This window comes from Scleropages formosus, chromosome 10 (assembly GCF_900964775.1).
Source record: "Scleropages formosus chromosome 10, fSclFor1.1, whole genome shotgun sequence".
NCBI classification, from domain to species: Eukaryota; Metazoa; Chordata; class Actinopteri; order Osteoglossiformes; family Osteoglossidae; genus Scleropages; species Scleropages formosus.
The window spans coordinates 3,422,880-3,539,868 of NC_041815.1; the positions used below are offsets into that span (position 1 = coordinate 3,422,880).

At 42.7% G+C, this 116,989-nt stretch overlaps 8 protein-coding genes and 1 pseudogene across 9 annotated transcripts; 5 read left to right on the forward strand and 4 right to left on the reverse strand.

The window, feature by feature from the left end:
• The first annotated feature begins 4,260 nt into the window (after positions 1–4,260).
• LOC114911605 (olfactory receptor 2AT4-like) lies at positions 4,261–5,238 on the forward strand. Its single transcript, XM_029255506.1, has one exon. The coding sequence runs from the start codon at positions 4,261–4,263 to the stop codon at positions 5,236–5,238; it is 978 nt and encodes a 325-aa protein (XP_029111339.1).
• Positions 5,239–10,407: 5,169 nt separating this feature from the next.
• Positions 10,408–11,379, forward strand: LOC114911606 (olfactory receptor 10A3-like). The gene has a single exon (XM_029255507.1). It carries the CDS (start codon positions 10,408–10,410, stop codon positions 11,377–11,379), a length of 972 nt encoding a protein of 323 aa, XP_029111340.1.
• Positions 11,380–15,504: 4,125 nt separating this feature from the next.
• LOC108937121 (olfactory receptor 2AT4-like) lies at positions 15,505–16,485 on the forward strand. Its single transcript, XM_029255508.1, has one exon. The coding sequence runs from the start codon at positions 15,505–15,507 to the stop codon at positions 16,483–16,485; it is 981 nt and encodes a 326-aa protein (XP_029111341.1).
• Positions 16,486–28,857: 12,372 nt separating this feature from the next.
• On the forward strand, positions 28,858–34,976 carry LOC108922687 (adenosine receptor A2a-like). The gene is made up of 2 exons (XM_029255509.1): positions 28,858–29,808; positions 34,011–34,976. Exons 1-2 carry the CDS (start codon positions 28,858–28,860, stop codon positions 34,974–34,976), a joined length of 1,917 nt encoding a protein of 638 aa, XP_029111342.1.
• Positions 34,977–54,579: 19,603 nt separating this feature from the next.
• Positions 54,580–60,148, forward strand: LOC108921581 (uncharacterized). Of its 2 annotated transcripts, XM_029255791.1 has the most exons (12): positions 54,580–54,929; positions 55,263–55,373; positions 55,949–55,999; positions 56,620–56,682; positions 57,282–57,353; positions 57,484–57,525; positions 57,675–57,734; positions 57,940–57,993; positions 58,064–58,120; positions 58,246–58,278; positions 59,306–59,369; positions 59,985–60,148. In XM_029255791.1, exons 1-12 carry the CDS (start codon positions 54,653–54,655, stop codon positions 60,004–60,006), a joined length of 906 nt encoding a protein of 301 aa, XP_029111624.1. In that variant the 5' UTR covers positions 54,580–54,652; the 3' UTR covers positions 60,007–60,148. The 2 variants fall into 2 exon arrangements, with proteins under 2 accessions (XP_029111624.1, XP_029111625.1); XM_029255792.1 differs by lacking the exon at positions 57,940–57,993.
• A 3,261-nt stretch (positions 60,149–63,409) lies between these two features.
• Positions 63,410–72,517, reverse strand: LOC114911607 (uncharacterized; annotated as a pseudogene).
• Positions 72,518–74,909: 2,392 nt separating this feature from the next.
• LOC114911649 (olfactory receptor 1-like) lies at positions 74,910–76,049 on the reverse strand. The gene is made up of 2 exons (XM_029255642.1): positions 75,293–76,049; positions 74,910–75,199 (listed from the first exon to the last, which is right to left on the reverse strand). The coding sequence occupies exons 1-2, from the start codon at positions 75,984–75,986 to the stop codon at positions 74,910–74,912; spliced, it is 984 nt and encodes a 327-aa protein (XP_029111475.1). The 5' UTR covers positions 75,987–76,049.
• Positions 76,050–81,367: 5,318 nt separating this feature from the next.
• On the reverse strand, positions 81,368–82,351 carry LOC114911608 (olfactory receptor 1-like). Its single transcript, XM_029255510.1, has one exon. It carries the CDS (start codon positions 82,349–82,351, stop codon positions 81,368–81,370), a length of 984 nt encoding a protein of 327 aa, XP_029111343.1.
• A 4,746-nt stretch (positions 82,352–87,097) lies between these two features.
• Positions 87,098–97,448, reverse strand: LOC114911609 (olfactory receptor 1-like). The gene is given in 3 exon segments (XM_029255515.1): positions 87,098–88,087; positions 96,533–96,792; positions 97,016–97,448. Coding segments are annotated over 3 exon segments (1,683 nt in total).
• Positions 97,449–116,989: the final 19,541 nt, after the last annotated feature.

Below are 116,989 nucleotides of genomic sequence, written 5' to 3' on the forward strand. Positions count from 1 at the left end.
GTCCAACCCACTGCACCACCGCACCCCCTGATCACCTCCAACTCCATAATCAAATTCACAGACACCACAATAGTTTGGCTGATTTCAGATAATGAGGAAATGGCCTACAGACTTAAGGTGGAACATCTAGCTGAGTGGTGTTAGGATAACAACCTGGGTAAAGTTATTTGGAGTCCATGTGTCAAAACAGCTGGCATGGACCTGCAACACCTCACACCTGATCAAAAAGGTCCAACAAAGACTTCTCTTCCTCAGGAAGCTGAAACAAGCCCAGCTCCTACAGAAACTCCTGCTAAATTTCTACAGGACCGCCACTGAGAGCATCCTGACCAACTGTGCTGTTGTGTGGTATGCCAGCTGTACAGCCACTCATCAGAGGAATCTGCATCATGTGGTGAAGGTGACACAGTGCATTGTCGGGATGGAACTCCCCAACTTGTAAACAATTTATGCTAGCCAACTGAGAAAGAAAGCTAGCAGTATCATCAAGGATACTTCACACCCCGGTCACTCCCTGTTTCACCCTCCGCTGTCTGGCAAATGGTTCAGGACAGTAAAAGTCTGCACCAGCAGACTGAGGAGCAGCTTCTTTCCCAGAGCTGTAGCCTCCATCACACCCTCCTTGCCCAACCAAAGGAAGCTGATCACAAAGCCAGCTGCCACCTCCATTACTCCCCCACCCACTCAAGAATGTTAAGGACTGAAGACTCCAAAGCCAACACACACACACACACACACACACACACACACACACACACACACACACACACACAGAGAGTCTGAAGCCACATATCCCAAGTGGAGTCACAGCAAGCCAGAGCCTGGCCCAGCAACACAGGGCCTAAGGACAAAGAAGGAGGAGGACACACTCAAGACAGCACGCTAGTCCATCATAGGGAAACCCAAAGGGGACTTGAACAAAAGACCCACCAGAGAGCAGGCACAGGCCAAACCTGCTGCACCACCACACCCCTCAACTCCAAAGCCCTTCAGTGCAATTCGTATTTATTCTGTCATAATTCTTCTTTATTTATTTATTTATTTATTTACTTACTTACTTACTTACTTGGTTATTTGTATGAAGTGTTCTTTGTGCTGCTGTTCTTATTTGGTTGCCATACGGAATTTCACTGTATTGCATATAGTGACAATAACATATCTTATCTTATCTTATCTTTTCTTATCTTATGTTTTCTTAATGTACTTGGCAAAAAAAAAACAAATAAATGAATTCTATAATCTCCCTTCCTGTTCTCTCTTCATTGTCTGTGACTGTCTTTATCAAGTTCAAGACTCTGGCTATAGCATTCAAGATGGAGAAAGGATCTGTGCTCTGACACCTACAAGCACTGATAATTACAACAAAAGTACTTTGCTCCTCTACCTTCAGTCACTTGGGGATCGTTCTCACAAGAGATCCAAATTCTGAAGTCGATTTTGGTTCTGAGGCTAAGAAATGAGTTTCCTCTCTCCTTCAGAACTGCTGACTCCTTCTCAGCTTGTGTCAAGCATTCAGTATGAGGATCAGCACCTCCAAGTCTGAGTCCATGGTTCTCTCACAGACAGGGATGGCATGCCCCATTCAGATAAGGGGAGAAAATCTGCCCCAGATGGAGGAGTTTAAGTATCTGGGGCTCTTGTTCACGAGTGAGGGGAGAAGGGAGCATGAGATTGGCTGCAAACTGGGAGCATTGGCAGCAGTAATGCGGTTGCTGTACCGGAGTGTAGTGGTGAAGGGAGAACTGAACCATAAGGCAAAGCTCTTTAATTACTGGTCGTTCTACATCCCTGCCCTCACCTATGGTCATGATCTCTGGGTAATGACCAAAAGAATAAAATCGTGGATACAAGCAGCTGAAATGAGTTTTCTCCGCAGGGTGGTGGGACTCGTTCTCCGTGACAGGGTGAGGACTTTGGCCATCTGGAAGAAACTCAGAGTAGAGCTGCTACTCCTCCACATTGAGAGGAGCCAGTTGAGGTGGTTTGGGCATCTGGTAAGGGTGCCCCCTGGGTGCCTCCTTTTGGGGGTATACCAGGAACGTCCAACTGGGACGAGACCCCGAGGTTGGCCAGGACCCGCTGGAGAGACTATATCTCCCAGTTGGCTGAGTGGGCTGAGTACCCCAGGTTGAGCTGGAGGAAGTTGCGGGGGACAGGGGCGTCTGGGCTGCTTTGCTCTCCCTATTGCCACCGCGACCCTAGCAAATAAGAAAATGGGTCATTGTATTGTTGATCTCACTTTCAAGTGACAGGTTGTCTGTGATCATTGAGCCCAGGTACACAAATTCATGGACAACTTCCAGCTTCTAGTAAATAATGGTGATAGATGGCTCGATGCTGAGGTGTTGGTGATGCAGCTACTCCCAACAAAATATCTATATCCTCAGCAGTAAGAAATATATAAACATCCTGAACAGTTAAAAGTACGCATATATCCCAAACAGTAATAAATACACCCCAAACACTAAAAGTGCAATGTTTATTACAAAAAAACATACCTTCATTCATCCCCAATGCAGATACTGTGTTCAACATATGGATGTACCTTGCTTCCCATTGAACAAGGCATCAACCTCTGTCAGCCCCTGTTGGAGTAATCTTTCCTTGACATTTGCAGTAAGTAGTTATATGATAATTACACTTTGAATAAAACCAAAATTTATCTGTTTAGGTGCATGTGATTCCCAGCTGTACTTGTCAGTTTTCAGATTCCAAACTTTTGAAATGTACATTTTATTCAGATTGTAATAAAAATACTAAATTTTTACTTTAAAAAGACAACCACAACAGAACAATTTAAAATCAACCAGATACAAATTTAATGGAGGTATTCTACATTTTGTAAATCATAAATTAAAATAATTTTACAGCCTGTTTCCACTAGCTTGGTACTTTTACTTTCACAACACAAAAGCAGGTCAGCACACTATGTTTAGTTCTGCTCCAGTTCAATTGTGCATGTTCTCCAATGTCTTTACAGATGTGGTGTCTGAAATGAAGGTGCACCATTCTTTGGAGGTTTTACTGAAACAAAGCACTGGAACACTTGGAGTGCACAAATAAAAGAGTTTATTAAGAACAGCAGCTTGTCACAATCTCACTTCCCACAGTGAAACCTCTTCTGCTCCCGCGCGAAAAAGTCCGCCTTATACATAGTGCAGCCTATAACAATTTCCGATTCAATTACGAATTAATCAATGAGAATTAAGGTTTGTCAACTTAGATTCTACAGGCTGGCAGGAACCTTTCTTTTACAAAACTCTCGATGATTTGTTTTTGGTGTAAAACACCACAACAGAAGTTTTGTTTTTACACATAATAGCAAAAAGTTTTAATTGCCTCCCTCAAGGTTTATCTCTATAGAGATACATAAATAAATAATTTAATAAACAGGGGGTGTAAATAGTGCTTTTAAAAGGACTGGGAATGTGGATTGTATGGGACAGTACATGCATTGCCTCTCACAACCACGAAGGTAAGAAGATAATACGTAGAATCCATGTTCTGGTCAAAGAACGTTATTTTTAGTTAATAAGGCATTAAGTTTTTCCCCATCCATTAGCCTATATCTCTGTGAGTATTATTGTTTGTCATCTTTATGTTCTCTTTTACTGGACCTGAATAAATGTTCTGTTACTTTATTGCATCATATTGTGAGATCATATCCATCTCTCATTTTACTGTTGAGTTAGTCTGAATGAACTACCCAATAAAAGCAGGCAAAAAGAAGGGTGGAATGTTTCTCTACCTAATGGACACAGTTCAACTACATAAAATAAAGGCATGTTGATGAATAGTCAAAGTATCCTTTTAAGTTTTATGTAAAAAGTGATCTAGGAGGGTGTGGTGGTGCAGTGGGCTGGACCATAGTTCTGCTCTCCAGTGTGTCTGGGGTTCAAGTCCAGCTTGGGGTGCCTTGCGACGGACTGGCGTCCTGTCCTGGGTGTGTCCCCTCCCCTTCCGGCCTTACGCCATGTGTTGCTGGTTAGGCTCCTGTGATCCTGTATGAGACAAGCGGTTCTGAAAATGTGTGTGTGTGTGTAAAAATTGATTAACCATTTTAGTGTCTGTTTAAATAAAAAAAAAAATATTAAGAGATAAGACCTTATTTTTCCTTAGTTTTTAAAAACTGTAAAATTCAGTAACATTAGACCAACAGTGATCATGGATGAAAATGAAAAAAAGAATGTAAAAAGATAAAAACAAAGATTACCTTTAATCAGTGGCATTTGTCTTTCAGGTTTATATTCTGAGTTCAACATGTCTGCTACAAATCAAACCTCTGTGAAAGAGTTTTTCATTGTGGGCTTTCCTGGACTTCATCCTATGTATTTTGGGCTTACTTCTGTTCTTTTATTTTTTGTCTACATGTTCACTTTAGTGGGAAATGGAATATTTCTCATCCTGTTTATAACAGACCGCAGTCTCCACAAACCCATGTATGTTATCATTTTGAACCTGGTTGTGTCTGATGTGCTGTTCAGCACCACCACTTTACCAAAGATTATTGCCAGGTACTGGTTTCAGGCAGGAGCCATTTCATTCACTGCTTGCTTTGTCCAAATGTACTTTGTGCACTATTTTGGAACAGTAAACTCATACATATTATTAATAATGGCATTAGACAGATATGTTGCAATTTGTTACCCTTTGAGATATCCTACAATAATGACAAATTCCATTATTTTACTGACTAGCATAATTTCATGGGTAGTGGCAAAGGCTTGTCCACTGATGATGGTAATAAGAGCATACCCCCTGCCATACTGCGCTTCCAACACCATCATTCAGTGTTACTGTGATCACATTTCAATCACAACACTGGCATGTACTGACCGGACCCCTTATGCTTTCCCAGCTTTCGTTTTTGCTATGGTTGTGTTACTGGTACCTCTTGCTTTTATTGTATCCTCTTACTGTGCCACCATTGTAGCAGTATTTCGAATTGCAAGTACCCAAGGGCGCCTCAAAACCCTTTCCACATGCACTCCTCAGCTAATCATAATAGCTCTCTACTTCTTTCCACGGTGTTTCGTGTATCTTGCAAGCAATGTGGGAATAACATTCAGTACAGATTTACGGATCGCCATCATCATGTTATACAGTCTGCTCCCTCCAATGGTCAATCCACTCATTTACTGCTTAAGGACTAAAGAAGTGAAACAGACTTTGATGAAAACATTCACTAAACAACAGGTTGATATACAGAAAATAAATATATCTGCTCTTTCTAAGTAAACTGTTCAGGTAAAATAAAATATTTTTGCATTTGTATATGTTGATATTTTGAGTTTTTGTTGTTTTTTTTTAATCTATGGAACGTTAAGACTTTTCTGGTGGTGAGTCATGCTGTACAGAGTCTGAGTGTCTGAAAAAAAATCAGCTAGCCGTGGTCAACAGGCATCTTCAAATGCCTCCTTCCTCAGCCTGGTCATAACCTCCCATGGATTCAAATACCACTGCTATGCTGTTGATACCCAGCTCTTCCTCTCCTTTCCACCTGGAGTGTCAAACATTTCTGCACGCATTGCTGCCTGCCTGTTGAACATCTCTGCATGGATATCTGATCACCACCTCCAACCCAACCTCTCCATAACAGAGATTCTTCACCTCCCAGCTGGCCTATCTTCCTGTCATGATCTATCTATCAAACTGGACAACTCACTCATTTTGCCCACCTCCTCAGCTAAGAGTCTGGGAGTGATGATTGACTCAAGTCTATTTTTCTCTCAGCACATCGAAGCCACAACCCAGACCTGCAGATACATCCTGCATAACATCCACAGGATCCATTCTTACCTCACAACTGACTCTGCCACACTACTTGTCCAGGCTATGGTGACATCCCGTCTGGACTACTGTAACTCTGTCTTGTATGTCCTTCCCAGTACTGCTATCAAACCTCTACAGCTGATACATAACGCTGCTGCCTGAGTTGCGTTTCACATGCCAAAGCATTCCCATGCATTTCCTCTACTCATTTCTCTGCACTGGCTTCCCATAGCTGCTCAGATCAAATTTAAGACCCTGATTATTGCCTACAAATGCATCAGTAGAACTGCTCCCAGCTATTTACAAGACTTGATCTTCCGCTACACCCCAACCAGATTGCTTCGCTCATCTACTTCTGCCCACTTGGTGGTCCCGCACATGAAAGGTAAAGTGCAGAGATTCTCGCTTTTGGCTCCATTGTGGTGGAACAACGTCCCCCTCTCACTCGCAACTGCTGAAACTCTGTCCACATTTAAAAAAGGTCTGAAAAGTCATCTCTTCCAGACTCACTTTGCCCATGATCCCGCAAGTTCGTGTAAGGTGTAAATGTTCATGCACCAAAATTTAAGATCTTGCCCGGATCAGCCTTTGCACAGCTACTCCTGTAATATAAGTAAATGTTTGTGTATCTCAAAAAAAAAAAAAAAAAAAATGTAGGAAGGTGATCAGGAATCACCTATTCTGAGTTGTATGCAAATACTCATGTGATGAACATAGGTGCATATGGTGGAAAGAAACAAACTAAGTTTACTTAAGAATCACACTTCTGCAACTATGTCTATTTTTCTCCTAATGTAATCCACAAATTGTATTCTTTGAGATGTACATTGCTTTGGAGTAATGTGTAAATGTAAATGTAAATGTGTAGGGACCCACCCAGCATTTCAGTACCATTCCTTTGGGTGCTACTCCTAACACAGCCATATCAGGTGATTGTTTCAAGTTCCACCACCTTATGACCAGAGAAATTAGAAAACGAAGGAACAAGCATATCCAAGTAAGGACCAGCAAATTTCCCTGAGTATGTGTACAATTCCATGAAGTACACAATACAATACAAATGAATACAAATACAATTAATTTCTTTGGGTAGTGGAAAGTAGATAACAGGTAATAAAATCTAGGTTCAGACACTTCTACTTACAGACTTTATACACTATACAACAAGACTAGATATTGAAGTAACTGAAAACCAACACATTTTAAATTATCATCTGTCCCCTGTCTGGGGCCTCACTGAACCAGAGAGACATGCAGATATCAGTAGGTTACTACAACCAGTGGAAGCAGAAGTGCGAAGGTTTATGAGAGGTTTTAAAAATGTTCTGTAATTGACAGGTGTGTATAAGTGGGGGTGTGCTCTAGTTCTTTTCTCCCAAAAAACCTCTCAGCAGATTCAGCAGATATTAATCAAGCCACAACCAATCTTCACCTAATTATTATAAAATGTTAGATAATGTACATGTGATTGTGATTCATTTGCAGATGAACGTAATGAATATATATATATATATATATATATATATTCCCCCACAAGTTACTAGGCAAGCAAAATCCAATAAAGAGCAAGTGCAAGTTCTATAATAGCTAAAAGTGTGATTTTTCCTTCCATCTTATTAATGAAAATAAGTTGTTTATTAGGCTGTCTAACAATATTTCTGGTTAATTACTTTCAATGGTAATTTTTTTATGCATTCTTGAATCCCAAAACTGGCACCCATTTATGTCACAAATATCAGGAAATTCTGACACGATTACTTCAGTAGTTAACAGTACAACAGTTATCATAGTACAACATAAGGCATATTGCCTTCATTAATTACCCTCTAATACTGTATGGCTGTCTGCAGTACCAAAGCTAATCAGCTGTTTCACAGCTCTTACAAAAAGGCCACAGGTTTGAATCTCACCTCCGGCAGTAGTACCCTTGGGCAAGGTACTTACCCTAAATTGCTTCAGTGAAAATTAGCCAACTGTACAAATGGGTAAAAAATTGTAGGTAGATTAACATTGTTAGTCACTTTACATAAATTACTTTACTGTAAATGTAATTTACATTACATTTAAATATAAATGTGTTACATGTCATACTTTTAAGAAACAATCATAAACATTAAAGAAAAGAAATCAGGAAGACAATGCAAATGAATTTGCACTGGCCACAGGGAACAAGCTGTGGTATGTTTTTTGGATAGTGAAAATGAGGGTTATTATTACTAAGATTTTAATAGATGAAAAAAAGCAAACAAAGGGTAATGGTGGCTGAGAAATTAATGAAGCACAAACCCAACTATTACTGTATAGAAGACCACATGGTGGCGCTTGTCTCTGCTCTGGATGATGCTGGTGTCTTAAAGTCCCTGGGCTGATTAGACTGCGGTTTGATCCCTGCTCAGTGTGTGTAAAGTTTTCATGTTCTCCTATGTTTGTGTGGGTTCCTGCCATAGTTCAAAAACATGGGCTTTATGTGGATTAATGACTCTAAATGACCCTTAATAATGACGTTTGTATCTGTGTCTGCTAAGTGCATTTGCTAAAAGAATAAATATTAATGTTGCTGTTGCAAGCCACAAAAAAATCCAAACTTGGCCCTCATAAATATGAAGGAATTGCACCTGAGCAAAAATAGAAATATTAAATGAAATTCCTTGAAAATTCAAAATTTCATAGCCGAAATTGATGATTCTTGGGGTATACCTGTACTGTAAATGGTTTTACTTGTGATGCTGTTATTTTAAGCAAGCATTTAATATTTTACTTAGGTTACATTCATGTGATCTTTAATTCTATTTCAGACATGTTATGTTGCTGCTTGAATACTTATTTATGAATTTGTGTCAAAGGAATTCAAGGACAAAGAGAGGAAGGTCTATGGCCTTTACCAATGCAAAGATGTTACTGTACATATTTCAACTGAAATTAGAATGTATCTGACAATATTAAATGTTTTTGTCTTGTTTTTCTTGACCATTAAAATATCTCACAAGGCAATCAGTTTTAATCATCCCTCTTGTGATTGGTTGTCTGACAGGTTGTGTTTACACAAGTCAGTCCCAAGGGTTAGACCAAAATAATGAACACAAAAAGGTGTTTAAAATTGAAGTCTCTTCTACAGGTAGTGCACAAAGCCCTTAAAGTATCTTAGCAGAGGTAAAGGTAAATGTAGACAAGTTCTGGCTGTGGGTGGGGAACAAAAGCTTTTCCAAAATATTCGGTTTTTGGTTGTCTTGTTTTTTTGCTTACTCACATCAACCAAAGTTATGCGTAAGCTGTCATCAAGCATCTGAAGAATCCTTTTGGAGACTGTCAAAAGAACAACAAAGTAAGGTGGTATTTGTCAGGTTCCCTTGTTTTTATATCACATTTTTGCATTACTGTATGAAATTTTAAGATAATTCAGTGTACTTTCACTGTCTGCCACTTTTACTATATTTATATATGAGTTCAGCAGCAGACTTTGGTCTGAATGAAATTATGAAATGATTTAACTGAACTTCTAAGTGACATTTCTGTGAAATTAGTGTTCTATGTTACTTAAAATTTACTTTCAAATAGTAAGTTTTATGCATTCTACAGAAATTACTATGAAATAGTTGCAGCATAATCAACAATGGTGAAAAAGGAAACTTCAAAAATTTGGGTTATGAATTTGTTGACAGATTTTTCAGTTTTCAGTTTATGATACAGGAGAGAAGTTTATTTCACCTTGGGATACTTTTATGCAACAGGTCAATGATCTTTTCTTTCTTTCTTTCTTTCTTTCTTTCTTTCTTTCTTTCTGTTTTGAAATACGCTATTATTATTTACCCAAAAAAAATTCTCAACTAACAAAAAGTGCAGAATGAAAAAGGGAGTTTATGCTTTTTACCTAAGTTTTTTATAGATTTCTGGAAACTCACAAAATCCATTTCTCCGATCAAAAATATTAAAACAGGTAAGGCATTTTCTTTATAAATATACTGTCATTTCGTTAGTCTAATAAATTATGCTGCCTGTAGATAAAACTCCTGATTGTGATATTTACTAAATTTATTTATTTCTATATTCTGTTCTGCTTGACTGTTTCTTTTTACAAACATACTTTGATGTATATTATATAGTTTCAGCATATTCAGCCACTCAGTTTCCTTCTGCTTGTGATGATAGCAGGTTCAGCAGGCAGACCAGAACATTCCTTTCCTTAGCAACTGAGAAATATTACCTCCTCCCAGTGGGACATGACCAGTATAGGTCCAGCTGGAGCCGATCAGGGGCATTCTTACGATGTACCCAAACCACCTCAGCTTACTATTCTTGATTCTACATAAGTAGCACCTTGTAATAGACAGCTTGCTCTGCATTTCAGCTACTTGCATTTGTGATATTGTTCTTTGAACCAATCCCCAAAGCTAATGCCCATAGGTGAGAACTGTTGAGCAACCCTCTCTTTGGAAAGTAATTAAATCTGGAATATACAATATGAGCATCGTTTCATCCCCTTTTCATTTTCCATATTTTATTCTTTTTACATATTTTATTCAAAAATTCACCTAATGGAAAATTTAGAAATGTAAAACATGTTAAAATTCAGTCTTAGAAAGGATTTAAATACTTCTGTATTGCAGGCTTCTTTCTCACCGAGGATTGCCCTTCAACATGTCAGATGGAAATCAAACCCTTGTGACAGAATTTCTCATTGTAGGTTTCCCTGGACTTCACCGCACCTACTATGATCTTATAGGCACAGTTTTTTTCCTGGTCTACATCTTCACTTTAGTGGGAAATGCAATATTTTTTGTACTGTTTGCAACAGACCACAATCTCCGCAAACCCATGTATTTCATCATCTTAAATCTTGCTGTATCTGATGTGCTGTTCAGCACCACAACTTTGCCAAAGATCATCACCAGGTACTGGTTTCGGGCAGGGACCATTTCATTCATTGGCTGCTTTGTACAGATGGCTTTTGTGCACTATTTTGGAACAGTGACTACGTACATTTCAGTAATAATGGCTTTAGACAGATATGTAGCAATTTGTTTCCCTTTGAGATATCCATTGATTATGACAAATTCCATTATTTTAATTCTTTGCATCACTTCATGGGTACTTTCGGCAGCAAGCCCAATGATAGTGGTAATTAGATCATACTCCCTGCCATACTGTTCTTCCAACACTGTCATTCAGTGTTTCTGTGATCATACTTCAGTGACAACACTGGCATGTATTGACAGAACTGCTTTCGCTTTCCCAACTTTCATTTATGCTTTGGTTATGTTATTGGTGCCATTAGCCTTTATTATATTCACTTACTGCTCTATTATTCTAGCAGTGCTTCAAATCGCCAGTACTCAAGGGCGACTCAAAACCCTTTCCACATGCACCCCTCAACTAATAATAATAGCTCTCTTCTTCCTCCCACGGTGTTTTGTGTATCTTGCAGGCAATGTGGGAATTACATTCAGTACAGATTTGCGCATTGCTATTATTGTGTTTTACAGTCTACTCCCTCCCATGGTCAATCCACTCATTTACTGCTTAAGGACCAAAGAAGTGAAACAGAGTTTGATCAAAATACTGAAAAGACAAGAACTACATGCAGGGAAGATCAACATCTCTGGAAAATAAATACTTTAGAAAGTATAGAATTTTCCTTGTTTAATTGTTTTTATTTTTACCTTTATTTTTCTCTAGGAAACATTGAAAAAATAACCAAATTCAGAAATTATTCGTGGGAAAAAAAGAGAACTAAAATCATTATTATTTAAACTATTATTAAATGGAATTTTTTTGTGGGTTTAGCCTTAGATGACTTTCGCCATTGCATGTGGAATTGGTTTAACCATCAAGCATCAGACCTTTCTGGATGTCCTGATCGAGAGAGTGCTGCTTGCTGACTATGCAGTCCTACTGGGAGTCTTAAGTGTTCATGTAGCTTACAATGAAGTAACTTAGAGGAACGTTATCAAGATGAAAAGCCTATGTGATCTCAACCCAAATGTCAAGTGGCTAGATTTCTATGCTAGCCACATACTGGCAATAATGAATTCCATGAGTAAAAACAAGGTAGTGTATAAGTGTTCTTGGTACCAGAGCACCCAAGTTCAAAAAACCTGATTGTAGTTCTGTTATCTAACCTGATGACATATATTCTGAATATTTGGGTGAAGAGTGGCTCTTAGCTGTGAGCTGATCAACATCTGGGGACACCAATGGACAGACCTGAAAGGGCCAAAGTGAGTAGTAAGGTTGTCCTTGGAATATTTAGCAGACGCCCTGGTTTATGATCATGTGAACTCCCATCATAAGAGTTTCTCCTGCATTCCAAAGCAAGTCAGAGGCATAGAGTTGGAACAGATGCTAAGTATTTGTAGGATGTAGGCTACTGCAAAGAGCTATTGTTGGAAGGTGGTTAATGCCTGTCATGGCAACAAATCAAGAGACAAGGTAGACATCATTGGTGAAAGAAGCTATCAGCCTGAAGAAGGAGATCTACTGAATGAATTCCTGATTCATTAAAGATGTACCTGAAATCTAAGAAGGCTGTGGCACCAGTGTTTGTAGAAGGAAAATCCAAGATTTGGGGGGGTGTTGAGAGTGGCAATGAAAAGTGATGTCTTCAAAAACTGGGTTTAGGAGTAACCGTATTAGAGACATCACAACTGGACCACTGCTACTTGCAGACAATGGTGGTCCTGTTTGCCTCATCAAAGTGCAGTCTCCATCAGGCATTAATAAAATATGAAATTCACTGTAACAAGTTAGATTAATCTGGAGTGAAGAGATGTGCTGGGTAATACAATGAATGCTTTCTCTTTGTTCTATCCTTCATCAGTCACAGTTATGACTATAATTTTCATTTAATCTTATTGCTTACAGAAAAAGAGGGGCAAAAGCTTGATTCATAGTGGGATATTTTAGTAGAATTGTTGTACAATAACTTGACCTTAGATGTTTCCAGCACTTTGTCCCCTGGACCATGCTGAAATCTTTGTACAAAGGTTAACACTGAAAGGTAGTTGAGATGCCAAGAGGAATTTTTTAAAAGTATGTGGATATGGGAATGATAAAACATAACTTTCAACGTTCAAATCATCAATAAAATTAGAAAAAAGGACTTGATTTTATTTCATAATGAAAAGCATTATGTAAACTTCTAGTTATGATTTGAATACCTATGATTAATTGTTTTGTAGTGCTGACATAAAAAAGAGATTTCCAACTTCATAATATTTGGTTATTTGGACTGAATGCAATAATGTAACCAAATCAAATGGTGACAATGGGAAAATGTCAAAATCGATTAAAATTTGACTCACACTGCACATTAATGTCACTAGATGGTGTGATTATATAAATAAGTACAAGTGGTCCCCGATTTACCATGGGATTACATTCCACGAAACCCATCAGAAGTCGAAAATATCGTAAGTCAAAAATGCATTTAATACATCTAATGCACACCTCTGCGTGACAGACTGGAAGATGCAGATTGGATTGCTCATGGGAAAGTATTGCGTCCCATATCGCTTGCCCAAGAAAAAATCAAAATTCAAAATTCGAAGTATGGTTTCTACTGAATGTCTATGGCCAACTCACCATCGTAAAGTCTAACAAGTTGTAAGTTGACCCATTGTAAATCAGGAACCACCTGTACAAGAAACAAATTTCTGAATTTTACTAATTTCCATAAATTTTCTGTAAGTAAAGACAGAAAATTGGAACTGTAGGCTTCAAATCCTTAGCAAGGGTTAGCTGTCATAAGGTTTTGAAATACATAGTTGTCTTGAATAGATGGAGGAAAATATATTGATGTATGATATAAATGTAACAGCAAAGTAAAATGTTTGAATATTGAAAATGGTTCAACAAAGTATTATTGTATTATTTCCTTTTGTAAACATCCATCAGTCCAGTTTTATTAACTGTTTGTCTTGCTCAGGGTTGCTGGAGTCTGTAGCCTATTCCAAAATCACTAGGCAAAAGTATGAGATGGAGTACACCCTGGATGGGATGCCAGTCCATGACAGAGTAGCCGCACACACATACATACTGTGGACAATTTAGTATCACTGCTTCACCTGAACTGTATGTCTTTGGACTATGGGAGGAAAACCATTCAGGCATGGGGAGAAATGAAAACTCCACATGGACCGAGCCGAATTCAGACCTATACCCAAACAGCTCAGGCACTGTGAGATAGCAGCACTATTCATTACACCACTGTACCACCTCCTTAGTAAACAACTTTAATGCAATACTTGCTTTTGTCCATACATTTTGCACATACTTTTCAAATCTTAATAAATGGATTCAAGGACAAAGTGGAAGGTCGCTTCTCTTTACCAATGGAAGGATATCACTGTATTTATTCCAAGAGAGCACAGAAGAAACAGAAAAGACAAAATAAAATATACCACACATCTCAATTTTTGGTTTGTTTTCCTTGACTACAAAAATATCTCGCAAAACAATCAGTTTTAATTACCCCTCCTGTGGCTGATATGCTCAAAGTTTGGGCTGGCATAAGTCAGTCCCTGTGGTTGGACCAGAAGAATGAACAAGGCAAGAGTATTTAAAGAGAATTGTTTGTTATACAGTCTGTGCACAGAATCTTACTTTAGCAAGAGTAAGGGCCAATGAAGAACAATCCTGAATTTGGCATGTGCAAAACAACAGCTTTTTGAAAACTTTATGAACTTTGGCTTGCTTCTTCAAATACTGTTTCTAGAAACCTTCTTGAACAGCCAAAAAGAACAGCAAAGTAAGGTGCCTTTGCTCTGATACCACTTTTTTTTTGATGACTGTGTGAAACTACAACTGAATTAAATTTTTTTTTTATATATATATATATATATATATATATATATATATATATATATATATTCTGTTTTTATGGAAAAGCTGTCTCCACTCATTAACTACTCTACTAAATTTCCTGTTCTAGGAGAGGACCTACTAACAAACATAGAAGAGAAAGGCAGCAGGCAGCTTATTGTGACCTGAGTCTGAATCTCTGCTGGAGTACTGTTGAGCAAGGTACTTGAATTGCTTCAGGAAAGAATTATCCAGCACTGTAAATAGCTAAAAATTAATAAATGAATGAATTAAATTAATAAATTAAAACTGCTTTGGCAAAAGATGTGAGGTAAAAAAAGAAAAAGTAACATACAATGTGTTATATTTTTGACTGAATATACATTTCCATTCATTTTTGCTCTTCCTATTTTAAATTTTTGAAATATAATTTTAAGTGGCAGTTAGAATGCACATCATGTATTGTAAATCTTTAACTCTAGGTATTCAATTAATTCTACTGCACATACCCTAAATCCAAAACTGATTTATACAACTTTATTAGGTAATAAATTAAACCTTAAGTTCTTTCTACTTTCAAAGCCCAACATTGTCTGACTTGTTAAACAACTAAAAATGTTTATAGAATGTTAATGCAATTGCATTTGTAAAGTAAGAGACAGCTAATAAAATTGTTATATTTTGCTCAGATTTTTCATGTTATCTTGTCTTGAAATTCACAGGTAATTATTGGCGTTATAGCACACAAACACAACAGAAATAGTCACAACTTATGTCTATATGAATATTCATTCATATACACAAATATTTCAGTATTCATTAATATTTCTTAATTAAAACATTTAAAATCCACTTTTTAAGTTTAAAAAACCCTATGAACTCTTATAGATACTTATGTGTTGCAGGCTTCTGATTGTTAGAGGATTCCAGTTCAACATGTCTGTGGAAAACCAAACTTCTGCAACAGATTTTTTCATTGTGGGATTTCCTGGACTTCAACAGAACTACTATGGACTTGTAGGCACTGTCTTTTTCTTGGTCTATTTCTTCACTTTAGTGGGAAATGCAGCATTTCTGGTACTGTTTACAACAGATCGGAATCTCCACAAACCCATGTATGTTCTCACCTTAAACCTTGCTGTGTCCGATGTGCTGTTCAGTACCACCACTTTGCCAAAGATCATAGCCAAATACTGGTTTCAGGCAGGAACCATTTCATTCACTGGCTGCTTTGTACAGATGGCCTGTGTGCACTATTTTGCAACAGTGAGCAGCTTCATATTATTAATAATGGCTTTAGACAGATATATAGCGATTTGTTACCCATTGAGATATCCAAAAATCATTACCAGTGATATAATTTTAATTCTTAGTATCACTTCATGGGTGCTTTCAATTGCAAGCCCAATAATAGCAGTAATTAGGGCATATCCCCAGTCTTACTGTACTTCTCACACAATCATTCAGTGTTTCTGTGATCTCATTTCGGTCACAGCTTTGGCATGTGTTAATCAGACTTCTCAGTCTTTCTCAGTTTTGGTTTACGCTATGGTTGTACTAATGGTCCCATTTGTCTTTATTTTATTAACATACTGCCGCATCATTGCGGCAGTGCTTCAAATTGCTAACACCAATGAGCGTCTGAAAAGCCTTTCAACCTGCAGCCCTCAGCTAGTCATAGTAGCCCTCTACTTCCTCCCACGGTGTTTTGTGTACCTGGCTCATAATGTGGGTATTAAATTCAGTACAGATGTGCGTATTGCCATCATCGTGTTATACAGTCTGCTCCCCCCTATGGTGAACCCACTCATTTACTGCTTAAGGACTAAAGAAGTGAAACAGAGTTTGATCAAAGCATTCAGAAGACAACATGTTCGCATTCAGAAAATGAATATTGTTCTTACTCTTTCTAAATAAAAAATGAATAAAGTACAAATTTCACAAAACAAATGTAACTCATACTCATAATTTGCTCATAAAGAGATCATCAAAAGATTCTTTATTATTTTAAATATAAATGGAAAAACTAAATAATGTGTGTCTGAGCCACATGAGTTTCACCCATTTTTTCACCAAATATGCAAAATTCATGCCCTATGTCACGTCCCTTGCAGCCGGCACATCGGCGACACCTGCTGTTTCCTAATTAAACAACTATAAAGAGGGACACCGAGGAAGCCTGGATGCGGAACCTTGTTTTGGCTTCTTTGTTTCCTCTCGAGCAGTGTCACCGTGAACCTCTTCCGACATCGACCTTTGCCTGTGTATTTCCTGACCATGTTCTTTGTCTAGCCCTCTGTACTACGTTTGCTGATCGCATGACCTACGCCTGTCCCACGATTTTGTTTTTGGATTCCGTTTTGGCTTTATTAAATGTCTGTTTACGAAACTCTGCACTTGAGTCCATCCTCGTGAAGCGCAACCATGACACCCTATCTTTTTAACGCTGAGGAAATTTAAATCAAAACTATATAAATATCAGACCTACTCTGCCCACTCTTTAATTCTTGTTTAGGACCCAGATGCTCAAAATCATGTTGACAACAGTGTTATCCTTTTCCTATTACCTTATTATTCTTTATCGTTTTATTATTATTGATGTATTTAATAGATGGATGGATGGAAGGATGGTAGAAGAAGTGATTTCCAGTCTTATGGTATTATTATTATTAACTATTTCCCAAAGTCTTGTTTGATATAGACTTACTTTAAAACAAGCCTGAATGCAATCATGTAGCTAAAATGAAGGGACATTGTGAGTTTGTTTCACATTACAGTTTTTCTCAATCGATTTGAAACATTAAACTCAGGTCACTGCTCTCAAAACTATTAACACAGCCATCTGAACACTTTGTAATTGTCCTAAATAGATTGTAAGTTCTGGTGTATCTCATACTGCTTACAAATGATATGCATACTTTTCCCAAAACACTATGCACAAAATTCTGCGGTGTTTGTACAACAGTTCATACAGCCAACCAGAACTGTAATATATGAGGAAAACAGCAATTGCATGTCTTTCATTGGTTTAACACAATTCTCAAACATTTATGTACCATTTTGCTAAACACAAAAAGCAAAACTTTGTCATTTGTTCAATGCTCAGTTACACATGGTATGTTCTCAATGAGCCCCAAATTGAAATCTGCTGATTTAGTAATACACACAACACAGGAAATGCAAATTTCCTAAGTGATTGCACAGATATCACAATTCTTACAATTATAAAAGGGGAAAAGAAAAAAGACAAAGAATAAGAACAAGAATGAGAAGGGGAAAAGGAAGAGGTGTAAGACTGAGAGGTGATGGAGAAGGTAGAAGAAGACAAAGAGTGGAAGAGGTAGAATGGGAGAGGAGGCAAGGATGTAGGAAGAGGAGAAGGGGGAGGAGTACAATGGAGGGCAATGGTGTAGTGGAAATTATCCGCACGTTTCAGAGTGAAAGCCAGTAAGTAACAATACTATTGCTCTGCTATAGTTGGACTCCAGTACTCTAGTTCTCTACTATAAATGTTTGTACTCATCCAAACATTTATCAGAATGGAAGTTTGACAACATTCAGGTGGAAGAACAAGACTCTTTTCAACTGAACAAGAGCACACCATTGTTGACATGGTGGACCAGAACAACACCATCCGCCTCAAAGAAATCCAGCAAACAATAATAGAGGACAACCAAGATTTCCAGAATATTCAGAAATGCAGTCTTGCCACAATTGATCGTGTTGTAAGGAGAAATGCCACCCGGATGAAGCAGGTATACAAAGTGCCCTTTGAGAGGAACTCTATCAGAGTGAAGGAGTTGTGATTCCAGTTTGTGTAAGTACGCGTAAGCCACACAATTACTACAGGTTTACCGTAAATACAAAGATATTGTCTATATACTATTCCACTGTAATTGGAAAAATTCAGGCATCTCTGGGCATAGTGTTGTGTCAAAGGGGGAACCCAGACTGTTCTGCAACAGTTACAGTATAAACTTTGCAATCAATGGTATTACTTTAAAAAACACTTACTTATTGTACCTTGTGTTCTTACTCTAGAGGATTTTAGAGTTGGATGGCAGTGCTCTCCGCTATAGTAGAAAACTAGAGTACTAGAGTCTAACCACAGCAGTACAATGGTATGGTTACTTACCAGTTTTCACTCTAAAATGTGCAGATAATTGAAGTCACTGTGGATCTGTTTATGTGGGCTGAACTCTCTGCCCAGCTTCTCTGAAGGAGAGACCATGATTTATGACATACTCAATTAGGGTGGCCCTCATTTCATTTGAAACCCATCTGTACCCAATCCTTCTGCCTCTCCTCCCTCCTCTTCCATCCAGCTGTCCCCTTCCTCTCTGTCATGTCTTGTTACATTTTCTTCTCTTGCTCTTTCCACTCTACCATTGCCCTCCACTCTACCCATCTCTTCTCCCTCTATTTCTCTCCCTTCTCCTCTTCCTACATCCTCGCCTCCTCTCCCCTCATCTCCCTCTACCTCTTCCATTCTTCATCTTCCTCTACCCTCTCCACCACCTCTCACTCTTACATGTCTTCCTTTTCCCTTTCTCATTCTTGTTCTTATTCTTTGTCTTTTTTCTTTTCCCCTTCTATAGTTGCAGGAATTGTGATAACTCTGTAATCAATTAGGAAATTTGCATTTCCTGTGTTGTGTGTTTACTAAATCACGAGATATCAATTTGGGGCTCATTGAGAACATACCATGTGTAACTGAGCATTGAACAAATGACAGAGTTTTGCTTGTTGTGTTTAGCAAAATGGTACATAAATGTTTGTGATTTGTGTTAAACCAATGAAAGACATGCAATTGCTTTTTTCCTCATATGTTACAGCTCTTCTTCGGTGGGCTCACCACCTGCCGGAGAGACCGTAAGGGGCCGGTGCATTGTGATTTGGGTGGTGGTCGGGGCCGAGTGCCCAGCCGACCCAAACCTCGTGCGCCAACTCTGGTTTTTGGGACTTGGAATGTCACCTCACTGGCGGGGAAGGAGCCTGAGCTGGTGCAGGAGGTTGAGAGATACCGTCTAGATATAGTCGGGCTCACTTCCACTCACAGCTTGGGTTCTGGAACCACTCTTCTCGACCGAGGGTGGACTCTCCACTATTCTGGTGTTGCCCAGGGTGAGAGGCGGCAGGCTGGTGTGGGCTTATTAATAGCCCCCCAGTTCAGCCGCCATGTGTTGGAGTCTACCCCGGTGAATGAGAGGGTCGCCTCCCTGCGCCTTCGGGTCAGGGAACGGTCTCTCACTGTCGTTTGTGCTTATGCGCCTAGCGGCAGTGTAGAGTACCCAGCCTTTTTGGAGTCCCTGGAGGGTGTGCTGGAAAGCGCTCCCACTGGGGACTTTGTCGCTCTACTGGGGGACTTTAACGCCCACGTGGGCAGCGACAGTGACACCCGGGGGGGCGTGACTGGGAGGAACGGCCTCCCTGATCTGAACCTGAGTGGTGAGTTGTTATTGGATTTCTGTGCTAGTCACGGTTTGTCCATAACAAACACCATGATCATGCATAAGGGTGTCCATCAGTGCACTTGGCACCAGGACACCCTAAGTCAGAGGTCGATAATCGACGTTGTAGTCGTTTCTTCTGATCTTCGGCCATATGTCTTGGACACCCGGGTGAAGAGAGGGGCTGAGCTGTCAACTGATCACCACCTGGTGGTGAGTTGAATTCGATGGCGGGGGAAAAAGCTGGACAGACCTGGCAGGCCCAAACGCATAGTGAGGGTCTGTTGGGAACGTTTGGCGGAGGCCCCTGTCAGAGCGGTCTTCAACTCCCACCTCCGACAGAGCTTCAACCAGGTCCCGAGGGAGGTGGGGGACATTGAGTCTGAATGGACTATGTTCCGCGCCTCCATTGTTGGGGCGGCGGTTCGGAGCTGCGGCCATAAGGTCTCTGGCGCCTGTCGCGGTGGCAATCCCCGAACACGGTGGTGGACACCGGAGGTAAGGGATGCCGTCAAGCTGAAGAAGGAGTTCTGTCGGGCCTGGCTGGCTCATAGGACCCCTGAAGCAGCCGACGGGTACCAGCGGGCCAAACGGAACGTGGCTCTGGCAGTCGCCACGGCAAAAACTCGGGCTTGGGAGGAGTTCGGTGAGGCCATGGAGGAAGACTTTCGGTCGGCCTCAAAGAGATTCTGGCAAACCGTCCGGCGACTCAGAGGGGGGAAGCGGTGTTCCACGAACACTGTTTACAGTGGAAGTGGTGCGTTGCTGACCTCAGCTGAGGATGTCCTCGGGCGGTGGAAGGAGTACTTTGAGGATCTCCTCAATCCCTCCGACACGCCTTCCGTAGAGGAAGCTGAGGCTGGGAACTTGGAGGGGGACTGGTCCATTACCCTGGCTGAAGTTGCTGAGGTAGTCAAAAAACTCCTCAGTGGCAAGGCTCCGGGGGTGGATGAGATCCGCCCCGAGTTTCTCAAGTCTCTGGATGTTGTGGTGCTGTCTTGGCTGACACGCCTCTGGAGCATCGCATGGAGCTCGGGAACGGTGCCTCTGGACTGGCAGACCGGGGTGGTGGTCCCTCTTTTTAAGAAGGGGGACCGGAGATTGTGTTCAACTATAGGGGGATCACACTCCTTAGCCTCCCTGGGAAAGTCTATGCCGGGGTACTGGAAAGGAGAATCTGACCGATAGTCGAACCTCGGATTCAGGAGGAGCAATGCGGTTTTCACCCTGGCCGTGGAACACTGGACCAGCTCTATACCCTCACTAGGGTGTTGGAGGGTTCGTGAGAGTTTGCCCAACCAGTCCATATGTGTTTTGTGGACTTGGAGAAGGCATACGACCGTGTCCCTCGTGGCATCCTGTGGGAGGTACTTTGGGATTATGGGGTTCGGGGCTCGCTGCTACGAGCTGTTCGTTCCCTGTATGACCGGAGCAGGAGCTTGGTTCGCATTGCTGGCAGTAAGTCAGACCTGTTCCCGGTGCATGTTGGACTCTGCCAGGGCTGCACTTTGTCAGTGATTCTGTTCATTATCTTTATGGACAGAATTTCTAGGCGCAGTCAGGGAACGGAGGGTGTCTGTTTTGGTGGCCGCGAGAGCTCATCTCTGCTTTTTGCGGACAATGTGGTTCTGTTGGCTTCATCAGATCAAGACTTGCAGCGTGCACTGGGGAGGTCTGCAGCCGAGTACGAAGCGGCGGGGATGAGAATCAGCACCTCCAAATCCGAGACCATGGTCCTCAGTCGGAAAAAGGTGGATTGCCCCCTCCGGGTTAGGGGGGAGTTGCTCCCTCACGTGGAGGAGTTTAAGTATCTCGGGGTCTTGTTCATGAGTGAGGGAAAAATGGAGCGGCAGGTTGACGGATGGATCGGTGCAGCGTCCGCAGTGATGCGGTCATTATACCGGTCTGTTGTGGTGAAGAGGGAGCTGAGTCGTAAGGCGAAGCTCTCAATTTACCGGTCGATCTACGTTCCTACCCTCACCTATGGTCATGAGCTCTGGATCATGACCGAAAGAATGAGATTGCAGATACAAGCGGCAGAAATGAGTTTCCTCCGCAGAGTGGCTGGGCGCACCCTTATGGATAGGGTGAGGAGCTCAGTCACCCGGGAGGAGCTCGGAGTAGAGCCGCTGCTCCTCCGCATCGAGAAGAGCCAGCTGAGGTGGCTCGGGCATCTGTTCTGGATGCCTCCTGGACGCCTCCCTGGTGAGGTGTTCCGGGCATGTCCCACTGGGAGGAGGCCTCGGGGCAGACCCAGGACACATTGGAGAGACTATGTCTCTTGGCTGGCCTGGGAACGCCTTGGGGTTTCCCCAGGGGAACTGGAGGAGGTGTGCGGGGAGAGGGAAGTCTGGAGGACTCTGCTCGGACTGCTGCCCCCGCGACCCGGCCCCGGATAGCGGAGGAAGATGGATGGATGTTACAGTTCTGGTTGGCTGCATGAACTGTTGTGCAAACATTGCAGAATTTTGTGCATAGTGTTTTGGGAAAAGTATGCATGTCATTTGTAAGTAGTATGAGATAGACAGGAACTTACAATCTACTTAGAACAATTACAAAGTGTTCAGATGGCTGTGTTAATTGTTTTGAGAGAAGTGACCGGAGTTTGGAGTAATGTGTCAAATCGATCGAGAAAAACTGTAAGAAAAAAAGGAGAAGAGGGAGGAATGCGATTGACTGTGGCACGATGGCCAATGTCCTTGGACAGTGGGGAGGCAACATCACCATGTCTGCTGCAATTTCAGCTACTGGTGTTGTGGCACACAATGTTATCTTAGAGCCATACAACACCGAAAGGATACAAATTTTTTAAACTCCCTCAATGAAATCCTCTTCCCGCAGGTTGACCAGAAGCAAATGGATTGAGATTTTGTAGTTTTTTGGGACAATGTGCCATTCCACCATTTGGCGCTGGTGCAGGAGTGGTTTGAGCATCACTCACATTTCATGATGGTGTTCCTTCCACTATATTCTCCTTTCCTGAATTCAGCTGAGGAGTTATTCTCCTGTTGGAGATGGAAAGTGTATGATCGCAACCCTTACAGTCTTCTTCAAGCAATGGAAGAGGCCTGTGGAGATGTTGAGGCAGTAGCTTCTGTTATACAACAGAACTCCTCAGTAGAGAACTTCACGATAAACATATATTTTCATTCATGTATTTGTGTGTACATCAGAGTACGTTATACAATCAGCAGAGCACACACTTGTATTTTTGATGTTAGTATTTATTTTTAGTAAATGCATTAGTAGAATGAAAGACAGTACTTCATTATGCAGTGGAATTGAACTGTTTGGTGAAGGTAAGAGTGTGTTTACATGGCTGTGTTAATTGTTTTGAGAGCAATTACATTCATCTGGAGAAATGTGTCAAAACAATTGAGAAAAACTGTAAAGCCAAGGAAAATAACACTCTTTTAATTTAAAATTCATATTAATTTCACTAGGCTGCCCTGCATGTGTTTCCAATAATGCGTACAACTCCAATTTCCATAAATGTTCTATAAGTAAGTGAGGATCAGACTTACCATGAGCATTATAACACTGAACTCATGCCTAAAATGTTGCATTTTCAAAATCCTGGCAAGTATCAATACTCAGTACTATAAGCACTTCTGTATGATGATTACTCTAATAGTTATTACTGTTGTTATATTAACAAAGCATGGTTTGAGCTGAGTTTGAATTCTGTCTTTTTTGAAGCATTTTATTTCGTAATGCAGTTTTTGATGTTATATTACTGTTCAGGTTAATCTTTATCAATGTAAAAATGTTATGAAGCTTAAGTAAATATAGAGTAAGCTGTATCAGACAAAATCTGATGTTTTGTTTTCCCTGACCATTAAGACATTTCTCAAAGCAAACTGTTTTAATTATCTCTCTTGTGGCTGATTCTATTACTCAATGTGCTGACATCAGCCAGTGCCAATGGTTGTACCAAAAGAGTGAACACTACAAGAGAGTTTAAATATAACACTCTCTTCAACAGCATGCTTATGGAGTCCACAAAGTGTCTTATCAGAGGTAAGGACAAGTGTGGATGAATCTCGATTGTGGTTGTGTAACACAGCTTTAAAAAATATATATTTATACTATCATTGTCACACACATCAACCTTGGTAGTGTTCAGACACTGGAGCATTTGAAGCTGAAAGAGACCATCAAAAGAATAGCAAAACAAGGTATCTTTTTATTCTGCATTTGTAGATGATTGGACAAAGTGTTTAAATAATTCAGCATTACACTTTTCCTTATATTGTTATATATATGAATTCCTAATTTCTAAACCCTCTCCTGAAGTGATTTAACAGTGGTTATTCTTTAATTTATAAATATTTAACAGAATTGGTAATGAAATAAAAATTGAAAGGGATTGACTATCGACCGTAAGGGGCCGGTGCATTGTGATTTGGGCGGTGGTCGGGGCCGAGTGCCCGGCCGACCCAAACCTCGGGCGCCAACTCTGGTTTTTGGGACTTGGAATGTCACCTCACTGGCGGGGAAGGAGCCTGAGCTGGTGCGGGAAGTTGAGAGATACCGTCTAGATATAGTCGGGCTCACTTCCACTCACAGCTTGGGTTCTGGAACCACTCTCCTCGATCGGGGGTGGACTCTCCACTATTCTGGCGTTGCCCAAGGTGAGAGGCGGCGGGCTGGTGTGGGCTTATTAATAGCCCCCCAGTTCAGCCGCCATGTGTTGGAGTCTACCCCGGTGAATGAGAGGGTCGTCTCCCTACGCCTTCGGGTCAGGGAACGGTCTCTCACTGTCGTTTGTGCTTATGCGCCTAGCGGCAGTGTAGAGTACCCGGCCTTTTTAGAGTCCCTGGGGGGCGTGCTGGAAAGCGCTCCCACTGGGGACTCTGTCGTTCTACTGGGGGACTTTAACGCCCACGTGGGCAGCGACAGTGATACCTGGAGGGGCGTGATTGGGAGGAACGGCCTCCCTGATCTGAACCCGAGCGGTGAGTTGTTATTGGATTTCTGTGCTAGTCGCGGTTTATCCATAACGAACACCATGTTCATGCATAAGGGTGTCCATCAGTGCACTTGGCACCAGGACACCCTAGGTCGGAGGTCGATGATCAACTCTGTAGTCGTTTCTTCTGACCTTCGGCCATATGTCTTGGACACTCGGGTGAAGAGAGGGGCTGAGCTGTCAACTGATCACCACCTGGTGGTGAGTTGGATTCGATGGCAGGGGAAAAAGCTGGACAGACCTGGCAGGCCCAAACGCATAGTGAGGGTCTGTTGGGAACGTTTGGCGGAGGCCCCTGTCAGAGAGGTCTTCAACTCCCACCTCCGACAGAGCTTCAACCAGGTCCCGAGGGAGGTGGGGGACATTGAGTCTGAATGGACTATGTTCCGCGCCTCCATTGTTGGGGCGGCGGTTCGGAGCTGCGGCCATAAGGTCTCCGGCGCCTGTCGCGGCGGCAATCCCCGAACACGGTGGTGGACACCGGAAGTAAGGGATGCCGTCAAGCTGAAGAAGGAGTTCTATCGGGCCTGGCTGGCTCATGGGACTCCTGAAGCAGCTGACAGGTACCGACGGGCCAAACGGAGTGCGGCTCTGGCAGTCGCCGCGGCAAAAACTCGGGCTTGGGAGGAGTTCGGTGAGGCCATGGAGGAAGACTTTCGGTCGGCCTCAAAGAGATTCTGGAAAACCATCCGGCGACTCAGAGGGGGGAAGCGGTGTTCCACGAACACTGTTTACAGTGGAAGTGGTGCGCTGCTGACCTCAGCTGAGGATGTTCTCGGGCGGTGGAAGGAGTACTTTGAGGATCTCCTCAATCCCTCCGACACGCCTTCCGTAGAGGAAGCTGAGGCTGGGAACTTGGAGGGGGACTGGTCCATTACCCTGGCTGAAGTTGCTGAGGTAGTCAAAAAACTCCTCAGTGGCAAGGCTCCGGAGGTGGATGAGATCCGCCCCGAGTTTCTCAAGTCTCTGGATGTTGTGGGGCTGTCTTGGCTGACACGCCTCTGCAGCATCGCGTGGAGTTCGGGAACGGTGCCTCTGGACTGGCAGACCGGGGTGGTGGTCCCTCTTTTTAAGAAGGGGGACCGGAGATTGTGTTCCAACTACAGGGGGATCACACTCCTTAGCCTCCCTGGGAAAGTCTATGCCAGGGTACTGGAAAGGAGAATCCGACCGATAGTCGAACCTCGGATTCAGGAGGAGCAATGCGGTTTTCGCCCTGGCCGTGGAACACTGGACCAGCTCTATACCCTCACTAGGGTGCTGGAGGGTTCGTGGGAGTTTGCCCAACCAGCCATATGTGTTTTGTGGACCTGGAGAAGGCATTCGACCGTGTCCCTCGTGGCATCCTGTGGGGGGTACTTCGGGATTATGGGGTTCACGGCTCGTTGCTACGGGCTGTTCGTTCCCTGTATGACCGGAGCAGGAGCTTGGTTAGCATTGCCGGCAGTAAGTCAGACCTGTTCCCGGTGCATGTTGGACTCCGCCAGGGCTGCCCTTTGTCACCGATTCTGTTCATTATCTTTATGGACAGAATTTCTAGGCGCAGTCAGGGAACGGAGGGTGTCTGTTTTGGTGGCCGCGAGATCTCGTCTCTGCTTTTTGCGGACGATGTGGTCCTGTTGGCTTCATCAAGTCAAGACTTGCAGCGTGCACTGGGGAGGTTTGCAGCCGAGTGCGAAGCGGCGGGGATGAGAATCAGCACCTCCAAATCCGAGGCCATGGTTCTCAGTCGGAAAAAGGTGGATTGCTCCCTCCGGGTTAGGGGGGAGTTGCTCCCTCAAGTGGAGGAGTTTAAGTATCTCGGGGTCTTGTTCACGAGTGAGGGAAAAATGGAGCGGCAGGTCGACAGACGGATCGGTGCGGCGTCCACAGTAATGCGGTCATTGTACCGGTCTGTTGTGGTGAAGAGGGAGCTGAGTCGTAAGGCGAAGCTCTCAATTTACCGGTCGATCTACGTTCCTACCCTCACCTATGGTCATGAACTCTGGATCATGACCGAAAGAATGAGATCGCGGATACAAGCGGCAGAAATGAGTTTCCTCCGCAGAGTGGCTGGGCGCACCCTTAGGGATAGGGTGAGGAGCTCAGTCACCCGGGAGGAGCTCGGAGTAGAGCCGCTGCTCCTCCGCATCGAGAGGAGCCAGTTGAGGTGGCTCGGGCATCTGTTCCGGATGCCTCCTGGACGCCTCCCTGGGGAGGTGTTCCGGGCATGTCCCACTGGGAGGAGGCCTCGGGGCAGACCCAGGACACGTTGGAGAGACTATGTCTCCCGGCTGGCCTGGGAACGCCTTGGGGTTCCCCCAGAGGAACTGGAGGAGGTGTGCGGGGAGAGGGAAGTCTGGAGGACTCTGCTCGGACTGCTGCCCCCGCGACCCGGCCCCGGATAGCGGAGGAAGATGGATGGATGGATGGATGGATGACTATCGACCTGCAATGCAAAACAGCTCATTACTCTACCACTTATGCTTATTCTTTAGTTCTTGTAATTATCAAATGCTTTTGTTAAAAATATAACTCATCATGTATAGGAAAAATAATCTCATCAAATGGGATGTGGCTGAATATTCTATCCTGTATTTTTAGCTCTGTAGCAGACGCTCTCTGTCATTCACACACTATGGGTGAACCTGAACAGCATGTCTTTAGACTGTGGGAGGAAAACAGTGCACACAGAGGAAACCCATACAGACACAAGGAGAACATGCAAACTCCACACAGACTGGGTGGGGTTCAAACCCATGTCCTTTCACACCACCCAGGCACTCTGAGATAGCAGCACTATTTGCTTACCTGGAAGTGCAGTGGTCACAGGTTCTCCCTTGGGGCCTGAAAGGTTGCGGGTTCAGTATACACCTCCAGCTTTAAGGAAGGTATTTACCCTAAATTTCTCCAGTAAAATGCAACAGCTGTATGAATGGGTAAATTGTTGCAAGTACCTTAACATTGTAAGTCTCTGGGGTGGCATGGTGGCACAGCAAGTAGCACTGCTGTCTTACAGCACCTGGGTAGCGTAAGAGAATGTGGGTTTGATCCCTGCTCAGTCTGTGTGGAGTTTGCATGTTGTCTCCGTGGGTTTGCTCTGGTATTCATATTCTTTATTAAGCACAAGGTGTGGTGGTGCAGTGGGTTGGACCGCGATCCTGCTTTCTGGTGGGTCTGGGGTTCGAGTCCCGCTTGGGGTGCCTTGTGACGGACTGGCGTCCCGTCCTGGGTGTGTCCCCTCTCCCTCCGGCCTTACGCGCTGTGTTACCAGGTAGGCTCTGGCTCCCCGTGACCCCGTATGGGACAAGCGGTTCAGAAAATGTGTGTGTGTGTGTGTGTGTATTAAGCACAAACTATCCAATTTGTGAGATGCACAGTAAAGTGATTTTCAAAAATCAAAATAAATGAGCTGTAGTTGGGGGGGAAAAAAAAAATTGAAAATGTTTAAATGGCATATTTAAAAAATAACTATGTGGGAACAAACATCATAATTTGTGTTACTTACATTTCTATTTTTCTCTACCTTTTTATAGCCTTCTGCAGGTTAGTTGAATTGCATCTCATCATAAATATTGCCACATGTGAGATTTAAAAATTATTATGTTTAACTTTTGTTTGATATAATTTATTCTCTTAAAATTAATATCTAATAAAACATAAAATCAGTAACAACTTTTAGATTCAAATTTAATGCTTAGAAAGTACTCATAAACATCAGTTTTTTGTTTGTGTTTTTGTATGTATTGCTCAGCAAAGTCACAGTACAGAATAAGAGAATACATACTGTTTACAAAAAAAATGAAAATAGACAAAAAAAAAACAAAAATATTTAAGAAAAAAATACTTCTTTGCCACAGGCCTCATTTCAGAAGACTCCAGTTCAACATGTCTGTTGGAAATCAGACATCGGTGACCGAGTTTTTTATTGTGGGTTTCCCTGGACTTCAGCAAAATTACTATCGTCTGATTGCATCTATTTTTGTCTTGGTCTACATGTGCACTTTAGTGGGAAATGCAGCATTTCTTCTTCTATTTGTAACAGACCGGAGCCTCCAGAAACCCATGTATTTTATCATTTTAAACCTGGTTCTATCTGATGTGCTGTTCAGCACCACCACTTTACCAAAGATCATTGCCAGGTACTGGTTTAAGGCAGGAACCATTTCATTCACTGCTTGCTTTCTACTAATGTTCTTTGTACATTTTTTTGGAACGTTAAACTCATATGTATTATTAATAATGGCATTAGATAGATATGTGGCAATTTGTTACCCTTTGAGATACCCTACAATAATGACAAATACCACTATTTTAATTACTAGCATCACTTCATGGGTGCTTTCAGTTGTAAGCCCAGTGATGATTGTAATTAGGGCATACCCCTTACCTTATTGCTCCTCCAACATAATCATTCAGTTTTACTGTGATCACACTTCAATCACAACACTGGCATGTACTGACAGGACTCCTTATGCTTTCCCAGCTTTTGTTTTTGATATGGTTGTGTTACTTGTACCACTTGCCTTTATTGTATTCTCTTACTGTGCCATCATTGTAGCAGTACTTCGAATTGCCAATAGTCAAGGTCGCCTTAAAACCCTTTCCACCTGTAGTCCCCAGCTAGTCGTAATTGCCCTCTACTTCCTTCCACGGTGCTTTGTGTATCTTGCGAGCAATGTGGGAATAACATTCAGTACAGATTTGCGCATTGCCATAATCATGTTATACAGTCTGCTCCCCCCTATGGTCAATCCACTCGTTTACTGTTTAAGGACTAAAGAAGTGAAGGAGGTACTGATCAAAAATCTCCAGAGACAAAAAGGGAATATAGGAAACGTAAAGATGCTTGCCACTTAATCAAAAAATGGTTTACTGTGTTTTTCATAAAAAATTAACGCATTTATGAAATAGGTGATGAAATTAAAGAAAAAACTGTCCTTTCCTGATAAAGTAATTGTTTACTGAGTTGGCTCATTAATCTTTTTTTATGAAAGCACTTATCCTTGCAAGAATTTCGGTGACAACAGGATGTGCAGGTCATACCTGATTGCTCTTTCTCTGGACATGACCTCTAACTTCTACTATGTAATCCTAAGGTGTTCTCAAGATGCATATAAGATATAACCTCTTCACTGTGTGCTGGATTTAAAGCCTCTTTATAGAGCGATATCCCAATGTACTTCTCACGGGAGGTACTCAGATGAAATACAACATATTCCCAAACCACATTAACTGGTCCATCTCAATTTGGAATGACTCTCAAGGTTTACAGATGGAATGAAGCATGACCTATCTGGAATCATGATCTTCCATATCTGGAATTGCTGACCTTCAATCTGACCTTATCACTGTCAGTTCTAAAACTCTCTATTTATTACTAAAGATCATGGTCTGATGAGGCTAACAGGACCACGTCATCTAAAAACAGCAGTAATGCAGTTCTGATATCACAAAACTGGACACTCCATAAAACCTGACTTCATGTTCATATCCTTGATAGTACCAGAATTTGTGTTTTGAACTTACATTTACTCACTTAGCAGACGCTTTTGTTCAAAGCGACTTACAACAGATACTATGTAGTGTTACTAGCCCACACACCTTATTCACCAAGGTGACTACATTGCTAGATACACTACTTCCAAGGGGTTACTCATCTGTGCATCAGTGAAACACACTCACTCTGTGACACTCACACACACTATGGGGGAACCTGAACAGCATGTCTTTGGACTGTGGGACAAAACCCCACACAGACACAGGAAGAACATGCAAACTCCATACAGACTGAGCGGGGATCAAACCCACGTTTTCTCACACCACCCAGGCACTGTGAGACAGCAGTGCTACTCACTGTACCACCATGCTGCTCAACTTGAGAGGAAAATGTAATAAAGAACCGTAAAATCTCACTTGAAACACTGTATGAGCCAGTGCAGTGCAATTCAAATTAAACCCCTTAGAGAAGTTGTGCCAGATGACTGATTTCCTTCCCATGATGTATGGCATCTTCTGCACATGTTGTAGGAGATACATCTGTTTTGAATCAATTCCCCCCCCCCCCCCCCCCCCATCTTCTATAACATGTGTTACATTATCATAATCACCTTTGTATTCCCTATCCATTTCATATGCAGCTACTCGTGCAATGAGTACTGGCAAAAATGGTGGTATCAGACAAATGGTGCTCAGTTTTCCACAACTACTATTGTTCTGTTTAGGGTTGCAGGCATCCAGAGCCTATTCCAGAGTAACTAGGGGGTTACAGCAAGAATGGGATGCCAGTGCATTGCAGGGTAGCCATATGCTTACACATTCACTCACTATGGGAAATTTAGTGTCTCCACTTCACATGAACTACATGTCTTTGGACTGAGGAAAGAAACTAGAGTGCCTAAAGGAAACCCATGCAGACACAGGGAGAACACAAAAGGTCACACAGACTAAGCTGGATTCAGATCTACACACAAACATTTTAGGCGTTATTAGGCATCAGTGCTACTCACAGTGCCACCATGCTACCCGCTTTTGAGAAGAGCAACTGCTAATTGAATACTCATGCCTCCCATAACAGTCCCATACAATGAAAACCCTTTAAAGTGGCTTGTGATAATGCAAATTCTTTTCTTCTTAAAACAGGCTACTTATAATTCAGTAGAATGGTATTTGTATTTGTTGTGGTTATTTTACATTGCATGAACCTGAAAAACAAGTAAGAGCAAACTAGACACAAATGCATGCAGGTAGCCTCACACAGGTGATTCATCACAATACAACAACTGGGTTATCATTTTAGTGATGAGTTGTCAAGAGTGATTAGTCAACACAATAACAAAGTAAAAATGGAGTAAATGACAGAACATAGTAAAGTCTTTGAAATATGTAAAGTTCATAAACTGTATGAAAATGATTTCAAGTCAAAAATAAAGTCATTTTTCTATGTGATCATAATATTTGTTTGCATTTACTTGGACAGCAGACACTTCTCTTCAAAGCGATATACAGTAATTATTATCTTGAATTTTGCTGACACATTTGTCTTTGAATGCTAGATACACGGCAATAAACAACTGTCTACACATTTATGGAGATTGTGCAGTCCAGAGACATGCTGTTCAGGTTCCCCTATAGTGTGTGAATGACACAGAGAGAGTTTGTGTGTTCCATTGATGCATGGATGAGTGACCCATTGTAAGTTATGTATCTAGCAGTGTAAGTCACCTTGGTGAATAAGGTATGTAGGCTGATAACACTACATAGTAACCATTGTAAGTTGTTCTGGAGAAAAGCATCTGCTAAGTGAATAATGTAAATATAAATAAATGTAAATGTAAATGTAGCAGTGTAGTGTATCACACTGATTCTCTCCCTCTCTCTCCATATAAAGGATAAGGCAGGATTTGGCATGTTTCTTCTGTAATGGATAATTCAAAGCGACGGGTTCACAAAGTGTTCTTAGTCATATATACAGTACAAAATATACAAGTGAAAGTACTTGGTTTAACGAATGTAACTTGGGGTACAGTTATTTTTGCATCTGCACTACTTCCATTTTTGTACTACTCACATGATTTCCTCCAAACCAACATACGGAGCTGGTAATTACACACCTATTATGTCAGATAAAAAAGACTGGTTCTTATTTAATAATATTGTGGTAAAACTAAGAGACACAGGGGGTTCACATACTTTCAAGCAGCACTGTACATACACACATTTAAATGTTCATGGGGGTATGATGCTGCAGCAGGTAATAGTAGTGCCTCGGCACTCCTGGGCTGTGGTTTCAGATCTGCGGTTCATATTAGGTTTTATCTGGGTGGGGTTTTGTGTGTATCCTCCCAGAGTCTAAACTCATGCAGTGAACAAAACAGCATTGAACCACTTCCATACCCTTTCATATCACAAAATTAATGTATGTGTTTGCCAAGAATCAGCTTCAACGCATTTGCTGTAGTTCACTTCTTGAATAATGTAAAGAACACAATCCAGTTGCATAGAACTTTTAATTTCATATTGTGAAGCAGTTTCTTAAAGTGTGCGTTAACACTAAGGCTTGGTGATAGTAGGCTTCATTGTCCTGTAAATGAATTTTCAGCCCTGCATCTGCTTTTTGTTCATTAAGGTAAATATAGAGCTCTATATTCCTTACTTCTAGCTGAAAGCAGTTGGCTTTGTAAGGGGACTATGGTGTTGAGAGTGGTGCAAGTCATGGTTAAGTATCTTACTCGAGGGTATTGCAGAAGGAGTGAAGACTGGAACTAGAGATCTTCAGATAGGAAGTAAACAGCCCAAACCATTGCACAGTCCTGTTGCCCTCTGCAACGCGCTCTCATTACAGGTGATGTTTTTTAATTATCATGGTAATTCTCAAATGCCATGAATCCCTTAAGATTAGTTGTGCATTATGCAAATAATAATGTGAGGTAGGAATCAGAGAGCTCAAATCCTTGATGCTATACATCCCAGCATTTAAATATTGGTTAATACACAGCAAGCCTCAGAGAACAGCTCAGGGTGTGCGTTTTTTTGTGCCTGTGGCAGATTGTTAGAGCAGGTAAGAACGATACTTCGAAGGCAGATGAAAAAATGATCCCATGTATTAATAGGACAAGATAAAGGCGCAATTTCACTGTAATTGAAAAAATTTCACATTCTGAAATTGTAATAATCAAATAAAATCAATTGAATCGATAATAAAATGACAGATATCAATTCCACAATTGTTTTATGAATAATTCTCATGTATACATCTGTCAATATGCCTGAATTGTTTGTCACAGCTAAACAAAATCATTTTTAGTTCTATTAGTGGAGTAACTGAATGTTACTGTAATGTAATTCTTCAAGTGCATGAAATAATTTAATTCTTGTTCCAGTTACTCAGATATTGTTATCAACCGTGTGTTAAATGACCATTTGAACAAATGCACAATTTCAAATTGTGAAAGTTAATTACTGTTAAATGTGTTGAATGAAATGTTTCAGCATTTTAAATTAATGTTTTTTTTCCTCTTTTCTTGATGCTTTGCAGTCAGCGTTGCTTTTGGTTTGTCATGCCGTACACCAATGCAAGTACCATAACCGAGTTTTTGTTGATGGGGTTCCCTGGACTCCAATCCTGGTACTATGGGCCAGTGGCAGGACTTTTCCTTGTTGTCTATCTGGCCATTTTATCAGGGAATGGGTTCCTTTTAGTTTTTGTGGGCACTGAGAGAAGTCTTCAAAAACCTACATACCTCATATTTTGTAATCTGGCCATTTCAGACATTGCCTTTGCTACCACTACTTTGCCCAAAGCCATTGCCCGATATTGGGTAGAAGACCAAATCATCTCTTTTAATGGCTGTTTCCTTCAGATGTTTATGGTCCATTTGTTGGGATCAATCAATTCTTTTCTTCTCATGATAATGGCTCTTGATCGTTACATAGCCATATGCAGTCCCCTTAGATACCAGACACTGATTAAAAACTCTTCAGTACTGATCTTGTGTGGCCTCTCCTGGCTTATACCATCAATCTGGATGATTATTATTGTTGTACAGGCCTACTTTCTTTCATACTGCAACTCTAACAAAATTTTCCAGTGTTACTGTGATCATATTGGAATAGTGGGACTAGCATGTGAAAATACTTGGAAGGTCCAAACTGTAGCATATGTTGCAGCCATGACTCTATTGTTAGGTCCACTCACATTTATATTATTTTCTTACATTTCCATTATTATCACTGTAATGAAAATAGCACATTTGGAGGGTAGATACAAAACCTTCTCTACTTGTAGTCCTCAGCTTTTTGTCATATGCCTCTATTATGTCCCCCGTTGTTTTAATTATCTGGCCAACCGCGTTGGCTTCAACTTCAGTGCAGAAGTACGGATTGTTATGATCCTGCTTTACAGCCTCTTTCCTCCAGTGGTCAACCCTTTGATATATTGCTTCAGAACTAAAGAAATTAAGGAGTTATTGAGCAAAAAGTTTAAAGCAAGAAGGACAGGGTTTTGAGTAGGCTGTAGCTATAACTAGCAAACTTAAGGACTTATAAATAAGTCTGGCTCAAAGTAAGGCTCTCGGTTACATAACTGTGAAGTGAAAAAGGTTATTCCAAAACAGCATAGTCTAGTCCTAACACAGCACAGAATGATTTTTAATTATTAACTACTCCATCTCTACTCCAGGTCGATCCCTCTTCCTGAGATTTTGGTGGTCTGGAGTCTATCTTAGAAACCGACTGTCTCTACGCCACTCCTCTGCATTGCCTATATATTGTATTGAGGTCAGGTGATAGAAGGTGACAATGTTCAATCCAGATTGTGGGTGTGTTGTTTTTAGTAAATTGTAGAAAAGGTAACTTACCTAAATCAATGGCAATTTTCAAAAGGTTGGGAGAGATGTTCTACAGAAAGAAAAAAAAAAAAAAACTGACAGTGTATAATGCAATTGTTTTAACACACTTTTAACAGAGTTTCAAACAAAATGTATTTTCATCATTGATTATAATGTGAATGGAATTAGATTACATTTTCCCATCATCATCACTGCTGTTTTGCCATCAGTTTTTTCAGTCTTTTAAAGTTTTACTCACTTATTTAACTGAATGTCAAATGTAGCATTTCAGGTTGAGTACCTTGCTCAAGAAAGAACTTTCTGTAGTACAGCTGAGAAATTTACACACACACACACACACACACACACACACACACACACACACACACACACACACACACACACACAGTCTGAACTGCTTGTCCCATACGGGGCCGCGGGGAGCCGGAGCCTAAGACAACAACACAGGGCAAAAGGCCAGAGGGGGAGGGGACACACCCAGGACCGGACGCCAGTCCATCGCAAGGCACCCAAGGAGGACTCGAGCCCCAGACCCACCGGAGAGCAGGCCCTGGTCCAACCCACTGCACCACCACACCCCAGCAAGAAATTTACTTTACGCTAGTTAACTCTAGGGAAAAAAAAAAAAAGCAACTGTACAATGAGGTCAAATCATTAACAGATTTGGAAAGGCATAAATTAAGGAACAAAATTTTCCGTCTTCATTGTGCTGTTCCTTTAATAAAACCAACAAAGTCAATTATTTTGCGTTTTCCACTTTCTGTCAGATCTATTTTTCTACACTATTCAGTTTCTTTACTAACTGAATCTCACAACAAGCACAACTAAAAAAATCTTTCTATTGCTCTGCTCTCATGTTCCACCATATATTGTTTTTTTAACAAAACATCAATATACATTCCATATAATAACTTCCTTACATCTGAAATTAATGTAAATAAAGAAAATGCTTCAAAATTAAAAATATAAAAATGTGAAGAGGTGCAATAAAAACTTTGAAATTTATTACATTTTGGTTACTAAGACATTGAAAGACAGATTGTTCTAGCTACAGTGGTGCTAATTTACAGACCAAATGCGCATACAAATAAATATACTTTATATATAAAATGTAAGCTGTATAGTATGTTGCAATGTGAAATGTAAAATGGCAAGCTGAAAAACACTTGAGAAGTATCTCAGTTTCTCTAGTCTTTATATATATCCATGAATAATCATCATCAGAAGAAACAACCCAGCTCAAATGGCGTCTGTCCATCAAATTTGACCTATTTGCTTGTATTACACAATATAAACAACTGTTTTACTTACTTTTTAATGAGTGAATCAATGAATAAGCTTTATTGCCAAGCATGTTTACACATACAAGGAATTTGTCTTGGTGACAGGAACTTCCACAGCACAGACAGAATGACAGTGACAAGACACAGATAATAAAAGTAGAGTGGGCTAATAAAAGATTAAAAGATATATATAGTGGCTGGATAGTGTAGTGGTAAGATCGCAGCCTTTCACATAGGAAACTGGGGTTTGAATCCTGGTCATGGCCCCCCTACCTACAGTAGGGGGGTCCTTAGGCAACACCTCCTTATGCTTGGCTCTGCCTACTTTGGATATGAGAGTGAAACAAACAAAGAGGGTCATGCTGGCTCAGATGTTGGGGAACCAGGACATACTGATGGTGGACTCCTGGACAAGAGATGAGAATAGGGAACTGTTATGGCTGATTACCAAGACCAAGTGAAGTACCTACTGAAAGTCTACTAGAAGATGTGAATGCAGCACTATGAACAATCCCTACTGTGACCATCACTGACACCAACCAGCTGATGTACAACAGAGATGCTTGTATACAAGATGAATACCAAGCATAAGAAGCAGTATCCTTAATGGAAAAGAAGGCTAGAGGCCAAGATCAAGGCAGCATGAAGGGAAGTTAACCAGCTATTGGAACTGCAGAAAGGTGTGATGAAGACCCTGCCTAAGAAGTACAGCAAGCTGTCTATACCTGAGGCCTTAGAAACTGCCAAGCAAAGACTCACAGCTAACTGCCTGAAGAGGTACACAAGAGAGATAGAGGGCAGAAGAATAAACCAGATGTTCTCCACAGAACCATCCAAAGTGTACTCTCAGTGGCAGGGTAATAACATGAGAGTGGACCCACCAAGGTTGGAGACTGAGCAATACTGTAAAAACATATGGGAGAAGGAGGCATCACACAACAACAAAGCCCAGTGGTTAGTGGATCTAAGAGCAGACCATAGCAACCTCCCTGAACAAGATCCAGTAACCATCACAGTGGCAGACATCCAAGAAAGAGTCTCAAGTATGAAGAACTGGACAGCACCAGGCCCTGATGTGATCCATGTCTTTTGGCTAAAGAAGCTAACTGCACTCCATGAGCGCCTGGCAACACAAATGAACCAGCTGCTAATAGATGGGACCCACCCTGAATGGTTAACAGAAGGCCGGACAGTCGTGATCCTGAAGGACCCCCAGAAAGCAGCAGTCCCATCCAGCTATCGCCTGATAACCTGCCTCTGCACAACATGGAAGCTGCTCTCAGGTATCATAGTGGCTAAGATGAACAGGTATATGGCTCAATACATGAGTGAGGCCCAGAAAGGAATTGGTAGAAACACCACAGGAGCAAAACACCAGCTACTGGTAGACAGAACAGTCACTTGAGACAGCAAGACCAGACAGACCAACCTGTGCACCGCCTGGATTGACTACAAGAAAGCCTATGTCTCGATGCCTCACTCATGGATCCTGGAATGCTTAGAACTATACAAGATCAACAGGACACTAAGAGCCTTCATCAGGAACTCAAGGGGGCAGTGGAAAACAACCCTAGAGGCCAACTCCAAGCAAATTGCGCAAGTCACCGTCAAGTGCGGCATCTACCAAGGAGATGCATTGTCCCCATTGCTGTTTTACATAGGCCTGAACCCCCTCAGCCAGATCATCACCAAGACTGGCTATGGATACCGACTACGGAATGGAGTAAACATCAGTCACCTCCTCTACATGGATGACATCAAGCTGTATGCCAAGAGTGAACGAGACATCGATTCCCTGATCCACACCACCAGGATCTACAGCAATGACATCGGAATGTCATTCGGGCTGGATAAGTGTAGCCGGATGGTAACAAAGAGAGAGAAGGTAGTCAGAACTGAGGGGATTGTACTACCAGAAGGCAACATAGCAGATGTTGAGGACAGCTACAAGTACCTTGGAATCCCGCAGGCGCATGGGAATCATGAAGAGGCCGCAAGGAAAGCAGCAACCGCCAAATACCTGCAGAGAGTAAGGCAAGTCCTGAGAAGTCAGCTGAATGGAAAGAACAAGGTCCGGGCTATCAACACCTACGCCCTGCCGGTCATCAGATACCCCGCTGGCATAATAAGCTGGCCAAAAAAGGAGATTTAAGCCACTGACATCAAGACAAGGAAGCTCCTGACAATGCATGGAGGGTTTCATCCCAATTCCAGCACCCTGAGGCTGTACAGTAAGCGGAAAGAAGGAGGCCGAGGACTAGTGAGCGTCAGAGCCACTATCCAGGATGAAACAACAAAGATCCTTGACTACATCAGGACGATGGCCCCGACTGATGAGATACTTAGTGAATACCTCAGGCAGCAGAAACCTGGGAAGGAGGACGAGGAAGAACAGGAACCATCATGGAAGGACAAACCCCTACACGGTATGTACCACCGGCAGATTGAAGAAGTGGCTGATATCGAAAAATTGTACCAGTGGCTGGACAAAGCTTGACTGAAAGACAGCACAGAGGCACTAATCATAGCAGCACAGGAACAAGCTCTAAGTACAAGATCAATAGAGGCTGGGGTCTACCACACCAGGCAGGACCCCAGGTGCAGGCTGTGCAAAGATGCCCCTGAGACAATCCAGCACATAACAGCAGGGTGTAAGATGCTAGCGGGCAAGGCATACATGGAACGCCATAACCAAGTGGCTGGCATAGTGTACAGGAACATCTGTGCTGAGTATGGGCTGGAAGTCCCAAGATCAAAGTGGGATACACCCCCAAGGGTGGTCGAGAATGACCAAGCTAAGATCCTGTGGGACTTCCAGATCCAGACTGACAAACTGGTAATGGCTAACCAACCGGACATAGCAGTGGTGGACAAACAGAGGAAGAAAGCCGTAGTGATAGATGTCGCCATCCCAAGCGATGGCAACATCAGAAAGAAAGAACATGAGAAGCTTGAGAAATACCAAGGACTGAGAGAGGAGCTGGAAAAGATGTGGAAGGTGAAGGCAACAGTGGTCCCCGTGGTAATCAGAACACTTGGGGCTGTGACCCCTAAGCTGGGAGAGTGGCTCCAGCAGATCCCGGGAACAACATTCGAGATCTCTGTCCAGAAGAGCGCGGTCCTAGGAACAGCTAAGATACTGCGCAGAACCCTCAAGCTCCCAGGCCTCTGGTAGAGGACCCGAGTTTGAAGGAGTAAGACCGCCCGCTAAAAGGGGGCGAGTGGGGAGACTTTTTTTTATATATATAGCGAGAGAGAGAGTATAAAGTAGACAATATACAAAATAGACACTAGACATTATATGTTTGTACAGGTATGTTATATACAATGCAAGGGAAAGTAAATAAGAGATATGATGTGAAAAATAAATATAAATAGTGTTGTTTATTGCACCAGCTTACTCCCTAGGGGGCATTTAGCTGTTCATGAGGTAGATGGCCTGAGGAAAGAAACTTTTTCTGTGCCTGGCTGTCCTGGTGCTCAGTGCCCTGTAGCGCCGGCCAGACGGCAAAAGTTCAAAGAGTACGTGGCCTGGGTGCGAAGGGTCTAGAATGATTTTGCTAGCCATTTTTCTCACTCTACACAAGTACAATTCCTGGAGAGCAGGGTGGGGTGTGCTGATGATTTCTCCAGCCGTCCGGACTATCCCCTGTAATCTTCTGAGGTCTAATTTTGTAGCTGAGCAGAACCAGACAGTTATAGAGGTGCAGAGGACAGACTTCATGCTAACAAAAAATAAAAGGCTGATAATATCAATATTAACCAATTAACCAATATTATTGGTACACAGTTCCACTTGGATTAATTCAGAACATTGATAAAGCAATTTTGCCAGAGCTACTTTTAAGACATTGCTTGGATATTAATTTTTTCAAGATGTGTGCATGGAATATACAAAACACCATTCTTTACTGCCTGTTGATGCATATGTTGTTTGTTTATAATAAATTCCTATTGCTTATAACTTCAGATGCCCCACACACACACACTCTCAGAACCGCTTGTCCCATACGCGGTCGCAGAGCCTACCCGGTAACACAGGGCGTAAGACCAGAGGGGGAGGGGACACACCCAGAACGGGACGCCAGTCCGTCGCAAGGCACCCCAAGCGGGACTCGAACCCCAGACCCACCGGAAAGCAGGACTGTGGTCCACGCCACCACGCCACCACGCCACCACACCCCCACTTCAGATGCCCCACTTTTTTGAAATTACTGGCTTCCTTGTCATACAGTACAGAGATTAGCTATACTGCTGCATTATGGAATTTTCATGGCCCTAAATCAAATCTGCAAAGAGTAAAGCAAACAAGTGAGTTAATGGTGAATCTAAGTGGACAGTTTACTAACGATGAAAAAAGGTAAAATCTGGTGGTATGGCCTCTACAAGTGGCTACTGATGCAGTCTTTGAGGGCCATAAGGACAACCCTTTCAAATAGATTCCAAAATATCAAAAAGGTCCCTGTGAAAATCTGAAACAGGGACCTAATATGTCATGGGTGAGCATCCAAGATCACTCCTATGGTCCATATCCATCCCAGTGAACTATTTAAGCCCCTTGAAAGTTAGCACCATTTTATGGATTTCAGAAGATGATGACCAACTGCCATGATGGATGCTTTTCTCCAAAGTGACTTCCAGTGAACTCTGTGTAGTATCAGCCAACACACCTTATTCACCAAGGCAACTTACACTGCTAGATATATTACTTATAATGGATCACTCATCCGTACATCAGTGGTTCACTCTTTCTCTGAAATGAAGGGTAAAGCGCATACAATGTAAACAAGATATGAAGTGGTTCAAACTCTTTATAAGTCAGCAAAAGGGTGTGAGGTAGTGTCCACAGTGAAGAGTTGAACAGTGTCAGCTGAGACAGTGTTTAAGAAATGATGGAATCCGTGTTTCATGTATCCTGAATGTTTTGTTAGATGGTGCGCTTAGATGTTGTGTATCATGTAATATGTACTGCTTAGTTGCACCTGCTGATATTGTTGACAATTTCATCTGCTTGAAATGTGTGACAAATAGTGACTTGGTGTGGGAAGAATGTGATTTAGAAAGGTGAATTAAAAATTCATTTCTATTTGAGAGATGGAGACTTTGCTGGACTCAATGTGTCCTGTTGCCTCTGGTGTTGAACTCTGTCAGTTACAGCCCCCAGTACAGTTAATGAGAAGCTGGGTACCCTGAACTGGTCTCATTGTGACTGGATTACTGTAAGAAGGAAGGTGAGTAAAGCTAAACCTAAACCATAGGTTTCTGGTTCTCCTGTCTGAACCCAAAAAAGATATTAGTAGTTACTTAGTAGTTTTTCCTGCTGAGCATGCTGATAGGAATGTGCTTATTTTTGGAGATTTGGCTGTTCAGGGGCTTGGGAATCAAAGTGTTAATGTGGTTTTCTACATGCACCTGTGTCTGATATTAAGGCTTGTGTCCATTCCTTAGTTGAAAATGCAGTGTCAGCTCTAATGGTGCATATTGGCAGTAATGATCTGTTACCAGCAGTCTGAGGTGTTGGAGTTGCTTTTTGTGTAATAAAGCAGAAGGAAGTGTCATATTCTACATTTACATTTACATTTATTCACTTAGCAGACGTTTTTCTCCAAAGCGACTTACACTGGATAATATGCAGTGTTACTAGCCCACACACCTTATTCACCAAGGTGACTTACACTGCTAGATACGTTACTTACAATGGGTCACTCATCCATACATCAGTGGAACACACTCTCTCTGTGTCACTCACATACTATTCTAATAGTCTGGTCTTTTACTGAGACTGTTCATAAAGGACAATCTACAGTAGATTGATGTTCTTTAACAAATGGTTGGAGAGGTGGTATTGCTCTAATTGCATATTCTTTGTTAACTGGGATGACTTTTGGGAAAGACCTGGGTTTTTCAGGCATGATGGTGTACACCCCAACTGGAGGGGTTTGTCTGTACTGTCCTAGAACTTGGCCTGTAAGGTGCAGGATTGACTTTTGGGCCTTAGTACTACAAATGGAAGTGGTAATTGCAGCCAAAAAACAAACCATAAAACCACGGTGCTTAACTAGGTTCGGCGATTGGTGCACTCATGACAGTAATGTAAACATAAATTTAAAAAATACACTCAACTTAGCACTGCTGTCAAAATAGTCTAAAATACTGACTGTTAAATATCCAGTTAAGAAAAGCTGCTTTGGTTAACAATCTAATAGGTTACAAGTCCAGTCTTTCTTAATGAAACATGACTCAGTAAGTCCAACAATTCTGCTAATGGAAGTCGCTCTAGACGGGTGTAACTTCCCTAAATCTCACCATCTACCTCGTGGAGGAGTCGGCATTCTTAATGGATTACAAATAACTCCCATAAATTCTGATAATTTCAGAATCAGAAGGAGCTTTATTGCCAAGTATGTTCACACGTACAAGGAATTTGTCTTGGTGACAGAAACTTCCACAGCACAGACAGAATGACAGTGACAAGACACAGATGAGAAGATAGAATATGTGAATGAAGGATCAAAAAATATATAAAAATATAAAGTACCCAATATACAAAAAGAGTCACTAGACATTGTATGTATGTACAGGTATGTTCTATACAGATGCAAGGGAGTGTGAGTAAGAGATATTATGTGATAAATTGTTATAAATATAAATATAAATAGCATTGTGTATTGCACTGGTTTACTCTCTAGGGGGGATTTAGCTGTTCATGAGGTAGATGGCCTGAGGAAAGAAACTTTTCTTGTGCCTGGCTGTCCTGGTGCTCAGTGCTCTGTAGCGCCGGCCAGATGGCAAAGGTTCGAAGAGGAAGTGACCTGGATGTGAGGGGTCTAGAATGATTTTGCTAGCCCTTTTACTGCTAGCCCTTTTAGCTGATGTGGTGTATTGGTTGGTTGTTGGTGGTTGGGGTGGGTTTTTTGTGGGTGGAGTCGCTGGGATGGCACTGTGGGCATGGAGGGGGGTGGGTCTGGGACGCCAGATCTCGCCGTTGAGCCTTCTGGAGGTGTCGTGGGCTCAATTCAATGAAACATCAAACGAAGGAAGGTGCCCACTTGACAACCCCAATGAAGTGCACGCGGTGGCTCCCGGCAAGGAGGATGGTGTTTGCCCATGATGTGGGCTGATTTTTTCTTCTTTTCTTTTTTTTTGTGAAGGGAATTGTTTGGTGGGGTTTCGGGAGGGATGGAATATTGCGGCGTGGTTGGTTTGTGTCTAGCCCCCCTTGATTTTGGCACGAGGGGTTGAACATCTTTCCCTGTGTATTATTGTATGCTGACTCTGGACGAGTGCAGTTCTTGGAGAGCTGGGGGGGGTGTGCAGATGATTCTTCCAGCAGTCCGAACTATCTGCTGTAATCTTCTGATGTCTGATTTCTCAGCCGAGCCGAACCAGACAGATATAGAGGTGCAGAGGACAGACTCGATGACTATAGAGTAGAACTGCATCAGTAGCTCCTGTGGCAGGTTGAACTTCCTCAGCTGGCGAAGGAAGTACAACCTCTGCTGGGCCTTCTTCACAATGGAGTCTATGTGGGGCTCCCACTTCAGGTCCTGTGAGATGGTGGTGCCCAGGAACCTGAATGACTCCACTGTTGCCACAGTGTTGTTCATGATGGTGAGTGGGGATAATGCTGAGGTGTTTCTCCTAAAGTCCACAATCATCTCAACCGTTTTGAGTGTGTTCAGCTTAAGGTTGTTATGACTGCACCAGACAGCCAGCTCTTGGACCTCCTGTCTGTAAGCAGACTCGTCACCATCCCGGATGAGGCCAATGAGTGTGGTGTCGTCTACAAACTTCAGGAGTTTGACAGAGGGGTCTTTAGCGGTGCAGTCGTTGGTGTACAGGGAAAAGAGCAGTGGGGAGAGCACACATCCCTGGGGGGTGCCAGTACTGATTGTGTGAGTATTGGATGAACATTTTCCCAACCTCACTAGATGCTGCCTGTCTGTCAGGAAGTTGGTGATCCACCAACAGATGGAGGTGGGCACAGAGAGTTGGGTTAATTTGGACAGAAGGAAGTGTGGGATAATGGTGTTGAAGGCCGAGCTGAAGTCCACAAACAGGATCCTCACATAAGTCCCTGGTTTGTCCAGATGTTGCAGGATGTGGTGCAGTCCCATGTTGACTGCATCATCCACAGACCTGTTTGCTCGATAAGCAAATTGCACGGGGTCCAGCAAGAGTCCAGTGATGTCTTTCAGGTAGGCCAACACCAGTCTTTCAAATGACTTCATAACCACAGATGTTAAGGCGACAGGTCTGTAGTCATTAAGACCTGTGATTTTGGGTTTCTTCGGAATGGGGATGATGGTGGAGCATTTGAAGCAGGAAGGAACTTCGCGCAGCTCCAGTGATCTGTTAAAGATCTTTGTGAAGGTAGGGGCCAACTGGTCAGCACAGGTTTTTAGGCAGACTGGTGAGACGCCGTATGGGCCTGGTGCTTTCCTTGTCTTCTGTTTGCGGAAGACCCGACACACCTCCTCTTCACAGATCAAAGGTGCAGGAGGGGGGAGGTGGGGGTTACTGGAGGTGTTAATTGATGCGTGGAGAGAGGGTCAGAATGGGTATGGGGTGTGAGACAGGGTTTATCAAACCTGCAATAAAACTCATTCAAATCGTTGGCCAATTGTTGAGTTGACACGGTGCTGGGGGATGGTGTCTTGTAATTGGTGATGTCTTTCAAGCCCTTTCCACACTGATGCAGGATCGTTGGCTGAAAACTGTTTCTTCAGCTTTTCAGAGTAGTTTCTCTTAGCCACTCTGATCTCCTTTGACAGTGTGTTTTTGGCCTGTTTATACAAGACTCTGTCCCCATTCCTGTAGGCATCTTCTTTGGCCTGACGAAGCTGTCTGAGTTTTGCAGTGAACCAACTTCAACACTGTTACATCTGTACACCACCTTTCGTTGATGTAGAAGCATGTCCCACTGCCACGTGATTTCCCCACTGATTCCGCGTCACGATCCACTCTGAACAGCTGGAAGTCCGACAGATGTAGCGCGCTGTCCGGAATAGCTTCATTCAGCCAGGTTTCCGTGAAACACAGAGCAGCAGAGTTTAAGAAGTCCTTGTTTTTTTGGGACAGGAGGAGAAGTTTGTCCATTTTGTTGGGTAGGGAGCGGAGATTCGCCAGATGGATACTAGGCAGCGCTGTTCTGAAGCCGCGCTTTCGGAGCTTGACTAGCGTGCCAGCTCACTTTCCATGCTTGCGCGTCTTGGAGCGCTTGAGCAGCGCCGCTGCACCTCTGACTACAATGTCCAGCAAAACGTCAGAATAATCGAAAACTGGTAAAATGTTGGGTGGTGTGTACTGCCGAATGTTCAGCAGTTCTTCTCTGGTAAAACTGATTGTAGGAGTATAATGAAAGATAGGGCAAACTAACAAAAACAGTAAAACAACTGTGGAGCTCCACACCGAGGCGGCCGTTTGCGGCGCCATTATGACGTTACCCGACATTACGACGTTCAGGGTGTACTCTTCATGAAAGGGCTTTGTTTTTTTTTTTTCACAGATTTCAAACATTTTTCATGTTAAAATAATAGTAATGCAGAATAGGGCAATGCAGTGGTGCAGTGAGAAGTGCTGCTGTCTTACAGCACCTGGGCTATTTGGGTGTAGGTTTAAATCCAACTTAGTCTGTGACATTTGCATATTCTTCTCTGTGGATGTGTGGGTTTTCTCCAACAGTCAAAAGATATGCAGCTAAGGTGAACTGGCCACTCTAAATTGCCCTTGGTGTGTGTTTTTGTCCTGTGGTGGTCTGCTATCCTGTTCAGCGTGTAACTCAAATGACCCCCATAACCTCCAAAATTAGCCTTTGATCACTGTGGACTCAATTATTTGATATGCTTTTTAACTAAACTGAGGGGGAGTTAGATTGTTTTTAATTCAGATTCTTCATGACACATTTAGTGTTTTATTTTTCAAGGGGTTTAAACCCAGAAACAGACAATTAAGCAAATGGAACTTCCAATATGGTCTTCTCCTGTCCCCTGCTGGCAAAGAGATAAATAGCAAGTACAACTGCCTCAACACCAGACTTAGAATATTTTCTCTTTTTTGTATTTAATATCACCAAATTAATAAATTTAATACTGTATATAATACAAAACTACAAGAGCATATGGTTAATTAAAAACAGGATAAACTATAAGTCACACAAAATATTAACAAGATTAGTTACAACCCTCTGGTAAAACTGAAATGAACCGATCAAATTGTTCATATTACTTCATTCATTTTTTGCCACAGTACAGAATTTAAAAAGCCACCAAAGTTCCATTACAACTGTTTTTTATTATTTCTGTTTATCATTTGTAATAAAGATAATGTAACAGAACAGAAGACATAATGCTGTTTAGTTTGAATTTTCAAAATAACTGTATTGTAACAGCGCTGAGGGGAGTAAATGTGTAAATAGTTGGCATTAGTGTTTATGTGTGTGTACATAGTTGTGTGTGGTTTCTGATTGGTTGTCGTCCTATTTATGTTCAGTGTTCAAGAGTGGGATTCTGGGGAGCCCCGGGGGGGGAACCCCTTTACCTTAGGGTGCAGCAGGGGGGGCTGGGAGTGACCCAGGGGGATTCTGAGGTGTTCTGTGTCTTGTACTGTCTGAAGTGTCTTTATTAAGACTGCCATTGGAGACATGTATGCTTTCAATAAAGAGCATGTTTTTTTTACTCTGTCTGTCGAGTCAGTTTCTAGTAGCTCCGTGGGGGGACGCTACAGTATGATGAGGAAGGGCTGCTGTCTCAAAGAACTAGTTGGGCTATTCAGGCCTTTGTTCAAATTCAGTCTGTGTGGGGATTACATGAGTATTCTCTGGGAGTTCTGGTTTCCTCCCACAATCCAAAAACGTGGTTCAGGTGAATCAGATATGTTGGCGTAGCCATCTCTGTGTTAGAGAAGTGGTAAATTAATTATACTTAACGGAGGTAACAAAGTGCATGCTCACACCATCGGTTTTCTTAAACCGGAAGAGAAGAACATTTATTTACATACGTGCTTCATCAGAACATATCACGTACAAAGGTCATGTGATCGATACTTCACCAACATGAGAGCACACTGAATAGAACCTCCAACACCCCCACTTGCTCTCATTCTCTACAGGCCCATTTACAATACAACACACAGTTACATCCCTGTATCAGCAACATTTATGCCCCAAACATAAAGCTTTCAAACTTTTCTATCTTATACTTTGTCATTGGTTTAGTCATCACATCAGCAACCATTTCTGTTGTTGGACGGTACTCAATTGTTATTTTACCATCACTAATTGCTGATCGAATAAAGTGGTACCTAATGTCAACGTGTTTACATCTTTGTTGACAGACAGGGTTTTTTGGAAAGAGCAATTGCACCTTGGTTATCCTCAAAGATTTTTACTGGTGCATACTGACATCCACTTTCCAGTCCATTCATCAACTGTACAAGGTACAGACTTTCTTGTGTGGTCGCAGCCAGTGCCATATATTCCGCTTCGCATGTTGACAAAGCAACTGTAGGCTGCTTCTTTGACTTCCAGGAAATGAGGGGACCATTTTTGGTTAGACTAGAACAGTATCCAGTCGTACTTCGTCTGTCATTTGGATCTGATGCCCAGTCAGCATCGCTGTATGCTCTAAGTTTCAGCTTCTCGTTACTCTTCTTGTACGTCAGTTCTTGGTTTAATGTACCTTTCAAATACCTTATCACATGCTTCACTGTACACCAGTCTTGCTCATTTGGTTTTGACATAGACTGAGAAAGTTTACTCACAACCCAACTAAGATCTGGTCTAGTACATGTCATTAGATAAATCAAACTACCTACTGCTTCACGATACTTTGTGTGGTTTACAGAGTTTCCATCACCGTTATACTCTAGCTTTTGTTCACATGGGGTCGACCTGGACATGTTGAACCTTTCCAGTATTTTTAAGATGTACCCTTTTTGATTCATTTTTACAACTTCATCCATTTGCTCAAAATCAATACCTATGAAATGTTTCAATTTACCAAGGTCTTTCATCTTGAATTTAGCTGTCAGCATCCTTTTCACATCATTTAGTAACTTGTTGGTACTAGAAGCAATAATCAGATCATCAACCCAGATTATTAGCATCACTCTCTCTTTTTCAGTTTGTTTGCTGTAGACACAAGAGTCTGCAGGATTTTGCATAAAGTTATTTTCACTCAGGTAATCATGCGGTACCTTATTCCAGTTTCTACCTGACTGTTTCAGACCATACAATGACTTGTTCAGTTTACAGACAAGTTTTTCACCAGTATCCGGTTTTACCTCAAAACCTTCTGGCTGTTCCACATAGATCTCACAATCAATTGGAGCATGTAAGTAAGCCGTCTTCACATCCATCTGATGTAGAACAAGGTCATACTGTGCTGCCATTTGCATCAAGACACGAACTGATGTGATACTTGCTGTCGGAGAAAAAGTTTCCTTATAGTCTCTTCCCATTACTTGACTATAACCCTTAGCAACATATCTGGCCTTATACGTTTCACTGTTATCTGCATTGTTCTTGATTGCATAGACCCATCTACCCCCCACTGCATGTTTGCCTTCGGGTAGAGCCATCAATGTAAAAGTTCCATTTTCTTTTAGAGAATCCATCTCTTCTTCCATGGCTTTAATCCAGACCTGTGATTTGGTTGAACTCATGGCTTCCTTGAAGGTTTGTGGTACATGACACATTCTGTAACAGTAGTCAATATTAGTAAGTATCTGATCATCATCTTCAATATCAGTTACGTAGTCAGATAAGTATTGGGGAGCTTTCCTGTTCCTTTTGGGGTTGCATCTATTCTGAATATTTTCAGTCTGATCATCATTTTGAAGATCTGTTTTGTCTCCACTATCTTGAGACTTCCCTGAACTCTGTTCAGTGATGTTTGTTGTTACCTTAGATGGCAAACAACTTCCCCCATAAACATCCTCATCTGGTATTTGTGGGTCAGTTTGAGTTTGTTGCTCGACAGCACATTTCTTGAAGAATTTGACAAGCCTGTGTTTAAGGACTTTTCCAGTGTCTGTGTAATACACTAGGTATGAATGGCTATTCTTGTCATACCCAACAAATATTCCCTTCTCACAACGTGAATCTAGCTTCTTTTTGTCGTGTTTGTATGCATAGCACATTGATCCAAAAACTCTCATCTTTGACAGATCCGGTTTTCTTCCTGTCAGCATGTAGTATGGAGTCTGCTTCACTCTGTTATTAATGCATCTGTTACGAATTACTGCAGCAGTCATCACAGCATAAGTCCATACCTCTTTTGGTGATTTACTCTCAATGAGCATGCATCTGGCCATTTCAAACAATGTTCGCCAACTTCTTTCAGCAGTACCGTTTTGGTGGGGTGAATATGGTGCAGAGGTCTCATGTTTAATTGTGATTTTTGTGTAGCAATGACTGAAAATCTGTTGCTGTGAATTCAGTGCCATTATCTGACCTAATGCACTTTACAGTACCATAAGGAGCAGTGTCTGCTAGGAATTTTTCCGTAGCCTTTACGGTGTCACTTTTCGCTTATTGTGCCTGAGAAATCATCAGCAAATACAAGTGCATACCTGTGACCGTCTTTAGCCTGTGGTTGAATAGGACCAGCCAAGTCTGTGTGCACAAGTTCAAGTGGGACTTTGGCACGTGCATCGGGTTCTCTGTTCCTGCTTTGCGCAAATTTGCCTTGTGTGCAGACTTCACAGTGCAGTTTGGACTTGTCAATCTTTCCTTTGATTTCCATTCCTTCCACAATATCTGGCAACTTGGAAACATCATCATAGTTGCAGTGGCCGAGGATTTCATGCCAAGTTTGAATATCGTAACAGCCGTTACAATAATCTCCTCCCTTATCTATAGTGTTTAGGTAGTACAGTCTATTATACTCTTTTATGTCAAATCTGGTACCGTCCTTGCGAATGAGCTCATCATGTCCTTGTCGAAAACGAACAGAAGCCCTGTTGGCAGTCGCTGCTTTAACAGAGAATATGTCTTGTGGATATGAAGGAATGTACAGTGCTTTCTTTAGCGTTGTGCTCACTTGCTTTCCTTCACTGTCAATCAAACATATCTCCGCGTCACCTCTCTTCAGCGCAACGCCACTCGCTCTTGTCCCGTCCGCAAGCTCAATGAAATGTTTGCCCGTTTGGAAAGTCTCGTCAAATTTCTTAAACTTTCCGATGTCGGTAATTATGTGTGATGTTGCTCCCGTGTCAACCATTAGCCCTTTATGTTTCAGCCCGTCTAGCTGATAATCACACATTTTGAAGACAAAATGCATCTGCGTCCTCTTCATCTGTCGCTTGTTTTACGTTGTCTCTTCTTTTGCGTCTGCAAGATGCATCGATCTTTGTGTGTTGAGCTCTTGCAATAGCTACACCACTGTGTTTGACTTTTACAACGTTCATTTGGACATCTCCGGGCTTTATGTCCTTTTCGACCGCAACTATAAACATGTAATATTATCAGGGTCTGCGTTTCTCTCTCTCCCTCTTATCTCAGAAGTTGCACCACTCGCTTTCATAACGTTGTCGTCATTTGACCTAGCATACTTTTCAGTGTTTTCAAAACTTCTGAGCTTTGTCTTAATTCTGCAAAAGTCATAGTTTCATCGCTCTGTGTTACATGAACTGCGAATGGTTTAAATGTTTCTGGCAAACCTTAAGAATCATTGCAATCAACAGTCCGTCACTGAGCGTCTCCTCAGCATTCCTCAGAGCTGTAATGGCCGTTTCTGCCCGAATAATGTAATCCGTAACACTTTCATTTGCATTTTTCTGAAGGGATGTTAATTCTGTGTATACAGGTTAATAATTCGCAGCTTCCCTTGGCTTTCAATATTATATGGTCTCTTGCAGTCCCAGCAATTAAACGCAGTGCCCCAAACTTTGTCTCCCAAAGTTCGTAATTCTTTTCATCTCCGTCGAAACACAGTCTACTCAGTCTATTACCTACTTCTCTCCTGGGCCCATAACCTGTTGGCGCAGCCATCTCTGCATTAGTGAAGTGGTAAATTAATTATACTTAACGGAGGTAACAAAATGCACGCTCACACCGTCGGTTTTCTTAAACCGGAAGAGAAGAACATTTATTTACATACGTGCTTCATCAGAACACACACACACACACACACATTTTCAGAACCGCTTGTCCCATACGGGGTCACGGGGAACCGGAGCCTAACCCGGCAACTCAGGGCGTAAGGCCGGAGGGGGAGGGGACACACCCAGGACGGGACGCCAGTCCGTCGTAAGGCACCCCAAGCGGGACTCGAACCCCAGACCCACCGGAGAGCAGGACTGTGGTCCAACCCACTGCGCCACCGCACCCCCTGTCATCAGAACACATCACGTACAAAGGTCATGTGATCGATACTTCACCAACGTGAGAGCACACTGAATAGAACCTCCAACAAGATACTCTAAATTGCCTACAGTATGTGAATGTTTTTTGTGGCTACTCTGTGATGTACAGGCAGGCATCCTGTCAAGGATATACCACTCTAACCTTCCTGCTGGTGATTCTGGGATTGGCTCTAGATCGCTGTGACCCTGACAAGGATAAGACAATCAAAAGTGACTGGCTGGGTGGTAAGGATGACTGTGTTTCTAGTGTCAAAATATAATGTCAGAATTTCTGCATTTTATGTAGTTACAGTACTGCATTCTTTTTGTTCATTTTCAAATAATATTTATTTCGTGCTTTAGGTCTTTCACTTTTAGTTACATGTGGCGTTCAGCAACTCTTAAACAGAGAAATAGCCAAAAATAAACATAACTTATCAGAGAATATAATGGATCTTGTTTGCTGCCTCTGTGAAGCCTTTTTTTCAAGAAAAAAATAATGATTGTTCATGCATTGTAACTTTAAGGTCATGCCCGGATAAATCTTTACACAACTACTCCTGTAGTGTAGCATAAACGTTGATATGTATCTAAAAAAAAATGCTAGGAAGGCGATTTGGAATCGTGGATATTCGGATTAAGTTTTATGCAGCTACTTGTGTGATGAACATTGGCTCATATGGTGGAAAGAAACAAACTAACTGCATTTAAGAATCACGTCTGCATCTAAGTCTCTCTTTCTGCTAATGTAAGACATACATTGTATCATCTATGAGATGTATGTTGCTTTGGAGAAAAACTTCTGCTAAATGAATAAATGGACATGTTGGCGCAGCCATCTCTGCGTTTGAGAAGTGGTAAATAGATTATACTTAACGGAGGTAACAAAGTACACGCTCACACCATCGGTTTGCTTAAACCGGAAGGGGAGAACATTTATTTACATACGTGCTTCATCAGAACACATCACACACAACAAAGGTCATGTGATCGATACTTCACCAATATGAGAGCACACTGAATACAATCTCCAACAGGACATGTAAATGTTCTGTGTTGTAAGCAATGCATATTATCAAGGAATTTAGACAAATACATACATTCTTGTATGTGGCGTGTGTCCGAAAAGAATCAGTGCCAGTTCATAAATCAGATTGCACCAGTGACTAAAATTCGCTTGGTCAGAATTCAGTCAGAAATGTTACAGTTTGTTATAACTAGTGAAAAAGCTGTTTTGGAGAGTAAAGAGTAAAATGTCTGAAACAATAGCCTGCTTTCAATATTTATATAATCACAGAGCCTCTGTGGTCTTTCAGCCCAGTCTCCCTCCCCCAAAGGAAAAAACTTGCATTGCAACAGGAAACTGAACTTGTCTTATAGAAAGAAGAGTGCTGAGGGCCTCTAATGAAATGTCACCACCTAAGAACCTCAGAAAAAAAAAAAAAAATCAGTTTCTGCTTCCTGTTTAACTTCACACACATGCACTCACACACACACACACACACACACAGATATATGCGTGATGCATGTATAGCTGTTTGTGTGTATATTTAGCAGGCACACAAATATGTGGCTGTGTGTTTTTTCAGCAGTGGCTAATAATGTTACGAGACTGGTAATTTTCCTCTGAACAAAAAGTACTCAGTCTCAGAAAAGGGTGTATCTCAATCCACAAGAGCTGCAGTTCATACTGAACTTCGCTTTATCTCCCCTCTTAATTGTTTTTTTTTAAACCTTTTTTTTTTTTTCAAAGATTTTTTTAGTACTTCCAAAGATGGGAAGTGTATGTGTTTTTTCTTTTTTATGAAAACTTTAAGATGATGCTTCCTGCTCCAAAATATCCTACCATGGTCACGGACACAGATTTAACAATTTTCTCTTGCGTATAAACATTTTCTCGATTAATTTAATGAAATATTCAAAGTGTGAGATGTCAGTGTACGACACAAACGTATGAAGATGTTAAAAAAACTAAGTGACAGCATGCGCTGAGTATGCAACCACTGAAGCACATGAAAACACATTTGAATTTGTGTGAAGCACGAACTCAGACATTCTGGGTAACAGAGGGGAGAAGTGAGCAATACAGTGGAAGTTGTCACAGGAAATGACCTTCACAACTACGTTTTCTTTTTCTCTATAAGAAAAATTAAGCTTTAGCCACATGGGCACATTCTGATCTGCCTCCTGGCATTACTTACACGAGCCTGCAGGTTCGGTGTAAAAAATGTTGCATCTCGTAACCAAAATTTTGACTTTGTGGATCTTACTGTGTTGCAGAATTCTATCTTTAAAAGGTAAGCCCAAGTGGATATATGTACTGTATTTCAAGAATTGTCAAAAGGTTCTAACAGCTGTTGCGGTAATTGGTGATATTACAGTATGTAATTTAATATGTTACATAATAGTATTGTGGACTTGAATATTTATATCTGAAGGTGCACTTGCTTTTGTCAGGTCAGTTCTAAATATGTCAATGAATATAGAAGAAATACAAGCATTTCTAATTGATTAGTAAAATGTAAGTTTGAAAAGTAATGTACTAATTTCATGACTCATTTATGTTATTCCTCAAAGTGTATATTCAGCATATTTTTTAAATCTTATTTGGGTTCCTCAGGTCAGAATGGATGTGCTATCCCTTGTAAGAAGAATGTCACAGTTACTGGATCCCTAAACTCTGCGGTCCTTCTGCCTTGTACCTTTATGGTGGGGGACACAGACCAAATAACTGTTGCGTGGAGCCAAGATTCTGATCTGGTGATATTTGACAAAATGAAGTATATCAGGTTCTCGAATAACAAGGAGGGGCGACTGAAGGTGTTCCCTTACATGTCCAACATAGGTAACTTCTCTGTCCAACTGGACAACTTACAGCATTTTGACCAAGGCAGTTATTGTTGTCAGATCCTCAATGAATCCAACTGCATCACTGTGAAAGTTAATCTGCAAAAGCATGAATCGGGTTCCAGACCGCAGCAAGGTAATGAAACTTGTTTGTTTTACAAAAAACCTATTTTAACATAGACAGAGGTTAGGTTGTCTCATTGCACCATTCCCTGAATGCGTCTGGGGGATAAACCAAATGTACAGATGAACATATTCAGATCTTTTTTCACACATCATGGTAAATTACAATTGTTTTTTCCTCCCATGCCAGTTTGTTCAGTGTTACCTGCATGTAGTGATTTCACAATTATCTTTATTCTGTATGTTTCCTTCAGCATTCTTTCAAGATTTTTTCAAAATAATGAGCCTTGTAGGTTTGAAGTAGGGTGTGTAAGCAACGCTGCCTGTTCTTTTTGTCCATGTGCAGAGAACCTGCCAGAAAGTTTCTTTGTGGACAACTGGTACATCATTGTTGCAGCTAGTGGAGGTTTTCTCATCGTCTTGGTAATAGCGTGCATCTGCTGTGTGCAACATAAATGTACGAACCTGCATATACCACTTTTCTTATTTAATCACAGGTGTTATTTGGCAAAAGTTGAGGTTGCAGGAAATGGTATAACAATTAATGACACAGACTTTTTAATGTGAGACAGCTGATAGCATAGAGGTTAGAACTACTGCCTTTGGACCCAAGGGTCACAGGTTTGAATTTCACCTCCAGCTGTAATACCCTTGCGCAAGATACTTACTGTAAAGAGCTCCAGTAATGTTACTTAGTTGTGTAAATGGATAAATAACTGTAAACTAGCTTAAGCAAGTTGCTTTGGAGAAAAGTGCCAGATGTATGAAGGTTCCTATTTCAAATCCCTCTTCCACTACTTGTAAGCAATAAATGCTCTGCTCTGTAAATGGTTAAAGACAGCTTGGGGCAAAAGTATATTAATGTTCTTTTTTCTTCAAACTAAATGGATTAAACTTTTATTCTCTCATTTTTGTAAGATTAGGCCATAGCACGAGCAACAATGAACTGCTGACTTTGAAGATTAACAAAGTACTTTCAAAGAAAATATCCATAGAAATTAATCAAATGTAGTAACTATTTCCTTCCTGCAGTTTCACTTAAATCAACTAATAGGGATTACATCAACGAAAACCGCGATAAAGGTGAGTTCTTTATTATTTCAACCAGTATACATATCGAAGTTAAAATATCATGTCATGTTATTTCAGTCTTATATAATAACAAATACAGTGTTAACAAAATCTGTTGTATAGAATTCTTTGCAAAGAGTGATATTTGTTTTTAAATCCCTTTTATATTTGATTTAGTAATATTAGATGAATTTTTGTTTACACATAAAAAGTGTAGGGGGTGCGGTGGCGCAGTGGGTTGGCCCACGGTCCTGCTCTCCAGTGGGTCTGGGGTTCGAGTCCCGCTTGGGGTGCCTTGCGACGGACTGGCGTCCCATCCTGGGTGTGTCCCCTCCCCCTCCGGCCTTACGCCCTGTGTTACCGGGTAGGCTCCGGTTCCCCGTGACCCTGTATGGGACGAGCGGTTCTGGAAAAAAAACATAAAAAGTGTAAATTAAATGTGGAAGAACCACAATGAGCCCTTATGATCTTACTGGAATGTCATTCAATGCTAAGGTCAGCAGTCATGGAACATAATATCTAATGTTTTAAGGAGCCTGTCAGGATCATGTGCTGAAGACCAGAGTTCCAGTATATATACAGAGTTCCATAACAGTTTTGACTGTTATGATGATTATCTTTTGGTCCATCAGATCAACTACCACAGGATTCTGAGTCCAACAGGAGAGGTGAACGATCTGACAAGGAAGAGGGTGGTAAAGTCAAAATCTGAAATGGCTGGTTTTAACTATTTTGTTGGACAGCTGGTTTTTAACCTTGGTCTTGGCAGACACTTGTGCATAGCATGTTGGTTTTCACTGCATCTTTTAATTAATTATTCTCCACTGATTGCTCAGTGTTACTACTGTACATGCAAACTGAGTGTTAACTATAATTATCTATGTTAAATTGAATTTAAATTATTTATCGAACACTAGCAGTATAAAGGGGGGGGTGCGGTGGCACAGCAGTCTGGGGTTCAAGTCCTGCTTGGGGTGCCCTGCGACGGACTGACATCCTGTCCTGGGTGTGTCCCCTCCCCCCTCCAGCCCTACACCCTGCGCTGCCGGGTTAGGGTCTGGCTCACCACGACCCAGCTTGGGACAAGCGGTTTCAGACTGTGTCTGTGTGTGTGGTAATAGTATAAAAAATAAAGATGATGTTTCCCTTAAAGTAAATAACACACTCTTCATTATGTTTGCCAAATGTTGCGTTAGGTTTCTTAAGAAAGAGAAACAGCTTTCTGTTCTTTAGCAGCATTTTTCCATGCTTTTCACAATATTTCAGTGTTCAATGCTAATTTTCATATGTTAAGGTACCAATAACCACCCTGCACTGGACACTGAATGTGACCAGGGAGATGGAAGATGTAATGTGCATGAAACAGGTGGAGAGCAACTTTCAGTTAATAGGTTTTAGATGACACTTTATTAGATTTCTGATGTTGTGAAATATGTCATCATTAACTTAGAATCAGTGTGATTCCTTATTACTGATTGACTACTGATGTGTTTTAGGAATTGTTCCAGGAAGTGTTCCTGCTCCTATGATCATTTATGGTATGTTTTAATGAAATTGTACCAGGTCATAGGTACTCTGTACTCTTAGATTATGATTTATAGCATGGTTGTATTTTTATGTATTGTTTTTATAGTGCTACGGAGAATTCCTATTAAATATGCACCTTTTATGTCTCATGTCAATTCAGAAAATAATGAACATGACCCAGAATGGGGGTGTGTGAAAAGGCAACCGTGTGTCCATGAAGGTAAGATGTGGTTCTTACATCATCCGTTTCTGAGCTGTGCTTCAGGGCCAGGTGCCATATTGGTGCACCGGTGAAACAACTGCTGAGAGCAAAACTCCTACAGCATATATAACTTAATATATATATTGTAATATGTAATATGCTATAATGTATAATATATAACTTAATAGATATAATTGTTAAGATCTGTACATTCTGTTTCCAGGTGCCATTTGCATTTGGAGAACACAGGAAGAAAATGCACAAAAGCCATACTATGGTAAATGTGATCCTCAGGGTGTGCTTGTTGACCTGCTGAGTGTGACTTTCATAGTTGTTCATTTTTTCAGTGAATCAGTCAGAAATACGGATGCAAGCAGAGGCCGAAATGAAGACTAAGAAGAGAAGTAAGATTAATTTAATTTTTTCTTTATTGTAATACAGCTGTAACCAACAGTGTGTAATATATATGACTTATAACTAATTAATAATTAAATGACCTAAAGGTGATGATCTCTGTCCTTTTTGACAGGAAGCATCTGGAAAAGGAAAAATAATCAACAAAGTAAGTTGTTTTACTTAAAAGTAACTAAATGTACAGTTGGAACCCCACTGACAAAGTTATCTGGGACCAGAGCTGGTGTTTTTTGAAAAGAGCCAAAGCAGGTCGTTGGGACTCATCAGCAGTTCCTTGATCCCTTCTTTACCCCACACGAGTCACGAATCACTAGTACCCAATACAGGAATAATATGAAGAAATATAACACATAACTGCATTTAAAATTTTTTAAAAATAATGTTATTTACTTTGAAATGTAGACAACAACTATGCATCAGCTTGAAGCTGGAGGTATTATAGTAAGATGGAGGACGACAGAGATGTGGCAAGTCACTGTAAGGCTCAAAACTAGTAGATGCAGAAGTTATAGCACCATCTACAGCTTGTTCACCTCCCGTTCACTTCTTTTTCACCTCCACTTTTTTGAAAAACCTGCAGTGCTTACTGTTCACTTATTGTTTGCTCTCTTCCAGCATAATGGGTGGTGTTTTTGCACATGATCTGAACTAGTATGCCAGCCTAAATAGTTCTCAAAAAAGTCTATATCAACAAAAAAGTTGTTACTCATAGGTTTTTAAGTTGGAGACCAATTGTACATGCTGATACCATCTTACTTTTACTTAACCATTAAAAATATAACACGTGACACTATAAAATACATTTGAAAATGTTACAAGTCAGTTACTATGAATTACTTTGAAACATTGCATAGTAGGTAAAAGTACATTTTACACAGTAGGTTTGCTTTCATCTCATACTGTCACAGAATGATTAAATAAATAAATAAATAAATAAATAAATAAATAAATGTTAGAACTTTAAAGAGTAATTTATGGGACCAAAGGGTCTCACATTAATCAGTCTGAGAAGATTTTGACAACTCAGAATAGTTTTTAAGTCGGATTGCTTCAGTGTATTGTCCAGTTAAACAGGAAATAGTTTCAAATGTCAGTGCTTGTAAAGCAAAAAAAGCCATAATGTCTTTTCACATATATGTTTCAAGTTTTGACCTAATTAAATATTTCTTTAACAGGTCTTGAATATGAAAACCCCATATATTCCAACAAAACTGCCACCCATTCTCAGGAGATGGATATGTATGAATAATAATAATAATTGTGCACATGAAGCAAAGTAACAAAAATATTTTACATAATTGCATGGATATTGCCTGAAAGGAATTAGCACGTGTTCCCTCACAATTATAGGTTTACTGTGCAGGAAGTGCATTTTAATATATAATGATTTTAATAGTTGCTTTGTAGTATATACTTTTTATCTGTGGGAGAGAGTTCTATTATATCAAACACACTGGTAACTTGGTAATTTTCTACAAATCTAAGGGTAGGATGCTAAAAGCTTGTGTTTTAAGGAAATACAGATTTAAAGCTATATTAAAAGATGAAGCAAAGACATGCTTGGAGGGTGAAGGGGAAGACAACTATGAGTGCATTAATATCAGCATGGCCTTTGCATTTGCATGCACATCTGTGATGGATAACATCTTTTGAGAATTGTAATAAACCAGCTTTATAAGCTTTTTTATGCCTTATTATTGAACCCCTAAAAATCCTTGAGTTGAAAGAAGATCATTTTGAACAATTATGAAAGTTTATCAATGGCCTTGATGTTTGTAACTCAAGATGCCAGCATATATTATTAATTGGTGAATTCTGAACAGAAAATGAGGAAACTCTCTCCTATGTCGGCAGGCAAATTGGACCAGAACCTTAATGTTGTCCCAGCTCACGGTGTGCAGAGTGTCATCTTCATGAATCAAAATGAAAATTGAATTTATAAATTTGTGAGCAAGTGAGTGTGTTTCCAGGGTGCAATGTTAAGTACTTAATTGTGCATGTTCTGGAGGTTGACTGCACGGATGGCTACTTAAAATAGACAGATAAATGCAATAATGGGCATGGAATGTGTGCCTATTGTCTAAGGCTCACACACCTGACATATACTTGTTTTACAACAGTTTTAATTGATGTGTTCATGTTGGTGCCTCCATAACCTAGTATGTTACATCTGTAGGAAAGTCAGTCCCAATAATGTCAAGTAATTGGGAGATCTGTCCTTTCCCTTCATGAGGAAGCTCTTGCATCTTTTATTGTTTGAGTTGGTGCTGTTTGATCCTGTGTGAAAGATGTTGTTTGTATTTGGCTGTCAACTTGTAATTGCTGACGAGTGATTGGTACAATTTAAACTCAGTGCAATTTGGAATGCGATTTATCGAACTGCCACTAGATGTCCATCCGTTAATTACGTTCTTTGTCGTAACAAAAAAAATGCGATAATGGTAGAGAAGAAGAGTTTTGCCACAGAGTGTACGAGTGGAGAGACGGATGTTTTGTTGGTGTTTTATTAAATGTAACGTTGTTATTAGAAAACCCAGAAGTCGGTCTCGTCATTTGCGAGCTCAAGAAGCTGCAACGGGGTTAGTGGCAACAGAAGCTGAGCTCCAGAACTTCCATCTAGAGATCAGAGCCTAGGAAAGACTCTATTTCCAGCAGTTCATCCCCAGGTACCGTGCCATGAAACATTCACCCCCTCTGGGTGGGGCTGTTACATTAGGGTGTGCTTTCTGTGTCACTAGTAGTTTGCCTGTGTGTGTGTATGTTTATGTGTGGTCAAAGCCTAACAGCAAGAAACTTAAAGAGTTCATTTTTTTTCATTTTTACTCTTCTGCCCCCAGCAATTAGAATCTTAGTTCTGTTAGCCCCCTAGAGGGAACTGTGTTTTCAGTTTGGTTTAATTTCCTGTTGTTAATGTAAGCAAGAGGTTTGACCTTCCATGGGAAGTGAATAAAATGACAACTTTGACCCTTCCTGCTTTTGCCAAATCTGAATTTATACCTCTGACCAGAACCCCAGGACTCCCCACCCCCAACGCTACCACTGCAACCCCTCATCCATGAGCATAACATTCAGTTCGACCAGAAGGCTGCATGAGAACCATTTTTCAGTCAAAACTGACATGATACAGTAAATCCTCTATTTAACGGACCCTGATTTACTGGACTAATGTGTACAGTTCATATGACAGAAGTACCTCTCTGTTTTTTTTCCCTGACTGATGTGTCAGTAATTCCGTGTAGTAGTCTGGCTGATATGTCGGCAGGTATTTACTTCATCAGTCGTACTACGAATGTGACATGTATCTAGTACATCTAATACATTGATTGTTCTGTTGCTAAAGAAAGAGGAGATTTATCATCAGTTAGTGTTTTGTAACGTGACGCAGTGTGTTTGGCTGTGGCCTGGTCTGGGGTTCGAGGTCCGCTCGGGGTGCCTTGCGACAGACTGGTGTCCCATCCTAGGTGTGTCCCCTCCCCTGACAGCCGTGTGGCCTGTGTTGCCAGGTTAAGATCCGGTTTCCTGTGACCCTGCTTGAGGCAAATGATTTCAGCCAATGTGTCTTGTTTTATAATCCGTGATATGTCATATATACAACAAAATTTGCCATATTTCAAATAAATTGTGTTGTTGTGCTTCAAGATATATCATTTGGACTTCTGACTTCATATAAATTTATAGGTTATTATAGGTTTTGCAGATGTTTGAATGTAACGTAACTCGGGAATATCGCACAACCCTTCCCCTGAATTAATCTGTTAAATTGAGGATATACGGTACTTGTCACCAAAACCAATTAGAGCAACTGTAGTATCTTGTTTGTTTTGTTTACAGTGTCATTTTCTTTACTGAGACTCCAGAAACAGTGGCTGGAGAAACCAGAAAACAAAGTTAACAGTCAAAATATTATTTAGAATAATCCAAGAAAAAACTCTGCATCATAACCTGTACATCAATGTCTGACTCTATAGGTGTGTGATTTGTACTCGAGTTAGTGTCAAATCCAGCTGTTAGTCCACTTTTTTATTAATCTTAACATTTACTTTCTATCCCCCGTTACCTATTATTTCTTTGTAAAAAATTTATCATATGCCCTTTTTTGGTATTTAAATAATGAAACAAAACAAAAAATATGAACATGAATTCTGCAGTATTAGGTGATTAAAGTGGATTTTTAATTTTTAAAAATTAAATTTATTAATTTATCTAATTAAAAGCAATGGTCTCCAACCTGAAATAAAAGAAAGACAAACTGAATAACAGATGGCAACAAAAAATAATATGCAACAGTAAGTTATACAGTTTCTGGTGCCTCCTAATTGCTACTGTGCAATGCAACACAGATTTGTCACAGTTCTGCTAATTATCGGTTTGCGCGGTGGCACAGTAGGAAACACCGGTGTCTCATAGTATCTGACCTGCTCATCTGGGTATAGACTGAAATTTTTCCTGTTCTCCCATGCACACCATGCAACAGACATGGAAGGGAGAAGACAAACACTAAAACACTTCTGTTTGTCCCTTACAAAGGGAGCCACATGAATGGTTGCCATGTTTCCAATTTGGTTTGAGGTTACTTGTTTTCATGTTTCAGAAGACTAACAGGATAAACAAAGAAAAATGTTGCTACATTTAAGATCTGAATATACAGTACATTGAATCAATAAAAAAAGATTGTTAGATCATGTTAAACTTCCAGAGATACTGTGATTGTATTGAGTCAAGTTGCTCTAAACATATTTTTGGCAAACTCCTTCATGTCCGCAGTATTCAGTGAATACACAATGGGGCTAGTCATTGAAGGTAATGAGTATTACAGTGATGTATTGATTATTCGGGCATTGGGGTGAAGGGATATGGTTACTGCAGCTATGTAAATACCTACTATGGGAAAATAAAATAGTGACACCAGTGCCAGATGGGGAAAAAACAGATTTTAAGGGCTTTCAGACATCCTTCCCATGAAAAAATTTTAAACAGTGCTAACATAATGCAAGCATATAACAACCCAATCAAGTTAGTGGTAGAGGAAGGAATGCAACAGTATTCAAATAAGCCATTGAGCTGGAGGAAGTTGGAAGGGACAGGGGTGTATGGGCCTCTCTGCTCTCCCTGTTGCCATCGTGACCCTACAAGGACAAGCAGGCAAGAAAATGGATGGATGGATGTCTTGACCGACCAGACTATCGGGCGTCGAATCAACTCCGCTGGTCACAGCACGCTTCCCATTCCTCTCTGGATCGCGCCTTCCTCATCCACGTAGCTCCAAACGTTTTTCTTATGTCGTCAATCCACCGTTTTGGAGGCCTTCCGAGTGGCCTTTTCCGCTCACGCGGATACCACTCGACAATTGCGCGAGTCCACCGATTGTCGGTGAACCGAGCAACGTGTCCGGCCCATCTCAACTTTTGCTTCTCGTACTCGTTGATGACGTCCCTCACGCCGGATTTCTCTCTGATCGTCTCACTCCGGATATGTTCTCTTAGTGATATTCCCAGCATAGATCTCTCCATCGCCCTTTGAGCAGTTACCAACCTTTGCTCTTCTCTCTTCGTGGTGGCCCAAGTTTCACTGCCGTATAACATTGCAGGTAAAACTGTGCCATTGAAGAGGTTCGCGCGGGTGGTCTTATCCAACTTTCCTTTGAGCACATCCTTGATGGAGTTAAACGCTTTCCATCCGGCCCTTATTCTCCGCGAGATTTCCTTCTCCATGTCTCAACGCATATTTACTTCTTGTCCAAGGTAGACGTATTCCTCCACCTCCTCTATTTCATCGCCTTGAACCACTATTCGGCCCCTTGTTGCGTAATCTGACCGCATGAACTTGGTCTTCATGCGGTTCATTTTGAGGCCTACTCTCGAGCTTCTGATGTCTAGCTCGGTTAGCATGGTCTGAAGTAGATCTGTGGTTTCGGCGACGAGGACGATATCGTCGGCGAAACGGAGGTGGGTCAGTAGCTCGCCGTTGATGTTTACGCCGCCCTTCCAGTCGATGTCTCTGAAGATCTGCTCGAGACATGTGGTGAAGAGCTTCGGAGAGATGGTGTCTCCTTGTTTGACGCCCTTCTCGACTGGTATTCTAATCGGTGACGACAGCAGAGCGATGTCGGTGGTACATCCGGAATTTGCCTCCCGTAGGAGTTCGATGTATTGCGCCTCGACTCCTTGCATCTCCAACGACTTTAGCACTGCGTTGATCTCGACGCTGTCGAAGGCCTTCTCGTAGTCTACGAACGCGACGCATAGTGGCAGCCTGTACTCTTTCGCTCGCTCCAGCAATTGGGTCAGAGTGAAGATGTGATCCATCGTGCTTTAGGTTCTTCGGAAGCCTGCTTGTTCCCTTGGTTGTTGTCCATCCAAGTGTTCTGATAATCGTGTTAGGATTATCTTCGTGAAAAGCTTGTAGATGTGGGACAAGAGGCATATGGGACGATAGTTCTTCAGGTCTTCTCTATCTCCCTTCTTATACAGCAGGATGGTTCTCGACTCTTTCCACTGCGATGGTATCTTGCACGTGTTCAGATAGTGACTGAACCGTTCGGCAAGGATTTTCCAGAGCTGTTCTCCGCCCAACTTCAACATTTCAGATGTTATGCCATCTTTCCCCGGTGCTTTTTCCCTCTTCATCAAATTGACGGCCCTTTCAACCTCACTTACGAGAATGGGGGGCACATTCTCCTTCCTTTGAAGTGACGGTGGTGGTTCAATCTTCACAGCAGATTTGAAAAGCTTAGTGTAAAAGTCTTTACAAATCTTTACCACCTCGCCTCTTTCATCGGCTGTAGCACCATCCGAGTTCTTCAGCTTCGTCACTTCCGATTTATAGAGTGCCATCCCCCTTTCACATTTCTTGAGGCTCTTCCTTTCCTCGGCGGCCTTCAGGAGCTTTTCCATCCGGTATTTTTCGAAGTCTCTCTTCAGCTGCAGTCGTATCACCCTGCTGAGAATGGAATATTCAAGGTGATCTTCCGCAGTCCTCTTCATGTTCTTTCTCTTCTCGAGAAGTTTTTTGGTTTCTTCCGAGATTCTTCCCTTCTGCTCCCTTGGGCCCGCCTCCTTTGCCTCCCTCAAGCATTCCTTCAGTTTCTCGATCAGTGAGTCATAATCATCGTCAATTCCGTCAATTCGGCACCAGGATTTCCTCTCCATCGCTTCCTGCAGTCGCTTTCCATCTTAGACCTTCACACGTTCTTCCCTCGACGTCAGATGCAGTGTCTTCTTCTCCTTTGTCCTGTCGATGACGATCTTGGCCCTGAGCAGGCGGTGATCGCTGCCGGTGTTGAATGGCGTTACGACAGAGACGTCTTGCAGAATGCGCCGCTTGTCGACCAGGATGTAGTCGATCTCATTGCGGTGTGCAGCGTTAGGGGCTATCCAGGTCCATCTTTTCTCGCTGTTCTTCTTGAACAGGCTGTTCCCGATGTAGATTTTTCTCGCCTCTGCCATAGTGACCAAACGTTCCCCTCTTTCATTTCTTTCTCCAGTTCCAAACTTTCCAACATACCTTTCACCTTGCCTCCCTTTTCCGACCTTTGCATTGAAGTCTCCCATCACGACGGTGTAAGTGGATTTCCGAGCTAGCATCATGTCTAGCTGGCGATAGAACTCTTCCACTTCATCGTCGTCGCTGGCACTGGTGGGAGCGTAGGTCTGGATGATCTTAAGGGTGGCCTTTCCCGAGAGGTTCATGTTGAGCACTCCGATACGTGATGACACAAAATGGCATGAGGCGATCTTCGTAGTCCATTCTTTGCTTATGATGAACCCGACACCCCCAACTGATCTGCTGCCATCCGCTTTTCCTAGTCTTACAGCGCATCCATCTTCCCACCTCGCACTCATCTCCTTCTTCTGCCGAGTCTCGCACAGACCCAACACGTCGCATCTGATCTTCATCTTCTCCTCCATCAGGTGGTTCAATCCGTTCCCCCTTGCCAAAGACCTGCAGTTGTAGGTGCAAATGGCAAGGTTAATCCTGTTCCGCGGCGGCTTCTTGGAACCTGAGATTCTTAGCAGCCTCTCGTCGCTCGGATAGCGTACCGCCGCCGTGGCACGGTCCGATTGACGTGCAGGGTACTGAGGCCCATTTCTTCGTGCTGTTTTAGCCAGAAGATGACGCCACCCCGCTGGCTAGGCGGGCAGGCCATTGCACCTCTTCAGTTTAGCTAGCTTCCAGCCTCTACAGGATGGACCATACGCCCGCTTCTGCTAAGGCGATCCACCTGCATGACCGATAGTCCGGTACCAATGCGGCATGGTTGAACCTGCCAGGATTTACAGAGTATATCCAACCGCCATAGCTACCAGACAGCCATTGCCACTGTTGTGCCACTTTGAGGCACTGAAGCCGGGTTTGCAACAAGAAAATGGATGGATGGATGTAATTAATGGAAATTATTTGCAGGTGTAATTACAATAATGCAATTATTTGCATTATTGAAATGGGCAGAACTGTTGTTACATGGCAGTTTCTATTACTGGTGGAAGTGTCTTCAGACCACATCCTGGACAGGAAGAAAGCTTAGCAGCTTGGTGTTGTCATGGCCATGGACAGGAGACAGCAGGTGGGGTTTGGACCCAAGTGCAGGGGCTGTATCTTCAGAGTCAAAAAAAAAAAAAAAACAGGAACAATCAGAGATGGAGGTCAAAGACAGGCGAGGATCTTCTGAGGGACGAACGTCATTTCAGGGGTGAAGCAATACTCAGAAACTGGTGAACAAGCCAAGGTCAAAAAAGCCAGGAGAAGCAGGACCATTAAACAGGGACTAGAGTACTGGGAAGGCAAGCCACTGAATGCACAAGCCAACTGGTGGGCATTGTAGATTCCACACCCAGTGCTGTGACGGCACTGCCTTTATGCTGTGTCGTTCTAATTGGCAACAGGTGCTGTCGCTGAGCCTGTGGATGTAGACGTGACAGTTGTAGGCCTTGACCAATGTAAAATGTGTGGACAGGCACTGCTGGCTACTAAACTGCAAGAAAGAATTAACTTTCCTTACAATCTGCTGACGTATGAGATTTGAGTGGCTGGTCTGGGTGTGTAGTGACCATGCTTTATTCCTAGTGTTGACTGACAGGAACCCTGGTCCTCAGATGGAAACCAGAAATTGAAGTTGGAGCAGCGTGGTGGAGCAGATCATCCCACCAGGCATGACTAAGAACCTCAGGTACTGTGGCGGTTGCGTGTTTTACTGATTGGCAAAAAGAGAGCCAACCAGTTCAGGTCATGTGTATTACAATTTTTCCCGATCGATTTGACACGTTACTCCAAACCATTTTGCTAAACACAACAAGCAAAACTCTGTCATTCGTTCAATGCTCAGTTACACATGGTATGCTCTCACACACAGACATTTTCAGAACCGCTAGTCCCAGACGGGGTCACGGGGAACCAGAGCCTACCCAGTAACACAGGGCGTAAGGCCAGAGGAGGAAGGGGACACACCCAGGACAGGACGCCAGTCCACCACAAGGCACCCCAAGCGGGATTCGAACCCCAGACCCACTGGAGAGCAGGACTGTAGTCTAACCCACCACGCCACCATGCTCCTTAAAGCTGCCTTCAGTCTTAACAAAAAAAGGAGAAGAGGGAGGAATGTGATTGGCCATCATGCCACAGTCCTTGGACAGCAGGGAGGCAACATCACCATGTCTGCTGCAATTTCAACTACTGGTGTTACAGTATACAATGCTGTCTGGGGGCCATACAACACCACACACACAGTCTGAACCACTTGTCTCATACAGGGTTGCAGGGAGCCAGAGCCTAATCCAGCAACACAGAGTGTAAGGCTGGAAGGGGAGGGGACACACCCAGGATGGGACACCAATCCATCACAAGGCACCCCAAGCGAGACTCAAGCCCCAGACCCCCCGGAGAGCAGGACCTGGTCCAACCCACTGTGCCACCACACCCCCCAACATAACAACAGCAAAAGGATACAAATTTTCTTGAACTCCCTCAGTGAAATCCTCTTCGCACAGGTTGACCAGAAGCAAATGGATCGAGATTTTGTAGTTGTTTGGGACAATGTGCCATTCCACCGTTCGGCACTGGTGCGGGAGTGGTTTGAGCATCACCCCCGTTTCAGGATGGTGTTCCTTCCACCATATTCTCCTTTCCTGAATTCAGCTGAGGAGTTCTTCTGTTGGAGATGGAAAGTGTATGATTGCAACCCTTATAGTCTTCTTTAAGCAATGGAAGAGGCCTGTGGAGATGTTGAGGCAGTAGTTTCTGTTATACAACAGAACTCCTCAGCCGAGAACTTCACGATAAACGTGTATTTGCATTCATGTAGGTATGGGGGCAGGGGACACGGTGGTACAGTGGGTTGGACTGGGTTCTGCTTTCCAGTGGGTCTGGGGTTCGAGTCCTGCTTGGGGTGCCTTATGATAGACTGGTGTCCCGTCCTGGGTGTGTTCCCTCTCCTCCAGCCATTTTCCTTGTGTTGCTGGGTTAGGCTCCAGCTCCCTGCGACCCTGTATGGGACAAGCGGTTTCAGATGTAATGTGTGTGTACATCAGACTACGTTGTACAATCAATAGACCACACGAGTGTACGTTAGTATTTAATTTTAGTAAATGCATTAGTAGAAGAAAAGGCAGTACTTCTTTATGTGGGGGAATTGAACTGTTTTGTCAAGGTAAGAGTGTGTTTAGTTGGCTGTGTTAATTGTTTTGCGAGTACTTACAATAATTTGTCAAAACGATTGAGGAAAAACTGTAGTTCTTGCCTGGAGGAAATTTGTAGTTTAGGAGAACTTGTAGGCTGGTAGACTTGGACCTGCAAAGGCTGCTGGGCAACTTCGTAAATAGGTCTGCTGAGACACATGATGGTTTGTTTGGGTTTTGTGCATATAATGGTTAACAAATTGTTGTTTAAGCTTAGTTTTAATCTATTTTAGGTTTGTCTGTTTTTAACATATTTCAGGTTTCTTGTGCAAGCATTCCTATCACTAAGTTGAGTTAAACGCTGTGGCCTGATAATGGTTTGTATGTTTTGGCTGCACTTAACGCTTTTATCTAAAGTTGAGGTGACATTGGACAAGGCACAAGAAACCCCATCACAAAAAACCACTGGTACCAGAACAACTAACAGACCCATCAATGCAAACAGCTGTTAAAGCAGATGACCCATGGATGAGTCAGTCCTGCAGCTTGCAGGCCAAGTTCTGGGACGGAGCAAATGAACCCCTCCAGCTGAGGTTTACACCATCACGTGTGGAAAAACCTGGGCCTTTCCCAGAAATCATCCCAGTTATTAACAAATGATATGCGATTAGAGTGGCACCATGTCTCCAACCACCTGTTAAAGGACCCCAGTCTATTGTGGACTATATCCCCCATGAAGAGCCTAGGTAAAGGATCAGAATTGTGACCAGGGTTGTCTGGTGACTGATTAGGTCTGTGGCCAGCATTGGCTGAGCTGTTTTGAGACCCACTGCATCCTCTGCTTGCTTGCAATCTTGTATTTGTATTTCTGTTTTGTCAAACATGTTTCTATGACTTAAGTTTAAGCCTTTGAAGTGTATCCTGTGCTGCCTGGCCAGTCTGGGGAATCTGAACTGATATCTGTGCTTTTAGAGCATTTACTTTTCCACCCCTCTTTGTGGATGTGGCATAAGATTCAGAAAGGTTTTAGACAACGGAGCAATGTTTGACCTTCGAACTGTCTCAGTGCTGTTGGCCTTTCTATATCATCTGTCAGTTGTCGCTCTATTATTTCTTGAGTTATGTTCCTTTTGGTTTATTAATCAATAATCAGATTTTTAATATGAGCTAAAACAAATTAGGCCTGTCAAGTTGTATTATTTGCTCTCAGTTAAGTCTGAGCTTAGTGCTGTACTCTGTGGGGTTTTGTGTAATGGTGGTCAGTGCTTTGCTGTGTTACGAAATAAATGACACTACAAGATTTTGAGTGAAATCAAGTGTTTACTGAGACTGAGACAACAGCACTAGACAAAACACAAATTAAAAAGTATTGTGAGAAAACGTAGAATAAATGAATGTAAAAATAAACACGCAATTTAAATGCTTGACTTGGAATTGGGTCGGTAGGAGACGGTGAAGTTAAAACGGGTGAAAAACAGGGCCTGATGGACGTTTGGTCGACGGGCCTTCTTGATACTCGAGATTACAGTGGTCGGTGAGTACGAGGAACAAGTGTACCGCTCCCTCGAGCCAGTGTTGCCATTCATTGAGCGTGAGTTTGACAGCAAGGAGTTCCCGGTTTCCTATGTCGTAATTGCATTCGTCCAGGGACAACTTACGGGAAAAGAATGCGCAAGGGAACAGCTCTGTTGTATTCCCTTGCCTCTGGGAAAGAACAGCCCTGACTCTGACTGATGAGGCTTCGACCTCCACCACGAACGGCAGGGCGGCATCGGGATGCTTGAGCACTGGGGCTGAAACATGCCTTCAAACCCTGGAATGCCTTCTCACCAGCATCACTCCAGGGTAGTTGGTGCTCCTCATGCGCAGTGAGGGCCGAGAGAAGAGCCGCCAGGGTGCTGAAGCCTCGAATGAAGTGACAATAAAAATTCGCGACGCTGAGAAAGCACTGGAGTGCTTTCACCGTGGTGGGTCTAGGTCAGGCAGTCACTGCGCGGACCTTCCGAGGGTCCATGGTGACCCTGTTTCGCTCAGGACATAACCCAGGAAAGAGACCTGGGTCTGGTGAAAGAGGTATTTCTTCCCCCTTGACGTACAACCAGTGCTGGAGTAGCTGGCGCAAGACTGTCCGTACCCAGTTGACGTGTTCTTCTCGCGTCTGGGAGAAGATCAGAATGTCATCTAGGTAGACAATCACAAAGCAGTTGATGCAGTCCCCAAGAATGTGGTTCATAAAAGCCTGGAAGACTGAGGGAGCATTTGATAGACTCAAAGGCATGACCCGGTATTCATAATGACCCAGGGAGGTGGAAAACGCTGTGTTTCACTAGTCCCCCTTGTGGATATGAACCAGATTATATGCACTTCGGAGATTGACCTTTGTGAAGATGGTAGAACCGTTGATGCTCTCCAGGGCAGCAGATCGGGGCAAGGGATGTGGGTAATGGACTGTGATGGCATTCAGCCTGCGGTAATCGATATAGAGACAGAGACCCCCGTTTTGCTTACCCACAAAGGAGCCAGCAGATACGGGTGAGGTGGAGGGCTGGATGAGGCCCGAAGCCAGCGCCTCAGTGATGTACTCCTGCATGGCCTTCTGCTCAGGTAAGGACAGGGGGTACACCTGGCTCCGGGGAGGCGTCGTTCCCGGCAACAGATCGATAGCATAATCCCAGGGTCAGTGAGGGGGAAAGTCAGCCGCTCGAGTCTTACTAAAGACCTCTTAAAGGTCCTTATATTCTTGAGGCACCTCCACTGGGGGAAGCCCCGCAACTCCCTCCACGGACGTAGCCCGGCACAGAAGTGCTAGGCAGGAGTACTGGCACCTGTCGCCCCAGGCCACCAGCTCCCGGGTACTCCACGAGAACATTGGGTCACAACAGACTAGCCACGGGAAGCCTAGAATGATCGGGATGTCTGGAGCATGGATCAAAAAGAAGGTTAGGTTCTCCTGGTGACATGCCCCTATACCAGTCTGGAGCGATGGTGCAAGTGTCCACCACATCCGACCCTAGGGGTTGGCTGTCAAGGGCACTCACACGCAGCTTGACCTCACAGGTCGGTGGGAAATGTGGTGCATGTTAGAAAACACCATATCCATAAAACAACCGGCTGCCTCGGAATCTATCAAGCCAGGGGCATGCAACAGGTGTCCCTCCTAGGCTATACAGACCAGCAACATCACTTGGCCCTGTACTCCCCGGGACTCACGTTTGTTTCCCCTGGAGTCCTTTGAGGTGGCCGCAACGGACAGGCTGATCGGACGTGGCCCGGGGAGCCACAGTAGAGGGACAGGTTTCCCAGAATGTGGCACCTCCTCCCCTTGGGGTCTGGTTTGCTCTGGCCCACCTGCAAACCGGGTGGTGGCAAAGGATAAAAAGTTGGGCCACTTCACAGGGTTTGGTCCCGGCTGAGGTTGTCCACCGCAATGGCAGTCTCCACGAAGTGGTCGAAGCTCCAATTTTCCCCCCGATAGACGAGCTCCTCTTGGATCTGGGGTTGGAGCCTATTTCAAAAGCAGGTAAGAAGGGCTGTGGAGTTCCAACCACTTTGCTCCACCAAGGTCTGGAACTCAAGGGCCTAATCGGCCATGGTCCGGGTTCCCTGGTGCTGGTGCAGGAGACGGTGACTGGCCGAACGACCTGCGTAAGGATAGTCTAACACCGCCTCAAACCTTTTCTGAAAGGTGGCGTAGGTCGTCTTCGGGCGCATGCGCCACACCGCCGTCGCCCAGGTGCACATTGGACCGAGTAGCAGCACCACCATGATCACAATCATTGCATCGTCGGATTGGTACATTAAAGGAGAGCAGGCGAACACCAGCTCGCACTGCATCAAGAAACCTTAACACTGCTCTGATGTTCCATCGTACCTCTCTGGGGTGGCGATGTGCATCCCTGGGGAGGAGGCGCCTGGAGGTGCTGGCACAGTGCTCTCTTAGGGGGGAGTGGGCTCAGCCTCCTCGGTGGGTTTGAGAACCCCCCCTGGCTTGGAGGACATTTATCATCCGTTTAGCATCTCTTCAAAGCGTTTAAAGGTCTGTTCATGAGCACCGAGAAGTGCGCCCCGCAACGCCAAAGCACTCCGCAGATAGACGAGTTATGCTGAGTCCGGAGTAGAGGTGGAATCTTCTGTCATGGCGACAGGACTCAGGAAGGTGATGCAGTCAAGCGCAAATTGAGTTTTCCTTTTTATTGGAAAACAGGGAGCAGGCAGGAGAATGGTCAAGGGTCATGCGATCGGTAAACGTTGTTGAAAGGACAAGACAGGAATGGAGGTCAAGAAGAAAACAGGCAGAAGGTCGGTAATCCAAAACGAGTTGCAACAAACGCGGGTCGAGCAGGAAGCAGCGGTTGCCCATTACTGAGGTACCCAGTAGGCAACCCATCGACGCTGCCTTTTATCTGCTATCCCATCAGGGTGCAATAGGTGTTGCCGATATGCTGGCAGATGGGGTCGTGACAGCTGTGTGCTGTTCTCTGGTGGGTCTGGGGTTCGAGTCCTGCTTGGAGTGCCCTGTGGCAGACGGGCCCCCGCCCAGCCTCGCGCCCTGTGTTGCTGGGTTAGGCTCTGGTTCACTGCTACCCCGCTTGGGACAAGCGGTTTCAGCCAGAGTGTGTGAAAACCTCAGTATCTGTGGCAAAACTACTATTACAGAACTGTACAAGTTTTTATGTGCTTATTCAAAGCAATGGTTTTCAACTGGAAACAAGAGAAAGGCAAGAACTAAAAAAAAGATATTGACTTTAGATGCCTTGTCTTTAGTACTGTGTGAAACAACAATCAATTTAAAATATGTATTTTTAGTAGTTCTGCCCAGATCCTTGCATATTAGGCAAAGGAAGTGCTTTGGTAAGAGACTACAGACCATAAAACCTTAAGGCACAGAACATATTAAATGGTAGTCTTAAAAGATCCCTTGTCTCATAATATAAAGAAACATAAAACTTCAGCTATTTCAAATATACATACATTGTACACATACAGTATTTGGGTAGTTTTTTCAGCAGTAAGTTTTAAATAGCTTGTAATTCTCTAAATAAAACCACACCAAAGCTTTCAAATACAACTCCAATTCCAAAAAGTTAGGAAGGACTTGGCCTTTATATATATTTAATGCAGGCTCACTATACAGTGTAACATGATTGCCTCACCAGTTTCAGAACATCTTGCTATTTCAAATTTTCACATTGTTATTAGTCCTAAACACTTGACTGTCACAGCTTTTTTGGAACATGTTGCAGGCATTTATTTCAAAATAAACGTTTATCTTCAAGAACAATGCAGTTGATCTGGTAAACGTGAAATGCCTTGTCTTGATACTGTTTTTGTTTGAATACAAACCAAAATAAATTTACAAATCACTCCTTTTTGTTTTATGTTGTTTTAGCATTTTCCATAATGTCCCAAGTTTTTTGGAATTGGTGTTGTATTTTAATGAAAAATATGTTCTTCATTAAGTCTAGACTATCTACTCCTGTCAGAATCAAAGTGAGTGTTATTGTCACTCCACCTACAGCTTAGTCACACATACAGGAGAATAAAATTTTGTTACTCTTGGACCTTCGTGTTACATAGAACGTATAGTGCAGTGTTCTACCAATAGACAAATGCAAGTACAGGACAGTGCAGGATAAGAAATCTCAGACTTCTACAAAAGTTTTTCAGCATATCAATAAATTAAACTTTAAGCACATTTTAGAACTCCTGATTGGAAACAGGGGGTGCGGTGGTGCAGTGGGTTGGACTGCAGTCCTGCTTTCCGGTGGGTCTGGGGTTCAAGTCCCGCTTGGGGTGCCTTGTGGCGGACTGGCGTCCTGTCCTGGGTGTGTCCCCTTACGCCCTGTGTTGCCGGGTAGGCTCTGGTTCCCTGTGACCCCGTAAGGGACAAGCGGTTCTGAAAATGTGTGTGTGATTGGAAGCGATGATCTTACATGGATTCTTCCAATTTAAAAAAGTTGTTGTTTTTAGATCATTGAAACACCACCTTTGTCAACGCATATTTTAAGGATGTCTATTCCTAATGCCCCAAAACTGCCTACCTTTTGGGATGTCTTTTTTTTTGAATGACAGAGGAAGATGAAAAACAAAGAAATACAAATGTTGCTGAACTAGGTATGTAAATATACATTGTTTTTATGCAGTACAAAAAGGATGATGAATGATGAGATTATTCTTCTAAAGCAGGTGCAATTCTTTTGAGTCTATTTGCTCTGAACATTTTTTTGGCAAACTCCTTGATCTCCACAGTATTCAGTGAATACACAATGGGGTTAATCATTGGAGGTAATGAGTATGACAGTGATGTATTGATTATTTTGGCATTGCGGTGGATGGAGACAGTCATAGCAGTTATGTAAGTACACGCTGTCGGAATGTAAAATATTGACACCAGTGTGAAGTGAGAAAAACAAGTTTGAAGGGCTTTTAAACGCCCTTCCCATGACGTGATTTTAAATACACACACACACACACACACACATTTTCAGAACCGCTTGTCCCATACGGGGTCACGGGGAACCGGAGCCTACCCGGCAACACTGATGTTAAATAGTGCCACCAAAATACAGATGTATGACAATCCAATTAGAGTTAGTGGTAGAAAAATGAATATAGCTATGTTAAAATAAGCCATGATGATGTTCAGAGAATAGTCATTACAAGCCAATCTGTATAATGGTCCATTGTCACAGAAGAAGCTATCAATCACTGTAGACTCACAGAAGGAAAGTCTGGTGTGTAAACCCACTGTGAAAGACATGACTGCTGAATTGAATGTCCATGTGACAGTGATAAGCACCCCTACTGAGATGTTTGTGACAACAGCATGGTACCTCAGTGGAATACATATTGCAACGAATCTGTCATATGCCAGAATAACGACAGTGGTTGACTGCATAGAGCTAAAGAAAAACACAAAAAACATATTTGCCAAGCAAGCCTCATAAGAAATTTCCTGTGAATCAAAGAGAAAGGTTTTAATCAAATTAGGAATAAGTGTAGTGCTCTCGCACACATCAACGATGGCTAAGTTAAAAATAGCCATATACTTTGGGGTGTGAAGACTGCGGTCTGTGTAAATAATAATCATGACAAATGAGTTTCCCAGCATGGTAACAACATAAACAAAAGACAAGAAAATGTAGTAGTAGTTGCTATGTGGAATGTTAGAAAATCCACTGATGAAAAAGAATGCAGGTCGCAGAGGCACATTCAAGGAGGAATTCTTGGAAAACATGGCACTCATCTTCCTCTGGCTTCAACTTTTTCAGACTACGAAGTACAAAATTTATCATGTTATCTGCAAATATCAACCACAAGGGAAACATGGTGCTGAGTGCTTTTTTTCAGCCACATGTAAATTGTGTATAAATGGTGATTTAAGTGATAATGTTTTTATAACAATGGGACTGATTACATATAAAAGCTTTTTCATCGCTGATCAAAATTGACTGACTAAAATTGTACATGACATTTTAGAACATTAAGAATTTATACTAAACAATTCACCTGGAACAGTATATAATCAGAAGTAATGGATGATGAATAAAACCTTAATCAGAAATACATTTAGAAGTATATTTTAAAGCGTTTACAATACTCAGCATAACATCTCACTTAGTCTCAAAAGGTAGTAATAAATTTTTTCTTTATAAACCAGTCATCTGAATATTATTGCCTATTTCCACGAAGCAAAGATCTTATTTTGGTGGAGTCTTCTTCAATGTAACCTACATCCTAACAGTGGATTTGCAAACAACTCCATGGCTTTTATGCATGGCACCCTGAATAAGTCCACTTGTATGACATCACAGTAAGAGAACGGCAGTTTAATTGATTTTTTTTTTTTTTCCATTTTCCATTTATGGTCAGACTTACTTCCTTGTTAACTCTTTTGCTTTGTATGTAGGGTTTTGGTTTTCTATGTTGAAAATAAGGACTCTGACAGTACTCAGATGTTATAAGCTTCTTTGGAATTGCATTGTCAACCACCATTCAAAGTACACTATTCTAGCCACTTTATGGCTGAGCTGTTGTTACTCCTAGATGCTTCCAGTTCACAATAATAGCACTTACAGTCAACTGGGGCAGATGTAACTGAGCAAATTTCATGTATCGACATGTGACAAAGGTGGCATCCTATGAAAATGCCACGTTCAAAGATGCGGAGATCTTTAGAACGAGCCATTGTACAGCCAGTGTTTGTCAACGGCTGAAGCTTGAAGTCAATAATTATAAGGGGTGTCCAAATACTTTTGACCCTATAGTCGTTGGTACATGGGTACAATATCAATATGTCTCCTAGGATTCAGTATCCATCTTTACAACCCTAAAAGTGAGCTGCTTCTTAAAACCAGTGCAACATAGGCTGTTGATCAACTTATACCATCTTGACGTATCTTCCGTGGCCTCAGTAACAATTTTGTTGGTTTCCCCTGCTCTTATTATTCACAAAGCCTATCTTTCCTGCACTTCCCTGCAAAGCCCCTGCAGTTTATACCATACAGCTTGCCTTTCAGCTACTTAGTCAGCAGAACTTATCCATCCTTCCCTTCATACTTGCCCAGCTTCCTGTCACTGACCTCCTCTATGAATTCTTGCCAAGTGCTGTGGCATCTTTCATGACAGGTCACTTAACGTACATTTTCAGTGTTTTGCCTGTGCTGTAATTAAAGGAAATTATTTGCTTGTGGATAATGGGGAATTGGGTGGGTATTGAAATGGGCAGAACTGTTGTTACATGGCAGTCTCTATTACTGGTGGAAAGGGTCTTCAGACCTCATCCTGGACGAGGATTGAGCTTAGCAGCTTGGTGGAGACCTCTACCAAAGTTAAATGTGTGGACAGGCACTGCTAAATTTAAACTGCAAGAAAGAATTAACCTGTCTTACAGTCTGCTGATGTATGACATTTGAGTGGCTGGTTTGGGTGTGTAATGACCATGCTTTCCTGCTAGTATTGAGTGACAGGAACCCTGGCCTTCAGATGGAAACCAGAAATTGAAGTTGGAGGAGTGTGGTGGAGCAGATCATCCCACCAGGCATGACTGAGAATTCCAAGTACTGTGGCGGGTTGTGTGTTTTATTGGTTGGCAGGAAGAGAGCCAACCATTCCGGGCTGTGTATTTTAGTTCTTGCCTGGAGGGGATTTGTAGTTTACGAGAACTGGTAGGCTGGAAGACCTGGACCTGCACAGGCTGCTGGGCAACTTCGTAAATAGCTCTGTTAAGACACATGTAGGTTTGTTTGGGTTTTGTGCATGTAATAGTTCACAAACTGATGTTTTGTTTTCTTGCCTTTTACGAGTGCCTTTCATGGCTACTTTTATACGAGAATGCAGGGAATTGTTATCAGGATTGTATGGTGACTGACTCGGTTTGTGGTCAACATTGGCTGAGCTGTTTTTATCGAGACCCACTGCATCCCCTCAGCTTGCATGTTATCTTGTTTTTATATTTATGTTTTTACAAACATGTTTGTAAGAATTAAGTTTTAGCCTTTGAAGTGTACCCTATGTTGCCTGGCCAGTCTGGGTTATCTGAACTGATATCTCTGCCCTCAGGGCATTTGCTCCTTTGCCCCTCTTTGTGGGTGTGGCATAAGCTTCAGAAAGGTGAGTTGTTTAGAGGTTTGAGACAACAGGGCAATGTGTGATCTTCGGACTGTCTCAGTGCTATTGGTCTTTTCAGTATCATCCATCAACTGCTACTCTATTTTTTTCTTGAGCTGTGTCCACTATATAATTTCTTGAGTTATGTTCTGTTTGGTTTATTAATCAATAATCGGGTTTTCAGTATGAGCTAAAACAAATCAGGCCTGTCAAGTTGTATTATTTGCTGTCGGTTAAGTCTGAGCTTAGTGCCGTACTCTGTGGGGTTTTGTGTAATGGTGGTCAATGCTTTGCTCTGCTAAGAAATAAATGACACAAAGATTTCGAGTGAAATCAAGTGTTTATTGAGACTGAAAGAACAGCACTATACAGAACACAAAATTAAATGAAATTGTGAAAAATTAGAATAAATGAATGTGAAAATAAACATGCAATATAAATGCCTGTCTACACACAGGCCTCCTATGTCTATAAAGTGGTACATCATGTAAATTCAACTGTAAGTGTGTTACCATTAGCAAATTATCAGTAAAAAGTTTTAAAGGTGATGAATAAGTTGCATTTTCCAGAGGTGTGAGGTAAACAGGTTACAAGAAGTAAACAATGATTGAAACCTAATTACAGACGTACTTTAATAGTTTATACATTCGTCCTGTTTCATATTTAACATTTCAGTGAGTACTGTTTGTTCTGCGTTGTTGTAAGACTACTTTTGTAAAGTCTCAGCCTCTTTTTCATCTGGTGCATGATGAAATTAACTAAGGTCACATTGATCATGCCATTTCTTCAGCGATTCTCCTTCATCTATAGAATGCTTGTATACTTTGTTTAATGTCAAGTCCCACTCTTGATGTTTATGTCTTCTTTACATTACTCCTCAGATTATATGCTCCTCAAAGTACAAAACTGATGTCTGTCCTGAGTAGATACAAGTGAATTTGGGATTTAGGTCATGGTCATTAAAAAAAAAATTAAGATGAAACCTCAAGAGGGGGTGCAGTGGCCCAGCGGGCTTAACTGGGTCCTGCTCTCTGGTGGGCCTGGGGTTTGAGCCCTGCTTGGGGTGCCTTGTGATGGACTGGCATAAGTTTCTATGTGCTCATTCAAAACGATAGTTTTCAACTGGAAACAAGAGAAAGACAAGACTTACTTACTTACTCTCACTCACTCACACTCACTCACACACTCACACACACACACACACACACACACACACACACACACACTGTCTGAAGCTGCTTGTCCCAAGCGGGGTTGTGGCAGACTGGAGTGGAGCCTAACCCGACAACACAGGGTACAGGGCTGGAGGGGGAGGGGACACACCCAGGATGGGATGCCAGTCCATCACAAGGAACCTCAAGCAGAATTCAAACCTCAGACCCACCAGAGAGCAGGCATAGGCCAAACCTGCTATGTCACCGTGCCCCCCTCAACAGAAGAACTACAAAAAAGATATAGACTTTAGATGCCTTATTTTTAGTACTGTGTGAAACAACAAGCAATTTGAAATATTGTAACAACCCGTGTTACTGTGTTTAGGTGGGAAGATGTGTTTGGTGTAAATAGTTGCATTTTGGGAAAAATGTGAAATATGGGTGTGCAACCACTGGGGGCACTTCTCGGGGAAATGATGGGGTGACCATGTTTGGGAGGATGCTGGATGACAGTCTAGGGGCACTGTGTAGGTTGGGAAGACTGCTTTGAGGTGCACATCCTGGAGGAGTCAAGCACTTTGGACTGAGAGCATCGTTTCTTTGTGTGTTAGTGTTCAAATAAAATTAAGTGAATGTTGTCTCTGCATCCTTCTTCACCCTATCCAAATCTATGGTGCTTCATACCACAATATGTATTTTTGGTAGTTCAACCCAGATTCCTGCATATTAGACAAAGTAAGTGCTTTGGTAAGAAATTAAAAACCGTAAAGACTTAAGGCACAGAACATATTAAATGGTTGTCTTAAAAGGACGCTTGTCTCATAATATAAAGAAACATTAAACTTCAGCTATTTCAAATATAAGCACGTTGTATACATACAGTATTTGGATGATTGTTTTTCAGAAGAAAGTTTTATATAGCTTGTCATTCTCTACACAAAACCACACCAAAGCTTTCAAATACAACCCCAATTCTAAAAAGTTAGGAAGGACTAGGTCTTTATATATATTTAATGCAGGCTCATTGTACAGTAAAGCATGATTTCACCTGTTTCAGAACACCTTGTTATTTCAACTTATAATTATTAGTCCTAAACACCTGACTGTCACAACTTTTTTGGAACATGTTGCACGTTGGATTTTTAATTAATTTCAGAATAAACGTATATCTTCAAGAAAAATGCAGCGGATTTGGTAAAACGTGAAATGCCTTGTCTTGATACTGTTATTGTTTGATTACAAATCAAGGTAAATTTACAAATCATTCCTCTTTGTTTTATGTTGTTTTAGCATTTTCCATAGTGTCCCTAGTTTTTGGCAACTGGTGTTGTATTTTGATCAAAGAATATGTTCTTCATTAAGTCTAGACTATCTGCTCATGTCAGAATCAAAGTGAGTGTTATTGTCACTCCACCTACAGCTTAGTCACACATAGAGGAGAATAAAATTTTTTCTCTTGGACCTCCGTGCTACAGATAACATATAATGCAGTGTGTTACCAATAGATGAGGTCAAATGCAGGATAGTGCAAGATAAGACACCTCAGACTTCTACAAAACTTGTTCAGCACAGCAATAAATTAAACTTCAAGCACATTTTAGCGCTCCTGATTAGAAGCAATGATTTAACATGGATTCTTCAAATTTAAAAAAGCTGTTGTTTTTACATCATTGAAATACCATCTTTATCAATGGATATTTTAAGGGTGTCTATTCCTAGTGCCCCAAGACTGCCTACTTTTTGGGGTGTCATTCTTTTGAATAATACAGAAAGATGAAAAACAAAGAAATAAAAGTGTTGCTTACCTTGGAATGTAAATATACATTGTTTTTATGCAGTACAAAAAGGATGATGAATGATGAGATTATTCTTCTAAAGCAGGTGGAATTCTATTGAGTCTATTTGCTCTGAATGTTTTTTTGGCAAACTCCTTGATGTCTGCAGTATTCAGTGAATACACAATGGGGTTAATCATTGGAGGTAATGAGTATGACAGTGATGTATTGATTATTTTGGCATTGCGGTGGATGGAGACAGTCATAGCAGTTATGTAAGTACACGCTGTCGGAATGTAAAATATTGACACCAATGTCAAGTGGGAAAAGCAGGTTTTACAGGCTTTTAAACGCCCTTCCCATGACGTGATTTTAAATAGTGCCACCAAAATACAGATGTATGACAATCCAATTAGAGTTAGTGGTAGAAAAATGAATATAGCAATGTTCAAATAAGCCATGATGATGTTCAGAGAATAGTCATTACAAGCCAATCTGTATACTGGTCCATAATCACAAAAGAAGCTGTCAATCACTGTAGACTTACAGAAGGAAAGTCTGTTAATCAAAACCACTGTGAAAGACATGACTGCTGAATTGAATGTCCATGTGACAGTGATAAGCACTCCCATTGAGATGTTTGTGACAACAGCATGATACCTCAGTGGAAAACATATTGCAACAAATCTATCGTATGCCAGAATAACAAGAGTGGTTGACTGCATACAGCTGAAGAAAAATACAAAAAACATATTTGCCAAGCAAGCCTCATAAGTAATTTCCTGTGAATCAAAGAGAAAGGTTTTAATCAAATTAGGAATAAGTGCAGTGCTCTGGCACACATCAGCGATGGCTAAGTTAAAAATAGCCATATACTTTGGGGTGTGAAGACTGTGCCCTCTGTAAATAATAATCATGACAAATAAGTTTCCCAGCATGGTAACAACATAAACAAAAGACAAGAAAATGTAGTAGTAGTTGCTATGTGGAATGTTAGAAAATCCACTGATGAAAAAGAATGCAGGTCGCAGAGGCACATTCAAGGAGGAATTCTTGGAAAACATGGCACTCATCTTCCTCTGGCTTCAACTTTTTCAGACTACGAAGTATAAAATTTATCATGTTATCTTCAAATATCAACCACAAGGGAAACGTGGTGCTGAGTGCTTTTTTCAACCAAATGTAAATTTTGTATAAATGGTTATTTAAATGATAATGTTTTTATAATAATGGGACTGAGTACTTATAAAAGCCTTTTCATCTCTGATCAAAATTGACTGACTAAAATTGTACATGACATTTTAGAGGAATATTAAGAATTTATACCAAGAAATTCACTTGTAAAGTATATAATCAGAAATAATGAATGATAAATAAAATCTTAATCAGAAATACATTTAGAAGTATATTTCAAAGCATTTACAGTACTCACCATAACATCTCACTTAGTCTCACAAGGTAGTAATAAATTTTTTCTGTATAAACCAGTCATCCGATAGAATCTTATTGCCTATTTCCACAAAGCAAAGATCTTATTTTGGTGGAGTCAACTTCAACGTAACCTACAAGTTAACAGTGGACTTGCAAAGAACTTCATGGCTTTTATGCATGGCACCCTGAATAAGTCCACTTGCATGACATCACAGTAAAAGAATGGCAGTTTAATTGATTTTTTTTTTCCTCATTTTCCATTTAAAGTCAGACTTACTGCTGTGTTTTATCTTCTGCCCTGAATGTAGGGTTTTGGTTTTGTATTTTGAAAATAAGGACTCTGACAGTTCTCAAGTGGTATAAGTACCTTTGGAATTGCAGTCAGACACCATTTAAAGTACGTTATTCTGGTGACAGGGGATGCGGTGGCGCAGTGGGTTGGACCGCAGTCTTGCTCTCCGGGGGGTCTGGGGTTTGAGTCCCGCTTGGGGTGCCTTGCGGTGGACTGGCGTCCCGTCCTGGGTGTGTCCCCTTCCCCCTCCGGCCTTACGCCCTGTGTTGCCGGGTAGGCTCCGGTTCCCCGTGACCCCGTAAGGGACAAGCGGTTCTGTGTGTGTGTGTGTGTTTGTGTGTGTGTTTGTGTGTGTGTGTGTGTGTGTGTGTGTGTGTAATTAATGGAAATTATTTGCAGGTTGAAATTGGGTGAGTCCTGAACTGGACAGATCTGTTGTTACATGTCAGTTTCTGTTACTGGTGGACAGGGTCTTCAGACCTCATTCTCAACAGGGAGAAAGCTTAGCAGCATAGTGGAGACCTTGACCAAGGCAAAGTATGTGGACAGGCACTGCTGGCTACTAAACTGCAAAAAAGAACTGACCTTCCTTACACTCTGGTGGTGTGTGAGATCTGAGTAGCTAGTCTGGGTGTTTAATGACCATACTTTATTCCCAGTGTTGACTTACAGGAACCCTGGTCCTCAGATGGAAACCAGTAACTGAAGTTGGAGGACTGTGGTGGAGCAGATCATCCCACCAGGCATGACTGAGAACCCCAAGTACTGTTGCAAGTTGCATGTTTTATTGGTTGGCAGGAAGAGAATAAGATCACGGATACAAGCCGATGAAACAAGTTTTCTCTGCAAGGTGTTGGGAATCATTCTCAGGGACAGGGTGAAGAGTTCGGACATCTGGGAGAAACTCAGAGTAGAGCTGCTACTCCTCCACATTGAGAGAAGCCAGCTGAGGTGGTTCGAGCATCTGCTAAGGATACCCCCTGGGCACCACCTTTGGAGGTATACCATTCACGGCAAACTGGGACGAGGGCTGGAGATCAGCCCAGGATCCGCTGGAGGGATTATATCTCCCAGTCAGCCTGGGAGCGGCTGAGGATTCCCCTGGGTTGAGCTGGAGGAAGTTGCGAGGGACAGGGGTGTACGGGCCTCTGTGCCCTCCCTGTTGCCACCGTGACCCTAGAAGGACAAGCGGGCAAGAAAATGGATGAATGAAAGAATAGACATAATTAGTGGGAATTATTTGCAGGTACATAATGGGAAATTGGGTGGGTATTGAAATGGGCAGAACTGTTGTTACTTGGCAGTCTCTATTACTGGTAGAAGAGGTCTTCAGATGTCATTCTGGACAGGGAGAAAGCTTAGCAGCTTGGTGGAGACCTTGACCAAAGTAAAATGCATGGACAGGCACTGCTGGCTACTAAACTGCAAAGAGGAATTAGCCTTCCTTACAGCCAGCTGGTGTATGAGATTTGAGTGGGTGTGTAATGACCATGCTTTATTCCTAGTGTTGACTGACAGGAACCCTGGCCCTCACATGGAAGCCAGAAATTGAAGTTGAAGCAGTGTGGTGGAGCAAATAATCCCACCAGGCATGACTGAGAACCCCAGGCACCGTGGCGAGTTGCATGTTTTACTGGTTAGCAGGAAGAGAGCCAACCAGTCCAGGCCATGTATTTTTGTTCTTGCCTCGAGGGGATTTGTAGTTTAGGAGAACTTGTAGACTGGTAGACTTGGACCTGCAAAGGCTGCTGGGAAAGTTTTTAAATAGCTCTGCTGAGACACATGTAGATTTGTTTGGGTTCTGTGCATTTAATGGTTCACCAGTTGTGTTTGTTGTGTGTTTTGTGACCTTGTACAAGTGCCTTTTATGGCTGCTTTTACACCAGAGTGAAGGGAATTATGATCAGGGTTGTCTGGTGACTGACTAGGTTTGTGAGCAACATCGGCTGGACTGTATTTATCGAGACCCACTGCATCCCTTCAGCTTGCTTGCTATTTTGTCTTTATATTTCAGTTTTTTCACACATGTTTGTATGATTAAAGCTCAAGTGTATACAATGTTGTCTTGGGGGCGGGCACAGTGGCCCAACAGGCTTGGCTGGGTCTCACTCCCTGGTGGGTCTGGGGTTTGAGTCCTACTTAGGGTGCCCTGCAACCAGCTGGCACCCCGTCCTAGGTGTTTCACCTCCTCGCTCCAGCCATGCATCCTGTGTTGCCTGTGTAGCTCATTGCGACCCTTCTTGGGACACGCAGTTTCAGACAATGTGTGTGTATGTTGCCTGGTCAGTCTGGGGAATCTGAACTGATATCTGTGCCCTTAGGGCATTTGCTCTTCCACCCCTCCTTGAGGGTGTGGTATAAGCTTGAAAAAGGTGAGCTGTTTAGATGTTTTAGATAATGGGGCATTGTTTGACCTTTGGACTGTCTCAGTGATGTTGGCCTGTCTATATCATCCATCAATTGCCACTCTGTTATTTCTTGAGTTGTGTTCAGGGTATGTGTTAGGGCAGCACGGTGGCACAGCAAGGAGTGCTGCTGTCTCACAGCATAGGGGTGGTGTGAGAGAATGTGGGTTTAATCCCTGCTCAGTTGGTGTGGAGTTTGCTCGGTTAAATCTGAGCTTAGTGCTGTGGTCTGTGGGGTTTTGTGTAATGGTGGTCAATGCTTTTTTTCAGTTAAGAAATAAATTACACTATAAGATTTCTAGTGAAACCAAGTGTTTATTGAGGCTGAAACAACAGCGCTAGACAAAATACAAAATTAACATAGATTGTGGAAAAATTTGCATATATGAATGTAAAAATCAACATGCAATTTAATTGCCTGTCTACACCCAGGTCAAATTTCTTATTATATCTATATGTATATATTGTAACTATATATAATATATAGTTATATTACCATAAAGTTGTATTATTTATAGTTATATGAAAGTTAGACATGTAGATATATCTATACTATAGTTATATCCATACTATACTACACACACACACACAGTTTCTGAACCGCTTGTCCCATACAGGGTCGCGGGGAGCCGGAGCCTACCCGGCAACACAGGGCGTAAGGCCAGAGGGGGAGGGGACACACCCAGGATGGGATGCCAGTCCGCCGCAAGGCACCCCAAGCAGGACTCGAACCCCAGACCCACCAGAGAGCAGGACCCGGTCCAACCCACTGCACCACCGCGCCCCCCTCATACCATACTATTATATCTAATATATATAAAATAGTTATATATCAATACAACTATCATATATAATATCTGTATCTCTATTTCAAATATAAGTACACTGTACACATATTAGGGTGATTTTTTTTGGGGGGGGGCAAGTTTTATATTGCCTGTCATTCTTTATATAAAACCACACCAAAGCTTTCAAATGCTACCCCATTTCCAAAAAATTAGGAAGGACTAGGCTTTTTTGGGTGGCTCATTATATAGTGTAACATAATTGCCTCACCTGTTTCACATCACCTTGTTATTTCAACTTACATTTTACATTACATCATTATTACCTGTCACATCATTATTAGTCCTAAACACTTGACTGTCTCATCTTTTTTGGAATTGGTGGTATATTTTAATAAAAAAATATGCTCTTCATTAAGTCTAGACTATATACTCATCTCAAACTCAAAGTGAACTTTAATGTCACTCCACCTGTAGGTTTGTCACACATAGAGGAGAACGAAAGTTTGTTTCTCTTGGACCTCCGTGCTACATACAGCACATAGTGCAATGTGTTACTAACAGATGAGTGCAAATACAGGAAAGTGCAGAACAAGACATCTCAGACTTATACAAAACTTCTTCAGGATATCAATAAATTAAACTTCAAGCAGATTTTATCACTCCTGATTAGAAGCAACGATCTAACATGGATTCTGTACATTTAATAAATCACTGAAACACCATCTGTGACATTGCATATTTTAAGGGTGTCTATTCCTAGTATCCCAAAACTGCCTACTTTTTGGGGTGTCTTTCTTTGGAATGAAAGAGAAAGATGAAAGACAAAGAAAGAAAAATGTCACAACTTGGAATCAGAACATACACTGTTTTCATGCAGTACAAAAAGGATGATGAATTATGATATTATTTTTCTAAAGCAGTTGCAATTCTATTGCATCTAGTTGATCTGAAAATTTTTTTGGCAAACTCCTTGATGTCTGCAGTATTCAGTGAATACACAATGGGATTAATCATTGGAGGTAATGAGTATGATAGTGATGTATTGATTATTCGGGCATTGCGGTGGATGGAAACAGTCAAAGCAGTTATGTAAGTACCCACTACGGGAATGTAAAATATAGACACCAATGTCAAGTGGGAAAAGCAGGTTTTAAAGGCTTTTAAACGCCCTTCCCATGACGTGATTTTAAATAGCGCCACCAAAATACAGATGTATGACAATCCAATTAAAGTTAGAGGTAGAAAGATGAATGTAGCTATGTTAAAATAAGCCATCATGATGTTCAGAGAATAGTCATTACAAGCCAATCTGTATAATGGTCCATGGTCACAAAAGAAGCTGTCAATCACTGTAGACTCACAGAAGGAAAGTCTAGTGATCAAACCCACTGTGAAAGACATGACTGCTGAATTGAATGTCCATGTGACAGTGATAAGCACTCCCATTGAGATGTTTGTGACAACAGCATGATACCTCAGTGGAAAACATATTGCAACAAATCTATCGTATGCCAGAATAACAAGAGTGGTTGATTGCATACAGCTGAAGAAAAACACAAAAAACAAATTTGCCAAGCAAGCCTCATAAGTAATTTCCTGTGAATCGAAGAGAAAGGTTTTAATCAAATTAGGAATAAGTGCAGTGCTCTGGCACACATCAGCGATGGCTAAGTTAAAAATAGCCATATACTTTGGGGTGTGAAGACTGCGGTCTGTGTAAATAATAATCATGACAAATGAGTTTCACAGCATTGAAACAACATAAACAAAAGACAAGAAAATGTAGTAGTAGTTGCTATATGGAATGTTAGAAAATCCACTGATGAAGAAGAATGCAGGTCGCACAATAACATTTGAGGAGGAATTCTTGGAAAACATGACACTCATTTTCCTCTGGCTTCAACTTTTTCAGACCTATAAGTATAAAATTTATCATGTTATCTGCAATTATCAACCACAAGGGAAATGTGGAGCTGAATATTTTTTTCAGCCACATGTAAATTTTGTGTAAATCTTGATTTAAATGATAATGTTTTTATAACAATGGGGCTGAGTACCTATAAAAGCCTTTTTATTGCTGATCAAAATTGACTGACTAAAATTGAACATGAAATTGAAGAATATTAAGAAGACATATGAAAAAGTTCACCTGTAAAGTATATAATCAAAAAAATGTATGATAAATAAAACCTTAATCAGAAATACATTTAAATGTATATTTCAAAGCATTCACAATACTCACCATAACATCTTAGTCTCACAAGTTACTAATTGTTTTTTCTGTATTAACCAGTCATCCGATTGTATATTATTGCCTGTTTCCTGATAGCTAAATATTTATTTTGGTGGAGTCATCTTCAATGTAACCTAAAACCTAATAGTGGATTTGCAAACAACTCCATGGCTTTTATGCATGGCACTCTGAATAAGTCCACTTGTATGACATCACAGTAAAAGAATGACAGTGTAATTGAATTTTTTTAAATTTTCCATTTAAGGTCAGAATTACTGCCTGGTTAACTCTTCTGCTTTGAATCTAGGGTTTTGGTTTTCTGTGTTGAAAGTAAGGACTCTGGCAGTACTCAAGATGTATAAGTTCCTTTGGAATTGCATTGTCAGCCACCATTCAAAGGATGTTCTTCTGGCTGCTTTGTGGCTGAGCTGTTTTTGCTCCTAGATGCTTCCAGTTCACAACAATAGCACTTACAGTCAACTGGGGCAGATGTAGCAGAGCATATTTCATGAACTGACTTGGGGCAAAGGTGGCATCCTATGAAAATGGCATGTTTAAAGTTGCGGAGGTCGTTAGAACAAGCTATTCTACAGCCAGTGTTTGTCAATGGCTGAAGCTTGAGGTCAATAATTAGGAGTGGTGTTCAAATACTTCTGGCCCTATAGTGTATTTCCACACTGTGCTTGGTACATGGGCACATTTCAGTATATCTCCTAGGATTCAGTATCTGTCTTTACAACCCTAAAAGTGAGCTGCTTCTTAAAACCAGTGCAACATAGGCTGCTGATCAATTTATACCATCTTGACGTCTCTTCCATGGCCTCAGTAACAATTTTGTTGGTTTCCCCTGCTCTTATTATTCACAAAGCCTATCTTTCCTGCACTTCCCTGCAAAGCCCCTGCAGTTTAGATCATACTCCTTATCTTTCAACTATTTAGTGAGCAGAACATATCCATCAGTCCCTTCATAGTTGCTCAACTTCCTATCACTAACCTCCTCTATGAATTCTTGCTAAGTGCTGTGGAATCTTTCATGACAGGTCACTTAACGTATCTTTTCAGTTATATTGCCTGTGCTGTAATTAAAGGGCCTTCCTGGATCTGGGCTGTCACATACTGAGCTGTGATGGGCATTCTGGTAGCAAAGATTCAGCCAGATGCCGGCAAAAATACCATCAATAAAATATTGAATCTTGCTGCTGCTGCTGCCTGTTCACATGCATTTCGCTTTGTACTGTTATATTGTAAATTTTGGTGTCAGTATGTCAGTTAACATTTTTTGTTTGAATCAGACTGGGTGCTGGGAAAGGCTTACCGATATCCATGTTTGTCATTAACTATTAACATTTCCATCCATCCATCCATCCATCCATCTTCCTCCGCTTTTATCCGGGGCCGGGTCGCGGGGGCAGCAGTCCGAGCAGAGCACTCCAGACCTCCCTCTCCCCGCACACCTCCTCCAGTTCCTCTGGGGGAACCCCAAGGCGTTCCCAGGCCAGCCGGGAGACATAGTCTCTCCAACGTGTCCTGGGTCTGCCCCGAGGCCTCCTCCCAGTGGGACAAGCCCGGAGCACCTCCCCAGGGAGGCGTCCAGGAGGCATCCGGAACAGATGCCCGAGCCACCTCAACTGGCTCCTCTCGATGCGGAGGAGCAGCGGCTCTACTCCGAGCTCCTCCCGGGTGACTGCGCTCCTCACCCTATCCCTAAGGGTGCGCCCAGCCACTCTGCGGAGGAAACTCATTTCTGCCGCTTGTATCCGCGATCTCATTCTTTCGGTCATGATCCAGAGTTCATGACCATAGGTGAGGGTAGGAACGTAGATCGACCGATAAATTGAGAGCTTCGCCTTACGACTCAGCTCCCTCTTCACCACAACAGACCGGTACAATGACCGCATTACTGCAGACGCCGCACCGATCCGTCTGTCGACCTGCCGCTCCATTTTTCCCTCACTCGTGAACAAGACCCCGAGATACTTAAACTCCTCCACTTGAGGGAGCAACTCCCCCCTAACCCGGAGGGGGCAATCTACCTTTTTCCGACTGAGAACCATGGCCTCGGATTTGGAGGTGCTGATTCTCATCCCCGCCGCTTCGCACTCGGCTGCAAACCTCCCCAGTGCACGCTGCAAGTCTTGACTTGATGAAGCCAACAGGACCACATCGTCCGCAAAAAGCAGAGACGAGATCTCGCGGCCACCAAAACAGACACCCTCCGTTCCCTGACTGCGCCTAGAAATTCTGTCCATAAAAATAATGAACAGAATCGGTGACAAAGGGCAGCCCTGGCGGAGTCCAACATGCACCGGGAACAGGTCTGACTTACTGCCGGCAATGCGAACCAAGCTCCTGCTCCGGTCATACAGGGAACGAACAGCCCGTAGCAACGAGCCCCGAACCCCATAATCCCGAAGCACCCCCCACAGGATGCCACGAGGGACACGGTCGAATGCCTTCTCCAGGTCCACAAAACACATATGGACTGGTTGGGCAAACTCCCACGAACCCTCCAACACCCTAGTGAGGGTATAGAGCTGGTCCAGTGTTCCACGGCCAGGGCGAAAACCGCATTGCTCCTCCTGAATCCGAGGTTCGACTATCGGTCGGATTCTCCTTTCCAGTACCCTGGCATAGACTTTCCCAGGGAGGCTAAGGAGTGTGATCCCCCTGTAGTTGGAACACAATCTCCGGTCCCCCTTCTTAAAAAGAGGGACCACCACCCCGGTCTGCCAGTCCAGAGGCACCGTTCCCGAACTCCACGCGATGCTGCAGAGGCGTGTCAGCCAAGACAGCCCCACAACATCCAGAGACTTGAGAAACTCGGGGCGGATCTCATCCACCCCCGGAGCCTTGCCACCGAGGAGTTTTTTGACTACCTCAGCAACTTCAGCCAGGGTAATGGACGAGTCCCCCTCCGAGTCCCCAGCCTCAGCTTCCTCTACGGAAGGCGTGTCGGAGGGATTGAGGAGATCCTCAAAGTACTCCTTCCACCGCCCGAGAACATCCTCAGCTGAGGTCAGCAGCGCACCACTTCCACTGTAAACAGTGTTCGTGGAACACCGCTTCCCCCCTCTGAGTCGCCGGACGGTTTGCCAGAATCTCTTTGAGGCCGACCGAAAGTCTTCCTCCATGGCCTCACCGAACTCCTCCCAAGCCCGAGTTTTTGCCGCGGCGACTGCCAGAGCCGCGCTCCGTTTGGCCCGTCGGTACCTGTCAGCTGCTTCAGGAGTCCCATGAGCCAGCCAGGCCCGATAGAACTCCTTCTTCAGCTTGACGGCATCCCTTACTTCCGGTGTCCACCACCGTGTTCGGGGATTGCCGCCGCGACAGGCACCGGAGACCTTATGGCCGCAGCTCCGAACCGCCGCACCGACAATGGAGGAGCGGAACATAGTCCATTCAGACTCAATGTCCCCCACCTCCCTCGGGACCTGGTTGAAACTCTGTCGGAGGTGGGAGTTGAAGACCTCTCTGACAGGGGCCTCCGCCAAACGTTCCCAACAGACCCTCACTATGCGTTTGGGCCTGCCAGGTCTGTCCAGCTTTTTCCCCCGCCATCGAATCCAACTCACCACCAGGTGGTGATCAGTTGACAGCTCAGCCCCTCTCTTCACCCGAGTGTCCAAGACATATGGCCGAAGGTCAGAAGAAACGACTACAAAGTCGATCATCGACCTCCGACCTAGGGTGTCCTGGTGCCAAGTGCACTGGTGGACACCCTTATGCATGAACATGGTGTTCGTTATGGATAAACCGCGACTAGCACAGAAATCCAATAACAACTCACCGCTCGGGTTCAGATCAGGGAGGCCGTTCCTCCCAATCACGCCCCTCCAGGTATCACTGTCGCTGCCCACGTGGGCGTTAAAGTCCCCCAGTAGAACGACAGAGTCCCCAGTGGGAGCGCTTTCCAGCACGCCCCCCAGGGACTCTAAAAAGGCCGGGTACTCTACACTGCCGGTAGGCGCATAAGCACAAACGACAGTGAGAGACCGTTCCCTGACCCGAAGGCGTAGGGAGACGACCCTCTCATTCACCGGGGTAGACTCCAACACATGGCGGCTGAACTGGGGGGCTATTAATAAGCCCACACCAGCCCGCCGCCTCTCACCTTGGGCAACGCCAGAATAGTGGAGAGTCCACCCTCGATCGAGTAGAGTGGTTCCAGAACCCAAGCTGTGAGTGGAAGTGAGCCCGACTATATCTAGACGGTATCTCTCAACTTCCCGCACCAGCTCAGGCTCCTTCCCCGCCAGTGAGGTGACATTCCAAGTCCCAAAAACCAGAGTTGGCGCCCGAGGTTTGGGTCGGCCGGGCACTCGGCCCCGACCACCGCCCAAATCACAACGCACCGGCCCCTTATGGTTTCTCCGGCAGGTGGTGAGCCCACCGAAGAGCGGCTCCACGTTGTGGCTTCGGGCTGAGCCCGGCCAGGCCCCGTGGGCATAGACCTGGCCACCAGGCGCTCGCATGCGAGCCCCCCCCCCAGGCCTGGCTCCAGGGTGGGGCCCCGGTGACCCCATACCGGGCGGGGTAAACGGACGCCTTGATTTTTTCGTCATAAGGGGTTTTTGAACCGCGCTTTGTCTCGTCTGTCATCCAGGACCTGTCTGCCATGGGAGACCCTACCAGGGGCATGTAGCCCCAGACAACATAGCTCCTGGACTCATTCAGGCACTCAAACCCCTCCACCACGATAAGGTGGCGGTTCACGGAGGAGTGGCGGTTCACGGAGGAGACATTTCCCATTTCACTATTAACATTTCCTTTTCTATTAAAGTACAGGTACATGCAGTTGGTTGTTAAAAGTAAATACATTTATTGCAGTTTTCAAAAATCATTTCTGTTATCTTTTGCTTACCATTCAGCTACTTGGCATTTTGTTTAGCTGGGTAGCTTGTATTGCAAACTAGAAGGAGTGAACCACTTGGGGTATATCTAGGTGGGAGTCCTTGGGTACAACCAACTTGAAAGAGATGTTTGGGAAGTGTAATGGGATAAATGTTTTTATCCATCCATCCATCCATCTTCCTCCGCTTTTATCCGGGGCCGGGTCGCGGGGGCAGCAGTCCGAGCAGAGTACTCCAGACCTCCCTCTCCCCGCACACCTCCTCCAGTTCCTCTGGGGGAACCCCAAGGCGTTCCCAGGCCAGCCGGGAGACATAGTCTCTCCAACGTGTCCTGGGTCTGCCCCGAGGCCTCCTCCCAGTGGGACAAGCCCGGAGCACCTCCCCAGGGAGGCGTCCAGGAGGCATCCGGAACAGATGCCCGAGCCACCTCAACTGGCTCCTCTCGATGCGGAGGAGCAGCGGCTCTACTCCGAGCTCCTCCCGGGTGACTGAGCTCCTCACCCTATAAATGTTTTTATATATTGTAAAATAGGGATATTTTTATCAGACAAATGTTTTGTATGATTTGTATGTTTTTGTATTTAAGTTGAGTATTATTTTTGGGGAATATGTATTTTGGAGGAGAGGGGGTGCGGTGGCGCAGTGGGTTGAACCACAGTCCTGCTCTCCGGTGGGTCTGGGGTTCGAGTCCCGCTTGGGGTGCCTTGCGACGGACTGGCGTCCCGTCCTGGGTGTGTCCCCTCCCCCTCCGGCCTTACGCCCTGTGTTACCGGGTAGGCTCCGGTTCCCCGTGACCCTGGATGGGACAAGCGGTTCTGAAAATGTGTGTGTGTATTTTGGAGGGGGGTGCGGTGGCGCAGTGGGTTGGACTGGGTCCTGCTCTCCAGTGGGTCTGGGGTTCGAGTCCCGGTTGGGGTGCCTTGCGACGGACTGGAGTCCTGTCCTGGTTGTGTCCCCTCCCCCTCCGGCCCTATGCCCTATGTTGCCGGGTAAGCTCCGGTTCCCTGCGACCCCGTATGAGACAAGCAGTTCAGGTAATGTGTGTGTGTGTGTGTGTGTGTGTGTGTATTTTGGAATTAGTTGTTGAGGCTGTTGGTGTAGCCAGAAGGGCGGAGTTACTGCTGTAAAGCTTGTATTTGGTCACTAGTTAGGAGACTCAGGTAGACAGGTACTCACACAGAGAACTGTGGATTGCCTATGGGCCTTATTTTCTTTTGTAACCTAATGTTTATTTTTGTATTTGGCTGTGGTTAAAGTGTTTTGAAGATTTTTTTAAGTAAAGAAAAATAAATATTTTTGGTCTAACTCTTTCAGTTCTCCACTGCTGTGTCCATCTGTTGTCCATATGCTCGGGTGTGGTGTCAGAAGTGGGAGTTTGGACTGACTGAGTAGAGAATTGATAGAGAAGTGATCATTGAAGTAAACGGCCCCCAGGAGAGAGGAGAAGTGATGGGAGGAAGAAGATGGAGCAGAAGATGAAGGTGCTGCAGAAGTTTTGTTTCCTTCTGCTGGTAATCTTGCCATGGTGCAACTTGCAAAGATGTTTGAAACTTTCATGGATTTCCAGAGAGTCAGAGATGAATGGATGGAGAGAAAGACTGCCCATCAGTTCCAACAGTTTCAAGTCCTGTCTCATCAGGTGCAACAGTTACAGCTTGATGTGGAACAACAGAGGGAGTGAGGAAGCACTCCTCTACCAGCTCCAGTCTCAGGGCCTTCAGTGTCCACAGCAGTGAGGTGTTATGAACCCAAGATGGTAAAGCAGGAGGACTCTGATGTTGAACATTTTCTGACTACATTTGAAAGGCTGGCAGTAGTCTATGGCTAGCCAAAAGTAGTTTGAACCACTTGTTTAATTCCATTGATAATGGGTAAGGCCCAGAGTGCTTTTGCAGCTATGGAGTCAGAGAGCAGTATGGATTATGACAAAATAAAAATCAGTGCTCAAAAAGTATGAAATCAACCCAGAAACCTATCATCAACAGTTCAGGTCTATGGAAACCAGCACTGAGGAGACCCCCCGAAAACTCTATGTACGGCTGAAGGATCTCTTCTGTAAGTGGGTCAAGTTTGAACAAAGCAGCAAAGAGGATATCGTGGAGGTAGTGGTGTTAGAACAATATTTGCGAGTTTTCTACCCTGAAGTGAAGATCTGGGTTAAAGAACGTCGTCCTGCAACGGCAGCAGATGCGGCTGAACTGGTGGAGAACTATGTAGTAGCCCACAAAAGCTCCAAGACCCATCACTATGCTGGTGACCGGACTGGCAAGCCAGGGGTAAGTCTGATGGTGTGTGTAAAGGAGCTGGTTCTGATGTTAAACCCAATTATCCTAGGAACACCTTGCCCACTGCCACGCCCACACCTTCGGACCAACACGGAACACCTGTGACTCAACGCAGACCGCAGCATAAAAGGCTGCGTCGGACAACCAGCTGATGCGGAACCTTGATCTGCCTCCTCATTAGCGACCTTCTCCAGCCATCTCCTGTTCCTGAACGCCTTCCCCGAACCCGTCCCTTATTCCCCCGATCTACTGCCTCCTTCGGATTATCGACCTCTTGCCTGAACACTGACCTCGCCTTTTGGATCCTCCCTGTTACGACGTTCGCACCTCGAAGACCCTTTGCCCGTCCTCTGACCTCCTCTCTTGGATTTCCCCGAAGACACCACGATTATCGCTCTGCACTTGGGTCCGCCGCTTCCCTCTGACGCGACCTTGACACCCACTAGTCTTGATAGTGTAAAGTCTGAGCCCAGAAATAAAGTTTGGTGTGATGGTTTAATTGTGGTGTCCCAGGTCATAAAAGTCAATTCTGTCCAGTTAAAAAGACCAAATATACTCATTTGTGCTATGAGGCCCACCTCCCCTATAGGAACTATACAGAACAGGCAACCTGTTGTTATGGTTGACCTCAATGGGAAGCCTGTTGTAGGTCTTGTAGATACTGGGTGTTCACAGACATTAGTGCAGGCAACCTTAGTCCCCCCAGAATTTTGGAATGAGGAGGACAGGCTCACCATGCGCTGTGTACATGGTGACCAAAATGAGCATATCACTATTGATGTGTACATTTGGGTTTGTGACCAGACCTTCTTGTTGAGGGTAGGACTAGTGCCAAGGTTGCCCTACCCTATGCTATTGGGGCAAGACCTCCCTGTGTTGCCTGACTTGGCCAGTAAAACAACTCTGTATGGTGTGATTACTCGTGCAAGGGCTAAGGAACAGGAAAAATCTGAACTCTTGCATGTGTTACCTTTCCAGGGTTTTGATGTTGTAACTGAGTGCACTCTAAGGAAGAGAGGTGTGGTAGAGAAATAAATGTAACTATGTTAAGAGAAGACATCATGATGTTCACAGAATAGTCATTACAAGCCAATCTGTACACTGGTCCATTGTCACAGAAGTAGCTGTCAATCACTGTAGACTTATAGAAGGAGAGTCTGGTGATCAAACCCACTGTGAAACACATGACTGCTGAATTGAACATCCACGTGATAGTGATAAGCACCCCCACTGAGATGTTTGTGACAACAGCATGATACACACACACACTTTCTGACCCGCTTGTCCCATGCAGGGTCGCGGGGAACCGGAGCCTAATCCGGCAGCACAGGGCGTAAGGCTGGAGGGGGAGGGGACACACCCAGGACGGGACGCCAGTCCATCGCAAGGCACCCCAAGCAGGACTTGAACCCCAGACCCACCAGAGAGCAGGACCCAGTCCAACCCACTGCACCCCCGCGCCCCCCAACTACAGCATGATACCTCAATGGAAAACATACTGCAACAAATCTATTATATGCCAGAATAACAAGAGCGGTTGACTGCATACAGCTGAAGAAAAACACAAAAAACATATTTGCCAAGCAAGCCTCATAAGTAATTTCCTGTGAATGAAACAGGAAGGTTTTAATCAAATTAGGAATAAGTGCAGTGCTCTGGCACACATCAGTGATGGCTAAGTTAAAAATAGCCATATACTTTGGAGTGTGAAGACTGTGCCCTCTGTAAATAATAATCATGCCAAATGAGTTTCCCAACATAGTAACAACATAAACAAAAGACAAGAAAATGTGGTAATAGTTGCTGTGTGGAATGTTAGAAAATCCACTGATGAAGAAGAATCCAGATCGTACAGTAACATTTGAGGAGGAATTCTTGGACATCATCGTGCAGGTATTCTTCCAGTTTGGCTTTGGCTGATCTGAAACTATAAAAGTCCTTAATCACTAAATACATATATGCACTTACATACATATATTTGTATGTACATACATGTATATCCATCCACCGTACTTTAAATAGTGTTGAGTGTGTTTATTTGTGAGGGGGTGCGGTGGCGCAGTGGGTTGGACCGCAGTCCTGCTCTCTAGTGGGTCTGGGGTTCACGTCCCGCTTGGGGTGCCTTGTGGCGGACTGGCGTCCCGTCCTGGGTGTGTCCCCTTCCCCCTCTGGCCTTGCGCCCTGTGTTGCCGGGTAGGCTCCGGTTCCCCGCGACCCCGTATGGGACGAGCGGTTCTGAAAATGTGTGTGTGTGTGTGTGTGTGTTTATTTGTATATAAACTATGTCACATTGCCTGAAATTGTGTTTCCTCACAATAAAGTTTTAGCAGAAAACACACACACACACACACACACATTTTCTGAACCACTTGTCCTATACAGGGTCGCGGGGAACCGGAGCCTAACCCAGCAACACAGGGCGTTATGCTGGAGGGGGAGGGGACACACCCAGGACGGGACACTAGTCCATCACAAGGCACCCCAAGCAAGATTTGAACCCCAGACTCACCAGAGAGCAGGAACCGCTTCGACCCACTGCGCCACCATGCCCCCTCAGCAGAAAACAATTTGCTCTAAATAAAGTTTGTATGTGAAATGCAAAACCCTTTTTCAGGAAAACAATGTTTGATAAATAAAAAATATCTTGAATGTATGTGTTAAGGATGCGCCGGGACAGGTAAGAATTTTGTCTTAAAGGGGGTGGTTTATTCAGGGTCATGCAGGGAAGGAGACAAAGGGGGGGACAGGGAACGGGTAGTCCGTGAGGGGGCTTCGAGCGTGGGGTTGCGATCGGGTCGATGTCGTGATCAGGGTCGTGGCTGTGGTCGTCTGGGGTCGTTCTGTCTCAGCGGCTCCTCCAACTCTCTCTCTCCTTCACTGGCGGGTCCGGGGGAAGAAATAGAGGTTGTGATCAGTCCCAGCTGCTGCTGGCCCGTCCCTGACTCCGCCCCCTCTTCCAACCGCCCTGGCGTGCTACAGTATATCAAAAATTTGTTTAGAACTACAGTATAAAAAAGCATTTTCAGTGCTCACCGTTACATTTGACGTATGCTGTGACAGTAATGTTAATTTACACTGGTGGTCCCGTGCACGAAAGGTAAAGCATGGAGGCTCTCAGTTCTGGCTCTATTGTGGTGGAATGACCTCCCCCTCTCACTCAGAACTGCTGAAACTGTCCACCTTCAAGAAGGGTCTTAAAACTCATCTCTTCTGGACTCACTTCTCCCATCATCTCTCAAGCTTATGTATGGTGTAAATGTTCATGCACCATAACTTCATGATCATGCCCAGATAAGCCTTTATACAGCCACTACTCCAGTATTGTACGTAAATGTTTGTGTACCTTTAAAAAAAAAAAAATGTAGGAAGGTGATCAGGGATCGTCTATTCTGTTTTATGCACCTACTCTTGCAATGAAAATTGGTGCATAAAGTGGAAAAAAACAAAGTTTACTTAAGAATCACATGTCCGCAACTATGTCTCTCTTTCTCCTATTTGTAATGCACAAATTGTATTTCGCTGAGATGTACATCACTTTGGAGATAAGTGTCTGCTAAATGAATAAATGTGAATGGAATGTATGAATCTTTCATGTGCCAAAATATAAAGAGCTCCGTAGTAAAAGCTAAACATTATTTATTTTAATGGAACCACCTTCAACCTATCAGTGGATGTGCAAAACACCCCTTGGCTTTATGCATTGTACCCTGGATAATTCCACGTGTGTGACACGTGATAATAAATTCCTTGACTGTCACTAATAGCCTTTTGCAAGTTTTCCCTGCAATATATGTGATGTTGAACATGTATATGGTTGCCAAAGAGGCAACAGACATATGAATGTTTTTAACATTGCAGACTAATTTGTTCTGTGCAGACTGCATCTTGTATTTTGTTTTATATGTTGAAAATCGCGGATCTGGCAGTATTTTAGCAATATGGCTTCCTCCATAATTGCATTATTAACCACCTCTGAAAGTATGTTAATTTAAAGAAATTATGAAAAGCTTCATAACTATTACTAAAAATTTAAAGAATAAAAGGAAAACTACCCTGACACAAATTCATTATTCATGCTATTACATGGATTGAAAGCTGTGACAAATGCATTTTTTTTAAGAAATAGCTGGGCTCTATCGTCCTGTCTGAATCCTTTGGACAACTTGCAGCTAAAGTCCAGTTCCACTCATTGGCTAGGCCCAAGTTGTGTGGTGTATGCATGAGGTGCTAGCTTTATGACCAGCACGTCACTTGGCCGGTTACCAGAAACCTGACCTGGTCAGCCATCAACTATTGATCGTGAACCATAACATGGAGCCCTACACTGGCTCTTAGTGTCGATTCTATCCCTTCACCTTCCTGGAAAAAATTCTAAGTCCTTGTTGGACAAAGGCTCTCGCAGTGAGCTTTTCCTACACTGATGAGCTTTGCCTCAGCTCTCATCACCTCACCAGCCCTCATGTAGTGTCCTTGATAAAGTCACCTTTTTAATTAGACAGATTAATAAAAATGCTTCCTGCTTTGAACAAGACTTTTACTTGGTTTCCAAATTACCTTAAATTTTATATTTCAAAAGATAGCTGATAGTGTAGCTGTCACACAAACAGGCTGGAGACAGGTGAGAGTGGACCCAAGTGCGGGTTGGTTTTATTCCTTTTCTCGAAGTTCGAAGGTTGTACAAGGCACAGACGTCGATAGACAGGCAAGGAAAAACCGGTGGTCGTAGAAGACGGGCGAGGGTCGAAAACCAGGAACACTAGGCAAGATGCAAAGAGCAGAACAAGGACGGTGATACTGCAAGACCCCAAGGGCGATTGCAAGATTCAGCATTGTCTTGCGGACATGGAGCTCCTATTATCCCGGGTCTCATTGATTGGTCGCAGGTGTTGGCAATATGCTTGTTCCCGGGGGCGTGACAGTAGTGGTTAGTGATGCGGCCTTTGAACACAAAGGTTGTAGGTTTGAGTCCTACCTGCAGCTGTAGTACCCCTGAGCAAGGTACTTACCCTAAATGGAACCAGTAAAATTACCCTGCTGTGTAAATGGATAAATAATTGTAAGTAACTTAACATTGTAAGTTGCTTTGGAGAAAAGTGTCAGCTAAATGAATAAATGTAACTGTAAAATCTATAATTCTATGAAATGTGTAGTATGTATTTCTCAGAGGGGAATCTGGACTTCATTTCTGTTCAGTTTAAGCCAGTCTATTCATAAACTAAAGCTTAAACAAAACACTTCCTATGACTTTGAAATATGCCAGCCTTTATTTAAAGGAGGAAGGAAGAAATAGGATACTGAACGGCTTAATACATGCATGGCCTGAAATATACAGGCAGCTTGTGTCAGGTTCAGAGCAAATGGTCTCATCTTCTAGCACATAAAAAAAAAAAAAAAAAAAAACTGTTAGCTAAGCCTCCATGGGTGTATTTGGATAATAAGAGTATTGCACCACCTCTGGAAGGGCATGCACAAAGGTATTGACAATAGTTGTCAGTGTCATTTGTCACAACAGGTCCTGCTCAGGAGACATGCGAAGAATCTACAGTGAGCTTGGCTAATGATCTGTTGACTGTTTGTAAAGCGCTAATTAGTCCAGTGAGTATACGAACATTTACCACAGCATAATCAAGAAGATGTACGTTCCACTCAAAAGTAAATAGCCAAAGTCAGTGAAAGCATAGGCAAGTTTCACTTCAATAAGCACAAAAACTTGACATTTTATGAACATTTTTGGTGAGAGTGCAATGTCTTTATACAGCTTTGTTGTGATGTAATTACTAAAATATTTGTAAAATATGGTAACATGGACTGTTAGTACATGTTATTTTAGCAGAACATACTACAACATATTAAGACTCTTGCAATGAAAGTTACCATGGGAATGGGATCGGCAAATCAATTAAGTAATCAAACAAAGAAACAGCGATGAGAGACACATAGACAGAGAGACAAAAATAAATGCAAATTAACAAATAAGTGACAAAGATAGTAGAGATGGCCCAGTTCAATAAAATACCACTTAACGGGCTGTGAAAGGACTCATTATAGAGTATATTAACAGCTGGCAGAAATAATCTCTGCAATAATGATTATGGACTCATATTCTCCTCAAGTACTCTCTGGTACAGTGTGGGATTCATGGTTGACTATGACGGAAAGCTGGCCAGGCCCTGAGGCAGAAAAGTAGCTCCAACTCATACATATGTATACTTCTACCACCATGCTTTACAGCTGGTATGAGGTCCTTTTGGTCAAAGTTAGTTTTCTGTTTTCACCAGATATAACATCTGACACTGTGGCCAAACAGCTCTACCTTTGTCTCATCTGTTCAGAGCATATTGTTCCACCAGTCCTGTTCTCTGCGAAGGTGTCTGGCAAACTACATTCTTTTTGAGACCTTGCACATAGATCAAAGTTATGCAGTCTCTTTGGAATGGTTGACTCATGCACTTTAACCTTGACTGAGGTAGGATTTGCCTACAAATCATTTAATGTACTCGTTTTTCATAGAGATTGCCAATAGCATCTTTCAGGTACCTCTTGGGCTGAATTTGATGACATAACCTGGCCTGGATAGATTGCCAGTGGTTTGAAATTTTCTCCATTATTTTGTAGATGATTTTTCAGAAAGTAGAATGATTGACTGTAAATTCTTTGGAAATGGATTTAGAATAGCGGGGGGTGCAGTGGCGCAGTGGGTTGGACCACGGTCCTGCTCTCCAGTGGGTCGGGGGTTCAAGTCCCGCTTGGGGTGCCTTGCGACGGACTGGCGTCCCGTCCTGGGTGTGTCCCCTCCCCCTCCAGCCTTACGCCCTGTGTGTTGCCGGGTAGGCTCCGGTTCCCCGTGACCCCATATGGGACAAGCGGTTCTGAAAATGTGTGTGTGTGTGTGGATTTAGAATGCTTTCCAGACATATAGGCATCAACAATATTTCTTCTGATTGCTTCAGAGAACTTCTTATATCTTGGCATTATGTAGCCACACACCTCAATTGCTAAGACCAAACCAAACCTCAGTTTCTGATATTTATATGAGGCAGTGCCCCTCGCATTACTTTCTTTCAATGTTTTCACAACTGTAAGCTGTTCTAGTGCACCTGATTATTATTTTAGGCCTTTGATGCATTGAAAAGGCACAGGGTATTAACTTTTTCTGCACCATGAAATTGCATTTATATTGATGTAAACAGCACAAATGAGTGCAAAAGGTAATTTTCAGTTATTTTTAACATTAGACTGTCTTCATCTATCCTTTATATATCCTTTTTGTTCAAAAAATGTAAAAAGGATCAATCTTTACATGTGGTGTACTTTTTTCACTACTGTAAGTTAAAATAATAAATTAAGGCAGTTAGTTAACTATCACACATGACATTTTGTATTCTCATTCTCATTCATTATTGAAGAAATGGTTTAAACAATGAAGGTTGCTGATGGGGAAAAAAAAATTTGAAATAACTAATAAAAAAACTAAAAATGGGAGACAAAGGAGAATGGCAAAGTGCAAACATTCTGTGAAAAGAACATGAAAGTTCTGTTTACAGTTTGCCATAGAGCATTTGGACACCTCTCAAAACTTCTGGAAGAATATCTCATTGAGCATTTTGGTTGACACTAGTGTCATTAAGTCTGGTGAAAACCAAGCACAACATTTCAGAGTATGAGCTGTCGTCTAATATTCAAACGCAGTGATGGCAGTGTGATGGTCTGGGGATGTTTTTCTGCCACATAACCTTGGCATCTTGCAGTCACTGAAGGAACTGTGATTTTTTTTTTCTTTATATCTGAAAATTTAAAGGAGCATGTCAAATCATCATGGTTCTGAGTTGAAACTGAAGCACAAGTGAGTCATGAAGTGAGACAATGATTACAAAAATACAGGCAAGTCGATATCAGAAATGATCTAAACAACCACTTATGGAAAAGTCTAATGATCCTGAGGTGAATCAGATTTTAGTTTTGTGTCAATTTATGCTCAATAAACTGATCAGTTGTGCATGGAGGAGTGGGCCAAAATTGGAATATACAAACAGAGAAAATAGGGAGAACTTTTTTTACAGTGTTGTAGCAGTGAATTCAATACAATATACAGCTTATAATTTCTTAACCATTTGTTTCTGTAGACTGTTTGTTCTCCTGTAAAGTTAAGACTTCCTCTGCATCATACATTTAGCTTATACTGTCAAAACCTGGCAGGTTTGTCTACGCCCTTCTCAGTTTGATGGCAGCCTGCTTGGAAGCTGTAATATTCCCATAGAGACTGATTAAGTTCTCATGCTGTCTCCTCAGAGTTGACAGTAAACAGTGAACAGTTCAATAGTAGAAGTCATTTTGGGGGCATCCCATCTGAGCAAGAGACATTTCTGAAATATCTAACAGATGTGTCAGGAGGTGGCACGGTGGCGTGGGTCCTGCTCTCTGGTGGGTCTGCGGTTCAAGTCCCGCTTGGGGTGCCCTGCGACGGACTGGCGTCCCCTCCTGGGTGTGTCTCCTCCTTCTCCGGCCTTACACCCTGTGTTGTCGGGTTAGGTTCCGGCTCCCCGCAACCCCGTATGGGAGAAGCGGTTTGGATAATGTGTGTGTGTTTCAGGAGGTGATGCAACAGTGTGCCATATCTGGTGGGTACAGACCACAGCATTCTTGAGACCAGCCTTAAAGGTACTGTACTGTGACTCCCTAGAGTCTGTCTGGTTCAAGTGATACATTTACACCTGTTTTTTTTTTCTTTTTTTTAATTTAATGGAAAAACAATTTTAAGTACAGCACAAAAGGCACAGAAAACAACTGGCCATATTTTGGCTTGTCTGGGGGGTGTGGTGGTGCAGCAGGTTTGGCCTGTGCTTGCTCTCTGGTGGGTCTGGGGTTTGAGTCCTGGACTGGCATCCTGTCCTGGATGTGTCCCCCCCCCCTCCAGTCTTGCGCCCCGTGTTGCCTGGTTAGACTCCGGCTTGCTGCGACCCTGCTTGTGACAAGCGGTTTAAGTCAATGTATGTGTGTGTTTGTGGGCTTGTTTGATATTACAAGTCCTCATTCTGATGCAGAAACTTGTTAAAAACATGTCATGAAGCCCATTAATTCTTTCTTAACATGTAAGACAGAGTAAGACAATAGAATCATAATGACAGCGTTTAATGCTACGAGGTACAATGACAGATATCATAGTTCATTTTTGTTTATTCCAGTGGAAATCTATGTATTATGGAACAATATTCAGTCTGGTAGTTTATAACTGGAAATTATTGTGAGACTTTGGCATGATAGTTGTTCTGCAGGTTTTTGACATATTGATGGGAGCAGCTATACAAACGAGGGACTGTACTGCCTCTCCTCAGAGTAAAAATATAATTTAATTATCTAAAACCTCATTGTACAATTAATGCAGAGGTAGCATTTCTCTGTGGAATTAATTCCTGGGCCATTAGTGAGCTCTTTTTTTTTTAATGGAGAGGTTGGTTTATTAATGGGCAATTATTGGTGTCCTTAGACCTTACTGGAGTATTACAGTTGTGGCTTTATCACCCCCACCCCACACACACACACACACACACACACCAGCACACCCTGTTGTCTTCACCCTGTTACAGAAAAAATGCCTAATATATTAAATGAAAAACGTAATTCTTACATGAATTTGTCATTCTTACATGAATCTGTAGGTCATTTTCCCTCTCCTTGTATGAAAAAGTAAGCATTTTAAAATATACAGCTGCCTGCTTGGTGGTCCCACGCACGAAAGGTAAAGCATGGAGGTTCTTGGTTCTGGCTCTGTTGTGGTGGAACGACCTCCCCATTTCACTTGGAACTACTGAATATTTGTTCAAATTTAAAAAGGGTCTTAAAACTCATGTTTTGCAGATTCACTTCACCCATGATTTCTTAAGTTCATGTAAAGTATAAATGTTCATGCACTATAACTTCAAAATCATGCTCGGATAAACCTTTATGAAGCCATGCCTCTAATGTAATGTAAATGTTTAGATGTATCGCACAAAAAAAAAAAAAAAATTACTAGGAATGTGATCTGGAATTGTCAATATTCTGAAAGTTTTATGCAGCTACTGTACTCATGTAGGGGGGGTGCGGTGGTGCAGTGGGTTGGTCCGGGTCCTGCTCTTGGGTGGGTCTGGGGTTCAAGTCCCGCTTGGGTGCCATGTGACGGACTGGCATCCCGTCCTGGGTGTGTCCCCTCACCCTCCGGCCTTACGCCCTGTGTTCCGTGTTAGGCTCCAGTTCCCCGTGCCCCATATGGGGCGAGCGGTTCAGATGGATGTACTGTATTCATGTGATGAACATCAGTGCATATGGTAAAACAAACTGTACTTAAGAATCACATGTCAGAAGCTGTCTCTTTCCCCTAATGTAATGCACAAATTGTATTTTGTATGAGATGTACGTCATTTTGCAGAAAAGCGTCTGCTATATGAATAAATGTAAATGTAAAATATACTTACAAAATAAAAAAAATCCTTACAAAATATACTTATGGCTGTTTTTCAAGCAGTTCCCTGAACTTTCCTGTGGGGTATGGTGGAACAACAGATACACCTTGAGTCTCACCGCTGCTTGGTAGGAGAGGGTTTAAATCTACTTTGCCCTGTGTTTGTCCCCCATAGACATACATGGTAAAAGATAAACTGATTTTAATCACTCCGTCAGCTGGAAAAACATGCAAAAAAAGTTGTATAGCATTATAAGTCAGGCTTAGCTGAAAGAGATTTCCACTCCATTCCTTATTCCAAGCTTCCATCAAACATAAGAAAGAACCAAACAAAATGATCAGTTATTCAATATTCATTTTTTATTATAGACTTCATATGTAAGTACTATGTAAGCTATATAGCAACTTTTAAGTGGTCAGCAACAGGCAAGCATAATTAAGTAAACATGCACACACACGCTTGTAATTTAATAGATGGATTCAAAATGTTCTACATGTCCTATTTCACCAGTGATACTTTTGCCGTTTTTATTATTCTCCCCAGTCTGGTTCTGATGTCCTTTGTCCTAAGACAGTAAATAGTCAGGTTAATAAGGGATGGAACTACGGTGGCTACAATGAGCAACGTATTGTGATCTGTCAGACTGAGTACCATTCTAATTCTAGTTAACAGCACAATGGCCAGCTTAGGGGGTTGGTAACTGGCTACAACTATAATGTGGCTCACACAGGTGGCAAATATTTGCTTTCTGCTTGCAACATTGGAAAGCTTCAGGACAGTGTAAACAATCTTCATGTATGTCAGGAGGATTTTCTGGAAAAGGCCAAATAGCATGGCAATATTGTCATCACATGGTGCAAAGAAACTAATATTAGATCTGAATGATTCTAAAGAAAACAAATATGATATCCATTCCATAAACATTCAGCACAAGATTTTAAATTGTGTCATCAGTAATCAAAAAGACAAGACTTTTAAATTTTCTGAGGCTGAAGTGTAAATGATTCAACCTGGGTCAGACAAAGTGGAGGCATGCGACTGTCTACACTGTTGAAGGATGCCTTCATAGTCTTCTGCAGAAGGGAAAAAGAGTCAAATCTTGTCCTTACAGAGCTTACAAACCCATCAACTGTATCAGTAGCCAAGAAGAGTGATGTCACCAAGCTCTTAGATGGCATATCAGTGGATGAGGAGACCAGGCAATTTTCCGAAGGAGTGTTGGCTGTGACTGGTGAAGACGAAGATGAGAATGATAGAATAAAGACATTATGTTGCTTTGATTTTGTTAACATCAAGTACTGTTTCTCTAACTAAACTTGTTAAACTTTGAATGGTTTTATAAGTTTGAAAGGAAAGTTAGAAAGATGTTTGAATTTCTAGCATTTTGAAAAAAAAATTGCTGCTGTATTTATTTCATTTTGCAAAAAAAAAACAAGCAACTATCTTTTCATGATCAGCGCAAGCCACCACTCAGCGCAAGCCACCACTCAAATCCACAACTCATATTCAATGTATTAATTACAGTAGACACATACATGAGATGCATGCAGATCCTTAGCTATCACTCCTCAAGTGATAAAGAACCCTAGAGTGATAGCTAAGGATCTGCATGCATCTCATGTATGTGTCTACTGTAATTATTACATTGAATATGAGTGGTGGTCATGGCAGGTTACCAGAGAGGAAATCACACACACACACACATTTTCAGAACCGCTTGTCCCATATGGGGTCACGGGGAACCGGAGCCCAACCCGGCAACCCAGGGCATAAGGCTGGAGGGGGAGGGGATACACCCAGGATGGGACGCCAGTCCATCGCAAGACATCCCAAGCGGGACTCGAACGCCAGACCCACCAGAGAGCAGGACTGTGGTCCAACCCACTGCGCCACCACACCCCCCAAGAGGAAATCACTGCTCTCCAAAAACATTGCTCCATCTCAAGTTTGCAAAGAGGTTATGTACCCTAACAGCACAGTGATGGTTGGTAGCATAGGGGTTACAGCTACTGCCTTTGGACCTAAAAGTTCCCAACGGTTGTGGGTTTGAATACCACCTTTGGTTATAGTACCTTTCAGTAAGGTACTTACCCTAAATTGCTCAAGTAAAATCATGCAGCTGTACAAATGGGTAGATTAAGTTGTTCTGGAGAAAAGCATCTGTTGAAACAATAACTATGGACACAGAAACACCTGATGGCTTGGTATCATTGCTGTGGACAAATGAGACAAAAGTCAGACTTCTGGTAAATGGACACAGCATTGTTTGGGGAAAACAACATTGTACAGCAAGATGTTGCACTATTATGAATCATGGTGTATGGAACATAATGTTTGAAGCTCCTACTGGGCATGGATAGCTTGTAATCACTGAGGAAATAATGAGAAGAAGCCTTAAGATTTTTCTGTTACCAGTTACTGCTGGAAAATCTATCTATCTATCTATCTATCTATCTATCTATCTATCTATCTATTCAGTACAGTATAACTATCTCTATACCTACAATCCATTTGTTTTCAATTAAATGTAAGTCATTCTAGATAAAAGGTGTAAGCTAAATACTACATACTATTTTAAATTCTCTGTCTCAGTATTGAAGGGTCATGGTGGCACAGTGGTGCAATGGGTTTGGCCAGTGCCCACCGTGTGGCAGTCCTCGGGCTCAAGCCCTGCTTGGGGTGCCCTGAAATGGCTTGGCGTCCCATCTAAGGTGTGTCCCTTGCTCAGGATAAGTAGCTATTGTTTGCGTGTGTCTCTCACTAATAGTTACAGTGGTCTGGTGACAAACTGAATTCAACTCATAAAAACTGGGATTGAAGTGATTTCAAATTTATCCTTCATTATTAATTTATGTAAGGGGCGCGGTGGCGCAGTGGGTTGGACCACAGTCCTGCTCTCCGGTGGGTCTGGGGTTCGAGTCCCGCTTGGGGTGCCTTGTGACGGACTGGCGTCCCGTCCTGGGTGTGTCCCCTCCCCCTCCAGCCTTACGCCCTCAGTTGCCGGGTTAGGCTCCGGTTCCCCGTGACCCCGTATGGGACAAGCGGTTCTGAAAATGTGTGTGTGTGTGTGTATTAATTTATGTAAGGGGCGCGGTGGTGCAGTGGGTTGGACCACAGTCCTGCTCTCCCGTGGGTCTGGGGTTCGAGTCCCGCTTGGGGTGCCTTGCGACGGACTGGCGTCCCGTCCTGGGTGTGTCCCCTCCCCCTCTGGCCTTACGCCCTGTGTTGCCGGGTAGGCTCCGGTTCCCCGTGACCCCGTAAGGGACAAGCGGTTCTGAAAATGTGTGTGTGTGTGTGTGTGTGTGTGTGTGTGTATTAATTTATGTGCTTTTTTTTTCACAGGACCTAACCTGTGAATAAATTCAATGATTTCTGTTTGTTATAATTCCACTGATTATGATGTAGTGGCTGGATTTGCAAACAATTAAACTTCTAATCCAAACTGGGTTTGAAGTTGAAGAGCTAGTGTACTACAGGTAAGTGTCTGTCAAACACATAAATGTAAATAAAATAAGACTCACATACCCAGATATCTTTGTGACATTCAAAATGTTACTGAATAATACCTGTTTTTAGTTGCTTTAGTGAACATTATTCCTCATGTCTTAACAGCTTTCCGAAAAACAAGGCAACGACAGCAAACTTTCACCTCCTCAACATTTATGTACCTTTATTATTAGTAAGTTGGGTACTATACTGGAAAAATGGTGCTTAGCTAAAATGGTGAATCATAGGCTGTAAACACTGGCAGAAATTGTCTTGAAGACATCCCTGATGGCATACTCAGCTCAGGCTCAAAGCAAACAAGCCCTATGATCTGACAACCAATTATGTCTCTTGAGATGAGGGCACCCACTTTCAGTAACAATACAAACGGACAGTATTTTGTTAATCAGGTGTAACTGTCAAGCTCAGGTGTGTGAAGACCTTAATTAAGTTTTGCTAATGAGGTTTTTGCTCTTGGGCTTAACACATTAAACACACCAGAGCTAGTACTGCAACTTTGGTGCATGCTATTGTTAAGAGAGTCAGAAGACGTGATCGATGTTTATAATTTGTGTCCGGATCATAAAACTGGTAAATAACTGATATACACAGACTTAGGTAAACAGTGAAACTGGTTATTTTAAACTGTAATAAGACTCACTTTCATTAAGTCACGGAAAGAGTATTACAGAAATATAAATTCTCAGAGATGTGCGTCGCTTTGGAGAAAGTAGTCTGCTAAAAAGATAAATGTAAATGTAAAATGTATAGAAATATAAATGAAGCTGATTATGATAGATGTTTGGCACAAATGTTACAACATCTTCAATCCCGCAGGATTAGACACTGTAAAATCTATCAGGAGTAACATTTTGGCCCAGTGGCCTAAAGAGATAATGATCAAAAACATTTAAAATCCCAGAAGACTGTCTAATGGCCCAAAACCAACTATTTTCTAAAGGATTAATATCTTTCTAAAGATCCTAATTGGAGTTATTAATTTAATGATATTTTGCTTTTGTTGTCATGGATAACACATAGGTACTGAGAATTAAAAGATACCCATAATGTCATTGCTGAAGAGTCCACAAGCATTTCATTAGGCCAGACAAAGAGTTGAAGAACATATAATTAAACAGGACTCATGAGGTTTGTTTTCTGAGTAAAAAGACTCAATTTTTCAGTCAGAATAATACCTTTTTCCCTGCAATAAAGATTACCCATGCTTACAATGATCTCAACCAATTGTATTTTCCTTTTATTTGAAATCAAAGTTATGCCCCATATAAATGAAAAAAAATGGGTTTCCCTTTATTAGAAATCTTAAATTGTGTGTTAATATTTCTTTGAATAAAAAAATCTACTACTAAGGAAATGAAACTAAATATTACTGCTCTAATATCTGTATGGAATGGAATACTATCCAGTGGTATCTGGTTGCATTCATATTTAGTTTGTAGACACATTTGTTGTATTTGTAACTGAAGGTGTTAAAGGATTTATCTTCACGTATTTTTGAAAATATTTTCATTGTATATGTATATTCACAGTAAAATTATAGAAGCCTTTCTGGCCTTTTGTAATTCTGTTTCATAAATGATTTGGTTCACAGTGTTATACAAAATGTTCAACACTTTCTTCTAAAAAGTGAGGCCCACAATGCAAATCAAACTTTACACAGTTAATGGTGGAATTTTTAAATTGAGCAGTTAAGCTAAATTATAGCTGGTAGTTTTACTACTCCAAAGAGCAGAGGTCAGTGTACTACTCTGTTGCCTTCCTTTACTTTGTCTGTGGGGGAAAAAGAAAAAAAAAAAAAACACTAGTACAAAAGAAATGCATGGATTCAGTGCAAGAATAAAAAAACAAACTTGTTTGTTACAACACAGAAACAACAAATGGTTACATCATCTCTTCAGAAGGGTACTGGGCACCTTTAGAGATGTCATATGTTGCGAATGTCTCCTGCTCAGGTGTGAAGGTGTTGCTAATGAGGTGTTGATATTTCATAATTGACTCTGAGGAGATGAATGATGTAATCACTCAAGTGACAATTTTCTACTTGTTGGCTCATTATTGTAAGTAGCAGTGAAAGCAGAGAATCCTCTGAGGTCATAAGTTACAGTTATGATTTTTTTTACCTCACAAATACAATTCCTTCCAGGTGAAATCAGACTCTCTTGCCATTCATTAATGAGTTGTACAACTTCCATTTATAAGCCAAAAAAGCTGAAATACATTGGCAATCATTATTCAGTCATTAGTTAACACAACTTAAGGGTACTTAAGGTATACTGAACAAAACAACATACCTGAACCTTATAAAGCATTCTTTGGCTTGACTTTTTTTTTTTTTTTTTAAAATAAATCTTGTTGTTAGTTTGCTTTTAGACAATTCTGTGTGAAGATATTTTACAAAACAAATCAACCAAAAGCCATATCATAGTCAGGGGGTGGTGGTGCGGCGGGCTCAGCTGGTGTCTGCTGTGCGCTGGGTCTGTGGTTCCAGCTCTGCCTGGGGTGCCCAGTGACAAACTGGCATCCTGTCCTGGGTGTGCCCTATGCTGTTGGGTAAGGCTCCAGCTCACTGTGACCCTGCCTGGGACAAGTGGTTGTTGACAATGGATTAGTATCATAGTGGTGCAGCTAGTAGCTCCTTAAAGTTCCTGGGCTTAACATTTGGGCATTGGTTCAGATATGCATGCCCACCCAGTGTTTTTACATGTATATCCTCTATGTGCTTTGTCTTCCTACAGCCAAAATACATCTATTTCAAGTGAACTAGTTACTATATTACCCATGGTGAGTAAATTTGTGGGTGTGTAATTGCCCTGAAATAGGCTGAAATCCTGTACTACAATCCAGACTGTACACAACCTTATGCACTATATTTCCACAGTAGGCTCTGGAACCCCATGACCCTGCATTAGAAAGAACAGGCTGTTGAACTTGAACTAATTCCACCCATGCTTTAATTTTCAAGTTGTCTTTGTCATTCCTCTGTATAGCTTGTACACAGTGGAATGAAATGTCCATGCTCTGGAGACCAAGGTGCAACACAGAACAGGAGTACAGGACAATAAACTACACAGAACAAAAAAAGGGGGCTGAAGGCAGTCTGTAGGGTGAGGCCCCAAGATGACTGCTGAATGCTACTGTGCCACCATCTGAAGTTTATAGCAACTGGTATTTCCAGGTAGTCTCCCATCTAAGTATTAACTAGGTCCAATACTGCTTTGCTTTCAAGATCAGTCATACTCCAGGTAATACGGCCATAAGCAGAGCTTGGACTCATCTGCAATTTGAATCCGTGACCACTTGCACCTGAAGTGAGAATCCTACCCCTAGACCAATGAGCTATAGTTAGTCTTAAAGCAAGCTAGTTACTATATCTGGTTTGTTTCTTTCCTCTCATGTTTGCACGAGTGCTCCAGTTTCCTCCCATTGTCTAAAATATGCATTTCATATGGATTGGTAAATTCAAATTGCTTGTAGTGTGTGTATGTTTGAGCAACTGATTGCTGTATGTGATGGATAGGCTTCCTGTCCAGAGGGTACCCTGATAAGCCTTGTGCTGTATGCTTCAGGGCTGGCCCGAAGACCACTGCAACCCTGTCTAGAACAAGTGGTTATCAATGGTAACTGAGTATACTGTTCTGTATAGACTAAGTGACTGAATATACTGTAAATGTATAGACTGAACAGCCTACCAAATAAACTGTTTCACACTGAATACATTATTTGCAGCTTATAAGGTTTATATGAGGGGGTGTGGTGGCACAGGGGACTTGGCCAGGTCCTGCTGTCTGGTAGGTCTGGGGTTCAAGTCCTGCTTGGGGTGCCTTGTGACAGACTGGCATCCCATCCTGGGTGTGTTCCTTCCCCTTCCAGCCTTGCGCCCTGTGTTGCTGGATTAGGTTCTGGTTTGCCACAACAAGCATTTTGTGTGTGTGTGTGTGTGTGTGTGTGTGTGTGTGAGAGAGAGAGAGATCTGTCAGAATATGCATTTAGTCTGAGAATAGACTGTTGCAAAGCATTCCCTTCTCCTGTGCTTTTATTCATAATGTCATCAATGATTAGTCGATGTTGAGCTGACTTTCATCACATAACTCACTCTCACACGCACCATTTGAACTGCTCGTCCTGAGCAGAGTTGCAGCAAGCCGGACCCTAACCCGGCAGCACAAGGCTGGAGGGGTCACACCCAGGATGGGGCACCCCAAGCAGGGCTCAAACCCCAGACCCACCAGAGAGTGGGACCCAGTCAAGCCACCGCCCCCCATCACATAATTGTCGACTTTAAAAAAAATTTGAAGTCATGCAATCCCTACATGCACCATCTATGCCAGAACCCCCAGCAAAGCTTTGTTCTCTGCATTTCAACTTCTTTAGGAAAGTGAAATCACTGACCTAATGCTCTCAAAGTCATGACCTACTCCTGTAATCCCTTTTCCTTCTCCTCTGTTACAGCCCATTTCCCCACAACTCCTTCCCTTTATTACACTGGTCCAGCTGGGTCCGTCATTGCTTCTTACAGGTTCTTCTATCATTGCTTTGCTGATGATAACCAGCTGTTCTCTTGTCTCCCAGCTGCCACAGATGCATCTTCTTATATTGCAGCACACCTTTCAGAGATCTCAATGTGGATGACTGACCACTATCTAAAAGTCTTTCCAAGAATGAGCTCCTTCTCTTCCCAAGCAGGTCCATCTACTTGACAGTAGTTAATATCAAACTGGGCTATTTGGTCATTTAATCTGCTGCATCAGGCAAGAGCCTGGAAGTAACAATATACTCCATTCAAGGATGATATCCAAACTGGACTATGGAAGCTCTGCCTCTGTCAATAAGCTTCTCCAGGTTGATCTGGAATGTTGTAGTATTAGCTGCATTTCACTTGCCTAAGCATTTGGCAAGACTGCTTTGAGAACACAGACTGAGATTTGTTTGCAGACGGAACAGACCTTGAGGAATATGCTGAAACAGTCCTGGGACATGTAAACTTTTGCACGTTAAATGTGTTAAAATAAAGGACAACAAAGGTGTTTCCTAACCAAAAGCCGCAACAGCAATGTGAAGACATTATTCAGGGAGTGAGATGCAGCTTTCAGGTCAGGTGACAAACAAGGCTACAGTAAAGCATGGGGGAAACTCAAGAGGGGCATAGAGAAAGCAAAGGAGAAGTACAAAACAGCGCAGTGAGGATGAATTCGACAACAACTACCCCTGCAGCATGTGGAACCCCAATCAAGGCACTAACTACAAGGCCACCAATCTACTGCCCACTGATGATGCCAGACTACCTGCAGTCCTAAACCAGTACTTTTCCCATTTTGACACTCAGAGCACAGGGTCTGTCCCACCCATCAACCCACCTGCAGGAGAGTCAACAGTGGTTCTACAGCACCACCAGGTGAGGACAACCCTGAGGAAAGTTAGGGTAGGCAAGGCGGCAGGCCCAGATGGAGTGCCTGGCTGGGTACTGAAAGCATGTGTCAATTAACTTAAAGAGGTGTTTATTAAAATATTCAATCTCTCGTTACAACAAGCTGCAGTTCCAAGGTGCCTTAAATCTTCCACCCTCATCCCAGTGCCCTAGAAACCAACTGTAAAGATCCGGAATAACTATCGCCCAATGGCCTTAACACCTATCGTCATTACATTTAGATTACATTTATTTAGCAGACACTTTCTTCAAAGTGACTTCAAATGAACTCTCTGTAGTGTTATCAACCCACACACCTTATTCACAAAGGTGACTTACACTGATACACAACTAACAATGGGTCACTCATCCGTACATCAGTGGAACACACACACTCTCTGTGACTCACACACTACAGGGGAACTTGAAGAGCCTGTCTTTGGACTGTCTGAGGAAACTAAAGCACCTGGAGGAAACCCACAAAGACACAGGGAGAACATGAAAATACCACACAGACTGAGCGGGAGATCAAACCCATGTCCTCTCACATCCCCCAGGTTCTGAGAGATAGCACCGCTACTTGCGGTGCCACCGTGCCCATCATGAAGTGCTTTGACAAACTTGTGCTCTCACATATCAGAACCATCATCCCACCTGATCTGGATAAGCACCAGTTTGCCTACTGAGCAAATCACTCCGCAGAGGATGCCATCACAACAGCTCTCCACACCACTCTGACACACTTAGAGGAACCAAATAGTTATGTGACGATGCTATTTGTGTATTTTAGCTCCTCATTTAACACTGTTATCCTTCACAAAGTGGTCAGCAAACTGAACGACCTGGGCCTAGGTTCCGCTCTGTGTTCATGGGTGATGGATTTCCTCACAAACTGACCACAGCATGTCAAAACTGGTAACCACACCTCCTCCACCCTCATTCTAAACAGAGGAACCCCTCAGCACTGAGCTCCATGCTCTTCACACTCCTCACCCATGACTGCAAGCCCCTCTACACCTCCAGCTCACACACATTGAATGCAACTGCTTGTCCCAAGTGGGGTTGCAGCAAACTGGAGCCTAACCCAGCAACACAGGGCGTAAGGCTGGAGGGGGAGGGGACACATCCAGGATGGGATGCCAAGCCATCACAGGGCACCCCAAGTGGGACTCAAACCCTAGACCATCCAGAGAGCAGGATCTGGTCCAACCCACTGCACCACCGCACCCCCTGATCACCTCCAACTCCATAATCAAATTCACAGACACCACAATAGTTTGGCTGATTTCAGATAATGAGGAAATGGCCTACAGACTTAAGGTGGAACATCTAGCTGAGTGGTGTTAGGATAACAACCTGGGTAAAGTTATTTGGAGTCCATGTGTCAAAACAGCTGGCATGGACCTGCAACACCTCACACCTGATCAAAAAGGTCCAACAAAGACTTCTCTTCCTCAGGAAGCTGAAACAAGCCCAGCTCCTACAGAAACTCCTGCTAAATTTCTACAGGACCGCCACTGAGAGCATCCTGACCAACTGTGCTGTTGTGTGGTATGCCAGCTGTACAGCCACTCATCAGAGGAATCTGCATCATGTGGTGAAGGTGACACAGTGCATTGTCGGGATGGAACTCCCCAACTTGTAAACAATTTATGCTAGCCAACTGAGAAAGAAAGCTAGCAGTATCATCAAGGATACTTCACACCCCGGTCACTCCCTGTTTCACCCTCCGCTGTCTGGCAAATGGTTCAGGACAGTAAAAGTCTGTACCAGCAGACTGAGGAGCAGCTTCTTTCCCAGAGCTGTAGCCTCCATCACACCCTCCTTGCCCAACCAAAGGAGGCTGATCACAAAGCCAGCTGCCACCTCCATTACTCCCCCACCCACTCAAGAATGTTAAGGACTGAAGACTCCAAAGCCAACACACACACACACACACACACACACACACACACACACACACACACACACACACACACACACACAGTCTGAAGCCACATATCCCAAGTGGGGTCACAGCAAGCCAGAGCCTGGCCCAGCAACACAGGGCCTAAGGCCAAAGAAGGAGGAGGACACA

What these genes read in the sequence shown, in the direction of transcription:
- LOC114911605 (XM_029255506.1), top strand. Translation starts at nt 4,261, where the DNA reads ATGTCTGCTACAAATCAAACCTCTGTGAAAGAGTTTTTCATTGTGGGC.
- LOC114911606 (XM_029255507.1), top strand. Translation starts at nt 10,408, where the DNA reads ATGTCAGATGGAAATCAAACCCTTGTGACAGAATTTCTCATTGTAGGT.
- LOC108937121 (XM_029255508.1), top strand. Translation starts at nt 15,505, where the DNA reads ATGTCTGTGGAAAACCAAACTTCTGCAACAGATTTTTTCATTGTGGGA.
- LOC108922687 (XM_029255509.1), top strand. Translation starts at nt 28,858, where the DNA reads ATGTCTGTTGGAAATCAGACATCGGTGACCGAGTTTTTTATTGTGGGT. An exon ending in AAAAAGGGAATATAGGAAAC is followed by an intron (nt 29,809 to 34,010) that starts GTAAAGATGCTT and finishes CTTTGCAGTCAG; the next exon opens with CGTTGCTTTTGGTTTGTCAT.
- LOC108921581 (XM_029255791.1), top strand. Translation starts at nt 54,653, where the DNA reads ATGGTGGGGGACACAGACCAAATAACTGTTGCGTGGAGCCAAGATTCT. An exon ending in GGGTTCCAGACCGCAGCAAG is followed by an intron (nt 54,930 to 55,262) that starts GTAATGAAACTT and finishes GTCCATGTGCAG; the next exon opens with AGAACCTGCCAGAAAGTTTC. An exon ending in TGCTCCTATGATCATTTATG is followed by an intron (nt 57,526 to 57,674) that starts GTATGTTTTAAT and finishes ATGTCAATTCAG; the next exon opens with AAAATAATGAACATGACCCA.
- LOC114911649 (XM_029255642.1), bottom strand. Translation starts at nt 75,986, where the DNA reads ATGAGTGCCATGTTTTCCAAGAATTCCTCCTTGAATGTGCCTCTGCGA. An exon ending in CATCTGTATTTTGGTGGCAC is followed by an intron (nt 75,200 to 75,292) that starts TATTTAACATCA and finishes TGTGTGTGTGTG; the next exon opens with TATTTAAAATCACGTCATGG.
- LOC114911608 (XM_029255510.1), bottom strand. Translation starts at nt 82,351, where the DNA reads ATGAGTGCCATGTTTTCCAAGAATTCCTCCTTGAATGTGCCTCTGCGA.